Here is a 106,944-nt window from a genome sequence, read left to right as displayed (position 1 = left end):
ATATTCCAGTTTCAAAATGCAAATATTAGCATACACATAAGAAAAATAATCCATAAAAATATATACCAAATTTTTAACATGTCACACAACATGATTAAAAAGGAAAAAAAATGAATGAAAATAAAACACATCATGGCATCTTTGTGATCCAAGTGGAGCCAAACAGACCTATTTTTAAATCCCAGATCCTCCACTGTCCATGGTATGATTTTGAACAAGTTACTAATCCACCTTGTATCTCATTTTTGTCACTTGAAAAATGGGGATGATTATAATAGTTTGTACTTCATAGTATTGCTATGCTGATTAAATGAGATAATGCATATATAGCGCCTAGCACACAATTAGCTACTTTTACTATGATTATCATTCTCAGCATTTCACCCCATTCACATTTCCTTGAGCTAAATGTCACCACACCATGATCCTCCTTCATCAGCAGATATAATGCAGAGCTGACTGCAGTTGCAAAAATCAGTAGCATTATACACATGAAATGTGAGAACTAGAACTTTGGTTTCCCCATCCTCTCTTAACCCACGAAAACAAGGCAAGGGAACTGCTGAGACCTAAGTTATACGGAAGGCGAAGGAAGGCAATTGCCTGCAACCCTTCTGGCATGTGTCACTGGCTGGTGGAAGGATGGCACAAATGCCTTTTGTTGGGGGTCCCTGTCTATTTATTTTCTGGCTTGCTTATATCTTTGGGTAGGGAGAGAAAAAAAACCTGTCTACATTTTACCTACCAAGTACACTATAGGCATTGAATGTTAGATCATTGTTCACTGACTTCCAGAGCCAAATCGAGACAGTGCAGTAAGCAAGATTTAATTTCATCATTATTATTATTTTTTAATAACCTGGAAAGTTCACTGGAGATGTATCAGCACTGGGAGAACAGGCCCCACAGAGGGTAGAGGAGAGGGGGAGAGACTAAAAATTGTAGGATTACGGGTAAGTCCACATACTGAACAGTAAGATACCATTCTTCTGATCAGATCCCAGAATTTCCAGCATCAGGTTTACTAAGTGCCCATGGGAAGTTAGAAGATCCTTCTCTGGAAAACTCAATAAACTTAGAGGAAAAATATCTTTAAATGCTGACTTCAGGGGATTATCTGGTAAAGGGCTTCCTCCTTCCTGACCCCCTGCAGAGCAGCTGCCAATCAACAAGGCTCATCCACAGACATGGGGCTTCCAACTGGAGATTGGACTTCTTCAGCAGGATTTGACAATGAGAGATCACCCGGTATTTGAGGAAAGCCTCTTACATGAAAAAAGAGAAACAGAAGCAAACAATAAAAAGGAACTTTGAGACACAGAAACAATGCTGGAACTAGAAGAAACTTCCTCTCCAAAAAAAACAGAGGTAAGAGAAGATATTGCATCCATGAAATGAGAACAATCACAGAACAAAAAAGAACTCTGGAAAAGTATAAAAAATTAAAGCCAAAGCAAAAAGAAAATTTCAAGTAAGACTCATGAAAGTTCCAAAAAAAGCAAATAAGAGGACACAATATTAAAATTAGAGTAGCAGTCTAAAAGGTTTATATCAGATAAACTTAGGTTTGGCTACAAATAACAGAAAACCTAACATAATAGTGGCTTAAATACACAGGGCTTATTCTCTCTTAAATGGAGGTGAGTGAGCTAAGGTTGGTATGGCAGCTCCAGAGAGACTCCTTCTATCTTTTGCTATGCCTTTTTAATATGTGGCTTCTAGCCTCAAATTCATCACTGCTGAAGCCCTGGCCATCATGTCTGCATTCCAGCATGAGGAAAGAGGAAGCCTGGAAGGACACAGGGAACTCCACTCAGCTAAGTCAGATCCAAAAGCAGTTTTCTAAGAAATCCTGTACCAGCACCTCCACTTATATCTTACTGGCCAGAACTTAACTATTTGGCCCCATCTAACTGCAAAGGAGTCTGGGAAATGTACTCTTTTATCTGGGTACTTTACCACAGCCAACATTAAGTGTTTCCTACTAAGGAAGAAGGGAAGGATGTAAGTATTCAGGTAAGCAATTGGCAGTCTTTAATATAGGTCTCAATTTTGATTAAAAGGAAGTCTACAAAAGGGTAAATGAAGAAAATGAATAGGAAGAAATTACTAAAAATTAATATACGGAAATTATGTTTCCAGACTGATGGACTTTAAGTACCAAGCATAATGAATGAGAAAGGATCCCACCAAGGGCCATCCTTATAAGATTTCAGGTTGCTGGACATAAAGAGAAGACCCAAGGTAAGTTTGCAAACAGAGGATCAGGACTAAGAATGGCAATGGACTTCCCAACAGCACCACTGAGAGTTAGAAGATGGTGGAACAGTACCGTCAAAATTTGGAGGACATGATTTTCATCCTAGAGTTCCATACCTGAAAAACTAATAATCAAGTGTGTGGAGAATCTCAACTATTAAAGAATGTGCTTGGGAAGAAACCAAGACAAAGGGAATTTGGAATCCATGAAGCAAGAGAGCACTATCTTTGATTTTAAAAAAAAAATCAATTTTTTACTAATGAAAGCAAGCATGTTGTTCTTTCACTAAATTATCTGAACTACTTCAGTGGCATCTTTCATTGGAATCGGAGAAATAAAATATTAGAGGAAATAAATGAATGATCTGGATTAATTTTATCTTTTCTTTTCTATTCAATACCTATACCAACTAATCCGGTGGATTCTAGAAACCAAGGTTTCTATGTTCAAGGTTTATCTATCTCAATCTCAGCGTTTACAAGAAATGCCGCTTTATCTCAAGAAGGCAGGCACTGCTCACGTGAGCACATGTGCACGTGCACACAGACAGACACACAGATAGCATTTCTGTCCATGTTTCGCTGATGCAATTTGAAGGCTTTAGAACAAAAGATCCACTGAAATGGTTTATTAAGCACCACAATGCTAAATTCCTGGGTCTTTAGAAACCCCTTTTAACTGTTGATGAATAATAAAAAAAAAAAAAATCCAAAATGCATTAATGAGATAAATTGTAGAGGGAAAGAATCTGTCAAACTGAATCAGAGAAGGAGACAGCTAACATAATATTCCTCCCAAGGTAAGTATTATTTGAAAACTCATAATGTAAGTTTGTCACTAAGAAATCCAGCGACTCAAAGAAGCGGTTCACTGGGCTGACAAAGACAGGACAGCGTGTTATTTTACATGCACCAAAGCACCCAGGTGTTCCCTTTCGCTCTTTCTCTCTCTGAAAGAGGAGTTGATTGAAGAGCCCCAGGAAGCTTCTCTCTCCTTTAGACAGCAACTGAAAGACAGTTAATGGGCCTCAAAGTGTAGAGACAGAAGCAAGCAAAACAAGAGCCAAATCAGGCCTCTCTTCTTGGTCCCACCAGCTAAGGTGGGAGTCAGTCTGATCTGGAGGAAGAGCAGGGAGGGTTGAGCCTGCCATAACTGGGCTCCATGCCTGTCTGCTTTTTGCTTGCTTGTGATTTGACCCCGAGCAAAATGTTGTTTTATTTTGCAGATGCAGACTTTCCATTCATTAGTGGGTGCTAGCCCTCAATCTCACTACAAATAAACACTAGATTTTGAAATCAAGATGCCCTCAAGAGTAACGTCACTTCCATGTTGAATCATCAAACGAGGGGTGAGCCACAATAAAGCTTCAGATCCCTGGGTCCCTCCATTCTTACCACCGGACTATGTAATGACAATGACATTTGCTCATGATGTAATCTTAAGTGAAAAGGGCAGAACACCTGTGTATCCTTATGTTATATAGATGAGTGTGTGTGTCTTTCAGAAAAATGCATTAAAATATTATCTGTGGTTATCTGTGCTGTAGAATAATTATGAGTGATTTGTAAATTTTCTTCTTTGTAATTTTCTGTATTTTCCAAATTCTCTCTCTAGGGAGCCAAGGCATATATATATTCCTTTATCATTAAAAACAAAAGGAAACAAACCTTGAATAAAACCTTTTTTCTGTTTAAAGCAAAAGAAGGTATGTCCTCTGCCTGCCTGGGCAGAGAGGAAAAAGGAGCAGGAAAGGGGTTTGTTGATGGGGTTGCCACTGTGTGGTCATTTGCCCACACCTGGAACATCACACTGAGTTCTCATCTCTGAGGCAGTATAGGGTGGCGGCTAGGAGCAGAGGCCCAAGGGTGAGACTCAGTGTTACTGTGAGAATGAAGTGAGTTGACACAAATGCTTAGAACAGTGCTTGGACATAGGTAGGAAATGCTTAATAAATATTAGCTATTGTTATTTATTAATATTACTCTAAGATTTTGCCCCCCCCATCCCTCCAGTTCCTTTCCTCTCCAATTTTGCTTATTGTCCTAAAAGAACTTCCAAGCATATTTTTGACCTGTTCACATCGTCTACGTCACAATGCAGATTTTGGCTGTGTGGAGGTATACTGGGAATTACACCCTGAAATCCCTATGCATTTTTTCTGGGCTGGATCACATGGCTTTTGGTATAATCATCTGGCTTAAAGGCTGGTGTTTCATTCTTAAGCAAGCTTTTCCAGAGCCATTCCTCCCCCTGTCTTCGCTAAGTGCTTCCTGACTATTTCGCTTGAATAGCCAAGAAGCAGGATTAATACGTTAAGCTGATTAAGGTGTGCTTTGATTTATGATCATCTCTTTTCGGGTGTTTTCAAGATGCAGTCCTTTATTCTTACTAAGCTAAAGAAAGCTGCCAGGCCATACCATTAGAAGAGCATGCTATTCTTTTATTGTGTATGACACAATATCTTCCTTCAACCTTACATTATCTTCAGCCAAGAAATACCAGCATTGAAAAGGAAAGAAGGAAGGAAGGGAGGCAGGGAGGGAGGGGAATAAAAACCAGTCTCTTTAATGACAGGGAAACATAGCTAAGCTTATATTTAAACTTACTACCTTACAGATGTAGAAAGAGGAAGACAAAAGTTTTTCTTTCTGAGAATTGACTGACCAAGGCCTGGCTATGTCACCTGGTTGACTGACCTTTTAGACAGAGGAGCTGTCACCATCCTTTCTTGACAATAAGTGGCAATTTAACACCATGTCACATGCCACCCTTTGTTATCTTACTGTGCAGAACCTCATGTCTTTCAAGAATTGACAAGAACAGTCAGTTCTTGACCATGCTTGTAAACAATGTATCTCTGTTCAGGGAGTAAGAGCATACCATAGCCTATAATGGCAGAAAATTTTAAAGTACATCTATTTAGTCTTAGGCAACTTCTTTGTTTTCACATTTTGAAATGCGTATAGCTGTTCAGAAGTTGGCCACACCATAAAAACAAAACAAAACAAAGCTACAAAGTAGAAATCTGAGTCAGGACTGTTCAGAAACTGCCTGCTTTCTTATTCTATCATTCTGTGCCAAAGGATTCCAGGACTTCACACCATGAGGTTAGGTGCTGCCTCTTTTCTCAACAAGACAGAAAGAAAGCATCCCTTTTTGCTGACTTGTCGCTGCTAAGCTGTGGTTTTCCTGTGTAGAACTTTCCTTGGACAGGTGAAAAAAAGAGGGCTAGATGTTAACTTATTAATCAATTCAAGATCTACTGAGTGCAGACATGATGTGGCACCTAGCGTGGGAGGTGCTGGTGGTCCTGGGATGATGACAGCATTTCTGCTGTCGATACAGACAGACAGACAGTCTGACACGGTGCTCTGAGTGCTGAAGGGCAACAGGGGAAGAGGATGCTAACGATTCAGAAGAGGTGCCCTGGTCTACCATGAGGGCTCCGAAAGCTCTCTCAGAATAGGTGAGGGTTGATATTGAAGGATGAGGAGGTAGATGTTCTCCAGGAAATGAGGAGGGAAGAGGTATTCCAAGAGAAGGCTTGTGTGAAGGTAGTTTCAGGAGAGCACAGGGTGAGTCGGAGGGGCTCCAAGTTCTCTGGGACAGGTGGGGCACAGTGTGGTACTGGGGAGGCAGAGACAGAAGATGAGATGGGGGCCAGTCTTGGAGGTCTTTATAGACAACACTAAATTATTTAGGCCTTATTCCGAGATCAAAAGAGAGTGAGTGAAGGATTTTAAGCAGGCGAGGTTACATGATTAAAATGAAGTGTTTTCAATTTTATGAATTTCATGGAATTCACTTCTGGGTATTCTGATAACGCCTCTGGATCACAGCAGAAATTATTGCCCCCATTTTGCAGAGGAGAGAACTAAGATTTTGAGGGTCTAACGAGCTACTGCAATAAGGAAAATCACACAGCCAGCTGGCAGCAGCTCGAAGCCACATCTTTTGTCTCCAAGACCCAGGCTTTTTATACTACTTTGTGTTATTTGCTTAGAAGGATCAAAAGTCTTGAAAACTTTGTAAAATATTGTTCAGCAAATCCCTTCTGAGTTTCTCAAAGAACAGATTTAAGACGGTATTTCAGAGAATTCCTTGCTCCATTTACAATTCCGCTTTCCTAAATCTCGTAACCTTTTTCTCTACTGGCTCTTTTCCCTTAACCTGCAACATGTTGGGGTCTCTCCTTTCTCTTGACTCCTTCTCCCCTTCCAGATATGACCCCATCTCTCTGCTCCTTTTCTTGGTCAAGTTTTTGAAAAACGAATACATACTCAAAGTGTGGTCTGCACTTCCTCAGCTCCTTTTCACTTCCCAACCCACTAGGACTAGGCTTCTGCTTGCCACGCCACCAAACTTGCAAATAACAGGGTCACTGATGTCCTCTCATTGTCACATTTTTTGGCCTTTGAATGTCACCTCTGTGCAGCATGACACTGCTGGCCACTTCTTCTCTCCCACTGCTTTCTGTGGCCTCAGTCTGTCCTGGCCCTTTCCTCTGGCTCTTGCCCTTGTCTGCCACCTGCCTTGTGGATTGGTTCCTCTTTCTCTACCTGTTCAGTAAAGCCCTGTGTCCTCCACAGGCCTCTGCTGTCCTCCCTTCTCCCTCCACGATTGAGGAAAGTGGATCTCAACCTTTTTGTGTTTGCAGCAGATTTTGGAGCAGTAGAAATTTTGGAGGCAGACTGATAGGCTTAAATTGCATCCACAGATATATTGCCCTATCCCCTTGGATGTCCTTTGGCACAGTGTTGCTGTCTGAATAGAACTTCCTGCTCTTTTTTATGTACTGTGTGTGTGAAGTCAAGTTTCTCAACCCAGGAGCCTGCACAGCCACAGCCTGATGGTAAGTAATGGAATGTCACGCCTCCTAACTCTAACTCATGGCAAGAGGGAGCTTCCTGTCTGTGCAGAGACTACGTTCTACCTGACAGGCATGCCCACCCTCAGTTATAGTGCATGGAGGAGCCGCCTGCATGGAGAATGGGAACCACTGCCTAGATACTCATACCCCTCTAAGTTTTTTTCTTTTTTAAAAATTATTGTGGTATAATATACATAACATAAAATGTAATCTTTAAACCATGTTTAAGTGTACTATTCAGTGGCATTAAGCACATTCATAATGTTGTGTAATCATCACCATTATCTAGTTCCAGAAGATTTTTATCCCCTGCAATAGGAACCCTGTACCCAGTAGGCAGTCACTCCCCACTCCTCTGTCTCTAGCCCCTGGCAATCACTACCTGTTTTCTGTCTTCAGGGATTTGCCTAGTCAGTATATTTCATATAAATTGAATCATATAATATGTAGCCTTTTGTGTCTTTCTTTTTTCACTTAGCATGTTTTCAAGGTTCATCCATATGTATGTATCATTATTTTGTTTCTTTTTATTGTTGAATAATATTCTACTGTATGGATAGATCACATTTTGTTTATCCAGTCATCTGTTGATGAAAGTTTGGATTATTTTCATCATTTGGCTATTATGAATAGTGCTACTATGAACATTCATGTACAAGTTTTTGTTTGAACACCTGTATTCAATTCTTTTGGCTATGTCCCTAGGAATGGAATTTCTGGGCTATCCAGTAATTCCATGTTTAATTTTTTGAGAGTTGCCAAACTGCTTTCCACAGTAGCTGCACCATTTTATATTCTCACCAACAATGTATGAGGGTTCCAACTGTCCACATCATCACCAACACTTGCTATTTTTCAATGTTTTAAATTATGGCCATACTAGTGGGTGTGAAGTAGTATCTTATTGTGGCTCTAAGGCTTTATCTTTGTTTTCAATGCTAACTATTCACATTAAAACTATACTCCTAAGTATTTTCCCAAGACAAATAAAAACATTTACATACAAAAAGTCTTATACACAAATATTCAAACAAAACAGCTTTATTTGATATATCCCAAAACTGGAAACAACCCAAATGTCCACCAACTGGATAAACAAATACTGGCATATCCATACAATGAAATACTAACACCTTTCGGACTACTCACAAATTTTCTCGTGTTTCATGTGCCATCTGTTATGGACCTTAGATGTCAACACACTGTCTTGTCCATTAGGAAGAGTAGAGGTTTATCGCCAAATTTGCAAATGAGAACATCAAGAATGAAGAAAGGTGACATAATATTTTCCAGGAAAGGTGATATTCTTCTCCTAGCATGGAAAGACAAGCGGGTTGTCCGAATTATATCAACGATCCATGACACTTCTGTCTCCACAACAGGAAAAAAAAAAAAAATAGAAAAACAGGAGAGAATATTGTAAAACCTGCCTGCATCAAGGAATACAATGCCCACATGAAAGGTATTGACTGTGCAGATCAATTCCTTTCGTGAAATGGACAAAAAAAGTAGTGCCGTGCCTTATAAACTGTGGACTTTTCAATTCATTTAGAGTGTACAACGTCCTCAATCCACAAGCAAAAATGAAGTGTAAACAGTTTCTGCTATCGGTGGTGAGAGACTGGATAACGGATGACAATAATGAAGGTTCTCTGGAACCAGAGAATCTGTTCAGCCCTTCCCCTGGGGGTGCAAGAAGAGCACCTCGTAAAGATCCACCCAAAAGGTTGTCAGGTGATATGAAGCAGCATGAACCTACGTGTATTCCAGTGATTGGAAAGACAAGATTTCCTACGAGAGCCTGCAGAGTTTGTGCTGCCCATGGAAAAATGAGCGAATCTAGATACTTACGTAAATTTTGTTTGGTCCCTCTTCATAGAGGAAAATGTTTTACGCAGTACCATACATTAAAAAAGTACTAGGAACTTTGTTTAATTAGTTGTTTAGTTGTTTGATTGTTTTGTAAATAAAAATGCTATAATTATTGAAAAACAACACCTAAAGTGCATTATGATCTGTAGTTAGGATGATTTAAATAACGTGTGGTTTGTCCAAAAACATATAGTCCCTGGCGTTTGTCTTAGAGATTTCTATGTGGTCCAAAAGGTGCTAATCAGCAATAAAAAAGACTACACATAACTCATGGATGAATCTCAAATAATTATGCTGAGTGAAAGAAGCAAGAACAAAATAATTCATCATGCATGATTCTAGTATGCGAAGCTATAGAAAAGACAAAATTAATCTATGGTTGCTTGGGGCTAGGGCTAGGGTGGCTGCAAAGGGACATGAGGAAACTTTCTTGAGTGACGGAAATAGTCTATATCTTGACAAAGCTCATGATTACATCAGAGTATACATTTTGTCAGCATTTATTAAACTGGGCACTTAAGAGTACAGTTTATTGTATGAAATTATTCCTCAGTAAAGTTGATATTGAAAGTTCAAAAAAAAAAAAAACCTCACAAATTCTTAAATATATATTACTAGCTCAAGGCTCCAATCTCAATTTGTCTGTTTCTTTCACAACTCCACAAATGTGAATTGAGCCCCTATCAAGTGAGATAGGGATATAAAGGTGACAGAGATAGTTCCTGACGTCATGGTCTGGTCTGGGTGACAGACGCTAAATCGTCAAACAGGTAATGTCATCATGACACCTGTAATAAATGCTACAAAAGAAAGGTACATGCGGTTTTGAGAGCTTATAATAGAAGAAGTTGACCTAGTCAAGATCTTTGTAAGCGATGACTTAGTTATCAAGAGTTGAGATCTGAAAAAGGAAGAGGAGTTCGTTCTTGGGGTGTTCTCTAGAAAGAGAGAAGAGCATGCTAAAAGGGTCTGTGACAAGAAGGAACACTGCCTGTCGAAGGATCCGAAAGCAGACCAATATGGCGGGAATGCACAGACCGAGGGGTAGGGCTGAGAAAGATGTGCTGGGGAGTGGCTCAGGGCAGACTGTGAGCCTTCGGACAAAGGATCTTGGTTATTATCATCAGAGCAAAGAGAAATCACCAAACTACAGATAACAGGAATTGATGAGATCGGCTTTGGGTTTCAAGACAATTTCTCTGGCCACATTGCAGAGAATGGTTTGGAAGAGAGAAGTAGCATGTTAGCAAGGGACCAACAAAGAGGGCACTGGGAAAGTCCTGGAAAGAGTGATGGGCTCTGTTCTCAAGTGGTGGTGGTGCAGATGTGCAAAACTGGATAGATTTACAGGTGAAGTCGACCTTAGAAAGGGCTGAGGTAGGCAAAGGAGCATAGGAAGTTCCTGAGTGGCCCAGCTAGATGGCTGGGCATGGATGGCATGGGCAACACTGAGGGTGGGTCAGGGTTGGAAGAAAGACCATGAGTTTCAGACATGTGAAGTTTGAGGCACCTGGACCACCCAGCTCTTTCAGACTTTCTTTTCCCTGAAATGCCTTCCCTCCCCCAGTTTCTGACAGGGGAAACTCCTCTTCTTCCATGGACACCCAGCTCAGGTCTCACTGTCTCCCTCCTTCCCCACACCAGAGAGAATTCATCATTTCTTCTCCTGTGTTAGCTCCCCACCCGGGACAAGCGCCTCTATTCCACTACCCTATTTACAAGTTTGTGTTCCTTGCGAAGCTGTTAGCTCCCTGGGGGCAAGGCTGTGAATTCCTCTTTGCATCCCTGACACCAGTGTGGTGTCACCATATAATAGCTGATCTAGAAATATGTAAGGAATTGAAGTGAATACACATATAAAAAAAATTTAAGATTTCTATAGTGCTTTTCTCTTGAAAAGCTCAAGAAGTTACAGGACAGATATAGATACATGTTTGCAAGTAGAAGGTGTGAAAGGTGAGCTGTTGAAGGCATTTGGTGAGCAGTGGAAGGAGAAGAGGAGATTTTTGCCCTTTACCAGGTCACCGTATCAGTTTGGAATGCTTTAGGCTGCAAGGTTAGAAAACCCAATCTCAGTGGCTAAAAGAAACATGGTCTATTTTTCTCACATAAGAAACAGTGCAGAGGTGGACAGTTGCTGGCTTTGACCCCAGCGCCCAGCGATACCATGCTGACTCTCTATTTTCTTGTCTGTAGTCCTGATTATATTGACCTTTTGGCCTCAGAGTCATTGGCTTTTGGTTGCAATCTGGTCATAGCACCACTAGGCATCTCATTCGCGTTCAAGGCATATAGAGAGTGAGAAATAGAAGGTCAGAGCCAGCAAAAAATTTTTTGGAGGTCCCTCAGCCAACCCCCTCTTTCAACTCACTGGCCAGAACTGGATCAATGACTTCCTTAGCTGCAAGAAAGCCTGGAAAATCAGGAATGGGATTACCATGGTAGTCTTGGACCAATTACGATCCTAGGTTCTGTTAACGGGGAAGAAGGGGAGAATGGCTTAGCCATTGGGAAGATGACTCACAATGTCTGCCTCTCAGCAAGTATCCACCAGGAATAGCTAGTGCCTTCATGAAGTTAATTCATCCTGGTGGAGCTAGGTGGGAATTAATGTTTCTCTGATGTCCACAGAAACAAGATGCTAATTAATGGTAGAAATACTGCATATGGATACTCACTGTCACCTACATGTTATCCTCTTGAAGCTTTCAGCCCCAAACGTCCCCACTTTCCAAACAGACTCCTCACTTACTAACTCTCCATCCCTCCAACCAGGCATTTTTAAAAACAAAGTATTTGATCCAAACCAGCACCTACCTCTCTTAAGATAAATAACAGCTTTTCCATCCAACTAGCTCGTGCTTGGGCTACTCAGCAGAAGACCTCATGGGAACTCTCTAGGTCCATGGCGATATCTTCTCTGCTAGTTTATCTTCTCTTCTCTTTTGAATTAGAACACAAGTGGTTATGTATTTAAGCATTAGGAGTCCAGACAAGAAGAGTGTCTGGGAAATGTCTCAGATTTTTGGTTTTTTGGGTTTTTTTCACTAGCAATCACTCATGAAAAATGATTTATGAATTTTAGGTTGGAGTACAGTTCTTCAGGTTTCACATCCATGATCATTTACAACAGTTCTAATGGAGGAAAGGGCAGGAGGAACACAGGACAAACAGGTGGAAAGCAAATACCTCACTGGCTTCCACTGGCTACGCATATACCCTTCCTCACTTAAATCAAAAGGGAAAACCATGCTCTTGACAACACAGGAGTGAAAGACATCATGAGTGCACTATTAATCCTTGCTATTAATATAAACATAAGCCTACACATCGCCCTGCTATTATATAAACATGAGATAAACCAGCTAAGGGCTGCTTGGGGAACCTGCTTTGACAGCGGCTGCTACAGAATCTGAACCTGGAGACAGGCTGCAATCCACGTGTGAGACCTTCCCTGCTGCCATCAGCTGCTCCTTCGCTTGTGTTTCCGGCACTCGTGGAAGCCTGAGCAGAGCGCTGAGTGCAGGTCTCTCCTCCACTCCCATGCAGCAGAGCCCGGGCCCTGCCTCCCTCACCAGCACGCCCTGAGGGCCTTGCAGAGTGTCCGGCTCAAAATACATACTCAAATATTGAAGACTAAGTGAGCAGTCCACGAGCACCCCTTATTTCTCCCATCAGCAGCATGCTCGGGACATCGGAGACACCCAATCCTCACCGAATGATCGCTGAGCCTAGAGCAATACATCCAGCCCCAGACGCAAACTCCCTGCATCTTCCGAGGGCCTGAACATGAAGTGTGATGAGATTTGGTGGCCACGCCAAGTTTTTCCTGCTCCTCAAGCCTATTTCAGTTGTCAATCGCAATCTGCCTTCTCTTCCGTTCTGTTCCACCTGGGACAATCTACCTCCCCAGGTCACCCGGACAATTGACGCTCACCCTTCAGTTCTCCTCGTGGACATCAACTCCTCAAGAAGCCTTCCCTGACATGAGCCTCCCCCCACCGCCGGGTCTGGATCGGGCCCTCTCTGTGCGCTGGCCCAGGAGACCCCTGACCCCTCTCCCCTTGGTGTGTTGTAACTGTCCCTTGACTGGTTGCCCTTTCTAGACTGTGAACTCCTCGGAGGGCAAGAGGCAACCTTGTTCCCTTTTTTGTCCCCATCGCTTATGACGCTGCCTGGCTTTCAGTAAGGCCTCGAAGAAATTCTGGAATAAATTCAAGGAGTGGTGTGTCCCCAGAGTGGCGGTGCTGGGCCATGCGGTCGCCCAGCACAACAGTCCTTATGTGGGGAGTTCCAGCCTTAGGCCCCACTCTCCTCTCCTCGCCGCCTGGACTTGGGACTCTGGACCGGGAGGCGCTCCCCACGGCTGGGACCCGCCTCCCGGGTCCCAGGAGACCCCGCCCGCCAGGGCCGAGTCCCGGCGCGCGGGGCGGCGGCGGCTCCCAGGCAGAAGCGGGCGAGCAGGTGGGGGCGGCGGCCCCGCCTCCGCGTCCCGGCAGCACCAGAGCCGGCGGCCGGGGAGCGAGCCGGGCGCACGGAGCGCAGCGCGAGGGCATCGCGGCCGCGGCGGCGCCGCCTGGAGCACCGGCGCTGCGGGACCGAGCCCGGGGCCGGGAGGTGGGGACCGCGGCGGGGACGTCGGCCGGAGCTCGAGTCCAGTCGGTCTGCAGTCCGGCCAGCGGCAGGTAGCGGCTCCGCGCGTAGCCGGGTCGGTGCCCGAGGGTGGGGGGAACCGGCCGTGTCGCGGCAGCCGCTCGGGCCGGTCCCGGGGCGGAGTGGCGCGGGAGGGCGCAGGGACACTGCGCGCGTGCCCGCGCCGGGGGACACCCTCACTCTCCCGCTGCAGCCCCAGGCCCGGGTCAGCATCGGGGTGCTGCGCTGCTTTCGCGCACCCCACCCGCTCCCTGTCGCGCCGCCCGGGCCGGGCCGGAACGGGACCGCGGAGGGGACGAGGTCACTGTGGGGTTGCCGGGCGACTTCCCCGGACCCGACTCTCCCGTGAGCAGCCCCTGGCGCCAGGGCCGCCTTGACCTGGTCCTTCTCCAAGCGCTCTCTTCTTCCCTTCCCTGTTTCACCCCCAGAACAAAAGGCTGGGGTCTCGCCGGGGAGAGGGCTGTGGGGGAAAGGCTGGGGCGGCCGGAAAGAACAACTAGGAAATTACAGAGCTGGAGGGGGCTTTGCGGATACAGAAGCAGCCCCTACAGAGGGAGCCTAACTCCAGAGATGTAAAGTGACTTGTCCAAGGTCACACAGCTGGTGGTGACAGGACGCAGGTCTCCGCACTTAGCTCCCAGCGCTCACCTCCAAGCCCCTGGGGTCCGGAGTCAGACTGTGCTCCTGCAGGTTACATCCGGCCACAGATGGGCTTTAAAGTCCTTTGCAGGAGTGGGGAGAAGGTGGCAGAGCCTATTCCAACACCTCCCCCCTCGCACCCACGCACACCCCAGAGGTGGCCGGGGCATCAAGCTTGGGGGAGCGGGCAGGATCTCGGGGTGGGGGGTGGGGGCGCCAGGCCCGGTGGGCAGGCAGGCACTGACTTGCAAGAACAGCGCCTTCCGAGGGTGGCGTGCCAGCCGCGTGGGTGTGTGGGCGGGCGCGGGGGCGGCAGGGGCACCGTGTGTGCGACGCTCTTTGGAAAGAAGTTTTTCTAAGAAAGGCCAGGAGAGCTGTTCCAGGCGCACTGGGACAGACCGGCAGCATCCCTGACACTTTCCGACCGGCTGGCTGGCTGCACGGGGAGGAAAGTTACTCTGTGTGTGGCAGGAAGTTAGGCTGTCACTTTGCCTCTGCGCCTCCGGTCCCCAGCTGTAAATGAGGGCCTTGTTTGGCATGACCTGTGTGATTTAGAAAGCTTGTGCCCCTCCGCCCCCTCCTTTCCAGAATCTTTTGTCACTTCAGAGGGAGGGTTGGGAGTGCATTTCTTGTGGTCAGCATTAATAGTTACCACTGGGACTGCAATCTTCCTTTAAATTTTTTTTAACTTTACGATGGCGAAAGAAGTCAGAAGAGGGGGTTGCCTTTGGCCCTTGCATCGACCAGCGCAGGACATGAGGGAGGCTTCAGGGTGCTGGGTGTGCTTCCCACATTGCCCTAGGTAGTGGCCACGCAGGTGTACATGTATAAAAATAGTATGAAGTTAAAACCTTGGGACTTCTGCATTTGATTTTTGTTTTACCTCAATAGAAAAGTAAAGAGAAATTTAATGCTAAAATCCACTCCCTGTGGTAGCACACAGATTGCCGCAGTTTTCCAGCTAATGTATTTTAGAGATACATTTAAAAACCACAAAAACCAAATCAGAAAAACAAGGGGGTGGGGGAAGGGACGAGGGAAGCAAAAGAAAGTTAAGAAATAAGGGGAAATGAAACCTACACTGTAGACGCCTTTACATGCGTCACCTGATTTGATTCACTGTGATTCTTTAAGGGAGGTGTTGTTACTGTGCCTTTTTTTACAGAAGGGAAAACAAAAAGTCATAGGGGTTAAATGATTCACTCAGGGAAGCCCAGGGTAAGAACGCGTACACGGAATTCAAATTCTATATGTGCAACCATCAACAGGCAATTTGGGGCCACCTGAATCAGGGCAGAACCATCAGGGTGACAGGGACTTGTAGGCTGGCTTCCTGCCGTGCCACCTTTTTGTTCCTTCCAGGAGTCTCTGTCTTCATGTAATTGTGAGTGTGACATTGTGTCACAGATTGCTGCTAGCCAGCAGCAGAAGGAATGGAGGAAGTGTATGTGTCTGGGAACACACAGTTTCAGGAACAGCAGCAAGCCAGCTGGGCCGGCCTGGCACCGCTCTCTGTAGGAGCTTTATTGTTCAGAAACCATATAGTACAGGTTGTGAGTTTGCAGTTACTCAACACACACACACACATACACACACAGAGAATAAGTAATACAACCTGGAAAAGATCTGAGAAACCAAAACGTGGTTATCCATAGAGGAGAACATGTAGAACTTTCACCAGGGAGGCACAGTGAATTTTCCTACATTCTAGAACTTATAAATGTATGTTTATTAATGCAAAATTTAAAAAAAAAAAAAAAGACCTACAAAAATAACTCAACAGAAGGAAGGAAATGTGTTTTCTAGCAAATGTGTTATAAATATACATTGACGTTGGTGCAGAAATATTTGAAAGTTTAGGGTACAATCACATTACATCGAGGAAGAAATCCTGAGAAATGTTTCCTAGTGTGTGAGCTTCTACTGATTTTTATACTTCTGCCTAAACTTCAGAACTTAGAGCAGTAGGAGAAACATGTCTGTTTTACTAGTTTCAAGTTGCAGAGTTGAACATTTGTCTCATTCTCAGAGCTAGAGAGTTTTTGTCTGATTTCTCGGAGTTAGAAAGTTTTGGTGTGAAGGACCTGGGAACAACTGTAGAGGTATCTCTGGGCTCATCTCAGCCGAGTGCCATCAAGCGTGATTATGCATCACAAAGTTATCTTTAGGCAAGTTGTGCCTTGTCACAGTAGTGTTTCTGCCATCTGGCTGCTGGAATATTTAGAAAGGCATTGTAATGTTTGACTGACTTTGCTGACAGCACGACAAAACAAACTTCGCGAGGGAACTATTCAGTATGAGTTTGGGATGGTGAGAAAATGATTAATTATTTCTTGCTTAGCCACTGCACAAAACTGGAGAGACGTGTGGCTCCCCAGCTGATGCTGAGTAGGTGCAGCACATGTGTTTTCTCACTGGCTTCAGCCGATGATACACTTGAAATCCTTCCCCCCATCTTTTGCAATTCCAGTTGGGTCTGTCTTAGACCTGTTCAAGCGGGAACGCGACCGTGATGCAGCAGGGGAATTGTGTAGCGAACTGTGGTGTTCAAGTGCAAGAAGAGAAAGGGATGCAGAGCGAGTGTGATGGGTGCCAGGTACTGTGAAGGAAGGTTTTCAAGTGCATCCTGCTCGTCTTGTGTGGGCAGTGTCTTCCAGCAAGACACTGCCTCTGGGATGTGGCATCCGGAAGAGAGTGACAGGCCTGCCTATATACTGTAAGTTAGAGGTTGTACATGCATGTGAGTGCATGTGTGTGTCACAGCAAGGCACCCAGGCCACCATCTATCTTCCTTAAGAGCAACTGGCTAGCCAGGCTGGGGATGGGCTAAGATTTCCTCTAATGTAGGAAATCACAACAGCCCTATAAGGGACCCGATTCTTCTTACTCCCATTATCAAATGGGACACAGAGGCCAAGGACTAAACTGCTCTCAGAATGATCGTGTCATGCTCCCCTCTGGTCTCCTATCAGTCCTCTCATTACCCCGAGGTACCCTCCACCTACCTGACTCTTCGTTATTGCACCTGAGTTCTTGGAGGGCAAGTACTGTGTCCACTTCATCTCTGTTCCCAGCACCTGCACCATGCCTAGCATTTGATGGGTATTTCTAAAGATTGATGAATGAATGAATCAGTGTGTGAGTGAATGAATGAATATCTTGAATAATATTCCAAGATCAAAAGCCAATTATTTTTGGATTATCTGTTGTTTTGACTTTCACTGTCTTATTCCCTTGTGTCAATATAGATCATCAGCATGATCGCATCAATGAGATTCAAAATTTAGGTTATCTCTTTTAGGGCTCAGCCTATAAAGTCAGAAAGCTGCTGCTTCTTTAAGAAATTAAATATTATTTCTTCTTTTGTATAACTTATGTAATTCAGAATACCTGGGTTTGAATTTTGTATTCATCATTTATTTGCTGTGTGATTGATCTTGGACAAATTATTTAGCCTCTCTATTCCTTGGATTTCTCATCTGTAAAATGGGGATAATAACATTATTTATCTCATATTTAGGGTGCATAAGATGGGTTTAGCACTTAGGACAGTGCCTCATTTATAGAAATGCTCAATAAATTAGACATTATTTTCATCATTATTATGATCTGATATTTTTAAAAATTGTTTGCCTTAAATGTTGCCTGTTCCATAAACTATTTGAAGAGTTTATTAAAAAATGGGTAATAAACAACATAAAATTAATAGACAATGAAACTAGGGTTAAGGAAACACACACAGATTAAAAGTAAGATAAAATCAGAGATAATTCAGAGAAACAATATATCATAAGGTGTGGGTAGTTTCTAGAGATGAGAGAGTAAAAATTTTTCAGAGCTTCCCAACAGCCAAAACAAAAAGGAAAACACAAATAGTTAGTTACCTGACCCACAGCAACCATGAGATAAAAACAGATCAGTTACACAGCTTTTCCTGGTCCTGAAACCTGGGATAACTTTCCCCTGGCAGGTCTTCAAAGCAGTCACTGTTGCCATAGAGATCTAAGTCTTCAACATCGTCCCTGCCATAAAGACAATGGAAGTTTTGTGGCAGAAGACAAAAATAAGTGTTTCCTAGAACTTTACTGACTGCAGTTCCGGAGACATGATCCCAGAGCACAGCTCAGGAAAAGATTTTCTGTGCATGGCCAGACACTGTGGTTCAGGGACATGCTATATTCTTAATTAGGCTTACTGAATGCCTGGGAGAGTAGAATGATTCTCCCTTCCAAAGATTATAACTCTTGTGAGAGCAAGGTGAACAATCCCATTTTTAAGAACACTGGTTCTGTCTGAAGCCATTTTAATGAGCCAGATCAGTTTACCTCATCCAGGAAAAGTTGGAAGGGTGTCACTGTGCAAATATACTCATTAATAAAATGATTGTGTAGTCATGAATTTTCTTAACACTGGTAGTCCATCATTTCCTTTCAGCTGCAAATTTTATCACCTACTTAGAAAAAGAAAAACCAGTGCTAGTAAAAATAAATGATATTTTATTTTTAAACATTCTTTATGATTGAAATAATGATGATCCTGTCATTTTAGCCTTCCGCCCCCAGTTTTTACATATGTCCAAACATCACTCGCATTTAGCTGCCAAAGCAAAGAAAACAAAAACAGCACATACATCCGAATCTGGCTTACACAGATATAAATTTGTTTGTCTTGTGGTATTAGACTCCCAAGAAAGGCAGTCCAGGGCTGGTGCAGGAGCTCAAACAATGCTGTGAGAGACCAGCCTCTTTCCATCTACCTGCTTCATCAGCCGGGGCCTGGAGGGCTTCATCTTGACTCTAGTTGCCTCATGGTCACAATGTGGCTGCTGTATCTCTGGGCTTACATCTGCAGTCTAGGCAAGAAGAAAAGGAAGGTGCAGATACTTAGAGTGATAAAGGCCCTTGTATGAGGGAGGTTTTGCCTTTTTATTCAGCACGTGATACCCTCCCTAGAACTCCTACCTACATCCCATTGGCCAGAACGGTGTAACAGGGTTTCTTTAAATGTATGAGAGTCTGAGAAATCAAATATTTTTAGCTGGGTAAATTGCACCCCCTTCCCTCCAGTGAGGGGTTCTGCTCTGAGGAAGAAGAGGGAATGGTTATTGAGTAGGCAGCTAGCAGTTATCAGCCACCTGACTGACTTCCATTATTAGCCATATCCCTGCCTTAATTAGAAATTCCAGAAGGTGACTCAGTAATTTTAAATGTTTTCTAGATCTTCATGGAATTAGCGTCAGAGAATGAAACACACCCAGCTGCCTTTGTAAAAATTCCTAAACCGCTATTGCCAGCCCTGCGTCTCTGAATTTCAGATCTGAATTTCTGTTTGCCAAAAGCACCTCAGACTCAATAGGATTCTAATTAAACTCACTTCTCCCTGCCCATTCACCACCTCCCCCACGCTCTCCCGCGTCTCCTTATTTAACACTAAATTGTCTCCAACACTAAGAAGCTTCGGGGGTTATCCTGGGCTCTTCCTTCTCCCCAGTTTCAGATACCCAATCTCATTTCCTCCCTGGTGATCCCATTGCTGGTACTCTAACTCAAATAAATACCCAGCCTCGCTCATGTGGGCCCCCAAATTGGTCTACCTGTTTGCTCTCTCTTCTGCCTACAATTCATTTTCCACACATGACCCCCAGGGTGCTGTATTTAAAACACAGATGTCTAATGATAGCTGTCCTCTCTTTAAAAGGCTACAAAAGCCTCCTGAGCCCCACTCCTGGACAGCCTGGCCCTGTGAGCAACATGCCACACCTTCCATTCACTCCCCGGGCGGCCAAGCTCGGCTCCCACCTGCCCCTCCCCTCCCCCTTCAGCATGGAAGGCCCAGCTCAGAGGTTGTCACCTCTTCTGCTGTTTGCTTGTCTATAACACATGGAACAATTAATTACCTTTTCGTTTATGTTCCCAAACCACTTTATATTTCTGTTGACATTTTTTGTCTGGACTCTTTCACCGGATATTCATAATGCTGCACCAGTTTTTTTTTTCCTTTAAATACCACCTTTATTGAGATACAATTCACATCCCATAAAATTCACCTTTTTAAAGTCCACAACTTCAGTGGTTTTTTAGAATATTCACAGTCACGCAACCATCACTATTACTTATTTCCAGACATTTTCATCCACCCAAGAAGAAACCCATTAGCAGTGGCTTCCTGTCCCTCCACCTTCAGCCTGACTATCCCTAATCTCCTTTTTTATGTCTATGGATTTACATATTCTGGACATGTCATATAAATGGAATCTGACAGTATGGGACCTTTTGCGTCTGGCTTCTTTTACGTAGTATGATATCGTCAGGGTTCATCCATGTTGCAGCATGTTTCAGTACTTCGTTCCTTTTTTGTTAAATTTATATACTAGTTCAGCAAACTTCATTCCTTTTATTGCTGAATAATATTGCACTATGTGATGATACTGTATTTTGTTTATGGATGGACATTTGGATTATTTCCACATTTTCTTTATTGGGAATAATGCTGCTGTGAACAGTTATGTAGAAGTTTCTGTGTGGATATGTTTGTACTTCTCTTGAGTAGTTACCTAGGAGAGGAACTGCTGGATCTTATGATAACTGTGTTTACTTAGGAGAGGAACCACTGGATCTTATGGTAACTGTGTTTAACAGTTCTGGGAACTGCCAGTCTTCTACAAAGTGGCTGCACTGGTTTGCATTCCCACCAGCAGTGCATGAGGTTTCTGCTCCGGTTTTTAGTGTCTGTCTTGGGTATTGTTTTCATTCTTCTATTTTCAACTTTTATTTATTTATTTATTTCTGAGACAGAGTCTCGCTTTGTTGCCCAGGCTAGAGTGAGTGCCGTAGCGTCAGCCTAGCTCACAGCTACCTCAAACTCCTGGGCTCAAGCAATCCTGCTGCTTCAGCCTCCCAAGTAGCTGGGACTACAGGCATGCGCCACCATGCCCGGCTAATTTTTTCTATATATATTAGTTGGTCAATTAATTTCTTTCTATTTATAGTAGAGACGGGGTCTCGCTCTTGCTCAGGCTGGTTTCAAACTCCTGACCTCGAGCAATCCGCCCACCTCGGCCTCCCAGAGTGCTAGGATTACAGGCGTGAGCCACCACGCCCGGCCTATTTTCAACTTTTATGCATTTTGTTTTAGCAGTGTTTGTTTTAGTTTGTTATAGCAGTGTTTCTTTTAAAGAAGATATACGTGATTTATTAAAAAAGAATTTGAATAAGTCTGTCTTTTAGTAAAGGAATTTAATAATCTGTTTACAGTTATTGTGATTACTCATATACTGGAATGTATTTTGTGTTTTTTTTTTATATACCCTATACTTTATTATTAACTGGGTTTTTTTTTTGCCTTTTCCTAGAAAAGTGCCTGGCACATAGGAACCCTCAATAATAAGTGTTAGCTGTTCTTATAAACTATAATTTGTGGGCAGCAACCATGTAACTATAGATTTGTTTATTCATCAAATACTTATTGATTACCTGCTATTCATATTTATAGTTTTGCTCCATGGCTAGCATAGCACCTAACAGATGAAGATGAAGCTCAGTAAATATTTTGCACTTTGCGTAGACTATGCAAAGACTGATTGTGTTAGTCAAAGGCTGGGGGGAATGGTGGTAAGTGCACAGGCTTGGGGTCATACTCACCCAGGTTTGACCTGGTTTTGTCACATCCCAGCTATTTGATCTTGGGTGATTACATCTTTGAGCCTTCATTTCCTCATCTGTGAAATGGGGATGATAGCATCTTTTGTGCAGAGTTGTTTGGGGGAGGGGTTAAAGATAATTACGAAAGTAACAATCAGAATTGGTGGTGTAGGGAATAAACTCAGCACATGTGAACTGTTGTTTTTGTTAGTGAACTGCTTAAGGAAACACTCTGCTGACCCTGCACATCAATATTAAAACACCATCCTTGTCTGCCCAGGGGATAAACTTATAGTGAAAATTGAAACTGGTCCCTTTTCTGTGTGTCTGCCATAAATTATTGCTGCCCTATTACAGCAGGGGACATTTTTTCCTCATATGGTAGAACCAAGGAAAAGAACCAAAGGTGTACTTTCTACTTCCTTTCAATGACACAGAAATAGATTTTGTCTCCAGTGTCTCTTAAGGCTGTTGTTCATTCTAGCACTCTTTTAAATATTTTAATGAAACATTTTTGTCTCAGTCACGCCCCTCTCCAGCAATTCAGAGGAAATATAAAGTAGCTTCAAAAATAGGTAAGACAATTACCTAAAACAAGGAAGCAAACATCTTTTCTGAGTTTAAAATTCACTTTCTCCACATTTTAACAGCTTTTGCACGACTCCTTGTTGCTGCTGGGCTGGCTGACACCCACGTGTGTGTGTCCTACGGTTTTAGAATTTCGCCTGCAGACTTCTCGAAGGAAAGCTGAAGAGTACAGTGGGTTTATGCCTGGTGTTGTGCCTTCCTGGTGTTTGTGGGTGCTCAGCGAGTTTCAAGTGATGGTGTTTGACCTGTACTCATTGTGACGTTACCCATATCAATTGCTTCTGCTTAAGAATGATGGGCCAGAATACGTGTCCATAGGATCGAGGGGTGCAGGATTTTGTGGCTGGGGGAACAAAGCCACCAGTTGTTATTCCAGACCTGTGCACCTCCTCACCAGCATCCTTGTGTGCTGGAGTTGAATGAATGACAAGGATCAGCTACAGCTGGGAGCAACTTAGAAATGATCCCTGCCTAACAGAGAATCATGTCTAATAGACATGAATCATGAATAGATTCGTGCCTTAAAACTGTTCCTCGTTGTGTGTTAACAGAAGAATTCAACCTTAGGGATTAGGATTGGTTTGGGGAGAGTTATTTTATTCTGCTCTTGCCTATTTTCCAAGCACACCTGGTCAGTTACCTCTGACACTGTGGATGGCTGTTCCTGTGATTTCAGTTGTTGCGGAAATCTAGTGCAGGACCAGCATGACAAAACCCATCCTCAGCTCTTGCTACTGCTCTTGATGGCTCTAGCAGCTGCTCATTTGGACCAAATTGTCAAGACAATTTAACTTCTTTTCTTCATTTGTAGTTTCCTTTTAGGTGTAGACAAGTCTCCTAATTCAGATGGCTCAAAGCATTTTTTTTTCATTTTTATTTTATTTCAAGATAATATGAAAGTACATACATTTTGGTTATATTTTATATCTTTACCTCTCCCTAGCAAGGGTTAGAAAAATACTTTTTTGCAGTTGTCCCAAATAAACAAGGTAGTTCTCTAAATTGGCAATCCTGAACTTTTTTTTTAATTAATACATTTTTTGAATAGGTAGTGATGCATATGATACTTACTTTTAAAAATATAAAAAAGATGTACTGTGTAAAGTCTTTCTTACACTTCATTCTCAGGCCATCTAGTTATCCATGTATGTATTAAAAATACATACATTTTCTGTTGCCTGCTTTTTGCACTTAATATGACCTGGAGATCATTCCAGATTGGTGCATATAGGGCTACCATGTGCTTTTTAACAGCTTTTAAATGCCATTACACATTTATTATAAGGTATGAACTGTAATTTAACAATCAGTTCCCAGTTTATAGACATATATGTTATTTCCAGGCTTTCACTATTTAAAATAATGCTGCAGTGAATGTCACTGTACACATTATTTCTCACAAGTGTAAGTATAATTTCCTAGAATTGGACAGTGCATTTTGAAATTTTGATACGTTTGCCTATTTGCCCTTCATAGAAAATGATATTTCCATAAGTAATTATGAGAGTTTCTGATTCCTTGCACTCTCTCCAACACGCATTTATCAAACTTGATCTTTGCCAATCTGATAGGTGAAAATGGCATCTTACTGTGGTTTTGACTTGCATTTTCTCATTGTGAATAAGATTGAGCATCCTTGAATATGTTTAAATGCTATTTGTATTTCCTCATCTGTGAACTGTTTAGGCCTGTTGTGCATTTTTCTGTTGGGTTATTGATTTCTATTACAGGTTTGTAGGAACACATAGGAAATACAGGAAATAAAAGAAAACAGACATTTTACTGCAATTTTTATTTTACTGCAGTTTTCCCCTAGTCTGTAGTATGACATTTAAATATAATTTTCCTTCAATTTGTAGAATGACTTTTGGCTTTGTTTATTTTGGTTTTATGTATGTACATAGATACTTACTGTTTCACAAAAACCTTTTATAGCTTTTAGAAAGACTTTCTGACTTTGAGATTAAAAAAATATTCTCCCATATTTTGTTTTCATATGATTTCAGTTTCCTTTTTTAGAAATTAACAATTTGATACCTTGAGAACTTATTCTTTTTTCTTTTCTTTTCTTTCTTTTTTTTTGAAACAGAGCCCTGCTCTGTTGCCCAGGCTGAAGTGCAGTGGAGCAATCATAGCTCACTGCAGCCTCAAACTCCTGGGCTCAAGCAATCCTCCTGCCTCAGCTTCCCTGGTGACTAGAACTATAGGCGCCCATCAACATACTTGGCTAACTTTTTTGTTTTTTGTAGAGATAGGGTCTCTTATGTTGCCCAAGCTGGTCTCAAACTCGTGGGCTCAAGTGATCCTCCTGCCTATGCCTCCCAAAATCTTGAGATTACAGGTGTGAGCTCCTGCACCCAGCCTGGAACTTAATGTAAGGCATGAGATCCTTATGTTGATATTGTTAGCTAACTTTTTTTCCCCCTGCAGATTACTACTTAATTTTCTCAATAGTTTTTATTGAATAACCATCTTTTCCCCACTGATATGCCAATGTGCCAATGTCTTTCTTTTTTTTTTAATCATAGCCAGAATTTCCAAAAATAATTGTGTCTATTTCTGAGCTCTCAGTTCCATTATGATTACTGATGCTCCATATACCTATACCAAGTGGTTTCGGTAAGTGTGGCTTTATAATTTATTGTCCAATGATTTGAGTTTTCCATGTGACCTTTAGAGTCACCTTGCCTAGTTCTAAAAAGCAAACAAGTTGGTATTTTCATTATGATCACCCTAAAATAAATAGTAGCAATAATAGACATTATCATCTTGTTCCTGACTTTAATTGGAATTTACTTAGTCTTTCTCCATTTACCATAATGTATTTTGAGTTATGTTATAAATATATAGGGACAGTTATGGAGATGATCTTATGGTTTTCTTCTTTGATGCGCCTAATATAGTGAGTTATAGCAACAGATTTTCTAGCATTTGGAACATTCTTGCATTTAAACTCTTATTTTTATAAATGAGATTGGTCAGTAGTTTTCTTTTTTATTTGTTCTGTCCTTCTGACTACTACATGGTAATTAACTGTCCTTACAGGTGGGTTAGAATTCAGCCCAGTGGCCTTCATGCTTCTTGGGGGTGGCTCTTTGACGTTTTTCACTATTTCTTCTGTTTAGATTTTTTTTTTCTCTTGCCTTGGTCACTTCAATAATTCATATTTTTCTAGAAAGTTGTCTATTTCAATCCAGGTTTCTGGATTTCTTTACCTAAATTTGAGCAAAATCTTTTAATGTCTTCTATATCTGTCATTATTTTCCCTTTCTCTGGTCTTATTTTATATATTTCTACTTTCATTTTTTCTCTCTCCCTTTTTTTTTTTTTTTTGGTTAGGTTAAATGATTACTTATTTTATTGTTTTCTGCTTTTCAGAGAATAAGCTTTTAGATTTACTGGTTCTAATATTTATCTTTTTCTAATTCCTAAATATCTATTTTTTTCATTCATAAATAAATGTTAATTCCTTTCCTTCTTCTGCTTTGGGTTTATGGTATTGTTATTCGTGCTTCTTGGGACAATTTTATTCTTTGTTTTATAAATGTAAATACTTACAGTTATGACTTTGGCTCTGAAGCTTGTTTTAGCTGTATTCCGTAGGTCTGATATGCAGTGTTTTCATTATCCTTATTTTCTCAGCATACATTAATTTTGGTTTTTATAACTTTTTTCCCAGGAGTTGTTTAATAAAGTTTAAAAGTTTATAGGTGTTAGCATTTTTTAAATTTTCTTTGTATTTTCTTCATTTAATGGGATTGTAAACAGAGAATACTGTCTGTTGTTTTTCTACTTTTAAAATTTATTGAGATTTTCTTTGCACTGTTTACAGCTAATATATAGTCCTTCTGTGCCTGGTATAGGAATACTTTAATAGAATGTGACTCCTTTGTTTTCATATATTTTCCCCATACCTTGCAATTATTATTTATATCTTTTAAAATCTTACTTTGTTCTTTATCCAATAAATCTGATATAGGCAGAGAGAGAAGCAATGACTCCTGCTCTGAATATGGTTTTGTCTGCTTTTCCTTGAATATCCTCTAGTTTTGCTTTATTAATTTTATTACTGCTACTTGGCACATAGCTACTCGTGGCTGCTAACTCAAGCTTTGTCTATTATACCCTTTACCATTACAAATAGTCCTTTGTCTTGTTTAATGGTTTTTGTGCTGATTTCAACTTTTTCTGATTGAAATTAGGGATATATCTTTTATACAGCTTATAATTGAATCTTTATCCAATCTGAGGGCTTATTCCTTTATTATGTGAGTTCAGCCTGTTTACATGTATTGATAATGACACATATGATTGTTATTATTTTTGTTACATGTTCTGTTTTCTATTTTTTATTGCTTAATTTCCTTTTTTACATGTCACTTAATGGTCTGTGGTTTTTTTGTTTGTTTATTTGCTTTGTGGGAGATGTGCTATATCTTTAGTTTTTTAGTAATTACCTTTATAATGATAATCATCCTCTGAGTTTATTTATTTTTTTAATTAGAGATTATCTACTTATTCCCCAACATAAGTGATACTAAATATCCACTTCTTCCCAACTCCCCTGCGTCTCTTTGCAAACCTCCTTTCCAGTTTTAGTTGATATCATCACTTTACTTAGTTTTTTTTGGTACTTACAGTTATACCTTTTAATATACTTGACTTATACCCCTATTAGAAATATACATTATTTATTCACTTTAAAGATATTTTGACATTGAGTATGCTAAGAAATAAATATGCATATATCTACCACATTATCTTCCTTTTCACCTGATAACTTTTGCTGGTTATGTCTTTCTATTTTGGCATGGTAAATACCATGTTTCCCTGGAAATAAGACCTACCCATGAAAAAAGCTCTAGCAGGATTTCCAAGCATTTGCACAATATAAGCCCTACTCTGAAAATAAGACCTAGTGATGGGCGTGGCTACACAGCACATCTGCACAACCCATGCATTTCGTCATGGAGCAGTAAAGAAGACTGAGCAGGTTACATGGATAAGAGCTGTACATTTAATGAGAGCTCTAGTGCTCAACATGAGAGATTGGGGCCAATGGTTCTAAAGGAAATAGAGTCGCAAGAAATTCAGGATGGAATTCGGGGTTTGGAGAGTTATGATGATGTTCCAGAAGAAGATAACTTAACTATATTTGAATAAATGTAGATTGTTGTACCGTACTTTAAAAAAATAACACATCCCCTAAAAAAATAAATATAAGACCCTGTCTTATTTTCGGGGAAACACAGTAGTAGTTACACTCCTTTCTGTTACCATCATTCGATAGGTGTTTCAGTCTTGGTTGTACAGTTAATTCAGTACTCACTGACATTTCTTTGGCCCTACTTTCTCTCCCAGCTCTTGGTTGGCTGATGTCTTCCCTGTAGTGGTAGCCTCCATCAAAATTCAGAAAGCATAGATTGTGCATGTTTAAAAACATTTGCCTCAACTTTTTACTCCAATGACAGTTTGGCTGGGTATAAACTTTTGGGTCATACATTGTTTCTCTAGGATATTCCAGCACAGATAATGTGTCTCCAAAACTAATGTGCCTTATGAATGTATAGAATTGAATCTTCTTTCTGAAAAGCTTTCTTAAATTATATATTTGTAATTACATATTTGAATACTCATCTCTTCCATTTATGTATGTCTTTTATTCAGGAAATCAGTTATTTTTTTGTTTTCCATACCAGTTTCTTACTAATCCTTTAAAATTCCTTGTCCATTTCTGTTTCATTATGTTCATTTTTCTCAGTCCTCCATGGTGCTCAGTGTGTTTTCAACAATATCTTTTATCTTTTGTCTTCTAATGTGATCTTCATTGTTTTCTTTTACTTCTGCCACATTGTGTTTCATATCTTATTTCGTTAAATCTTCTGACAGTCCTTATCTCTTTCCTTTGAGTTCTTGTTTTAAAGAGTTGTCTCATTAAATTCTTTGATTTAAGAATTATATGTCTTGTCACAGCTTTCATCTGCTTCCCAGCATATTTTTCCTAAGAAGTGGCCTTCATCTATCTCCCATTCCTTTCCCCACTTATTTCCTAGTTTCCTTATATAGATCTTATACTGGTTCCCTTTTTTATCATTTGTCTTAGTTGAATTTTTCTTGGACCAACTATTTTCAGGATTTTTACGTGAGGAAAATACGAGGGCAGGTTCTAGACCAGCAAGAAATCTCTTTGGCTCAGAGAGGTGCTCCTGATGGTGGGGGTGGAAGGGTACATTATAAGACTCTTATTGAAATGCAAATTTGTGTGTGTGCATGCAAATAATTTTAGGCCCTCCATTCCCGACAGAGATGAATGGCTTTGGGGCTGCTCATGGTTCACTCTCTCCTTTGCCCTATCTTATTTCTAGAGTGCGCCTACTGAAATGGCTTGCTCGTGCCACTTCCCTGCTCCCTCGTGGATCTAGGTCTAGGAGCACTCCTGCTGCCATCATACACACCCTTTCCCATTATTCTGAACAAGGGTCGATGGATTTTCTTTGCAGAGGATCCAGTACTTCCTACTTTGGAGAAGAGTGCTGTGCAGGCTTTGTCTGAGGTCTGCAGCCCCAGATATTCCCAGCATCTTACCCAGACCCTGTATTGGATCTTCCCAGTCATTGAGCAATCCTGCCTCATTTATTAAAGTTCAAGATTATAGAAATCTAGTTTTACCAAAGCAAATTAGTTTATATTTCTGGTTTTCTTTTTCCTTTTCATTTTGAAATCTTGAATGATTTCCAAGAAAACAAGAGAACAGAGATATTTTTACCCCACCATCTTAAAATCAGAAGACCTTCTTGAACTTAACTTTATTTTGAAAATTGGGGTGTTTTTTTCAATTTAAAAAACTAAAGCAAGCCACCTGCTCTCTGCTGTGCTTTAGTAAGACCACTTTCATTTCCAAGAAACTACCATATCCTTACTTAAGAAAATTACATTTGGAAGAACTTTGTTTTTTTGGAAAGGATCATATGCTATTTTAAATTTCTTTGATATTTATCTTGAAGCAGTTCTCATTTGCTTCTCACACTTGTGCCTAGAGACCAGTTCTCCCAACTATTATACTGTTTCTCTTTGATCACTTTCCACATGTCAGGTGAGGCTTCTTTCTAGTGGGTACTATGAGCTTTGAGAACCCAACATTCAGAATATATTTTATTCTCATGATGATAAGTGAGGCATGCCATTGGACAGGAACTTCTGCACTTCCCTTTTTATTTTAGTTTGTAATATTTTTCTTTAATAATCATTAAGATGATTATCTCATTTATAGACTCACATAGAACTTTCATAATGAGCAGCTGACAAGGTGTGTCTCCATCTTTTGCTCGAGCAATTGGCTGATCCCTGCAATGGTATTTGTCATTCTGGCATTATCTTTGGCCTTTTCAGTACCAAGATACCTAAGACACAGTCCTTGTCCTTGAACCTTTGAGCCCATGGTCCAGTGAAGATATACACAAAGACATGTGAAAAGAAAATTTCCAGAGTACCTAATGCCATAATAAAGTAATGACCATAATACTATAGAAGCAGTTACCTCTCTCAAAAGGAGAAGATCTGTGCAGAGAAGCAGGCACCTGAGCAGAGTTTTAAAGCTTAGTGGGAATTTTCCAGATGTCACCATCTGAGTCATGAGATAGACGCTGAATAGCATGGACAAAGACATAGAGATATGAAGAGAAGGGAAGTGAGAGAATGTCAACAGTGTGGAGTGGGGAAAGCATAGGGAGGCCCAGAACAGAGTGGAGGATGAGATGTAGGGTTTGACTCCGTAGTAAAGGCTCTGGAGAGGTACGTGTTAAACCTGGGAGTTATGTCACGGGCCCTGAGAGGCGACATCTGCCATCAGTTTATGAGACTTGGCTGTCAGTGAACTGTGCTTGGTAGCTGCTATAGGAAGGACTTTGCCTGGGGACTGAGATGAGGGAGGCTCTTGGCCACAGGTTGGTTGAGGTTCTAGCATAACTTCAAACTGGGTGAGGGACCCAAGGCACCAGAATCTGCCTGGCCTGGAGCAGTGGGAATAGGATGAAAGTACTTAAACCAGTCTAAAGTTTCAAAGTAAAACTTGGAAAGAAAGGATTTGTCCTTTCTTATACTCCATGCCACCTCCAATCTGCATATTTTTTCCATGGCAAATTTTGGAATAGCCAATCAAGGTATTCACAATCCTAAGTAAAAGCACCTTAGCCTTAGGAAGGTAAAAAAACAACCTCCTTATAAAATCTAACATCATAAAATAAATTACTTAAAAAGGCAGCCATTCATTTTATAAAATGACTCATTATTTTATAATATTAATTGTAGATTTCCACAATGAACTCCATTTTTTATTCGTAAGGCATACCTCAATTTTCTAAAACTAGATATGCCATTTTTCAGAAGCATACCTATTATATAAAATGAAGGTTATTTATGAATGTATGATTAACATCATGTATTTTTAATAAACCCGGTTCTTCTTTTAGTTAATTTAAGGACGGGAAGAAAGGCAGGAAGCCAACATTTTCTCTTTTAACCTTTGGTAACCACACACACAACGATTTTCATGGTGTTCAGCCTTAATTTAAATGCCTGAGTCAATGATAAATATTATCAATATCTTCATTTTTCCCTTCACCAAATACTGTTAATATATTATAATGAATTCAATGAATGATCTGGGAACAAATTTGCATTTCAATAAGAGTCTTATGAAAGAAAACCAATTTATGAGCTCATTGTAGGTGTGACATACTAGGTTTCATTTTAGATTGTGGTTAGAGTATTTATTCACTTTAGAAAATTCACATAGACAAGTCCACATTAATCCTTGATGCATTTCAGCAGATAATTAACTATAATATCTGGTGAGGACTAAGGCAGTTCAGCTGCAGGAGCCAATGTCTGGGCTGGTGTTTGCAGGTGTCGAAGGTCTTTCATATCACCTGTGTGAGAGGTGAATGGGCACTCAGCTTGATTTCTCTTTCACTTTTGTATATCAGATCCAATTCTAAGTCCAGTAGCCATTTTTATGGACTCAGCCTGCTGAAGTTAAATGAATCTACATGAAAATGAGTGTTTCTAGTAGAGGACACAACTTCTGACTGTGTGGGGGACAGAGAGCTTTCATCATCTTAGATATTCTAGAATAGGGCTCTTCAAACTTTAATGGGCATAATATTCCCTGTTGATAAGCTATTCTCAAATAGTCTGATTCAGTAGGTCTGGTTGGAGACTCTGTGCCTTTCTTATAGGCTTGCACATCTGAGAGCTGCTCAGCGTGGTGTCAGAATCCCAGGCCCCAACCTAGACCTACTGAATCAACTGAATCAGAACCTACATTTTAACAAGACCCCTGGTAATTCATTTTCCATTAAAGTTTGGTAAACACTTCTCAAAATTGCTGTTCCCCAAAGCTCAGTTTAAGCATCAGTAGAGAGACTTGAGATGGGTTTAAAGAGCATGTAGGGAAACATTTTTATTTTAACAATTACTATGTTTATTCATATTATTAGCTTCCATTTATGGCAGGTGGTATTGGTTTTCCATTTATGGTAATAATTTAAAATTTCTTTTTCAAAATAAACTTACTTAACTAAAAGCCCGAGTTGATTGATAATAAATGTTAAATAAATATAAGTTTAGTTGCTACGTGGCTGTCACAAAAACTATAAAAGACAAATGTATATAAAACTATAAAAGACAAATCATTTTCATCATCAGCTGGAGAGAAGGTTTAAAAAATAAAATGTCTTTATTATTTGACTTACAGTTTTAGAAACTTTGCCTCTTATATTTTGAGGAACCTTTCATTTGTGCCTGTTTGCACATGGGCTTGTAGGTTGTGATTTCCTGGCCTCAGGAGACCTTTAATAGATAAATAGCTGACCCTTAGAGGTGACAGGACCCTAGTGAGACCATAATGTAAGAGATGGATTACCCCATTCAGCCTTCATTAGTTCCAAGGTGAGAAATCTCTGTTATTCCCACCTCCACAGCCCCTGCCCATTTCATAGCCAAAGAAACAAGAGACAGTGTCAAACAAAAAGTTAGGAGTGCAGAGAATCTTATTTTCAGATTCCTATTCAAATACATTTTTAGAACCATCCAAAGATACCTTTGTCAAATGATAGCAGTCATCCTTCTTGCTTATATTTTTAAAAAAGCACATTTTTTATTTGTGAACAGCTGTCATTTGACACACTACTCTTGGGGAAAAAATCCTTGAGAGTTTTAAGGAGAGCAACTAGTGTGTAAAATTGTTTACCATGCATTATTTCTCTCTTCTTAGAGAGAAGATTTCACAAAGCTTGGTTGGAATATAGACATATATACTTTTTTATATTGACAAGATAGGCAAGCCATGTCCACATTACTTCTGAGTGGGTACAGATGGGCTGATCAGGCAGGGAAAGGAGGGGACCAGAGGGGAAGGAGAAAGGCCAGCTCATCACCAATATCCAATGGGGCGCCCATACCCCCGACTCCAAAATAACTCCCAATAAAGAGATTACACTATGGCAGTCTCTGGGTGCTGTGTGACCTGCACCCGTGTTCTTTTGGCCCAGTGGTTCTTAAAAATCCCTTTTGAATTACTTACCCACCTTGCAAAATTGGATTTCACACAAAAAATCTGGATATGGGGCCTTTCTCAGAAGAAAGTGGGAGGTCCCGGTTGTTACTGAGTTTGCATTCCCGTGGAATATCAATCGGCCAGAGCTGAGAGGGGCTCCCGCTGCAGACCCAGGCCCCTTCCATTAGCCCTGTCCCCTCCGTGCTCTGTTCTTCTAAGATCTACCCCACCCTACCCCACAGCCTGCTCCCTGCCGGCAAGGGATGCTGGGGAAAGGAGTTCCTGGCTTCTTGCTGGAGGAGGTGGGACTTGTGAGGTGGGAAATCCCTCAGGTATAGGAAAAGCGTTCAGAAGATGGTGGGTGGCCCAAACCAGAGAGATGTGCACCCTACCCAAGGGATAAGACACTTGCAGCATAGTTGAGTGTCATCTAAGCCCCCCTGTGAGTCCATCCTGTTCCTCTTCCCTCCCACACATGCGGAGCATCTCAGGCTTCTTGCCTTCTCCCACTGCTGATCTCTGAGTATGCACCACGCCCACGAACTGCAACAGACGCCTGTATCCACCTTTTTGCCTGTTGAAAAATTGCGATCGCTTCTACAAAACGTTTATTTATTGTGCTCTCTTCTGGAGCTTGCATCTGTGATGCCATTCCCTTAGCAATGTCTACCTCTCTTGGGGCATTTATCATACTCCTCCTTTTAATAGAGTTATTCAGGTGGTGATGAAGAGTGTTTCCAGTTATGTGTCTGCTGTGTGTCAGGACCTGCACGACGTTCTTTATAGGCAGTCTGTGTTTGAATCCTGACCACAAACTAAAAATTAAGCATGATAGCTCTTATTTTACAAATAAAGAAAATGAGGCCCACTGTGGTTAAGTGTCATGACCAAGGTCACATAGCTGGGAAAAAACAAAGGGGAAGTGGAACGCAGGGGCATCTGACTCTGAGACTAGTACAGTCCCCTGTCTTCGTGGGAGGTCTCCGTGGAAGCCCATGTTACTTCTGTTTGCTTCACCACCACCTAATGGTCTTGGAATGTCTCATGTGCATGTCGATGCTGTTTTCAGATATTTCATCAATTAGGAGAAAGTATAAAAGCCTTTGAGTAGCTGGCTTTTCTTTACCCTAAACATTTTAAATATATTTCAAAGCAAAATAACATTTTGAAATGGGTCGAGAGAGTACCAAGCACCAAAGGGCGCACGGGTACAGCCTGTGACTTCCTGGAGCGCTGTGTTCTTAACTGTCGGGTTTTCACAAATACTTCTTAAGATAACTGCTTAATTATTATATCTGTCAAGGAAAAAAAAAATTGCACAGCCATCAAGTACTGCATATAAAAATATCCTTTAATCCTAGTTTTTGAAAAAATCGTTCCCTGTGATTTCAGCGAGGCAGAACCCAGGGGCATCTAATCATTCTCAGATTCCTGAAGATATAACCGGATGGAAAACAGGGGCTAAGGTGAGGGAGGGCATGTGGAAAAATTATAGTCACCTTTACTGGGTTCCTTTCATTTGACCGTCTCAAAAATATTTTTAAGTCTTTGCAAAATGGAAGGAATGAAGTACTATGGCCTGAATCATAGCATGTTAATAAAAAAATGTGGCGCAGTAGAAATGAGGTTTTGGATCAGAAAAACCAGGGCTTTAAACTCAGCTCTGATGATCTTTCTGAAATTTAGTAGAAACTGCATAACTCCTCTGAGACAAAGTTTGGTTATCTGCTTCATGGAAATGTCAGTGTCTACCATACGGTTGTTGAGGGGATTACATAAAAGTCCCTGATGCAACGGTGAGTACATATGGGGGGTGCGTCAAAATGCCATACAGCTAATCCCCGTTACTGGCAGATTCTATGTTTGCAAATTCACCTAAGGTACTTGCTAAAATTTATTTGTAGTATCAAAACCAGTACTTGGTGTGCTTTCAAGGTCGTTTCCAGGCGTGCAAAAAGTGGCATGTCCCCAGTGGGGGTGGAATAAGACAATGCTCTGCCTTCTTGTTTCAGTTCTCATGCTAAAAACAAGTGTCCTTCTCCCAGTCTACATAAAACTACATTTTCCGAATTTCTGTGCTTGTTGGTAGTGGTGATTTTGCTGTTTAAAATGACCACCAAGTGTAGTGCTGAAGAGCTGCCTGGTGTTCCTAAGCCCCAGAGGCTGAGTTGTGCCTTATGGAGAAGACGGAGTGTTAGATGGAATTCACTCAGACATGAGTCATAGTGCTATTGGCCATGAGTTCTATTGTTCCCTTCAGGCCCTGAACGGATTGGATGATGCCCACCCACATTGGTGAGGATGATCTTACTCAGTCTACAGATTCAAATGCTAATCTCTTTTGGAAACACTCTCACGGATACACCCAGAAATAACGTTCTACCAGGCATCTGTGCGTCCTGTAGCCCGGTCAAGTTGACACGTGATATTAACCATCACACTCTGTGTGATGTTCATGACTTTACTGAACATAATTACAATCAGTGATAATGGATTGTATTCTATTTAGTTACTGTATTAGATAGTTTAATTATTAGTGGCTGTAACAAATTAACTCTAAAATCTCCATGGCTTAACATAGCCAAAGTTTATTTTTCATGCATGTAAAGTCTAAGCAGGTGTTTGGCAGGTGGCCTCACAGAAGGTGAGTGAGGGACCCACACTCCTTCCCTCTTGTGGCTTTGTCAACACATAGGACCTTTGCTTCCAGCCAGTGGACAGAGAAAGAAAGTCATGGGTAGAAGGTCTGTGTGAGTCAGCCCAGAAGTAGAGTACGTCTCTTCTGCCCTCATTCCAGTGGCCAGAGCTCAGTCTCACGGTCACGTCTAACTAATCTGCAAGGGAGGCTGGGAAATGTAATCTAGCCCTGTGTGGAGGGATTACATAAATAGCCCTGCCACGATTCTCCTTACATCACTCCCTACAGTCATCTTTCCTTAGGTAAATGGCAAAACTCTTAGGTAAGTGGCATTTAAGTTTTTTTTTAGATTATTCTTCCATACTCTTTCCGGTTCTTCACCAGGGGAAGCAGGTCTTGTCTCCTTGCATATGTCTTGGTTAAAAGATGAGATCCTTACATAATGAGACCTCTCTGTATTCTCTTGTTCTATTAATACTTCAACCAACCCTTTAATCCCGGCTCTAAATTTTTGACTGAAAATATTTTTGCCACTGAATAAAAGATCATATAAAGAATAGACCCAGCACCTTCCATGAACAAAAGTATTAAAATACAAATACCCGATAATTTATGCTTGTTCCACCTGAATTGTGGGCTCACATCTAAGTTGCGTTAGCATCAGCCTGTAAAATGCTCACTGTATCTGACCCTGTGTTATCGTGTGTATTTGACAGTGTATTAAAATAACATTGATGTTGCCTGGAAGAAGAATCTACTGCCGTCTGAAATCTCTGCTCAGTTTTACTGTGGTTTTATGTTGTGGACTCTGATGGGTGTTATGTTTTTGGTGTCTTTCTGTTTTTGTTTTAATATAAAGGAAAGAGGAAGTGACACAGTAATTATTAGGCTTCTTCTCCCAGGGAGATACTTTATAAAAAAAGTATGGTCTTATACAATGGTCATCTCATATACCTCCTTGGAACTCTTAGGAAAACTATCACAGATTCATTCCCCAAAAAGTTGCACTTACATACATATCCATTTATAATTTTTATACAATTTTAGAGGATTCTTAACCCTGTTAGAAAAAAAGGCTGGTACCATATGATCCAGAAATTCCACTCTTACAGATATGCCTAAAAGAATTGAAAGCAAGGTCTTGAAGAGATGTTTGTGCACCAGTGTTCATAGCAGCATTCTCTCAATACCCAAAAGGTTGCAACCCAAAAGTCCATCAATGGATGCATGGTTAAACAACATGTGGTACATACATACAATGGAATAATTCAGAGTTAGTGTTTAATGGGTACAGAGCTTCTCTTTGGGATGATGAAAAAGTTCTGAAAATGGATAGTGGTGATGGTTGTGCAACATTCTTAAAGCATTTAATGCCAGTGAATTGTACACTTAAAAATGGTTAAAATGATAAATTTTATATTTACATAATACCATAATCAAAAATATCACATTGGAAAGAGACTGGAATTTAGAGCCCCTTAAGCCTGGGTTGAAGTCCCAGGTCTGACGGTTACTAGGTTTGTGTAACTTTGAGCAAAAGACTTACCCTGACTGTCCTTTTCCTTACATATAAAAGTGGGGATACTATTGCTGACCTTAGAGGATTGTTGTGGAAATAAATGTGATTAGCCTGTCACATGGTAGCCACTATATAAAGAGGTGAAAAGAACTAACATTAAGTAAGCAAAATCCAGTAGACTACGGTAAGAATAAAGTATCACATTGTATAATAAATATTTTTTTTGCCTCTGTAGAGATAGAAATATTAACATGAAGTAATACAAATGCCATAGGATTTTTAAGATGGAAAAATAGAGTGACAGGCCTTGTTCTGGTCTTCCAGTGACTAAAGGGACAGCAGGAACAAAATCACCCCTGCCTGAGGGTGACATTTGTTTGTTTCTTAAGTTGTTTTTAGGTTCTCATATAGGTTTTCCCAATTCTTATAAGCTGTGGGGTTTTTCTTTAATACAAGTCTTATGTGCTTGCAATGTGCCTTGATGTGGGTTCTAAGATACATGTCCACATTCACACGCATGATGCACACACACACACAGAGAAATATCACATCTATCTGGAGATCAGATATCCTACAATATTAACTATTTTAAACAGAATCATCTTTGCAGAAGCATGCCAAAAAGCCCTCTGTGTAGCAAATACCAGATAGAAAGGCTATGCAGAGGAGAAGAGGCACGTCCCCGTCCAGTTGGCTGTGTAGAAACTACAACACAGGAACAGGGAGAAAGTGAAAGCTGGAAGAGAAGGAAGCAGGAAAACGACTAACGCCCTTTGTAAGCCTCGCTTGAGGCTGGCATCATGAGTAATGATGAGCCTGCGACATTTAGAAAAGGTTACCTTTCATTCCATTTGTTTTGCTTTTGAAAATGTGAGTCTATGCAGGAATGCATAGAAAATGATAAAACTAAAAGTTTAATGCTAAAGAGATAGAATTCAGATATCTGGGAAAATCACTGTGGAATGAGGTGCTACAATTTATGTATTTATATATTCTATTTGCATTGAGACACAAATAGCTACATTTGACCATTTGTATCACCTAATTGTCTCCAGAATCTGGCTGCTTTGTCAGTTTCCAGCGCTTAGCACAAGGCCTGCCTCCTGAAGTGAGTACTCTGTGAATGAGTGAATGAGCAAGTGAAAGAATGAGACTGTCTAGACTATGCCTATGCCTGCAAGACAGGTATTCTCTGTACATGAGTAAAGCCATCCGGGTTTAAAACTATCCCTTTTCTCTTTTTTTCAGAGCAGAAACCACTCTCTTGGGACCATTCATAAGCAAGAGACACCCACACTGTGACACATGCCAGTGCCACCGCCACCACCACCTCCTCTGCCTCCACCTCTCCCACCTCTGGGGGCTCCTCCCCCTCCCCCACCACCAGCGCCCCCGGTAAGACCTGTTTCCTTTTTCTTCTCACTGGTTTACTGTGGAGCATAAACTGCATGCATATGCTTGAGCAGAAGGTTTTAAATGTTCAGAAGCAGCCACTGCCTTGCTTCCCTGTGACAGGTGGCGTTTTAGGTAGCTGACTCTGGCAGCATCAGGGTCTGATTCCAAACCTGCCTGGCTCAGGTGTTTCTCTCTTCCATTCCTGGCAGCTCCCACCCCCACCGTCCGTCTACTGCTGTCTACATCATTTCCCCTCTAATCCCTGCTGCTGGGTGCCTCCTCCCAGTCGCCCTAAGTGACTGTTGGTCTCACTGGACACCTCACGGGAGGGGCCGTCCCAGAGCGCATTGCAAAGTCCAGTGCCCGTGTGTCATTGGCATGGTGACAGTGATCGCTTGGGCCTCGGTCCCCTGGTTCTAGTTCAGTGAAGTTCAGTGTCATATGAAATGCCACAGTGAAATATAAAATCTCTAAATGAAGTCTCCCTGTCTACCCAAGACTATCGAGGCTATTTTAGTTTGTATTGCTGGATACTCTCTCCTAGTTTAATAGTTCTTGGGTTTAGGAGGGGCCATCAAGAGCAGTTATTTTATTTTAATTTTTTGGAATAGGTATCCTCAACATTGGAAGCATTGACATTGGGGTCAGATCACTTTTGATGTCAGGGGGCTGTCCTGCACATTGTAAGATGTTTAGCAACAGCCCTGGCCTCTGCCCAATAGCTGCCAGTAGCACCCTCCCCCAATTTGGCAATAAAAAATAAACGTTCCCATATATTGCCAAATGTCCCCTTATAGGTGGTCAAAATCAACCCTCCCACACCCAGTTCTAGAAGAATGCTAGTGCTTAATGCTTATAGCAGACCTTTCCTCTAAGGAAAACTCATTCTCACACTCATTCTCCGTTGTTCCTCACACCACTTCAGCCAGGGAAGTCTAGTGCCAGCTCCGCTCCGCAGCGTCTGTTTTCAGTGGAAGTCGAACAGTATGATGGTGTGGCATGCAGAGATGATATGGCATGCAGAGGGAGGGCCGCTTGGGGATGATATGAGCCAGGTCAGCAGAAGCCAGGAATAGAACCTGCCCTCCTCCCCCAGCTGCACCCCTCTCTCCTATGTGCAGATGACATCGCCATGGGGAGTACTGGCAATGAAGGGAGAGCCTGAGGTCCCTGCTACAGGGCTGTCATCCCCTGTGACATTAGCTTTGCACATGCACCATATCTGAGGTGCCAAGGGCATAAACCTGCCTGAAACCCGACCTTTGCCCTCCAAGAGAGTGGAAAGAAAGCATATGGGATAAATTACCTATGAACACTTTCTAACCAATATGTAGAAAGAGTAGGAATAGCTGTTGAAGTTTCACTGTTGAATTTGACCTTGTGGTGATGAAGTTTATAAGTAAAGGAAACATACATGAAACTATCGTATGGGTCTTATATGGACTTGCTATTACTGAATAAGTGCCACTTAGAATAACTTCAAATATCATAATATACCCATAAATTTAGCCAGAATAAATAAACTTAATAAAACCCCTGTTATCGTGGATTTGGGGAAATACTACTTTTTAAACACTGCTGCTGAAACATAAATATCTGGGACTTCATAAATGTTGAACAGGTCTTTCTGGGGTGTTCTCTGACAGAAAAAAATAAACCTGTATGTATTATAATTCCACTCCCCCTCCCCATAATCAAGAAGTTTTATTTTTGAACCTAATTTAAGAATTTAACCCTAAAGGAGCCAAAAAGAATTTATATAAGAAGGTACACAGCAATGCTATTTATTCTAGTGAAAAAAATAGATCTTAAATGGTTTATAAGAATTAAATGAAATATATTATGTCACACTGTTAATTTAAAATTGCATTATGCAGTGGTGCTAATTAAAAATTACAGCTATACTGATTATGGAAAAGTAGATTGAAATGATGGATTAAAAATAACACACAGTTTATACGTAATGAAATTAGCTATTTCATATATGTAATAAATAGCCAAGATCAGAAGAGAACTTGATAATACTGAGAGTAAAATTTAATATTTCATCAGGAAATTCCTTTTCATTACAGATGGTTAAATTCATAATAAACAACAATAATTTTACATTTGGTTAATTTTTGAATTCCCTCCCCTCATTTCTTTTTTTACTTTCTTTCTTTTTTTTTTTTTTTTTTGCTATCAATCTCATGGAAGAACAAGCCAATTCAGGAGGGAAATAATCATGTAAACTCTAATATTTTCTTAAAACATATTTTTCTACAATCTGGGGAAAATACTTATAATACATATTATAAAGGCAAAGAATTCATGTCATTAGCATGTAAATTGCTCTTATAGATCAACACTGAGAGGATGAATAAGACACAGGATATGATCAGGAGGAAGAAATGCAAATGTTTCAATTTGTGTTAAACACAAATTAAAATAATGAGATACTATTTTCAACTATCATTTTGTGATAATATTTTTTCTAAACGTTGGTGGGAGTATTAGGAACCAAGCACTTATAACTCTTAATTGGAGCAAAAATTGATATAATTCCCCAAGATACAATTTGTCAATATAGATCAAACCTTTTAGAAAATGGATATACTTTATGATCCAGTTTCACTTCAAGCAATTTTTCTTTAAGTAATCAATCATAGATGTGCAGAAATATATAGCTATAGGATATTAATGAAAGCATTATTTGTAACAGCAACCAAAAAAGAAAGAAAAAAAAAAACCACAACTTAAATTTTTAATACCAGGAGATTCTATAAATTGTTATAGAATATACAAAATGATATACTAGGCAGCCATTAAAATCATATCAGAAATAATTTGTAACTTCCAGTGTAATGGTTTATTCAGACAAAGATCATCCACGCAAGCTAAAACCACTCAGTGAAATGAAAGGTTATTGGGGAAAAGGAATGTTCTCAGGATCCCAAGTATCACCCACAGATTACTTCTAACTACAAATGGGAAAATGTCCCCATAGGGGCCAGAGGAAAGCCTCTTGGCTCTCAGAAGTTTTGCTGAAAAATCAACTCACAGCAGGCAGATTAATTGGAGAAACGGCATACAAATTTAATCAATGTGTGTGCATGGAGCCTTCACAATGAAGACTCCGAGACACATGGGAAACTGTCCATTTTTATGCTTAGGTTCAACAAAGTATGAACAGCTATGTAGAAATAGGATTACAGGCCAGGAACGGTGACTCATGCCTGTAATACCAGCACTTTTGGAGGCTGAAGCAGGATGATCACTTAAGGCCAGGAGTTGGAGACCGGTCTGAGGAAGGCCCTGTCCCTACTAAAAAATATAGAAAAACTAGCCAGGCATGGCAGTGCATGCCTGTGGTGTCAGGCACATGGGAAGCTAAGACAGGACAGTCGCTTGAGCCCAGGAGTATGAGGTTGCAGTGAGCTATGTTGACTCCACTGCTCTCTAGCCCAGGAGACAGAGCAAGACCTTGTCTCAAAAAAAAAAGAAATATGATTGGACAAAAAGGGTCTGATCTAATGCTATTAGACCGAGTGAGGAAACCCAGCAAGGCCTGTCTGCTAGATTCTTCTTGGCCTCTCTGAGCAGCATCCCTTCCTTCTGGGTGTGGGGTAGGGCCCTCTAGAATGGGGGTCTTATGACCTACGGTCAAACAAGTAGGTCAGATAATTTCTTTATGGACATGAAAAGGCAGAGCAAAAATTAGAGTGTTACTTCTAGGTTTTGTGGCTGGCTTTGAGGGAAGAGGTACTGGTTTCTATGGCCCGCCTATGGGGAACCTTGATGGAGAATGGGACTGGCAGATGGGAGGTCAGAAGAAGGTCAGAGAAAAACTTTTGCTTCTAAGTCTGCTTCTGAGACCTTCATTTTGGGGTATAAATGGATCACACCTACTGTCGCATGTAATTGAATGACCTTATATCGCAAGCCTTTTGCTGTGATATGAGAAATATAGATTACTAGAGCATCACCCTCTAGTAATCTACCAAAAATGAACGTACTCATGAGCAAACAATTAGACACATTCAGAATATGAGACGTTCTGCTACAGAGGTTGGCAAACTAGAGTCTATGGGCCAAATCCAGCTCACCACCTGTTTTTTTTTTTTTTTTGGTTTTTTTTTTTTTTTTTTGCAGCTCTCCAGCTAAAAAATGTTTTTTACATTTTCAAATGGTCGAAAAAAATCAAAAGAAAAGCATTATTTTGTGGCACATGAAAATGAAAGGAAATTCACATTTCAGTCCCTGTGTAGTTTGATTGGAGCACAGCCATGCTCGTTCATTTACATTTTGTCTGTGGCTGCTTTTATGCTACAGCAGCAGAACGCCAATTAAGCAAAATGTTATTCCTCCCCAAAAGAATTCCATTCTTCTCACTTGCAGATGAGTATTTAAAAAATTACACTCCATTATTACTGTATTTTGAGTTTTGTCAACAAATATTGTGTGGAAATTTGTTTTCTGTTTCGGCATGTAAGTATATACATTACAGCTCTGGTTTTTGCCTCTTGGCCCATGATGCTGACAATATTTACTGTCTGGCCCTTTATAGGAAAAGTTTGCCAGCACCTGTTCTGCAGCCGCTGGGCTCATTCAGCCTTCCACTCAGCAGCAGCAGCCAGTGGCTTTGTACACATGCGTCCCCTGCTTCACCCCTCAGGAACTTCCTGTCCCCTGCTTAGCTGTGGCCCACTCCACCCTGCATGGTCTAGACAGTGCCTACCTCTCAGACCTCCCACTCTGCCCCTCTCCTGAGGTCTCCTGCCTCAGGGCCTTTGCATAGCTGTTCCTCTGCCTAGAAGACTCTTCTGCTCTTCTCGGCTCAGTCTTTTCCTCTTACCCGACTCTGGCTCTTGTATGTATTCTTAAACCTCTCCCTCAGAGCAGTCACCGGTTTTTAATTCTGTCTTTATTTTGCTGGGGTCTATGGTTTTATGTTTTGTGGCCTGCTGAAGACAGGCCTGGGTGACCAGACACCACCTGGGGCATGGTGTAGGATGAGAACCTGATCACATGTCAAGGATGGGGGGTTCTTTGACAAACCTGATTTTATAAAGAAGCAAACACAGGGTCCAGGAAAGGCTCAAAGGCCTGACTAACGTTTGGTCAAGCAGAGACCACCGGCATGTCAGACTTTATTATTATATGCAATCTCTGCAAGGGAGGAGCATTTTGTACGATGTGTGTGACCCTCTGTAATGAAACGCAGTCTTCACTTCAGCTCTGGAACATGTAGAGACTAGGCCAGGGGGAACTTGGGCTAAAAGTTTTTTGGTTTCTTCCTGACACCTCTCTCTTCCCCGTTCCTCGCTTCCCGTCCCCTCCTCATATCTGATGTGCATCTTTTCTTCTTCCACGAATGTGGGGGTAGCAGAGGGAGAAGGGCCCACGGGGCTGCTGAAGTCTTGGAGCAAGCTTTGAGCAAAGCCAGACCATGCTCACCATCTCCTTTTTGCCTCTTTTCTTGTGCCTGCTCTGCTGTTTTTTGTTCTCCTTTGTCTCATCCCCTTAAAATCCAGTAACAATGTCAAAACGGTCCATGTGGTGTGTTGGGTCCATTTATAATTCAATTATTATGGTTGCTTTGCTTTCAGAGTATAACTTAAAAATATATCCAAGGGAAATGCGATAGGTTTTTGAAATGCATTAGAATTTTACTGAACTTTTGCTTTCAAATGACCCCTTGGTGGTGTCCACGATGAGCAATAAAGTCCCTGAGAGCCTGTGATTCTGTCTCCCTGCCACACTTCCATGCTCCGTGTGGTGGGCTCTCCTTACATGCCACTGCCACGCTGAGCAAGCCTTTGGAGTTGGTTGCCCCGGCAAAGCCTGACAGTAGGGTTCATGGCCACGGCATGTGCGTTTATACAGTAGGTCTGTGGCTCTTTGTAGCAATATTTTTTAATGTTCCCGTTCAAGCTAAAGTATCTTAAGGAAACAGTGCCAGGGCAGGCTGTATCTTATTATTTAAATACGAATGGGAAAATTGGCTTGGTAATCACTTATTTACCGTGAAAAGCGACACTGTAAGTAGGAAGACACCATGGTTCTGTGTATTTCTGCCTGCCTGTTCCGGGCGTGATGTTTCCTAAGATGCTGAAGGGAAATCACAATGAGAAGCTTATCACGGCCCTTCGCTGTTCTCCTCCCTGGTTTCTGTTTGCCAGAGTCTTTGTTTACATTCTGGAAACTCAGTGGCACAATTTTTCACCTCGTATTCTAAGGATTGCATGATTCTCGGGCAACGTAGACTTTCCAGTGTTAGGAAATATAAGCTGAGACTTACAGGGGGAGGTTTTCCCACCATCTCTAGCATGCTGGGGCTCACGTGGTATAGAAAAACATGCCAATCTGTGAAAGAAAATGGGGAAAATGAAGTGTTCTCTGAAATCCCATGAGAGCTTTTTGTGGAGTTTTGTGTTTGCCGTTGTATTAAAAAAAAAAAAAAAGCGGGGATGGGAGCGATATGTGGAAGGACACTTAGTAGAATTGCATATTACACTATATTCTGGAAAAGGTAATTTGCATGTTTACTGGTGCATTTGGAATAATGAGAGGCTTAAAAACTCTCACACACTGTCACTCACTCAGGTTCTCCTGACACTCTGGTGTTTTGATTAGTGTTGCTAATGAGGGACTGGGGACGTTTACCCAGGACTGACAGCGGCCACTGGAAGAGGGGAAGGCTTTTGCGCCAGGCCAGGCTATTAGGATAGTATTAAGCTGACATTTGGTCTCTGCTTAGCAGTTTGCAAAACTACACCTTTGTCTTCAAGTAATTTTCAAAACTTGATTCTCCCTCTCGCCTTTGCCAGTTTGCACTGGGAACAGTAACACCGCTTGAGTGAAAAATGAGCCAGTGTTTGCGGCAGATTGCCTTGGTCTGCAAGAGGGAGAGGTGTGGCAGGACCTGCCACTCATACTTCCAAAGGGCCATTCAGGATGGTATTTAAATGTGTTTCTTTTTTCACAGCTGGGAGGTGGGAGGGGTGGCAGGAACAAAATCGAAGGCCTGCAGCGTCTAGCAGAAGGCGGCGATTATGTTCTCATAATGCCCAGGTCTTGGCAAGATAAGCCTGCCAGTCCTGGGTAAAGGCCTTTATCAAGTATCACAGGAGCCCCGGAGCATAAGCTGCTCCCAGGCGGTGTCTGACCTGAGGGCTATGCAGGAAGGTGACATGGGGACATAGGGTACGATTCCAAACCGTGACCCTTGGGAGCCTCAGGTTCTTCTCTGGAGCAGTGATTCCTAACAAGAGCTTTATTTTACACCCAAATATTCTGGCTCTTTGCTTAAAATTTCAGTGTAAAGCTTTTAAAATTTCTAGGATGATTCCTAGAAAACTGCCAGTGATCCGTTCCTCCCTGCACCAGGGTTGTGGAGGGCCACCATGGTTTGGAGCTTCCTGGGATCTTTGGGGTCACATAACCCCCCCCACCCCCAAACTGCTCTTTCCTTCTTTACCTTTCTTGCTATAAAAGGAAAATAGAAAAACCAATGTCAGGTTGTTGCTGGCAATTAGATTCCCAGTCGTGACCAGGTAGAAAAAGCCGCAGCAAGGCGGGGCTGGGTGTGCGTGAGCCAGGGACCTGCCAAGCAGATCTCTGCAGTGGGCCGTTGGCTTGGCAGCCAGGAAGTCACGTTTCCTAGAATGTCTAAAAAAAGGACAGGTAACAAGAAATGAAAAAAGCAAGATACATGTAGGCCGTGTGGTCCCAATTACATGAAACTAAGCTGTGTGTGTGTGTGTGTGTGTGTGTGTGTGTATGTGTGCTCACTCGTGTGCTCTCAGATAAAGACGGTAAGGAAAGAGATTACAAGTGTCATCATTGGGTATCTGGGGTGGGGGAGGGGTGGGTGATTTTTTTTTTTATTTTCCTTTTTGTATGATTCCGCATTTTCTCAAATATCTACATGGAGCATTTATTACTTTTATCAACAGAAAATGTTTTTCTTAAAAAGAAAAAGAAATGAATTATCACTCAGCCATTGGCTGAGTTGGATCATGTCCTAATCATGCATAGATAGTAGCAGACACCTACTAAATAGCTATTGTGCACCAGGGTCTGTGCTAATCCCTTAACATGGATTATCTCAATTTATATTTACAGCAATCGAATGAAGTAGGCACTGATAGTGCCATTTTACAGATGAGGGAATTGAGGCACAGAGAGGTTTTCTAACATGCACAGTGTCACCCAGCCAGTAAGTGGAGGAGGCTGCATTCCACCCCAGACTTTCTGACTATGGGGCCTAACTGCTACCTCCAAATGTGTGTACAGGTTTACTAACCAGTACTAATGACTGTAGGCATCTAACCCTTAGGTAGGTGTTGGTCTAGGTGCTTAGCACATACTGGGGTAGTCTTCACGGTAACCCTTTGAGGCAGGTACTGCTGTTATTCTCACTGTGTGGATGAGCGAACCGAGGCACAGGGGAAGTGACCCACTGGGCAGGGCTGCTGTCTTTTGAACTCTGGCAGAACGGCTCCAGGCCCTGCTCTGAACTGCTAAACCAACTGCCCTGTGACATAGGCCTTCTCAGAGATTGCTTCTATGGGCTCTTGGAGTATAAAAGCCAGGAAGTCAATGGATTCTGCCCCCCAAACCTTGGACAGAGCTTCCGCATTTCTTTCTATATCCCCAAGCTGCCTCGTAATGTTGCTGTTTTCTTTTTGCTTTCCTTTTCTTTTTGGCTTTGTGGTTCCATTGTTTTTCCCGCTGGTTTGTTGGGATTTCCTCCCCCACCCCTTAATAGAAAAAACATATTGCAAGTTGCCCTTGGAATATAGCTCATGGTTTAGCTACAGAGAATCAGCATTAAAGAAGCAGACACAGTGCAGGGGAACTCAGTTTTGTCTCGTCTTTTGTTTACAACGGGCTGCTGATGAGCTCAGAAAGGTGGAGTCTCTGCTGCCAGCACTGCTGGGCACACAGCGGGGACAATATGTGCCTCTTGAGCCCAGTGACAACAGACTGGGTCCTTAACTTTGACCAAGCCATCATGCAAGTTTCTGGAGCTTCGGCTGTGCAGTGTCACTGGGTCTCTGCCTCTGAAGAGCTTGGAGCCTGAGTCCAGAGAACCCAGAGGTTGTCCTTGCCCAGTCTTGGAAATGGTGAGCGTAGAATTGGGTTCCTTTTGTTTGTTTGTTTGCTGATCATTATTCTATCTTATTTTTTTTTATTTCAGCATACTATGGGGGTACAAATGTTAAGGTTACGTATATTGCCCTTGCCGCCCCCCCCTCGAGTCAGAGCTTTAAGCGTGTCCATCCCCCAGATGGTGCGCATCGCACTCCTTATGAATGTATATACCCATCTCCTCCCCCCTCCCACCTGCCTGGCACCTGATAAATGTTATTCCTATATGTCCACTCAGGTGTTGATCCGTTAATACCAATTTGCTGGTGAGTACATGTGGTGCTTGTTTTTCCATTCTTGAGATACATCACTTAGTAGTATGGGTTCCAGCTCTACCCAGGAAAATACAAGAGGTGCTAGATCACCATTGTTTCTTAAAGCTGAATAGTACTCCATGGCATACATATACCACCTTTTATTAATCCACCCACGTATTGATGGGGACTTGGGTTGTTTCCACATCTTTGCATAGAATTGGGTTCTTATTCCCAGACCAAAATTTTGTACCCTATGTTGCTTCTTCATGTTTCCTGCATGGTGGATCCTTGAAGTCTCATCTTTAAAGAACCCTCTTGTCCTCTGAATTAGTCACCTTTCATCTTCCTAGGCTTGCTTCTCTGTGCGTCAGGCTCTGGGGGTACCTAGCTGATGTTTTGAGCACTCTCCTGAACAGTCCAGAGTCAGGTGAGGGATGAGGGAGGATCTTGGGGCCAGCGGTCACACGCATACTCGGAAACAGAGGATGTGTCTTTGTATCAGTGTGAGGCACTCAGTACCCAATGTTTCTTCCTGAGCTAGTGAGTTTAATGCAGATATTGTAATTCAGCAGACAAACCCACCATGAGCTAACCGGCCACTGCTTTACTTCTCCCATGTGCCTAAGCCTTGAGAGCCAGAACAACATTCTGTGTTGTGTTGTATAAGAACACCATCAACACATTCAAATTTTAGTAAGAATATTTTATAAAGCAAATGCAGTTCTATCAGAAGTACCAAATTTAGGGACAGCAAAATTTAACACTTGGGTATGACTTTAAAAGCCATATAGCATCCTTTGACACAACCTTTCCCATTCCAACTTGTTATTGTTTTCTAAGAGAATAGACCCTGTACCTTCGCTTTACATAAAGACCTTTACAGACTCACACAAAGCAACACAGTGCACCCATTTTGTACATGGTAAGCAATAGATTTCCATTTTAATAAGGTCTGTTCACAATAGAGGAATTTGAATATGTTTTCAAGCTGGTAAAATCAGGATTCCACCTGTACCACATACAGTATTTCAAACCCAAAGGTGTAAAAACCTATTGAGTCCAATCAACAGTCATTGTGCTAAGCTGTCAGCTTCTGTAGGGAGAATGTAATAGTGCAGCCTGGTGTGTTAAAAACAAAACCAAAAGCATACAAGTTTTAGAGTCATACAGCTTGGAAACTGAATCGCAACTGTGCTGTCTCCTAGCTGTATGATGCCCAGCAAATTACTTATTATAATGACGCCTCAGTTTCCTCAGTTTTCCTCGTTAATGGAAATAATAATTGCTACTTCCTAGGGTCCATTGCCTCTAGAATGGAAACTTTATAAAGGGGGGAGGGGATGTTGTCTATTTTGTATCTTTAACGCCCTATTTTGTATCTTCGGTGCCACGTACGTGCGTAGTAGCCATAGAGTAGCAGTAGAGTTATTGTGAAGGTCCAATAAGCCAACAACAGCAGCTGTTGTTTACCAAGAGCCTGCTTAGTAAATAGTAGCCACTGTCATTTTGGGGGCTGGAAAACAACTGGGCAAATAACCAGATCTTGGACTGACAGGTTTAGCTCAAAGGTCTCTGTGGTCAGTGCAGGGCAGGAGGTCAGACACCAGTCGAGAGCAGGGTTGGGAGTTATCCAAGGTGGGGGGTGAGGCCAGGTCTGAAAATAATCCCAGAATAGGTGGTGTAGGGGCCAAAGGAAAGCTGCTCCTTTGCCCTCCGAGGGTTTGTTAAAAATCACTGGCAAGAGGCAAATTAATAGGAGAAAAGACATATAAATTTTATCAACATGTACATGGGAATCTTTAGAATGAAGATCAAAGATACAGGGGGAAATTGTCCACTTTTATGCTTAGGTTCATCAAAGTATGGACAGCCATGTAGTAATATGATTGGATGAAGAGGCTATGATCTAGTGCTGATAGACTGAGTGGGGAAACCCAGTGAGACCTGTCTGTCTAGATTCTTCTAGGCCTCTCTGAGCAGAATTCCTTCCTTCTGGTATGGGGCAGGGCCCTCTCTAGAGGTCTCTGATGTACAGTCAAACAAGATAATCAGATAATCTCTTTATGGCCAATTGTTACACAGAAAGGTGGAGGGAAAGTTAGAGTACTATCTGTAGGTTTTATGGCTGGCTCTGGGGAAAAGGGGTTCTGGTTTCTGTGACCCGCACTGGGGAGGGAGGAGTCTAGTTTCTATGCCTAGCCTCAGGGGAGAATAGGATGAGAGACAGGAGGGTGGACCTGACTTGGGTGGACCTGATGTATCTGAAACCAGCCACAGATTCAAACCAAGGTGGCCTCCGCTGTGGGCCCATCACTGCAGGGGTGAGTGATGAGCATGTGAACATCTGGGGGTGTCCTTTAGCATCCACTCCTGCGGAATGGCAGCCCAGTTCAAATACTTTAAACATTTGGAGGAGGCTTTGTTTTCTCAGCTGCCATTTGGTTTATCATTTCACAAGCAGCTTCGGCAGTAACAGACCACGAGGCTGCTGAGGGGAAGGACACACGTCTCAGGAAGGTTTTGTAGTGATGCCCGTGCAAGAATTCTGGGGTGCTGGGCCCTGAGCCCCTCGAAAGCAGAGAAAGATCTTTAAGCCTCGTGCAGCAGCTCCAGGATGCTGCGATTCGAATGCTATGGGTTGATCTTTCTCTGCCTGCGCCAAACATTCATTTAAAACTCTACTGACCAGGGAAATTTGAACACTGACGGAATATTGGTTTACAGAAAGGAATTACAGATAATTTTATAATTACTTTAAATTTTATTTAATGATATGCTTCTTATGTTTTTAAGAGCTCTTTTCTTTCATAGCTATCCACTGAAATATTTGTGGATTATGTCACAAACCATTGGATCCATGTTTTTAGTAGGCAGGTATTTGGAGGGGGAAAGTGGATTGGGATAGAGACATAATGAGGTGGACTGTGAGTTGATCATTATTGAAGCTGGATGATGATACCTGGGGGTTCATGATTATATGACTCAACCATCTGTGTCTATTAACAATTTTCCATAAGAAAAAAAAATTGTAATGGACATCAACAACCTCACATTGAGTGCAAAACATAGATGATTTGGCAGAACCAGGGAGGGAGTTATGTAGCATGCTTTCCCTAATTCAGATGGGTGTTTGAGAGCAAATATTGTATGCTTTTTAATTTTAAAAAATAAGACCTATAGGTAGGCATAGGCTGTCTGTTTGAACTTCTGTATGTCACTGTGATTTGTCCCCCTGATCCCTCCCCCATCCCCCCACCAGCCCCATCTGGCTCCTGTTTTTCCAGGGATTAATGTTAAGGGAATTTTCAGCTCCTTCTCCTTAGAGCTGAAGTATCACCTCTAATCATTGAGTTGATACATAGAGTGTGGTTTTTTTCTCCTGAGAATGGGAGTTGATACAGGCTACACAGAACAGGAGTGTCAGAGAAGCTGTGGGGCGAGCCCTCAGAATCTCCCTTGCTACTTTTTATGTAAATAAACCTGAGACCTAGTGGGAACACCAGATAAGAAACAGTATTTTGTGAAACTGTTGCATTTACTGTTCTCTGCCTTGGTACAAGGGCATCTCTCACTAGTTGGTGTTTTCTCCTCAGACAAAGCACAGAGGACGTTTGAGTAATTATTAAAGGAAAGTCTCCCAGTCGGCAACTCTCTTAACACCAAGGTCGCCAGATACGGAGGAATTTCGTCTCTGAGTAAATGCCTCTTGTGACTATTTTGTCGAAGAATTCCAGAGGGTGGTGAGGGGGGAGGAGCTTTAAGGTCAACTCGGAGACAAAAGCTCCTCTGGGCACGGAGATAGCTTACAAAATGTGTGTTGTGGCTTTGAAAAATATGATATATGTTAAAGAAGAACATCATCTGAACTATTAAGAGACAATCATTAAAGGGAAAAGAGGTCCCTGGTTGTGCTGGACCTTAGCATAGGTCAGTGTGTGTTCTAGAACAGAGAGACGTGTGAGGTGACTGCGTTCTCTAGGAAGTTAAATCCAAGGTTGTGGTTAATAATTATTTAAGAGCTAAGCATCATCAGAGAAATATTTTTTTATTTTCTTCTGGGTCATTTGTTTTGGGGTTTGATTTTTGCAAGAGGAAAGGCCGTGTCTTTAGGAATGATTACTTAGAAATTTAAAATTTCTCAGGAAATTCATTCCAATGCCTTTCAGGTCCTCAAAAACTATGTCTGTTTACTAGCGTTTGCTCAGACAGTTAGACTTGAAAGGAATATGTTTTTTCCATGCATGTGAAAGGGTTCATTTAAATGAAGAGGCAACGTTTTTTCTTCTAATAACGTCACCTAGTTTGTGTTCTAAAAAAAAATCAAGTTTTCTTCATATGTAATTCATAAAAGATGGAAAAACTGAATGCAATGGTTGATGTAAATTTAAGATACTGACTTTGGAGTATGAAGGGGAATGGAAGAGAAAGTTTAGGAGCCAAACTCCAGGGACTTTTCCCGAGGGGAGGAGCATGGCAGGGCTGGTTCCTTGTGGGTACAGGGGGAAGGTGGTCTCCCCCATCAGTGAGTCTCAAGAGGTTATCACAGGTACCTGGGGGCTTCTGGAGACCTCACAAGCCACCCTGAAGATTTGGACCCACACGGGGTAGCATGCCATCCTTCCTAACCCCCCTGAGAACCGCTACAGAACTAGAGGGTTGGAATGAGGAAAACGGCAACTCACCAGTAAGCGGGATGATTCCAGGGGACCAGAGAGCACTGTGCCCCACTCGGCACACACTTACCTCCCCGTGCAGTGGGGGGACACCTGAGCTGGGAAGGAAAGGCCACAGGCTTTTGTGCCAGATGGGCCTGCCTCAGGGTTTAGTAGTCACTGAAACCTGGGGCTGTTCTTTTAGACCTCAGTTTCTTCATCTGTGAAATGGAATAATAATACCTATGGGCTTATAAAGGGATTCATTGAAAAGACGCTTTCAAAGCCTCAGCACGGTTCCTGGCACATACTAAGGGTTCAATTATGTGAGTGGCAGCCCCCTCTCCCCCTCTCCCCCACGTTCTGGGTGGGAGCTCAACCTCACGGGGTTCCACACTGCTCTCTCTGGGAATGCAGTGAACCCTCCGTGTCTCATTGCGCTCTTGCCCGACGCAAGCTTGCGGTCGGTTCCCACTGATCTCACCTCAGGGGCGTGTCATCACGTAGCCTTCTGCGTGGGCAAAGGCTGCCTCAGGAGGATGCTGGGGGCAGGGGTGGGGCACAGACACCGACCTCCCCTTTTCCCTGGGATCCCCAGAGCAGGCTGTGAAGGTCATTTCCTGGCGTCTGAGCTGTTCTCTTGGCAGACAGGTTTTGCCCTTTTCCCTTCCGGCAATTTCTCAGACGCACACATCAGCCCCTCTTGACCTTTTTGGGGCTGTCACTTTAGCCCAACCTCGTCTTCCTTTATTGATCAAATATTTTCAATCGGATCAATTCCTGACCCTCATCTGGGAAAAACCTTCGCTTCTCCTCCTCACCAGGCCGATCGAGACCACCTCCCCACCACTGACCATGTCTGAATGAAGAGCATGGTCTGTGTCCCAGGCACATCAGTTTCCTCCAGTGACAGTGCCAGGCTTGGCCTGTTCGGCTTGGATACGAGCAGTAGTCACGTGATGGCCCTGGAAGGAGCCACGAACTTTGTGGAGTTCAGCATCATAACTTCCTGCTTCCTTTGGCACTGCCGGTGAGGGCCGTTGGCAAAGACCAGCCACGTGCCACGTGCCACATGCCACGTGGAGGTGCAGGCTGGGCTGGCTCTGGACAGGCGCCCCAGGAAGCTGAGCTTCTTTCCCGTCTGCCCCACCAGTGCCCTCTGTGTAACCTTGGACTTCTCTGCCCTTCTCTCAGGCCCCACGGTGGGGACAGTCCTGCAGGGAGGGGGGCAGGGGCGCTGTTGATTTTCTTTTTTTTGCTTCATTTTGCTTTTGTTTCACTTCATTTTCATTGTTGCTAGGCGATCCCTGAAAAGAGAAGCTATTCTAAAGCTTGTTCTTCAAAGACTGGGTTCTCGAGTGCAAAAGTGGGGGGAGGCCGGCAGACGGGGGAAGGGGAGACATGACCATCAGCCTGCTGGGGCGGATGCAAGGAACCAAGTGAGATTTCACAGGAGAACCCTTTAAAGCTCACACAAGATCGCACACACCCTTGTTCTTAGACTAAATGAACTGAAATGTGGCAGCTATATTAGGCCACATTATTCTGGAATGTGTTGCTTTAAGGCTCAGAGATTAGGAGGACCAAGACCAGCAAGGACCCCCTCGGCACCCAGTTCCCTAATGCACTCCTTTGACCCCCAGAGCACTAACCCTCGGGCCCCCCAACCCACTGTGACTTCTTGTGTGTTGCCCACTTCCAGAGGAACCAGTGCATTTCACCAAGCCTCTTGTTCTATTTGCTGCCAAATATAGTTAACCCCTTACCCCAAACTCAGACCCAGTGGTGATGGCTGAGTTTCAGGATGGGAGTACAAATTTGGGAAAGGGGGGGGTGTCCAAAGTCACTCATTGGCAGGGAGACTTTTCCATGGCAATTATATTATAATAGTACCTTCATATTATTTCTCTCAATAGTGATCGTCTAACATTTTGCTGTAAACAGTTTGACAGTTTAAAAGGCATCTTCCCGTAGAATGTCACTGTATCTTTCAACACCTTCTGTGAGATAGATAAGGTCTAATTTGGGGTTCCCTTAAAAGTAGACGCTGAGACAAGGGTTTGAGTGCAAGGAGTTTGTTTGGGGGTGTTTCTTGGACGCCCTGATGGAGGGAGTGAGGAAGTAAGGCAAAAGAGGGAGGAAAACTAGTAAAGGGGGTGTGAATAACAAGAGATCCATCCTGCTGGGCCCCGAGAGATTGTGGAGCCTGCCTCGGTTGTCCCGCCAGCTCTTGGCATTCTCTGGCACTGTCAGCAGTCGGTCCTTTCAGGGCGTGCATCCCGTCTAGGGAGTCCCCCTGGCGGGGACCAGCAGGTAGCTAGCATGTCGGGAGCCATCTGAAGTCGGCCTCTGCAGTAGGCTGAACAAGGTGTGCACGGGACACCCACAGCATCTGCTATGGTCATATTTGTCACCGAGGCAGATTCACAGAGGAAGAATTAGGCACAGTGAGGTTCAGTATGTGCAGAGTCACACAGCTGCAGTCTTTGGACTCTTTCCCCTGCATCCTGTCCCTTGGGCCACCTTCCTTCCCACTGCAGTTAGGACAGACATGGCTGGGGCCTCCCTAAAGCCTCAAGCAGCCAATGTTAGGAGATCTGGAATGGGACTGGCTGCAATGGCCTTCTCTGACAGTATTTCTTTCTTTCTTTCTTTCTTTTTGTTTTTTTTTTGAAACAGAGTTTCACTCTGTTGCCTCGGCTAGAGTGCCATGGCATCAGCCTAGCTCACAGCAACCTCAAACTCCTGGGCTCAAGTGATCCTCCTGCCTCAGCCTCCCAAGTAGCTGGGACTGCAGGCATGAGTCACCATGCCCGGCTAATTTTTTCTATATGTTTTTAGTTGACCAATTAATTTCTTTCTATTTTTTAGTGGAGATGGGGTCTCGCTCTTGCTCAGGCTGGTTTCGAACTCCTGACCTTGAGCGATCCACCTGCCTCAGCCTCCCAGAGTGCTAGGATTACAGGCGTGAGCCACCACGCCCGGCCTCAGACAGTGTTTCTCGCACAGGGACCTGGTGCGGCCCTTTCTTTTAGAGACATGGTAGCGTGGTGGTGAAGACTTCTGAGTCAGACTTCCTGTGTTCCTATCCTGGAAGTTTTGTTTGTGGCCTTGGTTGGGCAAATTACTTAAATTATCTGTGCCTTAGTTTCATTCTCTATTAAAATGCTATCTATTTCATTAGGGTTGATGTGAAGACTAAATGAGTTAATTCACATATACTGCTTAGTAGAGAGGAAGGCCCACAAAGTGCTCATTGACAATGGTGTGATCGTGCACATGGATGTCCCTGTTTCCTTTTGCTAACATTTTCCTGGCTTTACAGTTCATGTGAACTTGTAAGACAAAAGCTCACATTTCATTGCAGCGTTCATGCCTGATAGGAATCTCACCAAGTTTAAACACCGTTGCACTTGCGATGATTTGTTTATCACCCGTCTTCACTGCATGTTGGTAAACTCCCTGAGGAAAGAGCCTCCGCTCTGCCTCGCCCTTTTCCAGCATGAGCAGTGTGAATCAGTGAGGTGCCGGGTGCCTGGCCTTGGGAGCTGCTCAGGAAATACGTGTGCAATGAATGAGCACGACCCTGCCCCCCACCGCGGGTTCACTGGTGACCCCAAGGCTCGTGTTGCACTGCCAAGCCACCTGCTGCTGATGGCATCAGCACAAAAAGAATTTAAAAGGTTGCACCCCCCAGAATTTTCTCTGTATTTATAGAACTCTATTCTGAGACTCTCAAAAGAATTTTCAGCTGTGGCTCAATTCTTTAATCCCAAGTGAGTTGGAACTGGAAGCTAAAATACAGAGCGTGGCATTCCGATGTGCAGTATTAAGATCTACCGCTAATTATCGGTATTAATGCTTTCTTAGGGATAACGCTACGGGGTAACAGAACAGGTGGACTAAATTGGATATCTGCTTGACCTTGACATACTCTTCAAATGGGTGAGGGCAAAATTGAGAGGTCCTGTTTAACAGGTGAAGAACCCAGATCCACTGAGGCATACAGATGACCCTGCAGCAGGACGGACCGGAGCTGGGTTGCTCACAATGACCAAGTTTTTTGGTAAATGTCACAGGCCCCCATTAGAGGGAGGGTGGTGATGGTGACACAGCCTTGCCACTACGTCACAGACTCCACTTGTTATGGAGCTGGATTGTGTCCCTCTAGTCAAATTCCTATGTTGAAGCCCAACCCCGGTACTCCCAATGTGACTGTATCTGGAGAAAGGGTCTTTAGAGAGGTATTAAGGTAAAAAGAGGTCTTAGGAGTGGGCCCTAAGCCAATATGACGGGTGTCCTCATAAGAACAGGAAAATAGGACTCAGGTGCACACACAGGGAAGACCATGTGAAGACAGGGAGAAGACTTGGCCGTCTACAAGCCAAGGAGAGAGGCCTCAGAAGAAAGCGACCCTGCTGACACCTTGATCTTGGACTTCTAGCCTCTAGGCCCTTGAAATAATAAATTTCTGCCGTTTAAGCCACTCAGCATGTGGCACTTTGTTATAGTAGCCCTAGCAAACTAAAACCAATACACAATGCCTTCATTAGCAGGTGGGTGCAGAAACCACCTGTGGCTCCATCAGCCCCCTGAAGTCCCAGCTTCTGTCCTGTCAGATGCTCCTGCCACACCTAAGGAAAGGCTCATGAGGGCAAATGTGTTTTTCTAGAGGCAGAACTCAGCATTCCCCAGACAAAATCTGTGTCTTATATCTCCACTCCTATGCTTTTACAAGAATGTGTATGCACATCCTTTCCCCCACGTTACTGTGTTGTTTTGTTTTGGTCTCACTTGTTTTGTCTGCTATTTAGAAAAATGCAGAATCTCTGATTAGAAGGAGCCTTTTGACTCTAAGACCTAATTTAGGGCTTTACTTCTAAGGACATAAATTGCTGAGTGTGCTACTGGAGTAATGCATTTCTGAATCAATGGACAGACAACTGCTCTTGCTAGAAGCTTATGTGCAGAGTTGTGTCAATTCCTTGCAACCTTGGATCGTTCCAGCATTCATTATAGGAAGGTCTTTCAGCAGTCACAAAGCAAATTGCCCTGCTCACAAGCCACACAGCAGCTGTCGACTCCCTTCTTGGGACCTCTTTTCTAACTGATTCTTGCTGGAGCAGGGCAGCTCAGTGACGGCTGGAGTGGGTGGGAAGGCCCAGGGTAAGCCTCAGAAGGTCTCAGTGTAGACCTGGAGTTACAGAAGTACAGGTACCAGAGGAACCATAAGAAGTGAACATTAATCCACTTTCTACGAATCATCTCACTGCTGGCCATGCTTTATCTCCCTCACTTTTTCTCTCTCTACTGTCCCTTTATTACTCTGCCTCTGTTGCCAGTTAACAAATAAAAATACAGGACACCCAGTTAAACTTGGATTTCAATTAAACAACAAATAATTGCTTTCATATAAGTGTATAGCAAACATTATACTTATACTACAATAACTGTGTGCTGTTTCATCTGAAATTCACATTTAACTGTGCATCCTGTATTTCGTCTGGGAGCCTTATCTCTGCTCTCAATATGCCGTTTGTGGGTCTCTCATATATGTATGTAGATAGGGCTATAGTTATAGATGTGGATGTAGACATGCACAGAGACATAGACATATAGATACAGATATCATCCCCATAGGCTTTGCTAACTTATCATTTTCCCTTGTAAACCTACCCTACCCTACCCATCTCCCACCTTCATTCATAAATACAGAGGTGGTCGTAGATGTTTCTCCTTCCTTCTTTGTTCATTCTTCCACATTCCTTCCCCTTTGTAAATCTCCCTAATCTGTCTTTAAAACTATAGCTTTTCCCCCTAAATATTGGTTGTATTTCCTTCTTACTTTAAAATTCTGAGAAACAAAACACTTGATAGTTCTCTCTTTAAAAACTTATCTCATCTCCCTTTTGTTATCATTCTTATGCATTTGTTTATATTCATTTTGCCTTGTCTGATCAGTGGCTCCTAATAGAAAATGAGATCATTCCCTTAGACAGAGGGTTGATGGGGTAGGATACACGTATTGTAAAAACCTTGTAGGCAACATAAGAAGTTTGGGGAATAAATGTATTTTCACTTTTGTCATATTTCATGAGTAAATCTCAAAATCAATAGGCACAAATTAGTCTAGTGTCTGGGGTTTTTTTTCTGCAAATCGTTATGCTAGGCCATAGGAGACTCAAGTCAGTGGAGCCTATTGGCCTCTACCATGAGATAAGACATATGAAAAGATAACACAAAGTAATATATATTGTGGCAAAGGATAAAGAGTCTGTAGCCTGAGGGGAAACTGAATGACAGGCCTTAGTCATTAAGGGACCAGGTTACAATGGCGGCTTTCCTTACCAGCGTGGAAGACAGAGTGGGCAGTGCTGGGGTGCGCACCCCCCCAGTTTTGCACCCTAAGCACCTCCCCACCTTGTCCCAGCCCCGTGACATAGTGCGGTTAAACTTTGCTTCCTCCTGACCTGGCATTTCAGAAGCTGAACTCAGTCGTGTCTCTTTTTGCAAAGAATCACTGCAGTATTTTTTCCAATTATTTTAGGAAGCTATAAATAGATGAATTTATTTTTCTTGATTTTCATTTCATCGTGCCCTATCTCATTCCACAAAAAGTTGAGACAGCTGTTTTTAAAAATACTGCTTCCACAAAGTTTTGCTAAACCTTTTCTGCAGTAGTTGGCTTCTACAGACTTTTTTTTTTCTGGTTTGTAAGGTGTCTAATTCATTTTTTGGCAAAACAAACCAAAAAGCTCTGTGCAGGTGTCCACCCATGCAAGGAGAAGACACGCTTTCCAGAGCTCTACTTCCTGGGGACTCGCTGTTGTTGGCCATTGGAGTTAACAGCGGTCCCGACATCCTCCCACCCTTTTACCCAGTGACTTCTTTCAGTGACTTGGATGACCGGGGAGCTTTAATATTATGATTTTCTTTAAAACATTCCATGTAAACACTGAAATGCATATGTGTGTGCATGTGATTCAATTTTTTAGTAGACTTTATTTTTTGGAGCCGTTTTAGGTTCACAGCAGAAAGTACAGAGAGTTCCCATACACCTCCCACCCCACGCACGCCCAGCCTCCTCCACTGCGAACATCACATTGCCATCAAGACTTACGTTCTGGATTCTGTTAAAGATTCATCATCTTTAAAACCGTCCCTTTGATGGCTGTTGCCCACGTGAACCTATTGTGACTCAAAATGAACAGATTAAGTACCAAAGGAATTTCAATGTGATTTCTTAAAAAGGCTTATTAATTTTTTATGGTAGGCGTCTTACATTCATATCACATCGTCATATCTTCTGCCAGTACAAGTCTTTTTTCGGTTCCTAAAATGAGATTAAATATACTAGAGATCAGAATAGTAGCTGACACATCGAAAGGCAGTCGATGTTTGTTGACTCTATTGACATTCTATTCCTTTAAAGAGTCTTGTGACTTCCAGATGCTTTGTGGTCTTTAAATGGCTTCCCCGCCCCCACCAGCAGGGCTATATGCTCTTTTCCTAGGATGTGGGGTTCCCTTCACTAGATGCCAAGGAGGCAGAGACCCATCAGCACAAAGGAGGGACGGCGTATGGGGTGATATCTCAGCTTGCAGAGGGATGGCGGCATCAGGCCCCCCCCACTCTGATTACATACAGCCTCAATGAGCAGACTTAATTTTAGGAGGTGCAAGACAAAAATACAGTTGAGAGGAGCGAACTAAAAATAAACACCCCCCCCTTTACAATTCACTTCCTCAGATAGTTGTTCTGTTCCATTTAAGCAAAATTCTCTCCCTGTCATAATTGTCATGAAGACATTCTGATGGTTGTTAAGAACAATGAAAGCCTACATTTTATTTTGATTCATTGCAGCTGTCACGACCTTCAGTTTAATTCTGCTTTCCTCTAGAATTGCTGGCATTCAGTTAAACAGATGCCACTGTATTTTTCAGGAAGGGTTTGAAGTGGCCCCATTTTATTAAAAATATACAAGGAGTGTCATTAATGAGAGTTATGTTGTATGAGTCACACTGCGGGTGCCCTGGCGGGCCCCTTCTGTGATTCTCATGACCAAAATACTTGTTTTAATTTTCAATTCATACTGCATTTTTCACATTGAAGAACCGATTTTACTTTAGCAAAATTTTTAGAGTGCTTATTATGTTTAAGACATTGTTCTGGGTACTGGAAGGGATGATTGAGACATAATTCTGCCTAAAGGAACTTACTTGGGAAGACAGAACACAAGTCAAGATGTGAGGGAAGCGATTTGCAGCTGGCACCGAATTCCTCTTAGGGAGGGACCTGTCTTTGGGGAAATGTCTTGATAAACTCTGGTGGAGGGCATTGGTTGTTGGAACTTGAGGACCGGAATGAGACAACAATAAGAGTGGCTAAACTGCATCCCTTGAGGCAAGGGGAAGGATTTGTTCCATGCATAAGAGTTTGGGCAGAGGGAGAAGACAGTTAAGCTGGAGGCTGGAAGGGAGTGGCCGGAACACTGGTTTGAAGTAGGTGACTAAGGGGTTGCTGGGCCAGAGCGAATGCTGCGTCAGGAAGGTCAAAGGCGATTTGAGGGCCAGGGATGCCCAGTGCTCCATGTGAGGTTGTTGGTGATGCTTCCTGTTCTCCAGCCACATTTCAGTTAAATCTACTACCCTCATGAATGCTTTACGTGCTTGTTTGGGGGATTTTTGTTTTGTTTTGTTTGGGTGTGGGAAGTATCACAGAAGGCTTTGAGCTCTATTTCTGAGACCATGAGGAAAAGAATAGAGACAGGATGTCTGAAAGTAGGAACCTGGAAGCAAACATGCCCATGAGATACAAGCTCCCCGGAAATGGGAGGAATCTTTGGAGGTTTGGGCTCCCTGGAGACATCCAGCAGGGCATCTGAGCCTGTCTCCTCCATAGCTCAGGGGCTCAGGAAGCCCCAGATGATATCTGCTTATCTGGGTTAAGGGGTCAAAGTGGATAGCCATTTTGCAATGTGTAAGAGTGGAAATGCAAGGAAGGGAATAATTAATTCTGACTCTTGGATTAATTTAGAGATCTCAGAGAGAGCCTTCATAGGTAGGCCTTGAAAGATGAGTGTGAATTCAATAGGCAGAGCTGGAGGAGACCATATCAGGCAGAGGAAATGCCTGAGAACTGGCCTTGAGACACCAAGTGCGGGGACAGGACAGGGAGTGGGAAACTAGGCATGCACGGCTCGTGTATGTAGTGGGTAGGTGGAAATGCGGGCTGTGGTCAGATTCTGGAAGGCCTTCTACTGACTCTATGCCTAGTGGATTTTGTCCTAATTCTGTGGATGTGGATCTAGATCTAGAGGGGAGAATTGGAGATACAACATGAAAGTTTAAGAGGAAAGGTTTTGAAAGCAAGTGCCCCATTAGTAGACCATTTAAATCCCTAACTCTGAGACTTCCCCCTTCCACCTACTCTGGTTTGGATGTTTGTTCCCCAAACCTCATGTTGAAATTTGATCCCTGGTGTTGGAGCTGGGGCCTGGTGGGAGGTGTTTGGGTCATGGGGGTGGATCCCTCATGAATGACTTGGTGCCTGAGGCCTTCACCAGAAGCAGAAGCAGATGCTGGTGCCATGCTTCTCGTACAGCCTGCAGAACTGTGAGCCAGATAAACCTCTTTTCTTGATAAACTACCCAGCCTCAGGTATTCCTTTATGGCAACACCGAATGGACTAAGACAACCTCTCAAGGATGACCTACTCCCATTGCTAAGAATGGAGCCATGGTTTAAGTGGTGCGGGTGAGAAGTGAAGAGAGTGTGAATATAAGAAGTGGTGGTGGAACTAGAAAGAAGGGTAGTAGGAATCATTGGAAGGTAGAGTTGATAGGAGGTAAAATTGACAAATGATTGATTATTGATCCCTGGAGTTGTTGGTTTCAAGTGTAGTTGACTCAAAGGATATTGCCGAGATCCCTGTCACAGGGGATGTAGCAGGTGTGCAGGTGTGTGTGTGTGTGTTTGGGGGAGAGTGTGGTGGAGATAATGAGTTTGGGTTTGGATGTGTTGAGCTGAAGGTGCTAGTAGGGTGTTTAGGTGGAAACCAGCAGCCAGTTGGAAAATGGGCCTGGAGCTGCACACTCAGCTCATTCTTAAACCTATTTATGTGGCATAAATGCCAGCAAGGCTCAAAAGTAAGTTGAGTAGTTTCCAGGTGTTTCTGCTCTGCTAGCACAGTCCTTAGCCTTGCCCAGGAAGTAGTATGTGGAAGCGTCTGGCCTCCCCCTGCTTTGTCCCTGCCCATGGGATGTGCAACAAATACTTGTTGTGTGGGTGAGAGCAATGGCCTCAGCTCGGCAGTGCTAGAAGGAATAGGAGAAGAGTTCATACACTTCTTGCAAAGTATGGCATGGAAGTACCTAATTCACTATATTTACTTATATTCGACCATATACATATGATGTAACAAATGCTTTCCTAGGCAAAAAATGTAACTTTACAAAAGAAGTTGAAAAAAATGCCTAGGGAAAGGGGGTAGGGCCATGCTGCTCAGTCTTAATCCTTCCTGCCTTATTTCCTTTCTTCCCTCTTTGCTTTGACCTGCTAGTGTAATAGTTTATACTGCCTTTCTGTTTGCCGTTTGTTTTAGGTATCGCTTGTTTATTGTTAGTTTATTATAGGTAATGGCCCCCTAAAGAGCAGCAACCCCAGGCCGTCACTGTAGAGAACTTTAGACCAGAACACTGTGCTTCATAGATCAAGAAAGTCAAACAAATGCAGGTTGAATTCCCAGCGTGCAGGGTCACTGAGCTTATGGGGTGAGAGAGGAAGGAACTGGCCTTTACCCCTTGGTTTTTGTGAGACTTGCACGTCATAATGCGTATGGAAGGACTTGTAAGCTGTGACTTTACAGTTAGAGGACTGTGCTGTTATTGTTGTAGCTGTTATTTGGGAAAAATCAGGTAGGTAAGAGAAATATTAGAGTTTTCAGAAAGTACTTCATGGAGAAAGGTATATTTGAGCCATTGTGCATTCTTAACCAGAGGAGGGACTGATGGTGTTTGGGGAAGATTTATCTGGAAGTGTTTTGCAGCAATTCAGCCATGCAGTTGTGGGAAGGGCCTGGTGTGGTAGCCGAAATGGGCGGGGGGAGGTCATTCTGGCACTCCATGGTGTCCATGGGTCTCCAGGGTATAACTCAGGGTGTTTTATTCTTCCTCAAGTATGTTCATTTAGCTTCTGTGCCAGCAGTACCTCCTGGTCCCCTAACCATGTTCCCTGACGGTCTCAAACACATGCAAACTGGACTGTTAGACAACTAAACTTATGTTCAGGAGACGACTGGGGGAGATAGCCCTCCTTTTTCTTAGGGCAAATGTCAGACATGATTGTTTCTGGATGTTTAAACTTTCTAGTATTGTACAAAATACTCTCAGGCAGTGGTCCCCAACCATTTTGGCATCAGGAACCAGTTTCATGGAAGACAGTTTTTGCACAGACACGGGGTGGGGTGAGGGGCAGGGGGCAGGGGGTGGCAGCAGAGCTCAGGTGGTGACATGAGCCATGGGGAGTGGCTGTAAATACAGATGAGGCTTCACGTGCCTGCAGCTCACTGCTCACCTCCTGCTGTGCACCCTGCCCCCACCCCCATTTCCTAAGTTCCATGGAAGACAGTTTTTCCAGGGAGGGGCAGGGAGAGTGGTGGAGGTCTGTGGCCCAGTCTCTAACACTTGTCTGTGGCCCAGGGGGTGGGGACCGCAGATCTAGGGCCATGAAGTGATGATGGGTCCGGAAGACCTGGGACAGCAGACAAGTCTGATCACCTAGGCTGGGAAGGGCCTGGTCATTTGTTGGCCTAAGGATGTATTGTCATCTCTGTTTTGCAAATGAACAGAGTGGCCCAGAGGGCATATCAAATGTATACGTGTCCATGGTTGATAAATGAACTAGCACAGAAAGCCAGTAGAGAAAGAGGAGCAACATCGCATCTGTGGGCGTAGTTTGCATATGTTAATTGTGTTTGCTCTTTTAGCAGGGGAGTAGGAGAGATGATAAGTTTGTTGGCGTGTGTCAAGTTTTAGTTGCAACCTCTAAATAATATGGCAAAACTGTCATTTCTTTCTTTATCACATTGAGGCATCATCTATTGATTTACCGCTTTGAGCAATGAGGGTTCATCTCCCTTGTATCACCCCTCACTTCCTCCTTCCCACCTTCCTCCTTCTTTTTGATCCTTATGGTGCTATTTTTGCTACCTTTTGTGGTTACATTTGTAACTTTAAATAACGCACTCAAATCTCTGTTATTTTTGGTCAGTGTTTGACAGGATGCTTTGACCCTTTATCTTGTGAAATGAAGTCCTTGGTGCCTCTACCCTTTGCTGCCCTCCCTATGGAGGGCAACAGCTGCATGAATTGCCGCCCATGCGTAGATCCGTGTACCCACCACCACCAGCAGGGTGCAGTGCGGTTCCGTCACCCCCAGACTCTCCTGCTGGGCGGTAGTCCTCAGTTTATTGATCCATTCACCTGCTAAAGGACATTTGGGTTGTTTTCAGTTTGGGTCAGTTATGAATAAAGCATATGATGTAAACATTTATGTGTAGGTTTTCATATGAACATAAATCTGTATTTCTCTAGGGTAAATATCTAGGAGTGAGATCGCTGGGTCGTATGTTAAGTGTATGGTTAACTTTAAAAGAAACTGTCAAACCATTTGCCAGAGTGGCTGTTCTCTTTCACAATCCCATGAACAAGGTGTGAAAGTTCCAGTTGCTCCGCAATCTTGCCAGCACTAGCTATTCAAATAGGTGTGTAGTAAAGTCCCATCATGGTTTTTTTGTTTGTTTGTTTTTTTGTTTTGAGACAGAGTCTCACTTTGTTGCCCAGGCTAGAGTGAGTGCCGTGGCATCAGCCTAGCTCACAGCAACCTCAATCTCCTGGGCTCAAGCAATCCTGCTGCCTCAGCCTCCCGAGTAGCTGGGACTACAGGCATGTGCCACCATGCCCGGCTAATTTTTTCTATATATATTAGTTGGTCAATTAATTTCTTTCTATTTTTGGTAGAGACGGGGTCTCGCTCAGGCTAGTTTCGAACTCCTGACCTCAAGCGATCTGCCTGCCTTGGCCTCTCAGAGTGCTGGGATTATAGGCGTGAGCCACCACACTGGCCCCGTCATGGTTTTATTAATAACTTGCATTTCCCTAATGGGTAAAGATACTGAACATCTTTTCATGTTCGTATTTGCCTTCTATGTATCCTTTTTGGTGAAGCACATGTATAAGTATTTTGCTGTTTCTTTAACCTGGGGTGTTTGGTTTCTTTACTATTTGAGTTTTGAGGGTTTTTTATATATTCTAGATACAAGTCCTTTGTTGCATCTGCAATTTGAAAATATTTTCTCCTAGTCTGTAGCTTGCCATTTCTTCCTCCTAACAGTGTCTTTCTCAAAACAAGAGTTTTAAATTTTTTATGAAGTCCAGTTTAGTAATTTTTTCTTTTATGGGTTATACTTTTGGTGTTTTATCTAAGAACTCTTTGCCTAGCCCCAGATCACAAAGATTTCTCCTATGGTTTCTTTTTCAAAATACTGTAATTTTACAGTTAGGCCTATGAGCCATTTTGAGCTAATTTATAAGGTATGAGGCTTAGGTTGAGTTTCATTTTTTGCATATGGATGTCCAATTGTTCCAACACCATTGGATGAAAAGACTGCCCTTTCTCTATTAAATTGCCTTTGCACCCCTGTCAGAAATCAGTTGGCCATATTTGTGTGAATCTATTTCTGAACTCCCTATTCTGTGTCTTTCGCTTTGCCAGTACCACACAATCCTGATTACTGTAGTTCATAGGAAGTCTTAAGGTCAGGTGGAGTGAATCCTACAACTTTACTCTTCTTTTGCAAAATTGTTTTGGCTATTCTAGTTCTTTTGCATTTCCATATAAATTTTAGAATCAACATGTCTACATCTGTTGGAAAATCTTACTGGGATTTTGATTGGAATTGCATAGAATTTGTAGATCACCTGGGGGAGAATTGACATCTTTTCTATGTTGAGTCCTCCAGTTCATGAACACAGCCTGTCTCTTCACTTATTTAGATCTTCTTTATTTTATTAGAATTTTGTGGTTTTCTGAATCCATATGCTGTACATATTTTGATAGATTTATATGTATTTCCTTTGTACTTGGAGCTATTTTAAGGCATTTTTTAATTTCAATTTCCAATTGCTTATTGCTAGTATATAACCTTGCTAAACTCACTTATTAGTTTAGGAGTTTTCTACATAGAAAATCATGTTGTCTGCAAACATTTAAATATTTTTTCTTTTTTTGAGACAGTCTTGTTCTATTGCCCAGGCTAGAGTGCCATGGCATCAATCTAGCTCACAGCAACCTCAAACTCCTGGGCTCAAGATGTCCTCCTGCCTCAGTCTCAAGTAGCTGGGACTACAGGCATGCACCGCCACACCTAGCTAATTTTTCAATTTTTAGTAGAGATGGGGTCTCACTCTTGCTCAGGCTGGTCTCAAACTCTTGACCTAAAGCTATCCTCCTGCCTCGGCCTCCCAGAGTACTAGGATTACAGGCATGAGCCACTGTGCCCGGCCTACAATTTTTATTTCTTCCTTTCCAATCTGTATGCTGTTTATTTCTTTGTCTTACCTATTGTTCTTGCTAGCATTTCCATTAAGATGTTCAATAAGAGTGGTGAGAGGGAACATTCTTGCTTTGTTTCTGTTCCTAGGGGGGAAACATTTCACCATTAAGTACAACATTAGCCATAGTGGTAGCTGTCGTTTTTTTGTTGCTACCCTTTAACAGATTGCTAAAGTTCCTTCCGTTCCTAGTTTGCTCACAGTTTTTATCATGAATTGGGTCTTGAATTCTGTCAGATGCTTTTTCTGCATCAATTGATATGATCATGTGATTTTTCTTCCTTAGACTATTAATATGGTGGATTTAATTGATTGATGTTCCTATATTAAACCAGAATTTCTTATATTGAATAAACCCCGCTTAGTTTTAGTTAATTATTCTTTTTATATATTACTGGAGCTTGTCAACTTCTTCATAGTCAAGGATGGTAACATTTGCCTTCTGTTGTGTAACCATAGTTAAATGTTTCCTGCTTTGTCTCTGCAAATGTCTCTAGAAGTTGAAAATCTCTGAAAAACAGTATTTTTAAGATTATGACATATAAATACTGTTCATATGGAACCAAATAGGATTGTATGATTGCATTTCTCTCTCTTTGTGACCAGCATACTCTTGACATTATAACATGTTAAGATATGCAAATTCCATTCTTAATCTATTAAATTGTCCAAAATTAATGTCTTTCATGGAATATTTTCTCCTTTTCCTGAAGTTTCAGATTCTCTTTGTTTTTATTAAGGGCAGAGGGGAGAGGAGTCTTTCTTCCCTCAATGCCTAGTGTCATCCAGCTTCTTAAAAGTTCTCTTGCTCGGAATTTATTCCATTCTGTTCTAATTTGAACTGACTGTTTTCTAGGCCTGCTGAACAGCTGTCATCCGGGGATTTCTTTTTATTGGATCTCTGGCTTTATTCCAGGGAATGCAAGCTTTAAAACAGGAAAAGGTGAGAGTCTGTTGGAAACTATTAGAGGGAGCTGATATTAATAGCTAACATTTATTGAGTAATTACCAGGTGCCAAGCCCTGTATTAAGCTCATTATATGGATTACTTCATTTAATCCTCATCGCAACTCATGTGGCAGTTATGATTGTTCTCTTCCCAGTTTTGCAGATAAGGAAATTGAGGCCTGAAGAAATCAGGTAACTTGCCTAAGTTGTGCCACTAATGAATGGCGGATTCAGGATCCCAGCCGAGACAGCATGACTCTGGAACTCCCATTTTTAACTACAAAGAAAGGCTGTCTCCCATGGATAAGCTGATGGGCCCCTCCGGGGTGACTTACTCTACCAAGAACTCTTGGCCACTGGCAGTCTAGACCCAGATGCTTGCTTTCTTCTGAAAACTCAGCCAGAACAGAATAGTAAATAAATTGAAGAACTGACCTTTGAAGTCAGCTCTTTTCACTATGCCCTGCTGCCTTCTCAACAGCTGGCCAATGAATATGCTTTTGGTAGCCCGACTAGCACTAAAGGAAGTGGCTCAGGGAGGAGCAAAAGGTGTCAGGAGGGTGAACTATGGAAATCCCAGGAGGATGGAGGCTCACTGCAAACCAAAGAAGGGCTCTTTGGGTGGGGACAGGGAAGAAAAGGCCTCCACTCTTCATCCACGTTTTCTGGAACTGCCGTGAGCCCCAGGGTGGTGACAGAGTTCTAGAGCACCTGTGCTGGGCAGCCAGGCCTGGTGACCTAGAGGCCCCACCTAGAGAGGTGTGGGCACGCAGGTTCTGCAGTGGATGAGAATACCATCAGATCCAGCAGTGAGGTCCTTCCAGTGCCCTCCTCAGGCTCAGCTGTGAGTCATTGTTTCTCTAGGGTCCAATCCAAACCCGGACCCAGAGGCTCCTGTTGGACTCTCCATACCAAGGACCTAGAAAGTGACTGTGAGAAAAGAAAAGTCTAGATCTGTGTACATTAGTATCTGTAACAAACACAATACTGTGGAAACATCTGGACCTTTCTAGAAATTTTGAGATTTCTCCCCTCTTGGTTATTTTTGTTACCTTTGTCTTCTTTCATATGTGAGCGATGTTCATAATCCTCATTGTCTTAGAGTCAGCAAAGGGAGGCCGTGTGCTGGGAGCCCTGCATGTTGCTGGGCAGCCAGCAGGGAGGCAGGAGAGAGAGGAGAATGAGGACCACACGAGGTTCTGTGTTACCTGACAAGGGAGTTTCAGGTACGGGTTATTTACAGTTGAGGGTATCAGCCGCACAGCGTAGGGTTACTCTGTGCAGTTTCCATTTTAAGTGCCCTCAGCCCTCCCCCTGCCAAGGCAGCTGCTAGTGCACATTTAATGCGCTAATCAGGCTGTTCTCAGAGTCTGTCATTCAGCCTTGGCCATCCTTTCTGGCCCTGGCAAAGGCATAGCACTTAGCTCCTTTGGCCCCAGCTTTCTTAGAAGCTCCACCCATTCTCCCTTTCTACCCACCCTTCCTTTTCCTCCTCTGAGGCCCTTTCCCTGCCCACTCCTTCCTGCTCTGGCTCTCACCCTCCTAGTGAAGCAACATGGACCCTGGTATCCGGCCAGAGAGCAATCGGACCACTCCACCTGCCCAGCTGCAGGCCTGCATTGTGTTTCCCGAGTGTTTCAACCTTCACTATTTTCCTGGGTGGAAGATGCTGCATGGCATAGTGGGTAAGAGAGCCAGGCTTGCTGAGCCTCCCCCCTCAGCTCTGCACTTGCTAGCAGCTGCCAGTCTGCTTCTCACCCCTGTGCTTCCTCTGTTCGCTGGACATAGGCTCATAACCACTATCTACATCACGGGGTTGTTCAAGGATCCCTGAAATGAATTAATACACACAAAGTACTTGGGACAGTGCCCGGAACATAAAAATGCCTTCCCATTTCTTTTCATTATTGCCATTGTCATTGTCACACTTTGCATATAGCAGCACCCTTGTTAATTCCCTTACCCGGACTCCAAAATCACCTCTGTGTGCGCACTGCAGTAGAGAGGAGGAGCCAGGTCTCTGTGAAAGTTTGGCTATTTCAAATGAGAGGGAGGAAGGCGCCATAGGTATCTTTGAGCTTTCAAGGGAGGATGGGGAAAAGCCTTTAACAGAAAGAGGAGTGACAGGGTGATGAGTTGGAATGGATGACAGTAATGTTATTTCATTAGTTTACATGCTGGGAGGGGAGCATGTTTCTTTATGATAATACTTCTTGTCTAAAAGAAATAGAAGCTATGAAACCACCAGTTTTTGAGACACTGTTCAAACTATGTATTGTTTATTAGCTATTTCTAGTGCCTCGTCCTGGATGCCTAGCTCCAAACTCCTTTTTGGAGTTCATGAAATTGTTCTTTCTGAGTCGAACATAGGTTTGAGAATCAAATTTCTCATCATTGAAAATGTAGTCTTAAAAGCCTGGGGATATTGGCATCACTGAAGAAGAGAGAGCGATGCTGGATCGGATTCACACTTCTAGGAATGGAGCGGCCAAAGGATAAAAAGCGTGAAGACAGTTTGGAAGAATCAGAGCCAAAGCATGACCTCAAAAGGCAGCAACTTCTCTTCCCACACCTGTGTGTTCTGTGGGGGCAGGTAGATGCGGGGGGGGGGGGCAGAGTCAAATATCTAGGGGTTAAGGTTGGTATTTCATCAAAATATCGACAGATTGCTCACATGTTTTTTAAGCTGGATTCACTGCTAATAGAAAGGGGAGTGGCTAGGTTTTGCACTAAAAAATAAGGGTAAGACCAACATATAGAAGCTATACTATTGGGCAAGATATGAGTAGTGCTATAGAGAATTACAAACGATGTGTTGTGGTCAGGGAAGTGGATCATACAGAGAAAGTTTAGTTGAAGGAGTTTAAAAAAAAAGATTTTATAAAACAAACTATTTGATGTAGAGCTTAATAGGAGGTAAAGGGTTTGGCAGAGACGCAGGGCTGGGGTGGGGGCAGCCCCGAAGAGGAGGTAGCCTGAGCACAGACTTGGGAGTAGGAAGGAAGAAACATGGGAGAAATCCTGAGCAGGTAAAAGGCTATAACTAGCCAAGGAAAGATACCTTGGGGCAGTGCGGCTGGATTCCTTGATTTGGTAGAGAGTGGAAAGCCACTGAAGTATTTTGAGAAGGGGAGTCAGACAATTAGTGCTTTAAAGACGATCTGAAGGTGGCCTCAGAGAGAGAAGAGTATCCAGTTTTGAAGACCAGCTAGGAGGCTTGGATCTGGAAAATAAATAATGGGAAACAATATGTATATACATATATACACACAAATATATATAAATATGTGTATAAACACACACAGTTATGTTTACCTAACAAAGCAGATACTTTCTGTGAAGTGCATCATTAGGTGATTTTGTCATTGTGGGAACATCATAGACTATACTTACGCAAACCTAGGCTATGTGGCATAGCCTATTGCTCCTAGACCACACACCTGTACAGGGTGTTACTACACTGAATACTGTAGGCAACTGGGACACAATGGTAAGTATTTATGTATCTAAATATATCTAAACATGAAAGAGATACAATGAAATATAGTATTGTAATCTTATGTAGCCACCAGCATACATGCAGTTTGTTGACTGAAAGTCCTTATGCAGAACATGACTATGCACACGCACATGCATATGCACATACACTCCCTGAGGACAAGATCCTGGCAGTCCTACTCACGCTGTATCCCCCACTCTGAACACAATGCCTGGCACAGAGTCAGCGCTCAAATCTTATATAGTACTGGGTTACATTGGTGTCAGGGGGGCTCGCTTTACTGATTTATATTTACCATCTTTTCAAGCCCCTTTTCTCCAACAGTTTCCATGAACTGCTTATATATTCATTTTGTCAGTGAATAATCTTCACATGCATTTAAAGACATGTGTTTGTCCAGTATCTGATCTACCATCTGTATGTTTAATGTCTCTAATTTATGCCCCTAGGGTAGTAGAATCTCCAATCCCTGCCTCCGAAACCTGTCTCCATCAGCCCTGTTCACACACATCTCTAGATCTCTCTTTCTCCATATTTCTTCATTTCTACTCTTTTCATCCCTAATATTTATTCTCCTATTTTTCCAATTATTTCCCACTGAACTTGGAATTCATATTGGAGTCAAAATTCTCACTGTTGTTAAAAGTAAGTACCAAAATATATTATCAGTTGTGCAGTTTTTAGGGAGGGATTGCTACACAGTAAAACTGCTTTATAACACCGATTTGGATAGGAAAATGCTGGAATTTATAGGTAAACCCAGGCTAGCATATGGACATGCAGTCAAGCCCAGCAGGTGATGTTAACAAAGACTCTGAATTTTTCATTCTGAGTGAGATAGAAAGTCAGTGCAGGTTTCGAGTGGAATAACATGATCAGGGTGGCAGATGCTCTGCTAAGGGTAAGCGTGTTGCTCCAGGAATACAGACAGGGCTCTTCATCTGGCCCTCCAGGATCTGGAGGCTTCTTAAGAGATGGCCAAGAGACAAGTATAAAAAGAGAAAAAAGATTAGCTCAAGCTGAGGTCTGGAGGTGAGCTCCAGTGTGGAATGCTCAAGGAGCAGACAATCTGGGCTGGTCACTAAGGGTCTTGCACAGTGTGGGGGGATTTGAATTGTATCCTAAGACCAGTGGGGATCCAGCAAGGAGTTTATGATGGTAGTGACATAATAAATGGCACGTCCTTCTGAATATTACTCTGGCTGCTGTGTAGAGAAGGACAGGACAGAAGGCAGGAAGACCACAAGAGGGAATCCAGAGGTGATTAATGCCTGCATGAAGACAGTATGGCAAGGACGGAGAAGAGGAGCCTGATTCCAGAGAAACTGTTCAGGAAGAGCCAGCAGGACTTTGTGTGGACTGGCAGTTGGGAATGAGAAGGAGGGAAGAGTCTTGGATGGACTTTGGGTCCTTGAACAAGGAAGTGGCTGCAGAAAATAGTAACCAAAGTCATGCCAGCAAATGAGATAACCTTGATGGATGGGCCTTTTTTTATGTGTATCAAGAACAGGACCAGACTCGCCTATACCCTGTAGCCCCAATGAAAGAGCCCCTAATTCTGCTTTACCTGCAGAGCAGTGACATGGCACAGGGTGAGCCAGCTCTCTGCTCTAGGTAACAGTCACAGGTCTGTATACAGTTTTGTTTAAGACATCAGCCTTTAGAAAAAGAGGTTAGCGGGTACTTTCTTTTTGCTTTGTGGATTTGAATTGCATATTTAGATTTCTAAAAATGAACTATGAAACCATTACATCTCAATGTGCTTCATTATTGAACAGCTTGACTTATGCACATTTGGGGGTGCAGGGAACATTGTGTCAGGCTTGATAGGGGAGGGTTAGTTTTTTTAAAAACTATTTCATGTCTCTCTTTTGGATCCCGGGCTCTCTGTGTTCGCCAACATAAAGATGGTAGAAGCAGAAGGGAGACATTGCCATTCTGGCTGTCCTTGGGATTCAAACTTGGTAATGAACTGCCAGTTCCCTGGCTGCTGGTACCTGTCTGCCCCCATGTTTGAGAAGATGGGGGTAGGCTGAGGGCTGGGGTGACAAGTGGGACCATGTGCCTGGAAACCTGGACACCAACTTTGGGTTTAACAGTCACATTAGAGAAGCTGCCTTTAGGAGACAATGAGGATGAAATTGGATTAAAATGATAGGTTCAGATTATCTTTGAGAGAAACAACATGCTAAATTTGGATCAAAACCAGTTAGATTTTTGTTAGCATTTTTTACAGAAACCAGTATCGGAAAGGTGCAGGAATGGCATATGGTGGCAGGGTGACAAATAGGAGACATGCATTTCAAACTTTTGGTCTGGGCTGAACTGTCATCCCCTTTCCCCAAACTACACTGTAAGCTGTAGACTCATTTGTTGGAATGGCAAATGGATGTGCAAAAGATTTTATAATTTATCAAGGCAAGAGGAAAGGCATCTCACTTCACCAATTTTTAATCCTACCCTTGGCTCTGTTAGGGCTGTCATTCCATTCTTGTATTTATAACCTTATTGGCACATTTCAGTTTGTCAACCTTTACAGCCAAGGAGATGATCTAATTTGCATCTTTTTAGGATCCTGGGTTATTTCTTTTGAAGCTTGCTGGAGGAGAACTGAATCAACAAAAGCCTTGTGTGGAACCCAACAAATTGTCACACTCGGTAACAGTGTTAACAAGAAAGAACAAGAGCATACTCTAAAGTTATGTTTTCTTGGGTTTTTTGTTTTGCTGTGTGTGTGTGTGTGTGTGTGTGTGTGTGTGTGTGTGTGTTATCCTTTGGTGCCTATTTCTTCCATGGGAAAAGCGTCCAGAAGTGCTTTCTCTGCCTTGATTACATATTTAGTGAAGTTGCCAATGATCAGGATTTGCATAGAATAAAACGTTCAGTGAATATTTGGAAATCTTCTCTTTCCTCTTTCTGCATCCTGTAACCACAGTAACAAGAACTCTTGGGGTAGTAGTAGATTTTTAAGAAAGCAAGTTATGGTTGAGTTGTAAATAAATACTGCGGATGGAGTGGAAATGACTGTCTTTGTGTAATGTGATCTTCAGAGTACCAGTGAGTATGTCCTTCTGTACAAAGCCCATTGAATCTAAACATATTGCATATGGTCGCTTTAGCCACGAAGTTACTCTTTTCGGTAGAAAAAGGAGAAGAGAGGATTGTAGGGCATGTATAACATCAGGTGAGGGAGAGCCCTCTAGTGGACGAGAGTCAGGGCAGACCCTGGAGCAGGAGAGAGCCAAGATGTGAAAGCCATGCCAGGTTTAGCCCAGAGAGTTGAACTGCACGTGAGCATGATGTGATTTACATCCTCCTGCTGACCTGGAAGATGTTTATTAACAAGTCCGTGATGTATTGTCAAGGACTTACTGAGGCACGTGCTAAGTAGGTACTAAAATTAAAAATCATTATTCAAGGACATGAAACATTCTTCATAGCCCTCGCCCAAAAAGTTTGGGATGGGCCAGGTCGGGGAACAGGGGGATAGATTTTGGTAATAAACAGTAGAAGTTGGATGAGATGACCCTCCCCCTGGGGGTGGGGGAGAAGTTAAGGGTTAGCGTTTTCTCATCATTCCAGTTGCTTCTTTAAACAAAAGAATACACCATCCTAACCCTTGCCTTACCCATGACTATTTGGGCTGTGAATATCATTATGATTCACTGGGGGGTTGTTTATGTTATACCTAGGAGGAAAATTAAAAAGCACTTTCTCTCTCAAATCCCTGACTATAATGCATACCTGAGAAAATGCCCTGCTGTATGTATCCACTTATATATAAATTTCATATATATGATATATGAGGCCTGTATATACAAGGCCTGTCTGGAAAGTATCCAGCCATTGTTAATATTGTTAATATATGATATTATTATGTATTACATTAATTATTATTACTATAATATGTAATGTAATAAATTATTATATATTATTAATATAATATTATATATAAACAATATTTATATGCACACATATATAATAATTATTATCACATATAATAATTATATATAATTATATTAACGATGGCTGGATATTTTCTGGACAGGCCCTAAGTCTCCAGTGAATTAGGGTTGGGGCCCCCTTGCTCACAACTTTCTCGTTGACCATCATCTGTAAGTCCCTCTCAAGGGTTCAAAAAGCGTCTTTCCTGGCAACAAGAATCAGACTTTGATGCTTGTGCCCTTCACAGCCTGCAGAAGATTCATAACCCCAGCAGGCGAGTCAGCAGTGAAACTGTAGACTCAGCACATTTTAGCCAAAACCACGATTGCCTTCGTTTCCAGTCTGTGACACCAGAGTCCATGAGTTTCTATCGGCAAACCTGATTTGTCCTTTTCTGGGCAGGAACTGCCTATAGCAAGGATTTGTAAATGCTGTTTATGTTTCAGGGACCGTCTGAGGTCTGGTGTCTTCCTCAAAGCCTGCTCAGCCTGATGAACAGGGCCACTGCTGAGCGTTCGGGGTCTTCCTCTCTGTGTCTCGCCTAGGTGCAGAGTCATACGCTGCATTATTTAGGGACTTAACTCCTGGCAGTGTGTGTCTGTCTCCCTGTATGTTGTATGCCTGGACAGCAAGGGCAGTGTCCTACACATCCTGGATCTAGTTCATTCATTCATTCACTCAGTCATTCATCCAGTGAATACTTAGCCTACCTCGGGCCAGGTCCAGTTCTACTCTTGAGGACATATTGGCGAACACAACAAATGGGGTCTTTTTTCCTCATGTGGAATCCTTGGGGGTAATGAACATTAAACTCATAACCACAAATGGAAAAATACCACAATGGGAATACAAATATAGACTTACATGCCATGATAAATGTGAGAGAGAAGGCAAAGGAATACGGTACCCTTACAGAGAGCAGTGGGTGGCCTTATTTATATTTTGGATCAGAAAAGGCTTCCAAAGTGGTGATGTTTAAGCTGAACCCCAAAGACACATGGCATTCCCTGTACACACAGCAGGAACTAAGAAGTATTTCTCGCCTTGAGAAATGTTCAGCCATCTCTAAGGTCACGTATGGTATGACCTCCTAACTTCAGAGAATCCTGCTGGCAGTGTGTTCCAGTGCAGTCCGTCCCTCCCCTCACTTGCCGCCAGCCTCCCAATGTGCCTCCTGGTGCTCCCCAACTCTAACAACCCAAGGCAACCCCTGCTGTGCCATCTCCAGCGGCAGTGGAATTGAAGCGGTAGATCTCAGGCTACATGCAGAATTAGGACAAAAGTTGTTTTCAAGAATATATTTACGAAGCATTTCAGCAGCCTGTAGCACACTGATCCTAAAGATACCACCCTTGATAGCTATCGCGTTGCAAAGTGAAAAGCACGTGGCCTTTGGGATTCGGCCTTCTGGGTCGGAACCCCAACCCTGTGACCTCAAATAGACAGGGTCCTAGTCTCATTCCCATCTGTGAAAGGGGAGGGCAAGCTCGCCTTAAACTCACAAGGTGAGTTTAAACTGTGAGCATTAATGGAACCCAACAGGCAGAGTGGGCAGTCACTAAACATTCATCCTCATCTCCTGCCCTTCCTTTCTCCCCAACTTTCTGAGCCCTAGTTTCTCCTGAGTTCCCTAGTTCTCCCGTCTGCCCCATGATCACATGAAGGCCAGCATCTCTCCCTCAAAACCAGCTCAGAGGTTCTGAATCTGCTTCAGCTAAGAGACGTGTGGGCTCCCGGGGCCCAACTGCATGGAGGAGGTGCGTACCTAGGGACTGAGCAAGACTTCAGTACTGTCCAGGGCAAGACAGGAGCAGCATCTGCCATTGAGCTGGAGGTCCTCTGAGGATTCGGACCAGAAGGGGACCTGAGGCACCCAGAAGGGTGATCACTCAGAACCTGGGAGCAGGGCCAGGTACACGCAGACAGAAGCCCAGGTTTGGGGACCCTTACCTAGGAGGGAGGAGGAGGGGGCTATGAGTTAGGGCTCCCTAAGTTTGCGCACACGGCAGACACTTGGGCCTGGGTGATCTGAAAGAAAGAGTCCATTCTGGGTCCGCAGGGAGGGAGGTGGGAGCAGGGCCTGAGACCGTCTCCACCGAGACCCGTGGGAACTGCATCCGTGAGGTCAGCCTTGGAATGGGGCAGGAAGGCAGAGAACTGCAGGAGGAGAAACAGCAGACAGGACTGGACGTTTTGCTTATCTGCAAATCCCCTTTGTTCCCTTACAGGTAAGCACAGACACTCCCAGCTCGAGAAAGGCAGATCCGAAAGGTCGGAGCGCGCTGTTGGCTGATATCCAGCAAGGGACTCGCCTGCGCAAAGTGACGCAGATCAATGACCGCAGTGCCCCGCAGATCGAGGGTAAGTGAGCAGCTTGGCCTGACCTGCTGTGAGGCACAGCCTCCGGTGTCTGGGGCCACAGTTTCCCAGGACACATATCCGGCTGCCTCACACCTGCTCAATGGACATCATGGTGGGGTAACTTTTCTTATTGTGATAAAATACACATAATGTGAAATTCACCATTTCAATGTATCCTATTCAATGGCATTTATCAATAGTACATTCACAATGCTGTTGCAATGATCACCCCTATCCAGTTCCAGAACATTTCCATCACCCCAGAAGGAAACCCCATACCCATCAGAAGTCGTTCCCCTCCCTCCCAGCCCTCAGCTCCTGGCAACCCTAGTCTACTTTCTGTCTCCATGGATTTGCCCGTTCTGGGTATTTCATAGAAACAGAATCATGCAATATATGGCCTTTTGTGACTTGGTTCTCTCATGTAGCCTAATGTTCTCAAGCTTCATCCATGCTGTATCAGTACTTCACTTTTTATCATCGAATAATATTTCATTGTGTGGACATAGCACATTTTATGTATCCTGTGTAGGGTAACACTTAAAGATCACGTACCCTATGTCAACATTGTCCTCAAACTCAGTAATAGAAAATGAAGGTCTCAACATTTTAAAAAAATTTTTAAAGTGTTTGTTTCATTTTTCATAAGGAGAAAGATTTATTAAGAATTCTGGGCCGGGCCTGGTGGCTCATGGCTGTAATCCTAGCATTCTGGGAGGCCGAGGCGGGCAGATCGCTCAAGGTCAGGAGTTCAAAACCAGCCTGAGCAAGAGCGAGACCCTGTCTCTACTAAAAATAGAAAGAAATGAATTGGCCAACTAAAAATATATAGAAAAAATAAGCCAGGCATGGTGGCATATGCCTGTAGTGCCAGCTACTTGGGAGGCCAAGGCAGGAGGACTCCTTGAGCCCAGGAGTTAGAGGTTGCTGTGAGCTAGGCTGATGCCACGGCACTCTAGCCAGGGCAACAGAGTGAGACTGTGTCTCAAAAAAAAAAAAAAAGAATTCTGTCTCAGGGGATTACATGACTGAAGCTTTCTGTCTCCTAGAGTATGATATAGTAAATGAGTCCCATGCCCGGGTCAGATGACCCATCTTGAGTTCTGGCTCCGCTACCCGACAAGTCAAGGAACCTCTTTGAGGCTGTTGGCTTATCTGCAAAATGGGGAGGATAATAATACCTGATCCTTTTTTCTTATTTTGGTCAAGATTGTCGAAAGTTGAAATAGTATACGCAGAGCAATTTAGCATAGGTTAAGCATCCCTAACCTGAAAATCCTAAATGCAAACATTTTGAGTCCTGACGGGGTGTCACAAGTAGGTAATAAGGTGACAGTGTAACGTTGCAGAAAAAGTGCCTGCACGTGACCTGGTGAAAATGTGGGATGGGCTTCTGGAAGGGCCAGAGCAATGTGCATTCATAACAGAACAAGAAATCGTATCAGTTTATGAAATCAAAGAGAGACTTCCAAGACGAAAACCATTGTTAATGAGGCAGATGACTCTGGAGGAAGTATTTTAAAAAGCCATCCAGCAGAACACATCCTCATCCCTGGAGGACCCACTTCCTGGTCCCTCAATTGATTCTGATGTTTCCTCTCACCTAAAAAAATAAAATGCAGTGTACAGTAACCTTCTAGTCCAAACACAGCATTGCAAGTGGAGACTGAAAGCCTGCTGTTTGTCGTGGCTGTTTTTTAACAGCTGATACAGGTATTGCAGTGCGGCTACTGCGTTGCTTAGTTACCTTGAGCACATAATTTTTTCACTGTCATATGTCATATTTTGACCAGTAAGCACTTGTGAATAAGTGTAAGAAAACGACCTCTTATCTGTAGCATATAAATTCAGAGTCAGGAATGATGGCCATGCCAAATGCCCACAGCTGGTCCACGTGGGTGGCTGAGATAATGGTGACACCTTTGCTTTCTAATGTCTCAATATACACAAACTTTGCTTTATGCACAAAATTATTAAAAATGCGGCATAAAATTAACCTTCAGGCTGTATGTAAAGGGACATATGAAACATATGTAAATTTCATGTTTAAACTCAGGTCCCATTCTCCAAAGTATTTCATTATATAAATGCAAATATTTCAAAATTTTTACAAAATCTGAAATTTAAAACATTTCTGGTCCCAAGCTCAGATAAGGGATGCTCACCCTGTAATGTAAGGTATTATGTCTTCATATATTTTGCAATGATGTGCACAATGGTAGTTCTTAAAGATAGTCCTAAAAATATAATTGTTTCTCCTACCTATAATTATATATGTTAATGCACAAGGATATACAAATTTTTAAGACATATTTCAACATTGCTTACAATAAAAATTAATTTCTGGTTAGACCCACCATCTAATTGGTTAAGCCCAATTAACAGATAACTCCATTTTATTGGAATACTCCTATTCCAACACTTCCTAATCATTCCAGTGAGTAATGTACAATATTAACGCTCAGAATAATCTGGCCACTTTCATCCACCAGTGGGCACTGTGCCCTAATTGCTTGGTGCATATTAGCTTCTGGTTGTAAATATTAATATTTTCTGCCAAGAATTCTTGTCTAAGCAGAATATCTTCTCGTTTTCTGTAGTTGGTAATCATATGGAAGGCTGGAATTAGTGACACGTCTCCCCAGGGCTCATGAGCTTTCTGTTCCGTGGAAGAAAAGGCAGGGAAGTGTGAGGGGCTCAGGTCCAGGAGCTGCGGAGACAGGAAGGAAAATTCTGAAGCAGAAATCACTGCTGTCCGTCCTCCTGCCTGCCCTTCTGGGCAACACTCTGTGGACAATAAGTTAAAATGACGGAATGAATTAAATCCATGGGTTTTCTTTGGTCACGTTGCAGATAGGACCAGCTCTTACCCCTCCCACGTTTGGTTTCTAATTCAAAAGGTGCTGCCAGTTCCCCCTTTGGCATCTACAGAATGGCAGCATTCAGGTCCCTTTGTTTTGGTCACTTTTTGAAGGGTGGTTGGCCCCAGTCAGTCAGCTCTTTGGTAGGACCGGGGAGAGTAGCAGACAGGCTGAGGCAAATGGGTCTGCAGGGTATCAAGGCAGAGAGGGTGCTTAGGGAGGATGCTGAGTGGAAGGGTGACATTAGAGGTGGAAGAATGGGAAGGTGACAAGTGCAGTGTTTGACCATGGCCCAGAATGAGAACTGGCTGCTCAGCTCTGCTCACAAGTCCTCATCTATTTGCCTCTTTTCTCTAAAGGTTCTAAGGGAACCAGCAAAGAAGGAGGAGGGTCTACGAACTCACGAGCGGTGAGCACGCCCCCAGCCCTGGGAGATCTGTTTGCTGGTGGCTTTCCCGTGTTGCGCCCAGCAGGCCAGAGGGATGCAGCAGGTAAGGAAGAATTCAGACTGCCTGTCTTGTGAAACCAACTGGGCCATCCAGACATGCCAGTAAGGGACAAGTCTTTAGTGAGCACTCACAGAGAAGGAGATCATGTATTTGGGCCCTTAAGCACTAGGAGTTTCCAAAACACAAAATGGCTCAGGGAATCTTTTAAATCATCATCCTGCTTAAATGATCCCACTGTACCAGTTGAAGAATGAATCGCAATAGTGTGCAGTACTGAGTGATGGTGTGTTGGTGACCCAAACTGCAACATATAGACAGGAGGTACAAATCGTAATAGATGATAGTGACATCACTGTGGACTCACTAGCAACGTGGGAGTTGTAATGGTTTAGTCGTTGTATCAGTTAGGTATTGCTGTGTAACAAAACACCCTAAAACATAAAGGCTTTAAACAACCATTTATTTGGCCTACAATTCTGTGGGTTAGCAATTTCGAGTGGTTTCAGCTGGACTCCCTCCAGCATCTGCAAACGACTTCAGGTTGAGTGGTGACTTTGCTGACCTTGTATTTCTCCTACCTCTGGGGCCTCCACTGCAATAACTGGCCTGACTCACCTCGAATCCATGTGGTCTCTCAATATCCAGCAAGCTGCCCTGGGCTTGTTTTCATGGCAGTGGCATAGTTCCAAGAGAAAAGACAGAAGTGTGTAAAGTCTCTTGGGCCTTAGTCTTGGAAGATTACCAGGAAGCAACTTGGAAGTCTAGGAAGTATTACTTCCTACCACATACTCTTGGCCAAAGCAAGTCACAAGGCCAGCCCAGGGCAAGGATGGGTAAATAGACTTCACCTATTGATGAGAAGAACTGCAAAGTCACATTGGAAAGATTATGGAATCAGGCAAGAGTGGGTAATTAAGACCATTTTTGTAATCGGTCTACTGAGATCATCTGTGTTGTAGTGGGCAGCAGATGTTTTTAAAGTATTGCATTAAAATGGGCAAAATATTAATATATATTTACTATGAGCAAAAAGAGTGTTCCTATGATTGTGCTTTTTAGCCAGCAACTGATTAAAACTCCAGGAATGTCATTAATTTAAGAACTATTCAGATCTCCTACCAAATCTTCCACAGTGTGGCTTTTCTAACCTTTTCCGTGGCATCTGTGACTGTTTAACATCATGGAATGCACTTGCTGCCTGCACCCACTGATAAGTCCAGCAAAGATAAGGGCTCGAGGGTGCTCTGAGATCTGACTTGAACCTTCTCAGGGGCCATTTTCATTTTCTCATTTTCACTGAGAGTTTGGCAGAAAAGATAGTGCGAAGGTCTTTCTCAATAATGAGAGTGGATATTCGTCAGCGCCCTCTTATTTTTCAGAATTCCTGAGTGCTATCAAATGACTATCCTTTGGGATATAAAGCTTCTACCAGTTTCTCTTTGTAGAAATAATGATAGGAAAAGTAACACCAGTCAGTTGTCCATAGGGACTAGCCAGAGTAGGCTGGCAGTCCTCCTGCCTGCCTGCTTGTCTCTGACAGGACACACTTGTCAGATGTTTGAGCCACTGTGTTGGGGAAGATAAGCATTTATCTCTTTAGAGATTGAGGTCCATAATGAAGTGACTGATGCTGCCTGTTACAGGATGGAAACTCAAAGAGAAAGCCAATAAATAAGTAGATGCACGGATTGGGTACATGCCAGGGTAAGACAGACCATAGCTCTCCTCTCTCAGCCCTCTCCTGACAGCCCCTTTCTCATTCATAGACTAGGTGTTAGGACTGTGCTTCCCCTCTGATCTTACTGCCAACCATTCTTGCTGGCTCATGCCCTCCACCCCACCCACAGTGCCCTCTTTGCTGCTCTTGCACACACAGTGCATGTAGCTGCCACAGGGCCCTTGCACCAACTGCTCCCTTGGCCTAAAAGACTCTTCCCCAGGTGTCCACGTGGCTCACTCTCTCCCTTCCTTCAGGTCTCTGCTCAAGTGACACCTGACCAACGTACAGTGAGGTCTTCACTCATCATCCCGCACAAAAGATCATTCCTACCCCTTCATTCCATATCTCTGTGACCTTGATTTATCTTATATTACTTGTCACCATTTGATGCATTTTACAGTTACTGGTTTATGTGTTTATGGTCTGTCTTATCCCTCTAAGTGTAAGCTCCATGAAGGCAAGGCTATGTTTTGTTCACTAACTTAAAAATGCCTGGCACATAGTAGGTGCTCAGTAAATATCTGCTGAATGGAACGTGTGAATGGGTAGCGTGGTTGCTGACTTACCCATTAGGCACCACAAGCACAGTGTCTAGGCATCACAATGCTTTCCGAGACCCACAAAAATATTTAAATTTCTTTTAAAATCAGAAGAAAAAACACAGTCTTTCAGGGTCAGAGATAATATTTGTCTTTATACCAATGCAGTCATAAATATAAATATTTTTTATGGCGGAAGGGGCCCACAGAGGCAAAAGTGACTAGGGTCCTTGGAATCATGCAGCCTTGGCTTAGAGCTCTGAGGGAGTGACAGTAAGAATAAGATACAATTAGAAAACATTATCACTGGGTTGTACAGAGTGTGTAATCAGACTCCCATGCAAGCACAGGTCTTCTGGGAAACATATACAGGTTTAAGGAAGAAGAAATATTTCATCTTTTGGTAAACCCCCAGACGCTAACAGCTCGGAATCCTTTCATACTGGGAGTGCATCCTTGAAGCCCTCAAGCTCGCCCTTCCCCACCCACTTGTTGGTCTCCTTTTGTGTTTTCTTTGGATTTCTAGAACTAGCATTTATGTTATGCAGTTATGAAGGACAGCCTCCTCCCTTCCTTCCCTGAGCTTTCCTTTCCTTTCCTTTCCTTTCCTTTCCTTTCCTTTCCTTTCCTTTCCTTTCCTTTCCTTTCCTTCTTTTTTTTTTTTTTTTTTTTGAGACAAGAGTCTCTCTCTGTCGCCCCAGGTAGAATGCAGTGGTGCCATCGTAGCTCACAGCAACCTCAAACTCCTGAGCTTAAGCGATCCTCCTGTCTTGGCCTCCCAGAGTACAAGCATTACAGGTGCCAGACCCCCTTGGCTCTCTGAGAGCGCTCTGCTGGCCCTAGCCTGCCTGCTTCCCTCGCCCGGCCCGCACGTGTGCCCTCAGTTCCTCTCTCTCCCGTGGGTCTCACCTTCATCCCAAAGTGGGCGCGACCATAAGCTGAGCAAGGATTTGGGCCGCCCTTGCTTGTCATGTTAGGATACAAATAGGCTTGCCCACATTTCTCATTTGGCTTGCTGCACAGTAAGCGGAGAATCCTGTTCTTTCAACTGACTCACTTGGAAGGATTTTGAATCTTGGATCCATGGTGTCTTCAGTCACTTAAAAAGTTTGGATGTGTTATTCAAGGGTAGTCTCTATTCCGTTTTTCATACTTACTAGCCCTCTAACTTTCCTTCAACAACCAGGCATCTAGGTTGGCCTAGCCTTGTTTAGAGAGTTGCCTGGGTCCTCCCTCTCACCTCTGTGCACTATGGAAACAGGTTTGAGAACTTTTAGGCAGGGATCTGAGCTGACACCTGCCTTAGATATCATGTGAAATGTCTAACGTTGGAGTTACAGGTAGATGATCTTTTCCCTGGAAAGGCAAGGTAGGTCCGTCCGCTCCTGGTCATGGTCAGCCAGTTGTTCTGGCACCTCAGCCTTGGACTCCCAGGGGAATCGAGTCAGCCAAGACATTATCTCTTCTGGAATCACTCCAAAGAGAACCCTCAACAGAGGAATAATGATGTCACTGCCTTACCTTAAGAATAGCCACTCCAGGCCGGGCGCGGTGGCTCACGCCTGTAATCCTAGCACTCTGGGAGGCCGAGGTGGGCAGACTGCTCAAGGTCAGGAGTTCGAAACCAGCCTGAGCAAGAGTGAGATCCTGTCTCTACTATAAATAGAAAGAAATTAATTGGCCAACTAATATATATATAGAAAAAATTAGCCGGGCATGGTGGTGCATGCCTGTAGTCCCAGCTACTCAGGAGGCTGAGGCAGCAGGATTGCTTGAGCCCAGGAGTTTGAGGTTGCAGTGAGCTAGGCTGACGCCATGGCACTCACTTTAGCCTGGGCAACAAAGCAAGACTCTGTCTCAATAAATAAATAAATAAGAATAGCCACTCCATAGCATTGTTGTCCAGGTGACTGTCACATCATAGCCTGAGGGTCTCCCATTTGGAAAAATAGATAACTGAGGTCCTGCCCACCTGGTCAGCCCCCAGTCGCTTCTGTCATGCCTTGCTTTGATTGGCCTGGCTTTCACATCAAGTGCTTTAGGGTGATTTAGCATCTGCTTGGGTAAGCGCACTGGAGCGGCAGGCTCTGAAAAGCTCAGAACCCCCTTAGATGCTGAGGTTTAGGATCTGAAATGAGTGCTGCTGCATTTCCTATTCTGCAGCACCCAGGAAGTTGTAGGTGTGAGAAGCCCCCATTTTTCCAAGTGTTTTCCACATGCTATTTTGGGGCTTATAAAACATAGGGGTGCTAAAATAGGGAACCATGTACTCCCCAGAATTTCTTTTAGGAACGATGCTCTACTTGGGGGAAATATTTTAATATGCCTCCTGAGTAGAACAGTGATACTCCAAGGATGTATTTAATCAATGGCTACAGAACTTCTATGTAGTAAAGAGGAAGAGGAACTCTTTTTTTTCTTAAAGGCAGAGAGAAAAAAGGGTGAGAACCAACAATATTGTGCAAAGAGTGCAGAGCCCCTTCCAGGGACCCCCCCACCCTAGTCTTCTGTGAAGTGTGCCAAACAGAAATGCTTATGACCATGAGCAATTTGTTGCTGTTGCTGAATTCAAAGAGGCATTGAATTAAGTTGGGGCAGGTACAGTGAAAGATCTAGAGGGTGAGAAAGCCAGGAGACCAGGAAATAGCCAGCCCCTTGGGAATTAGCGTAAGTTTTTTCCAAGTTTATATGTATTTTTATTTTTCTTTATTTCAGCATATTATGGGGGTACGAATGTTTAGGTTACACATATTTCTTTTGCCCCACCCAAGTCAGAGCTTCAAGCTCTTAAGCTCCATTCCCCAGATGGTGTGCACTGCACCCATTAGGTATGTATATATCCATCCCTTCCTCCCCCCCCCACCTGCCCAACACTCAATGAATGTTACTACTATACGTGCACTTAAGTGTTGATCAGTTAATACCAATTTGATGGCGAGTACAGGTGGTGCTTGTTTTTCCATCCTTGTGATACTCACTTAGTAGAATAGTTTCCAGCTCTATCCAGGATAATACAAGAGGTGCTAGATCACCATTGTTTTTTGTGGCTGAGTAGAACTCCATGATATACATAAACCACATTTTATTAATCCACTCATGTATTGATGGGCACTTGGGTTGTTTCCATATCTTTACAATTGTGACTTGTGCTGCTATAAACATTCGAGTGAACATGTCTTTTTTATAGAATGTCATTTTTTTTTTGGTAGATTGCCCAGTAATGAGATTGCTGGATCAAATAGTAGTTCTACTTGTAGCTCTCTCTCCTAGCCATGGAACTGGGAGGTTCAAGGTCATTGGTCTTGGATTGCCAATGGCAAATGCCCCCCTTCCTGACTTACCTTACATATTCAGGGAATCATGAATTTTCTGTTCTCAGTGCAGAAACAAAGAAAGTCCTTGTTCACAGAATTCTGGGAGTGAGTCCCTAGCCAGGACTAGTGGTTGGTACACCTGAGGATCCAGACTAGAGCAGAGGGGCTGATGGACCTAGCAGGTAGCAGGGAGTGAGAGGGTGGCCTTGAGATGAGGAAGGGCGAAGGAGGTGGGGTCGGTCCTGTGCCCTGGGCTGGGAGGCCTAGATACCCCTGGGCAGATGAGAGCAGAGGTGGCATGGATAGGAAGGCTGATCGCCTCACCTGGGCTTGTCTTACAGGAGGACAGCTCCTTGGGGCTGGTCCAGCTGGCCCTCCCGTGTGACAGCTGTGACACCCGAGGCGTCTCAGTGGATATGCAGAAAAAGCAGTCTACCATGCAGCTCACTGACGGCATGCGTGGGTGTCCTGAGTGCCGCCGCCCACACGCTTGGGGGTTCTCCTTCCCAGCTAACCCAGAATTTGTTTCACTTCCAGGTACCAAGACAGGGCAGGGCCCTGGCTCCCGAGCGCCTTCTCCCAGACTTCCCACCAAATCCATCAGCGGCCCGCTTAACCCCCCTGCCTCTCCCAGGCTAGGCAATGCCTCCGAGACGCATGGCGCCGCCAGGACAGTCCCTCCTCGTCCCAACGTGCCCGCCCCGCCACCTCCCACCCTGCCCCCACCTCCCCCGCCCTTACCCCCACCCCTGCCCTCGTCCTCCCCGGTCAAAGTTCCGCTGGTGTCCCCGTCTGGCCCACCGACCAAAGGGAACCCCCCGGTGGTCGCACCCCCTGTCCCCTGCGCGCCTCCGCCTCCTCCACCGCCACCTCCCCCGACCCCACCTCCACTGCCGCCTGCCTCCGTTGTCGGCGACAAGGCGGCAAAGCCTCAGCTAGCCCCCTTGCACCTGCCGCCCATCCCGCCCCCGCTCCCTCTCCTCCCGCCCTGTGGGTACCCCGGGCTCAGCGCGGAGCCCGCCAGCCCCGCCCAAGACGGGCCGGAGCCGCCCGCCCCGCCGCCCCCGCCGCCCCTCTACGCCGCGTGCTCCCCGAGGGCCGCGGTGCCCGCGCCGCCCTTGCCGGGCGCCGGCGGCAGTGAAGCCCCGCCCCCGCTGCCGCCCAAGTCCCCCAGCTTCCAGGCCCAGCCGCCGAAGGCCGGCGCGCAGACCCTGCCCGCGCCGCCCGCCGCTCCCGGCGCCCCGGCGCTCCTGCAGAAGAAGAGGCACGGCCGCGGCCCAGGTGAGCGGCGCCCGGGGCGGGCGAGCGGGGTCGGGATCCCCTGCCTGCACTAGCTGTGTGACCCCAGGCAACCGCGTAGCCTCTCTGTGCTCCCTTCTCTTCGTCTGTGAAATGAGGATAGTTGGCACTAGTTCCTCCTGCCTCCTCGGGCTGTTGTAGGATTGAGTTCTTACGCACAAGGCGCTGGGAACAGGCCCCGCAACAGTGGGCTCCAGACAAGTTATTATTTTTACTGTCATCCTCCGACTTCGAATCAACTCCCCCCAAGGTGGTGGAGGGTGTGGGTGTGGTTTGTTTCCAGAACCAGTTCTGTTTCCTCTCTCTCACCTGAGTTCCTCGGGTCTGGCTCCCAGCCCGACTCCCCACCGGCCCTCAGTGGATTGGGTTTGCCTTTTTCACAGCTTCGCCACAGACTTGAGTCTGTAACTGAAAACTGCAGGCCTGTATTTCGATGTTAAATATTAAAAACAATTCCTTCACATCTCCAGCACAGACGATTTTGAATTGAGTGTACATGGCCATGACGGATTTCCCAGGTTCCTGGAGTGGTGAGGCTTCATTCACCTCGCCTGCCCTCCTGCATGGAAAGCACCCCGCCACGTGCACGCACGCCCCCCACGTGCACGCACTCACCCACGTGCACGCACACCCCCACGTGCACGCACGCCCCCCACGTGCACGCACACACACCCACGTGCACGCACACACACCCACGTCCACGCACGCACACCCACGTCCACGCACACACACCCACGTCCACGCACGCCCCCACGTGCACGCACACACACCCACGTCCATGCACACACCCCACGTTCACTCACACACACACCCACGTCCACGCACACAGACGCTCATAAACACACACAGCCACACCTGCACTCAGACACACCCTTCTTTGTCTTTCAGGAACTCTCTTAATGCAGAAAGTTTCTTAAACGTATTTTCTTGAATTAAAAACAATACAAGCTCGTAGAACAAAATAGAGGGGAATTGAAATCACCCATAACAATTACATCACCCAGGGATGAAAACTGCCATTTGGATATGTTTCCTTTATTTTTTTTTCTGAATATATGTACATGTTTACATGGTACATATATTTAATACCATTTTGCACATACGGTTTTGTGGGGTTTTTTATTTAATATTAAAAGCAATTTTGTCAAACTGTTAAAATTTCTTTGTAAGTATATTAATATGATAATCAGTATACTGCATGTTACCAGCGTTAGATATCTAATTTTGATTCTATTTTTTGTTAGCATGAGTGATATTGCAAGAAATACTTCCAATAGAAATTTCAGTCTACATTTTGGATTTTTTTCTTAAATGATAAGTTTCTTAAAGGGAATTCCTGGTACAGAGGGCAAAGATCTTTTAAAGACTCTTGATCACAAGAGATAAAGTTTTAATCGTTCTCCTTTCAACTGACTGGTCACCAAGAGAGCCAGCATTTGTACTGGTGAGCCCCTTCTGATATTTCTCATTTTTAAACGTTCATGGGGAGGTGAAAAAAAAATGCTTTTGATTCAGAGGGCTCTGAGTGCAAATCCTGGGTTCCCCACCCACTCCTATAGAACCTCATGCCAGTTGTTTCTTTGTTGTTTTTTTTTAATCTTCATGGGTTTTTTTGTTTCATTTGCCAAATGGGAATAATAACACCACCTTTCACATCGGATTGTTTGGAATATTAAATGAGAAAATGTGCATAAAGGCCTTGCATGTAAGTGGGGCTCTACCAGCGTTATTTCCTTATCGCGCAGAGAAGCTGTTTGTCCAGAAGAGGGTGAATTGCTCCCATGTAGCCTGCTCATGGGAGCAAGGAAATTCCTAATGAGTCCTTGTGCCCAGGAAGGGAAGGGCAGAAAGGGAGAGGAAGGAGCCTGGGAAGGAGAAAGGAACATTAGTGGATGCTGAAGGGAAAGGAGGCACCAGGATGGCAGGTGACCTGGAGCCCAGGCGTCTTCCCTGGCTCCAGAGCAGCAGCTGCAGGTCAGGAAGGGACATTTGTCTGACCTCTTTTTGGGGTCTTCAGATGTAAAACTTGGTTTGTCCATGTTCGAAATAAGGGTAATTTCTGCCCATCTTGGGAAGAGAAGGAGATCATAATTGCAAACATCTTGGCACAGATAATCGTGGTGTGACTGTCACCATTTCAAGAAGCAAAGTGATTTTTGCAATAATATCTCTGAAGAAGTAAGCGGCAGTGGCATACCTGCACTGATGTGCCAAGACGGCAGGTCATTGATTGCCAAGTGAGCCATGCGGGAAATTACTGGCAAGAGAGTGAGCCTCTCCCCAGTGTGATCAGGGAGGGCTTGAGGAAGTAGGTTGGATTGGAGTTTGGTCCTGTGAGCAAGCTGGATTAGGCTGGCTGGACGGAGAAATGAGGGTTTGCGATGCTGGAGAACCAGTGTGAGCAGAGACTCGAGGGTAGGAATGAGCCCCTGCCAGCTCCTCCTTCTTTCCTCCCTCTGGGCCTCATTCAAAGATAGCCCTTCCCATTCTTATGACTCTGCGTCACTCACCTGCTTTGGGCCATGAGGTCTGATGATGAGGACCATCACTGTTATCATCACAGAAGCTGATATTTATTGAGTACTTACTACATGCTGCTCGACTTCAATCAACCCATTTGACCTCTCAGTAACCCTAGGAGGTGTATGTGTACTATTATTACTCCCATTTTACAGATGAGAGAACTGAGGCACAAAAAGGCTATGTTACTTATCCCAAGGAGAGAACTGCAGTTCATTGACAAGCAGGTTGGCTCCAAACTTTGCCCTTTTACTCGTGGTATCATAATACATCCCAAGATTCAAATCCTTACCCTCTCACATAAGGTTATGGCGTCAACCATCCCCATTCCTGTATCTGAATGCACCATCATCTTCTCTTAAGGGACCAGTGGTGGAAAGCTAAATCCACCCCCAGCACCCCCTGCGAGATCACCCACCACAGAGCTTTCGAGCAAGAGCCAGCAGGCCCCAGCCTGGACCCCGACACAGCAGCCCGGAGGCCAGCTACGAAACGGAAGCCTGCACATCCTCGGTGAGTGCGGGCCCGGCCTCTGCACAGAGTTCGCCAGCCACAGCACTATCAGTCCCGGGTGCGTGATTCTCACTCTGGCGCCCAAAAGCCCACAGCCTCTGTTACGCAGGGTTTCTCTCAAGGCTTCTTGGGTAGTTCCAGGGCCCACTTTCTAGCCTTCTGATTCACATTAGAGAAAAAGAAGAAAACCAGCATTTCAGCTCTGTGTGTGTGTGTGTCTGTCTGTCTGTCTTCATGGGGAAATCAGTGCATAGCCTGAAAGACTAGAGTGACTTGGATAGGGTAAGGAATAGATGGAAGGCTCACCAGGCAGGGGACCATTAGAGCAAAAATATGGAGGTAGGAAGGAAGGTCACCTGGGGTCAGATGTGAGTGAGGCCGCAGAATCTTTGGATCCCTTTCGATTGCTGCACTAGTGTCAGACACAAGGCCCAGGTCACAAAACAGGGACTCAGCCTATGAAAGGGCCACAAGACCCTTCCGCTCCTGCCAGCAGGAGCTCAGGGCAGAAGCCATCTGGTGGGGGGAGCCTGGGGCCCACAGGGGACACTCCTCCCTCCAGCCAAGCTGGGGACTCAGGCCCCCTCTTCAGGTGCTTCAGGCTGCTGGGACTTTGCTGGTCCCCTGTGAGCACCAGGGTCCCTACCTCTGACTCTGGACCCTGGAGAGGCCTGTGCCACTTCTGCCCCTGTGGCAGCTTCCTTATGGTGGTGTTGGGGTGCGTTGGGCTGGGTGATGGGGAGTGACTGTGGATTCCCCTTTCCTGCTTCCCCTGGTCCCAGCCAACCAATAAGACCAGAGGTGGACGGACATCTTCAGGGAATGGCCTGCCATGAAACTCCATGCTCTGAGCAGGCAAACAGAACTCAGTGTATTCAGTCAGAGTAACCTGTGTGCTCTGGGGTCGTGACAGAAACCTAAGTAAACCTTACCATTTCCCGTGTGTGCAGATGACTTTGAGTCCAAATTCACGTTCCATTCTGTGGAAGACTTCCCCCCTCCGGATGAGTATAAACCATGCCAGAAGATTTACCCCAGCAAGATCCCCAGAAGTAAGTACCACCTTGATAAGACCCCAGATTAGGTGCTCGGTGTGCACTGACTGGCCACAGACTGTCTAAAGGATGATGCCATCGTTTCATTGTGCTGCTACAAGGATGTAGTGCTGTGCATACTTCTGGAAGTTTCAGAGCATTTATTTGCCTTGATACCTAAGGGTTCATTTAGAGGTTTTTCACAGAACACCAAGGTTAGCTGTTTGGCATCAGATTTGGATGCCTAAATTTACCACTCAACCCTCTCTGGGGCTTTTGATAAGGGAACTGAACACCCCCAAACAACAGCAGAATGAGATACAGGAGCTTTGTATTAATAGCTGGGGAAGAACCTGAAACCCCCCAGTCGAGAATACTTACAAACCACGAAATGGAGAATGTCCTTAGATCAATGGTTTTCAACCTTGGCTACACATTAGAATGACCTAGGCAGCTTTTAAAAAGCCTGAAGGCCAGGCTAGGGCGGGATGCAGATGTATTTCTGAAAGCTGCCAAGTGAATCCAGTGTGCAGCCATGTGAATCACAGCCCGGGGAGGGCCTGCCGCCTCCTGATTTCGTGGTGTGATCAGGCTGCAGGAGAGGCCGCACCTGGCTTACCTGTTCAGCCTTCCGAGTGGGAGAGGCGGCAGGGCTGTGCGCTAGTTAACAGGAGCTGGTTCCTGTCCACTGCTGGGCCAGTCCGCTTGGGCAGGAGCCAGTAAAACTGGGACAGAGTCGACAATATGGGGTGAGGGTCAGATGTGTTCCAGCCCCACAGCCTAACTGTGGCCCCCCACCCCAGACATCTGTGGGCCCAAGTAGAAAGCCATCAGTGTCCAGGGTTAGCCCAAGACCAGGAATTGGGAGCCCTGCTCTTTGACCTGCTCCTTTCGGAGAGACCTTGGGGAAGTCCCTTCTGCAGCACTCAGCTTCCTGCAGAGCAGAGGGAACGAGGCCTGCTCTCTGCTCCGGTAGGCTCCTCCCGGGTCAGCCCGGGCCAGCCTTTGCCCGCTGGCCCGTGGGACTGCACAGTTAGAGAGCCGTGACCTTGTGTGCTCTGTTAATAACGTGTGACTGCCGGTGCTCTGGATTGAGAAGGAGACAGAGGGGAGCAGTACACAGGAGGACGGAGGGAGGTCCGGCCACTTAGGGCGCCTGTGAAGACACAGCGCTAGAAGAAGACAGGCACCGTGTCCGTCTCTCACTCCCACTCAGTTCAACAAATGGCATGAACTGCCTGTCCTGCGGCGGCTGTCCTGTGAGCACTGGAGGCTGCCAAGTGTAGAAAGCAGGGTCCCCTTTCCATAATATGTCGAAATAAAAAAAAAGAAAAGAAAAGAAAACAGGGTCCCCTGTACCAAGCCCCCAGCGCACACACTCCTGAGAGGGATGTGAGAGAAACGATTGTGACGCGATGGGAGCGTCTCAGTCAGTGAGTACCGAGAGAGCTGAGGGCACTGGTGGGCGGTGGGTGGGTGGTGGGGTCCACCGTGCTGTTGGTGGGGAGGCACGCGGGCTGGGGACAGGACGAACCCAGGAGACAGCACGATCGTCCCATGTGGTGTCTCAGAGCACAAGGTGCCTGGCTAGGTGAGTCTGCCAGAGCTTTAGGCTGGGGGGATGTTAATATAAAACACCCTTTTTCCCATCTGGTGAATTATTCACAGGAATCAGACCTGTGGGGTTCAGCAAGAGCAGATTTCCTATTGTTACAGCCCGGAGTTAGGGTCACTCACTCCCCCAGGCAGGGCGACGCACGCATGAGGAAGCAGAGGCTGGCCTCCCCTGCAGTCCCAGAGCCTGCCTCACAGGGCTTCCCACGTGGCAGGGAGAGCGGAGCGGAGGCCCCTCGGTCAGCAGGCAGCCGGGTGTCAGCACCGACCGGCAGGGCCAGGCCTCACGTGGCCGTGGCCGGTTCCCTCAGACTAGGGAACGCCTCCCTGGGGAGGTACCTGCACACGGAAACACGGGGACAGGGACGTAAGTGTGCCCCCTAACGGGAAGGATGCTCTGTCCCTTCTGAGGCGTTAGAGCTTGAATCTGTACGCAGGGGAAGAACTGTCAGTGAAAACGTGAAACTACAGTACCATGACGGAGACTGTTGGGGGCGCCATTGTGCGTACCTGGCACTGTTCTAGGAGCTTAGCATACCTTGTCATCCGTCCTTAATGCAGAGAGTTTATGGACAGGGAAAAGCAGATTCTTAAAAATCTCTTCCCGGCGGGGCACAGCGGCTCACGCCTGTAATCCTAGCACTCTGGGAGGCCGAGGTGGGTGGATCGCTCAAGGTCGGGAGTTTGAAACCAGTCTGAGCAAGAGCGAGACCCCGTCTTTACTAAAAATGAAAAGGAATTAATTAGCCAACTAAAAATATATAGAAAAAATTAGCCAGGTATGGTGGCACATGCCTATAGTCCCAGCTGCTCAGGAGGCTGAGGCAGGAGGATCGCTTGAGCCCAGGAGTTTGAGGTTGCTGTGAGCTTGGCTGATGCCATGACATTCATTATAGCCCTGGCAACAAAGCGAGACTCTGTCTCAAAAACATAAAAAACAGAAAGAAAGAAATTCACATCATGGGTGGAGGAAGGGGTGGAGGGAGACAGATACCCAAACAGGTGATTTCATTCTGGTGTTCCCAGCAAAACCATCTCCATCACAGCTAGTTCTGCAGGATAGTGGCCAAATTTAAACATGATTCTGTTTACATCCCAAGTCCTGAATAACTCCCCACTGCCCTCTCCCCCAGCCCCTGGCAACACCCTTCTGCTTTCTGTCTCTGTGAATCTGACTACTCTAGGCACCTCATATAAGTGCAATTATACAGTATTTGTTTTTTAGAGACTGGCTTATTTTGCTTAGCTTATGTCCTCAAGGTCCATCCATGCTGTAGCATGTGTCAGAATTTCTTTCCTTTTTAAGGCTAAATAATATTCCATTCTATGGATAACACCACATTTTGTTATCCATTAATCCATGGATGGACACTTGGGCTGCTTCCACGTCTTAACTATTGTGAGTGATGCAGCTATGAATGTGGACGTACAAATAGCCATTCAAGTCCTTGTTTCCAATACTCAGAAATAGACTTGCTGGATCATATGGTAATTATATTTTAATTTTTTTGAGGAAACTCCACACCGTTTTCCATGGCCGCTGCACGTTTTACATTTCTGCTAACAGCATGCAAGGGTTTCGGTTTTTCCACGTCCTCTCCAACATTTGTTATTTTTTATTTTATCTTATTTTTATTTTATAGTAGTCATTCTTGCACTCGTGAGGTGGTATCATATGTGATCCAAGTTCTACTTTAAAATAGTCACTTTGCACTTACAGTGAAACTAGCTGCCATTTTTCCATTAGCAGTGAAACTTCTCCACCAGGCACTGCAGTAACTTTAACAGCATTGGGTAGTTCGTGTCATAAAAATCAAAGGATTAGGTGTCCCAAGACTGAGAGAACCTGTAGACAGAACACACTGCCAGCAGGAGGAAGGCAACTGGGGGGTTAGAACCTCTGCGAGCCTGATTACGAGTGCTGACCATACCCCCAGCATCCCACTCTTTCACCACGACTGCTGTCTTCTCGGGATACTCCTTAGTTTCTCTGAACCTGTAACAATGCTGTCGTCTATGAACTACCTCCCTCCACCTGCTCTGGTCCCTGCGCCATTTCTCTGCTCCTCTTTTAGCCAGTACTACCTCTGCTTCCTCTCATCCTGTCCTCTCCAGAGCTGCGTCCTCCCAGGGCTTCTCCCCTCCAAGCCATGGCAAGACCTCTTGCCAAGGCCACCAGTGCACCTCCACGCTGCCACGTCCAGTGGGCAGAGGCATTAGCTGCAGCTTGTCACTCCCTTCTTCTGAAGCACTGCTTCACTTAGCGTCCCAGCCGCCCCCTCTCTCCCTTCTTCCCCTGCACACTGACTGCACCTCTGTTTTTTTGTTACACCAAATACTTCAGAGTCATCTGAATCTGATCCCTCTCGCCTCCTCTGCCACTCCCACCCTGGCCTAAGCCACTGTGGATTTCCCACTCAAATTGCCGCCAGAACCTGCTAACAGGCTCCCCTCCTTCACGCAGCAGCCCGGGTGGCTTGTCCACAACCCAGGCCCAGCCATGCTACTCTCTGCACGGAACCCTTCAGTGCATTCCCTTCTTGCTCCAAGTCAATTGGAAATTTCCATCACAACTCAAGATCTACATGAACTACCCCCATTCCCTTCCACTGCTCTCCTCTCACCTCATTTGGCTCCAACAACACCTGAAAGTTCTAGAACATTCCAAGCACACTCATGCCTCCAGGCTCTTTGCATATGTTCTTTCTTCTCTGTGAGACACTTACCCCAGATATCCATGTGACTCACTCCCCACTTCCTCTGGATCTTTGATCAGATGATACCTGAGCTCAGTCTGCTCAGGCTGCCATAACAAAGTGGCATAGCCTGGGTGGCTTAAACAATAGAAATTTATTTTCTCATGGTTCTGGAGGCTGGGAAGTCCAAGATCAAGGTGCCAGCCAGTTCTGTTTCTGGAGAGGCCCATTTCCTGGCTTGCAGAGGACCACCTTCTCACTGTGTGCTCACAGGGTGAAGAGAGAGAAAACAAGCTCTCTGGTGTCATGGTTTATATGGGCCCCACCCTGATGACCTCATCTAAGACTAATTATCCCCTATAAACCCTTATCTCCAAATACCCTCACAGTAGCATTAAGCCTCCAACATCCAAATTTGGTGGGGACGCAATTCAGACTGGAGCAATACCTTACCAGAGAGTTCTTCCCTGACCACCCTTCACAAAATAGGAGTTTTCTTTGCCCTGTTACTTTTTATTCTCTTCACACAGTTTTCTAATTGTCTTCAAAGCATTTATCACCTCTTGATTTTATTTGCCTGGCCCTTGTCTGTCTCCCCAGTACAGTGGAAGGCCCTAAATGTCAGAGACCGCTTCAGCTTTCATTCACTGGCTAGTCTCCAGCCCCTGGAATGGAGCAAGGCATGTGGACACTCCATAAATGCTTGTTGAATTAATAAATAAAAACGTTCCTTCATACATGCATTGCTAAACCATTTATGCAGTGAAAAAATTGGAAATAGCACAAACTCCAACAACGGTGTTAAAGAAATGAAGGCAGGGCCACATGATGGAGTACTATGTGACCATTAAACACTACTGTCAGATATTTAGTGACATGGGGAAATGTTTACACTAACTTGTTAAGTAAAAGCAATATCAAAAAAGTATACAGAAAGGTACATAAAGTAAAATCCAAATTTTTTTTAAATATAATTTGTATATCTATGTAGAAAAGGAGAATTTGATAGAAGAGACTAAGAACTATGTATACCAAAATATTTTTTTTGTTTTGTTTTGTTTTGTTTTGTTTTGTTTTGAGACAGAGTCTCGCTTTGTTGCCCAGGCTAGAGTGAGTGCCGTGGCGTCAGCCTAGCTCACAGCAACCTCAAACTCCTGGGCTCAAGCAATCCTCCTGCCTCAGCCTCCCAAGTAGCTGGGACTACAGGCATGCACCACCATGCCCGGCTAATTTTTTTTTCTATATATATTAGTTGGCCAATTAATTTCTTTCTATTTATAGTAGAGACAGGGTCTCGCTCTTGCTCAGGCTGGTTTCGAACTCCTGACCTCGAGCAATCTGCCCTCCTCGGCCTCCCAGAGTGCTAGGATTACAGACATGAGCCACCTCGCCAGGCCTATACCAAAATATTAAAAGTGGTCATCACTCAGTGGTTGAATGCTGGGTGATTTCCATTTTCTTCTTTGCTAATCATTGTCCAAGTTTTTATAATAAATGTGCATTGCTTTTAATAATCATTAAAATTAATTTTTAGATCACAAGTTATTGGGAGAGAGAATATAATTAGCCCAGCCCTGGTCTGAGCAGCTATGGAGAGGACAGTGAGACCCTGGGATTGCAGGGTGACTGTCTCAGGGACTGGGCGGCTCAGTTCTCTACAGAGGCGGGACGGGTGAGGAAGGAGTGGCTCACATACCAGCCTGAACTACCACAGCGACAACAGTGGGGAATGAGGGAAAAGGCTGGATGTGCAATTCCTAAGGTGTAGATCTGGAAGGTACATTTCCAATAAAACCTGTCCCATCCTTCACTTAGAGATTATAAGAAGCTTCCAATGTAAGAACAGGAAAGGCCCTTTGAGGTTGTCCAGCCCAGCTCCTGCATATACAGCTGAAGAAACCTGCCCCTGTTCACAGCTGTGGCCAAGCAGGGGCCAGAGCCAGGCTCTCTGCTCCCGGCCCAGTGCTCCCACCACGTTGCCTACCTTGTCACTGTCACTTCATCTCATGCCAGGATGGACCGCGGCTTGGACAGGCAGTTTTGGCCCAGAGCCAGCCAACAGTTAGCTCTGCCTCTCACAGGAGCCCACCTTTCCCCAGAGCCCCCTTCCTGGCCCACAGGAACCACACCCTAGAGCTGGCGGGCGTCCTACCCAGGCTCTCCGAGAGACCCTGCTCCCACGGCCAGCCAGGCTCCTAAATCCTTCGGGACATTCTCCAAGTCCTGCACAGGCGTTCATCCTCTGGATGCCCGGCTACAAAATGGATGTTTTGTTTTCTGACATGAAAATCTCTCTGTGCCTGGAAAACAGATACAGGGCTTGCTTGATTTACAAATGACAAAAAATAAAGTTGGAAGCCAGCTTGGACCCCCAAGTGCCCAAGCACTTTTCTTCTTTAAGCCCCTCAGTGGAGAGGAGTTCTGTCCCAAGCGGCTCTTTCAACCACTTTTGTACCCGTAACTATTTTCACGGGAGGGAAGAGGGGCCGTCCGTCTACGGCAGACAGTAAGGACGTTCACCCAGTCTGCTCTGGAAGAGCAGTGGGCGCTTGAGATTGGGCAGAGAGGTAAACACTATTTCTGACTAGGAGTTACGGTGCCACGAATTTGGAAGCGCCACTGTTTTGGTGACTTTGGAACGCCCTTCTGTGGGAAAGCAGCCTGTGTGTGAAGGGCTCCCTCAGCAGAGTATGGCTCTACTTTTTGAGTTCTAAGAGATTCTAGTGGCATCTCGTAAGGGAAAATCCCTCTAAGGAGATACTTGGATTAAAAGTACTCTAATAACCCTGACTAAGTCCCAGCCACTCACTTCTAGTAGCAATGAATTTTTTCTTTTCATTATAATGAGATACAGAGTTTGCCTTTCTGTTTTTAACCTCTGTGCTATTGTTCCCATCATATTTATGAAAACTGGTGGGAACTGCTTACCTATGGTGAAGCCTGTTTTATGGCCCAGTGGTTCCCAAACAGGGAAGATTTTTTTCCCCCCAGGGGACATTTGGCAATGTCATTTTTTTATTGTTACAAGTGGGTGTGGACATGCTACCGGCATCTAGAGGGTAGAGACCAGGGATGTTGTTAAACATTCTGTGACACACGGGACAGACTCCAAGTGAAGAATTATTCAGCCCAAAATGTTAATAAAGCCAAGGTTGCAAAACCCTGGCCTAGAAGGTTTTTCTGTAGAAGACAGGAGTTTCTTAAATCTAAGAACAGTTATTTCCAGGGTTATCCTCTCATATGACATAAGATCAGGGCTGTATATCAATGTCTTTTTACTTTTTACTCAGTCAATAAACTGGCCAAAAATCTGGCACTGCCTATGTCTTTTGGTCCAAAATGTCTTTATTCTAGAACAGGTGCACTCATTAATTTTAAAAAATGTTTAAACAAAATGACAGTGCCCATTTGATTAATGTTTTAAAAGTCTCAGAGACCCTTCTACATGATAGTTTGTTAAAAAACGTGCACCTTACCTTAAAAAATGTTATTGATGACTTACATATGTTCATGGAAGAAAATTTGAAAAGCATTTTTTTAAAGAGTTTTTTATAAAATGGTAATTCTACCCCCCAGGAGGAAACATTTTAGTATATTATTTATGGGTTTTTTGATGAATTTTAAAAATAGTTGAGGTCATTCTATTTATACAGTTTCATCTCCCCAAAAGGAGTCTTTGTAAACATTCAAACAGCTGCTTAGCATGCCATCATATGATGCTGAACCCTATACTATCTAAAAACTTTTGTTAAACACAGGTTATCTGTTTTGCATTGTTTTAAATTTTCTTTCTTTTTTTTCTTTTTTGAGACAGAGTCTCACTTTGTTGCCCAGGCTAGAGTGAGTGCCGTGGCGTCAGCCTAACTCACAGCAAGCTGTCTCCTGGGCTTAAGCGATCCTCCTGCCTCAGCCTCCCGAGTAGCTGGGACTACAGGCATGCGCCACCATGCCCGGCTAATTTTTTATATATATATCAGTTGGCCAATTAATTTCTTTCTATTTATAGTAGAGACGGGGTCTCGCTCTTGCTCAGGCTGGTTTTGAACTCCTGACCTTGAGCAATCCGCCCGCCTCGGCCTCCCAAGAGCTAGGATTACAGGCGTGAGCCACTGCGCCTGGCCTGTTTTAAATTTTCTGTGATGAACATTTGTGCTTTTCTTGTTGCTTTTTAAGTAGCACAGCAATTTTGGATTGTTCTGGGGACTTTGGGACACAGTTATTTAATGTCTTGTTCAGGACAGAAACAGAAAAGGCTCGTACCAAATGCAGCAGAAGAGATCCCAGGAGACACCATTTGGCTGGAACACCTGGGAATGTAGATTTAAAACTTGGGTAGGCCGGGCGTGGTGGCTCACGCACTCTGGGAGGCCGAGGCGGGCGGATTGCTCAAGGTCAGGAGTTCAAAACCAGCCTGAGCAAGAGCGAGACCCCGTCTCTACTATAAAAAAATAGAAAGAAATTAATTGGCCAACTAAAATATATATAAAAAATTAGCCAGGCATGGTGATGCATGCCTGTAGTCCCAGCTATGTGGGAGGCTGAGGCAGCAGGATTGCTTGAGCCCAGGAGTTTGAGGTTGCTGTAAGCTAGGCTGACGCTACGGCACTCACTCTAGCCTGGGCAACAAAGTGAGACTCTGTCTCAAAAAAAAAAAAAAAACTTGGGTAGACCCACCAAACCATGTATCTGTATACATGCAGATATATGTAAGTAAATGCCAAAAAGAAAAAAAAAATCTGGAGGGATAAACACTAAACTTTTTGCCGTGGTAACTTGGGATAGAAAATTGAGATTAGGGGAGGGACAGGCAGAGGAACTTTCAGAGTTTTCTTCATTATCTTCTTTGGTATTCTTTGAATTCTTAACTGAGAATATATTCATATGCATTATAAGTTGTGTAATGTTTAAACATAATATTAAATATTGTGTAATATTTAAACATAATATTTTAGAGAACGATTTGGATCTTCATGAAATATAAGTCCTGCTTATATCAGCAGTTACTCTTAACTTTTTTAACCAACTTTTTAACAAACCCTGAGCAGACCTGGAGATGGTGGTTATGTTTTGAGTAAATAAACTCTTAACGTGCATGCAGATGATAGGCCTTAATAAGTTGTTCTCCTCAAGTGTATTAGACATGACTCCTCAGCATCCACGGTCTGTGACATAGAAGATGGGGCTGGAAACACACAGTCTAGGGCCAGGAGCCTGGAGGTTTCGGGTGGATGGGCTCACGTTACCTTTCGTTCCTTTGCTGTCGCTTAAGTGTTGGTTTAGTGAAAGTTTCTCTGTGAAGTGTACACAGCCAGTCCCTGGGCTACTAGACAGCGAAACGGTTCTTGTTTCTTTCAGGCCGTACACCTGGCCCCTGGCTCCAGGCCGAGGCAGCCACGCAGAGCTCTGATGACATCAAAGGCAGAAATTCTCAGGTAACACATCCCTCTGGTCTCTGAATGTAAAACCAGGGATTCTCCTCAGGGAGCACAGGAGTGCTGAGGGCGCGCTCTCTCCTGAACCAGCTTAAGCTTTTTCCTCAGACTGCTTCTCCTCAGGGAAAGCCATTTGGTGTGCCTTTGTTTCAAGCCGGAATGGAACACTCATAATTTCAAAGTCGTGAAGGATGCATATGGGGGGCTCCCCTGGAATCACCACCACATGCAGAAGCAAATTTAGCAACTCAGGAGCCCTTTAGAATCTTTCTGCAGCAATAATCGCTTGATAATTGCTAGTCTGCCCTGCTTCTGAAGGCTTGCAAGAAAAACTCATAACGTTTATAAAACATAAGTCATTGTTCTCTCTCATCGATAGAATACATGGTTTCTTTCAGCACCTTTGGAGTTTTTTCCTACATCTATAGTATTAGAATTGATTTTGACCAACTTTAGTCGCAGTTCAAGTCCTGGTGGCTACAAGAAACTGACAGAGCTAGAAGGGAAGGCAGACAGGTGCCAGGTGATAAGACATTGTTTAGAGAAAAACCCTTCGTCTCACCCAGGGCAGTTGGACAGAAGTGTTTCCTGACCCAGGCAGAGATAAGGTCCCCACTGCATATGATAGGATCTCAGCTTTAAAAGTCCTTTGTTTTCTTTGAAATCATATTCAGTCCTGCAGTGGCCACCTCCTGTTTCAGAGTTCTGTGTGACAGACAACGGTGTAAAAAAAAAAACTGGAGGAAAAAATTGCTGATAGCCATTCACTTTAGAAGATTACAGCTGATTTTTACTTTCTTCTTTGTGTGTTTCTATAATATCCAAATTTTCTACAGTGAATATATTACTCCTGTGATCAGAAAAATATAGTAGTAATCATAATCATAGTCCCCTGTATGTACCTGGCTCTGTACAGTTTTGGTCTAGCTTGCATATGTTATCTCATTTGATCCTTTTATAATAACCCTGTGATGGAAGCTGGAGAGATACCTTTAAAGCCAATTTTACAGAAAAGAAAACCACTCCAGAAGGCTGAAGAGAACTTGCCCAATGTCACAATGCCCACACCTTCTGACCTCTTGTCTGGAGTTCCTTCCACTGTACTTCACTGCTTTTCCTGGCATGTCAGAGTCTCCAGGGACAAGAGCCATCCTCACCATCAATGTGGCAATGCTGTGTCCCCAGCCTCGTGGCAGGCACACACCTCAATCACCCGAGACTGCTGGTTTTGATCTCTGTCCGTAACAGTGTAGTCAGGGAAGGACTGTGAAGTCTCCTTTGGGCATTCCACATTAAAGAAGATCTTCTTTATGTCTCCCATCTGAATTCATCTTCACTGCAAGGAAACACAGAGCAATTGCCCAGAGAAATCACTGAGTTCTGGACATTGCAAATAATAACCTTGAGCACGCTTTCTTCTTTTGTGGATACAGTAATCAGTGTGTGTGTGTATGGAAACCCTGGACCAGAAGGCTTGGGTTCCTTTCTTTCTTTTTCATTGCTTTGACTCCGGATCTTCAGCAAATTCTTTGAAGCGAATTGCTGTCAAATGAATTGCTGATACTTGGCCCTGTAAATGTTTATCAGACAGCATTAGCTCCTCACATACCATCAGCTACATATCCCATTTCATCCCGTTTCCACCGTGACCCCTTGGGCAAGAATCAGCTTCTGGTGTATGCATCTGCCCTGCCTTGGCAGCCTTGCACGGGTGAGGAGAAGCTGCAGTGCTCAGCCCTGGGTGGCAGGCGGGGGCTTTTGTGTGCAAGGGTCTTCTAAGCCCACCCAGTGATGTTCCATCCTGTTTCCACAGTTAGCTCTGAAGACTCTCCGGTGAGAAGACAGATGAAGCCAAGGCCCTGGGTTCCAGACTGCAGGACGGGCACCCCCAGGAGAACGTGTCAGACCCCCCCCCACCATGCTCCAGCTGTAATTCAGTTGACATACAGGCTCTGAATAGAGCATTCATTTATTGTAAATACGTGGTTTGCACGGGCTTCGAAGCAGTATTTTAGTCGACTTTTATTTGAGTAATATTTTTAAAGACACCCACCATTTTTCCATTTTTTACATCTTGGCACTCGTCTGTCAGTACAGATAGAAGCCTGTCCCCGCCCCCCCAACCCCCAGGCCCATTCCATGACTGTGAATATGCTTGCGGGCTGGCCCTTTCTAGATTCTGAACCGTTTTTAGAGAGTCCTTAGTTTGCAGGTAGTCCCAAAGTCTGAAGTATCCACGACTTCTTATTGGCATGATTTTATATTCTCATCGCAGCAACTGCAAGATCAAACCAGATAATGCCTTACAAATGACGCAGCTCAGAGGAAGTAGTGTGTCCCCCCACCCAGACAATGCCACGCAGCCTCCAGAGAACGAGATGCCAGGTCTCGCTTCCGTTCTGCAGTACAGGGATGTTTTTTCGCTGCCTAATGTAAATATATCACAAAGCAAAGGCTAGAGTGGGCGTGGCCCCTCCCATGCCGACCGCAGGGCCCCTTTTGTCACTGAACAATCCTACACGTAGCCAATGCTCTTACTGTTTACAGTGTCCCTAGTGCCCAGGTCTCCGTCACTTTCCTCCTGTCCCCTCCAAGTTCCCAGCCCCATCCCGGTAGCCAGGGTAAGGTCAGCTTTATGAGATTTCGGTATTTGTTTCCCCTGCAAGTTAAAAACATGCACAACTCATTATTACGGTCAACTGCTAATTCTATCTCAGAGGTCTCCCCCGCTGCCCCCTCTTCCAGTGTGGGATGTCCATGGAAAACAGGACTTGATGAAGTATAGAATGAAACGGCTCCTGAAATGCCTGCCTCAAAAATCTGTTGCCACGTCCCCACCTTTAGGAACCTTGGAACCACCCATCAGGCAAAACTTGGTCCCCCTGAGCTAAAGGGGTCACCTGCCGACAGGTCCCGGCTCATTCCCTCGTGGCGGCGTGTCTCTTCGGGGCAGACCCGTGCAGGCCCAGCCGCCCGAGCATGGAAGGGTCAGGCTGGCTGGGACTGCCCCTCACACTCTTTTCTTGAGCCGGCAAGGGACTGGAGTGTGTTTTGGTTGTTTGCTGCCTGACCCCAAATGCTCCCTGTCTTTGGTGGGGGAAGGCTGTGACAGAGGAAGGAGAGAAAATAGGAAACAGACTGATCCCCGGGCTGTGCTCAGAATAGCTGTAGATTAAAGGATATTGGGAAGGAGAGCGGGGAGACCAGTGAAAAATGTCTGTTTTGGAACAACCCACTCAGGCAGGATCTCATGGCCAGACCAAGCCATCCGGAAAGGCGGATGGTTAGGAGGGTTTGGGCAAAGGTGACTGCGCACACCCAGGGGCTGTCCGGAGTAAACGCGGAGATGGAATCTTGCTACTACATCAGTGCTGCACTTTCTCCTTCCGGATAGAAGCCAGGGAACCAGGGTCAAGTTCCCTTCATCCCTGGGGAACGGATCAAATCAAATTGCAGCAGCTAAACCCATGGAAAATAAGCTTTTGCAGGTCATCAGCTCGGGGCATAACTGATTTGTTGGTTCTAGAAGGTTTCCAAAAGGTCAGGATTTCTTTTAATAAAGATAATAACAGCATCCACTCCACCGCCCCTCCCAGTGGTGTAGAATAATTATAAACGTTTTAATGATCATGACTAAGAAGGCTCCAGACAAAGGCAGCTCCACCTTCAGAGTAGACTGCCTGCCCTGATGAGGTGTTTATACATTCATGTTCCGTACGGCTGGGACAGAAATTAAAAATAAAACCATTTAAGGACAGAGGGAAGGAAGGAGCAGAAACCAGAAACGGCAATTAGGGAGAAATCTCAGGAATCTGGCATCACAGCTCTCCTCGAGACCTAGCACTGAATCCACAGCCCTCGAGCTCGTGCTGCGCACCGAGTTCCTCGGGCGGAGGCGGCGGGAAGGTTTCTTGACCGTGAACTCACACTTGGAGGCATCTGAGTCCCCGGGTCCCCTGCCACCCTCACATACTCTCACTGACACTGTCGTCTGTGACTGCCCCGGTGTTTCACATGTATTTTATATTTATTGATGTCTCCCTCTGCAGATCCATTTCTTTGTACCTAATAAACTTTAATAAGTGGAAAATGCTTCCAGTCGTGTCCTTGTTAAAACCCATCGACGGTCACGGGTACCAATCTAAGCCAAGCGTGTTGAAGGATCAGGAGGGCTTCTAAGAATGGCAGCTCGAAGTGGCTATCTACACAGCTTGCTGTAACATACCGTGTTGGAAACAGGTCTTTCTTGAGCTGACTAGCCTCATGGGTATTTGTGAAAAACAAGGTAAGGGGGAAAAAAAAACATTCTCAGATGTGTTTTTTAAAGTAGGTAACGCTGTCGTTTTATTAGTACAAAAGGGGCAGTGTATTGCTTATAAATTCTGCTAACTTGTAATAAAATGGAATAACTTTCAGCCCCGCTCAACTCAGCAAACCCCTCAAAAAAGCCTCCTGTGTGAGGCAGAATCATCTCAGTCTCCACTGCAGTGTTTTAAGGTGGACTCTGGAACCTGCTACAGGGGAGGGGAGGTTCGTCTGCGAGGTGAGCTAGTTCAGAACTACAGCTTGGAAGGCAAACAAGGATCTGCATCTGTGTTTTGCCTTTTACAAACTGGAGAGAGGAAATAACTGGTCTGTGCCTCAGTTTCCTCGTCTGTCAAGTGGGGACATAAATATGTACCTGAGCATATAGTGATGAAGATTCAGTGACATAACATGTGGGTAAACCCTCAACCCTTGGATCACAACAGAGCCAGGTGACGGGGCGCCCCGCACCCTGGGGAGCAGCCAGATGGCTGATTCCAGGCTCCGTCACAAACAAGCTCTGCCGGCCGCGTCCCAGGCATTCCATTTAGAAGCTTGCTGAGCTGCTCAGACCATACTTCACTGGCTCTGCTGGTGGATAACAAAGACAT

The 106,944-nt window shown here is 44.0% G+C and overlaps 1 protein-coding gene across 1 annotated transcript; it reads left to right on the top strand.

Annotated features, from left to right (window-relative positions):
* Positions 1 to 13,577: 13,577 nt before the first annotated feature.
* On the top strand, positions 13,578 to 106,119 carry WIPF3 (WAS/WASL interacting protein family member 3). Its single transcript, XM_076006337.1, has 9 exons — positions 13,578 to 13,687; positions 38,483 to 38,629; positions 77,905 to 78,037; positions 81,258 to 81,389; positions 87,458 to 88,201; positions 91,103 to 91,252; positions 92,203 to 92,304; positions 101,952 to 102,028; positions 103,842 to 106,119. Exons 2-9 carry the CDS (start codon positions 38,540 to 38,542, stop codon positions 103,863 to 103,865), a joined length of 1,452 nt encoding a protein of 483 aa, XP_075862452.1. The 5' UTR covers positions 13,578 to 13,687; positions 38,483 to 38,539; the 3' UTR covers positions 103,866 to 106,119.
* The last annotated feature ends 825 nt before the right edge of the window (positions 106,120 to 106,944 follow it).

This window comes from Microcebus murinus, chromosome 9 (assembly GCF_040939455.1).
Source record: "Microcebus murinus isolate Inina chromosome 9, M.murinus_Inina_mat1.0, whole genome shotgun sequence".
In the NCBI taxonomy this organism is placed as follows: Eukaryota; Metazoa; Chordata; class Mammalia; order Primates; family Cheirogaleidae; genus Microcebus; species Microcebus murinus.
The sequence above is the reverse complement of the archived record's forward strand: the minus strand, read 5'-3'. Positions and strand labels throughout refer to the sequence as shown.

Excerpts from the sequence above, each read along its gene's own strand:
- WIPF3 (XM_076006337.1), top strand. The coding sequence starts at position 38,540 with ATGCCAGTGCCACCGCCACCACCACCTCCTCTGCCTCCACCTCTCCCA. Across the intron at positions 38,630-77,904 it reads CCCCACCACCAGCGCCCCCG|GTAAGCACAGACACTCCCAG; the intron begins GTAAGACCTGTT and ends GTTCCCTTACAG. Across the intron at positions 81,390-87,457 it reads AGGCCAGAGGGATGCAGCAG|GTACCAAGACAGGGCAGGGC; the intron begins GTAAGGAAGAAT and ends TTTCACTTCCAG.